The sequence below is a fragment of the Pogonomyrmex barbatus genome, unplaced genomic scaffold (genome assembly GCF_055798465.1).
Source record: "Pogonomyrmex barbatus isolate J1 unplaced genomic scaffold, ASM5579846v1 scaffold1, whole genome shotgun sequence".
Taxonomy (NCBI): Eukaryota; Metazoa; Arthropoda; class Insecta; order Hymenoptera; family Formicidae; genus Pogonomyrmex; species Pogonomyrmex barbatus.
Window position 1 is genome coordinate 6,509,702 of NW_028297098.1, and position 144,179 is coordinate 6,653,880.

The 144,179-nt window shown below is 39.5% G+C and overlaps 1 protein-coding gene across 3 annotated transcripts; it reads left to right on the forward strand.

The window, feature by feature from the left end:
• The first annotated feature begins 24,213 nt into the window (after positions 1-24,213).
• LOC105432352 (uncharacterized) lies at positions 24,214-100,495 on the forward strand. 3 transcript variants are annotated; one of them, XM_089085421.1, is made up of 7 exons: positions 24,214-29,262; positions 30,188-30,718; positions 75,168-75,227; positions 92,526-92,839; positions 93,425-96,517; positions 97,545-97,888; positions 98,388-100,495. In XM_089085421.1, exons 2-7 carry the CDS (start codon positions 30,711-30,713, stop codon positions 98,928-98,930), a joined length of 4,362 nt encoding a protein of 1,453 aa, XP_088941547.1. In that variant the 5' UTR covers positions 24,214-29,262; positions 30,188-30,710; the 3' UTR covers positions 98,931-100,495. The 3 variants fall into 3 exon arrangements, with proteins under 3 accessions (XP_088941547.1, XP_088941548.1, XP_088941549.1); XM_089085422.1 differs by having other exon boundaries at positions 24,214-24,536; XM_089085423.1 differs by lacking the exon at positions 75,168-75,227.
• The last annotated feature ends 43,684 nt before the right edge of the window (positions 100,496-144,179 follow it).

A 144,179-nucleotide genomic window follows, 5' to 3' on the forward strand; every position in this document is an offset into this window, starting at 1 on the left:
GATCTGGATTGTTCGCAAGATCACGACCAGGGACCGAAGGGGCATTTTAGCGAGGGGCAATTATGCGGCGCCCCAGAGGCGTTTCTATTTGGTGCAGCTGGAAATCTCAATATTACCCGCTTCACGATTATTAATTTCACGTACAATGCCGAAACGATCTCACGGACGCTCGTGACCCGAAGTAGAAGCTCTCGAACCATAGAAACCGGAACTCCGGATTGTTGTCTTGGTCTTAATAGCGCCGCGGGGTAGTTTGCAGGCAGCGGAGCGTCAGTAATACTCGATCCTTCGTACTAAGATCTGCGTATCGGTTGGATACGACGAAACGTCATGATGATTCGCTGCTCCCCGTTGTACCGTGACGTTCGAGATAAGATAAGGCGTCCTTTGGCAGTCGACGGAATTAATGGGGAAGTCCCGATTCTCCTTCACCTATCGGAACTAGGATCGATTTTCACATCGATTAGAGAAACTTAAACTCGCCGTACTCTCTTTAAGAAACTAATACCAAAAAGTAGTGTCAGAAAGTAGCGCGAGAAAAAGAGCGGTCAAACTTGTAAGATTAAAGACTGCCGTTTAAATCGAACCGTGGGCTTCTCCCGAGGCTAGATTGTATTTTCAAAGCGGTAAAGTTTGTCGCGTCTATACTTTTGCAACGATATGTAACACCCGCGAAAACTGATAATTCAATCGAGATACGCAGAATTAAATTCACGATCGGTCGATGTCGTCTTTAATCCATCCGAGGACGAATTTTTTTACACGTTTTCCGCGGATGCTGTATTTCTGATCGTCCGCAAGATATTTATTCGTAGCGCCTCTCACGCCGAGGGCTATATCTTTGAGAAAATTACTTGTCTCCCGCAGACCAAACGCCGCCGTTCAAGCGGCAAACTTTAACCGCATTATGAAATTCACTTAAAACTTTCAATAAGTTCCCCAATTGATACCTGAATATCCGCGGAAATCGATATGACGTTCGTCTCTTCCTTTTCCTGTCCTCCCCTCTTCACTCTCCCTCCCCCCCCCCGGGGGATAAATACCGTCGATGGCCGTTATTGATCAGTAACATAAAGTCCACTGTAGATTATTATCTCTCCGGCGCATCCATTTCTCCATCGTAGATTATAGATTCCCGGGTCCGTGTTCAATTTTCTCGAACGGCCATCATAAATCTCGCTTGAAAATTGAAGGCTCCCTCCTTTCTCCTCCGGCACGGCCGAAAGGGGTATTCGCAGATTCTCCCAGTCGGTTTTTTGCCGCTCGTCAGCGGTTCTTCGAGTTCTTTTTTGCTCGGTTCACCGCCGCCACGGCTGCCGCGCTGCGCATAGTTTCCTGAATAATTACTTTGCATGCCAAATCTCCATCGCGACTACCCCTCGTCGGCCCGCGTGACGGATAGCATCGCGTAAATTAAAGCATCAACCACGTCGCAGCCGCTCCACACGTTTACGCTGCAACGCGATCCCGAATGAACGAAATGCCGATAGCGGTAGCCTCGCTCGCCCGCGAAACGAACGGTTCACGTCGGGCATTTCTCGGTTTCCTTAACCGTGGAAAGTTGTTTCACGGAATCTACACGCTGCCACCGACAGAGCATTCAGGCACACCCTTCTTTTCTGTAGGTCTCTCGAAGAACCGAATAGCTTCGAAACTGTCGATTCAGAACGGCTTATCGAGGCAATTAAACTTTCCCCGCTGCAATGCAATGGGAAATACCTCGCGTAAAACACATGTATATATATATATATATATATATATGTGTGTACACATATATGCGTGCCGTTTATTTTTGATATCATCGTTAACTTTTCGAGGGAAAAAAAATTATAAAAATATAAATAATATATAAATAATAAAAGCGTATTGTAGAAGTATTAATTTTGTAATTAATTAATATAAATTTTATGGTGTCAGGACATTTTTTGTACAATCGTTTCCACTGGCATGAAGCACGGCGGTAGTGCATGTTTCTTATCGCGTGGGATAGCAGTAATAAATGGTTCGGCAGTAGATAATGCTAGATCAGGCAAAACCAGCGCCCCGAACTCGCACGATTGGCCCGGTGTTGATTGCGAATCGATGATCGAGCGCGCGTGTTGAATCAATTATAAGCCCGCGGCCAGTGATTATTGGCCGATCGGCCGCGGATTCATACGGCCGGCAGCGATCGCGGACGGGCGAAGCTGCATATGTCACACGTGCATCACGCACATGTCCCAGGCTCGAGTCATCCCGGGCGGTTACATCCTCTCGACCGTCATCCTCCACTCGACGGAGGTCAAGTCGTGTTTGACAGCGACACGTTTCGAGGGTCATTACACGCCGGACGTGCGTGTTGAGCGTGGGCTCACTATCAAAATTCTGACATATGGACGGAATATTTGGACTCGTTAACCGCACACATAGCGGCCGCTGCGGTCGAGACGTTGTTTTTCGTGGGACATTAGACGCACATCCTAAAATTCAAATTCCTAACATTCAACGCTTACAAAATCGTAATCTTTTTCAAATAAAATTATCATTCATGATGAACTTCATACATAAAAATATATGGCACGCTGACAATTTTTTATGAATAAATCGCTACTTTATTTTAGTATGCAAAACTAAATCTGTGAATTATGCGACAAGTTTTAACTTTGATACATGTCCAAGAGTGATGTGTCTTCTCATATTCTATCTTCTAATATTTATATTACATAATTATCTAAAAGAAAAATAATTTTTCTGAAAAAAATAATCAACGAGAAGCGATTTTTTCCAAATTACATGACGGATGTGTTTCACATTTTCCTCAATTGATTTCACCGTCCGCGTTTGTTCCAGATGGAGATGATTGTAGTTTAATCACGAGGCGCGAGCGACGCGCACGAAACTCGATTTAGTTCAGCAGACACAAAAGCGCGATACGAGCTACGATTTATAGCCGCGAGAAAGCTCCGGCGCGAATTCGCGGCCTGCACAAATTAACATTATAATAAGCTAAAACGTAAATTCGACAAACGCAAGAGGATAATCGAAAGCGCGTTTAATCGGCGCGTTTCGTAGTGCGACAATAGTGGGTCATAGCACGCCAGAGTACATTTGTTTATTCAACGAATGAGCTGTCGCGCTTTGTGATATGGCGACGCTCCACGCTTCTCGTTTGGAAAATTGCCTACGCAGTCAATAAACTTGATATGCGGCAATTACGGCAATGCTATGGACGATTTATGGAAAAATTATGCGCGATTAACGCGTCGAATAATTAAACTACAGCAAAGCGTACGTATTATACATATATAATGGAGCTCATGGGGGTTGGTTTTATATAAAAATATTTTTCACGAGTGATACATTCTATATAATGAAATATTTTTTTACTGTATATTTGCAGTATTATTCTATTTCGAATCCTTTTTAATGCGCACGGAACGAAACTAAAATCGAAAGCGATGTGTATCGTACAGATGTTACGAATGATATGGAAATGGAGCCGCTGATACTACAATCGGCCGTAACGATACGCTCGAAAACGTGTACGCGATACATAATCTTCGTGCAATATATATATATATATATATATATATATATATATATATATATATCTCCTAGGATCGTAGAACGCATCCGCCGCACAAAAAGGAAAGTTATATCTTATTGTTAGTCGCAGGCGGGAAGAGCGCCGCCTAAATTATTTTTTAACTTAATTTGCATATAGCTCGTAAAAATTTATAAAGTTTACTTTTAATAAAAATAATTTCATATGATCTTTGATTTTAATAAAATAATCGATAAGATTAATAAATAAGTATAACAGACTTAATTTAATTTTATTATTATTGTTTGTTATAACAAATTTACTGCGTATTCGCAATTAATATATTAATCAGTTTCGCTAGGATCAATATTAAACCGAAGCACGCAGAATATTTTTATCATAAAAATTTATTCATCATTTTTTCCCCTTTTATCTTGAAAAAACTGACGTTTTCTGTAACTCAGATTTGTTAGTGAAAGCAATTAATATGTCTTTACAGGAAACATGACATATCGATCAAATAATTATTCAGCTCTGGCTTCATTTCCTCTACGAGTAAGGTCGGAGGAATATAGCATGGTGATGACAATAGATTCGACTCATTGTCAGCAGGATATCTTCCGCGCGGCTGCCTTCAAAAAATGTGGTAAGTCAGGAGAGGATTATGCGAATACGAAAGAGCAAGTCACCGGGTGTACGAAGACACGAAGGAAACGATGAAAACAGGATGAACGTTATTCAAATGAAATGTCAATCCGTCGTTGAAACTGCAACCGTCCGGGAACCAACAAAAGATATTCCTTTTGACCATGCCAGAATATATGACTCTCACTCCTTTTTACCTCATCGTTATGTATATCGCATTGCCATTGGTACCATCGTCTCCTATTTGCCTATTTCCTCTTCATCTCCTGCATTTCTTTTATCAGATTCGCCAGTGCCTTCCTCTCTCGATCTTCTCCCGAATGACGTCAATTTTGCAGGGGAATCGAAGTAACAAATAAAGTAATTTTTGACAAATTTTTCATGTCGATGATTTAATGATAAAAAATTCAGACAGAATTCTACATAATGTCGTCATCAAACCGGTTTGCATGATCATTTTTTCCCTAAAATGATATTACGGAGATGAACAATTTATATGAGTTCATTAATCGCATATTGTTCTTGAAACTGCAATTTATTTCTCTTGAACCGTATTTCTTATTTTCACGCAGCTCTATATAGTTTAATCATATATTCTGTCATATATAATGTAACATTTCTATCGATTGTGCTTTCACTTTATAACAGTGCGAAACTTTCCGCCGTTCTTCCTCACGCATTTGTTTCTCGACATAAATCTATTTCAATTTGTCCAAGCTAGATTCAAACATTCAAAATTCATGAATATTGAAGTCACTCGTTATTTCATACATTCAGCGTAAATCCAGAAGGTCTTTAAATATGCAGCAGAAAGATTCTTTTCCTCCATCACGACAGCGCACCGTAATATTCATGTGGACGGGAAATCGCGAACGCAATATTATCTGCCGTGATATCTGACAAAATCTTTCTGATGACTTTTATTTTTTCGACGGGTGATTACTCTCCGATTCATATTTTAAAAATTGCATAGGACATTTACACAAATGTACATGTTGGTGAATGGCGGTTCATATATAAAACCTTGCCAAATTCCCATTTAACAAACCGAAAACGTTGCATTAAACGTTGCCGCGTTGCATTCGCGCTACGAGAGGCGCATAAGCCAACCATCTGCTCCTTTCCACAAATGTTTCCTGCCCAGATTTTCCAGCGAATTATCACCACCCATGTCACCACCCTTCCTATCTAGCGCGATCGATTGCGCGGAAAGTTCACGCGCGGACACACACATCTCACACTGACCGATAAAGTGAGCCTTCTCGATTATTTTCTCGCTTCATTTGTAATAGGGAATAAAAAAATATAGTTTTTCATTTTCCGCCGACGGCGGAGATATCGAAGGAAATTAGAAGCGTTCGCGGTAACTGAGAAATTTTACCGAGTGTCGTAAAACACGGATATTTCGCCCTATAAAGCCGTTTATGTTTGTGACCGGTCTGGGAGATGAATAATAATTCGTGATTCGTAACGTTCGTGGACCAGAGAAACTGCAAGTGGCAGTGACGAGTATGAAATCCTGGTGCCTTCTGGCACGGATGAGAACTTTTAATATGACCTGAGATTGAAGAGTAATACAACTTTTAAGTAATGCAGATGTTACTTGGCAAACGAGTTGTATCTCTGACGTGTACACATTAAAATTATTTATAACTCAATTAAATATTTTACCAAAGACATGTACAATTTACGGAAAGTAATTTAAAGTATAAAATTAACATTTACTTCAAAAAAAAACTCAAAAAACGTTTATTTTTCCACAATTTGCATTATCATTAAGCGACATTAAAATTTCAATTCTCACATCGATAAATATATAATTTTTCATCTCTCTCTTTAAACTCATTAATTTATTTAGAGCACAAATTTTATCTAATCAATTCGGGAAGATGAAAAAAAAAATTTTAATCTAGAAAATAAGAATTGTATGCAAAATATATATCATTATTCTCACGTAATTGCTTTAGAACATGATTTAATTTCTAATCAATGAAAAAAATTGCACTGCTACAAGTATACATCATGAATATTAAGTATTTAAAGCTAAACGCTTAAAAGGAAAGGAACTTGCCGTTATTGAAACCCCCTCTCATATCCTTCCTCCACTCTCTCTAACTAGATAATCTATTAAATACCGATTTGCGGACTAACGCATTAATCGATAAAAACAGCCATCGTTATCGGCGCGCAAACGACCGTTCTATTTTTCCTAAACCATCTTAATCGCGCGCCGGCCGACATCCCCTTAATCCCAATACACCCGTCGTCTCCCTCCGGGAACGAAATCGCGGACGCGTTGGAGCATACTTCGTTTATCGCCCGTGGAAACGAGATCTTCGCTTCCTCCGTCCTCCCGGTTTTCTCGCTCGTAACGGCGAGTATAGCGAACGTTAATCTCCCCGCTAATGTCCGCAGCTCGTACGGCGGTGCCCACGGAAGGATCTTAATCGTGATTGTTAACTGGAGCGATGCCGAATTCTAGCCGCCCGACGACGAAGACGGGGCAATGACGACGACGACGGCGACGACGACGTCGTCAGCGGCGACGGTGGCGAACGAGGACGGTGGATATTCCGAAGCTATATAGCCCGCTTTTCTCCCGGTCTTACAAAAAACGCCGACCGAGACTACTTCTCGTCGAAAGTTTCCGGGTAGAGAAGCGCCATGTCCGTTCCTTACTCGCATTATCCCCTTCCACCTCTCGCATGCCTTCCTCTTCATCGTTCTGGCCCGACTACCGTGCACATCAGCGAGATGGACGACGGAGGCGAAGCTCTCGGGGTAGTAGACGGCGAGAGCGCAGAAGAAGAGGCCAGAGTGATGCGGAGGAGAGGGGTCGTTCACTACGAAAACTGCGCGCGGGCTAAAACCTAGAGGCTCGGAAGTAATAGTAACGACTCCGCCAGTCCGGTAGAGCCATCTCGTTTAACCTTTATATCCGTGACTTATACCGGTCCTATTTTCTATCCGGAATCTCGCGTAAATTCCATCCCCGGGCCAGCTTTATCTCCGTCCCTTCCTCGCCTCGTAGCTCTTATTGTCCTGCGGAACTCGCGGACACGCGCATAACTCGGTCAGAACGGTATCTTGGTCGCTCTCGCTCGAGATATTTGTGACTAAACGCGACGGGGACATTTGCATGGAAAAATTGAATGGTCCACCGACTCGCGATTTGTGGCTAGAAATTGACGGTTTTAAAAGGATAGCAACGAGCAACGATGGCGCTGAGTTTAATGCATTTTTGTCATAAAAGTTATAAAACCTTGGTCGAACACAATATATTACGTTGCACGTGTTGCCAAAATGCGACACAAAACGCATTTCGCTCGAACGAAGAGCGAGTTAGAGTGTAAAATCTATGAAAATCTATGAAAATAAAAAGAATTTATTTATTTTTGAGATTTTTTTTGGAAATAAAAAAAATTTTTTGTTTTGAATTTGTTTTTCTTTGTAATTTTTTATTAATTAATTTTTTTATTTGTGTAAGAATATTCATTTGATTTTGTACATATATATATTTTTTTTATGTTATTAATAAAATTTCTTTATTTTATGTAAATTTTTATTTAATCAGGAATTTCCAAGTCCCAAGATAAATTCATTCGTATCACTGGCACATCTGCGAATCAATCTACGAAGTGAGACAATCCAGTTGGAATCGACGACAATTCGTCGTCATATTGTTGGATTGGCATCGAATCCTCGTCGATCCGTCACGATTAGACATGGACGACGACGTATCGTTCTCTTCGTTCGCATCGTACGAATATTCATTCATTTCCTCATACGCGGATGGTTATAAAAAAGAAATTCAGTAATATTCACGTATTGACATTGATACGAGGCCATTGTATCATTGGATTGAGAGTTCTTCGAGCGTGAATCGTCGACATTGTTTTCCTATCTCTGGAACGTAGACCCGAGATATTGAAGCATCGAAACAGAGATAAAGAGAAAAGACATTCCTCCGATGCGCTTCTCGTTGTCTGAATGGAAAATTGAATTCAAATCTGATAACTATCGCTGAAAAGCCGCGGCTTTTTACCTGGGTTCGCCTCTCCCGAAGTTATCCTCCCGCTCTCATCGGGATGGGCTAGACACAGGGACACAGAGGACAAGAGAGAAAGAGGTTCTCTCTATCGCAGAAAAATAGATTTTCCACCAAGAGGGAAAGCATAGGAGAAATGAAAGGGACTCATTTCGAGAAGTCGCCGACACGCCCGGTAGAGAAAGCTCTCGTCGACTAAGTGCACTTTACAAAATTCAAGTGTACCATCCAACCTTCTCTCCGGCGAAATGTCGTCGCCCGCGACCGGCTAACACGGCTACGCAGTTGATAAATATTTTTACACCGGCTGACCCTGCCGAAGCGCGCGTCACGTTAGCGAAGCCAAAGTGGAGCACCTTAGGATGACAAGACGGCAACGGGACAGGCGGGTAGGCGAGGACAGAGTGTGGAGGTTGGTTTTCTCGCGCGCGCCTCACGTTTTCCAATGGAGATCCCAGCTGTGTGATAAAGTTCATTTCGTTCGCCCGACCGGCTGGTGACGACAGTACCTTTCTTCTTTTTACCTCGCGGGAGATAGCGCAGACATCCAATCTCGTAACAGCGCGGTACGAAGAAGGGAACGATTATCGCGAAGTCGTGATTATCACAGCCGTGTGAAAATTGTAGCCGTTGATGATTCGGTATGAACGTTGTTGCAACCGGATGTTCCAAAGATTGCAACATCGTGATTGTGCGTAGCACGGTTCACTTTTGACATCGACGGGATATAAGAGACTGCGTTAAGTACCAGAAAAATCAATACCAATTCAAATACGTTTTTCTTTTTTTATCTCTGAATTTATCAAAATTTGAGCATACAGAAATATCAAATTAAACCAACTTACCATCTCGGCAAATAATAATACGGTAATACATTTAATTGACAGATCTATGCTTGCTTTATTTCCCAAATTGAAGATTACAGGTAAAAGCGCGTCTCCTAAATATTTCCCGCAAGCGCTATTCGTCATCTCCGATTTCACGTGCGAATAATCCCCGCGTAATTGGCGATACGAACGCGGGGGATTATTTTCGACCCAATTCCCGGAGAGAGCACGACGGTTAAGCAATATTTCTCCGATATTATTTCGACGGATCGCCGTGTACCGTGCCATGTGCACGCGCGCGCGCACACCGTAATATTCGCGACGTGCATCCGCAAAAACGGCGTTGCGTTTTCAAGTTTTCACCGGCGCGTTCGATCGACCGCGTGGCCGAGCGAACGTACCAATATTCTTTCTGCGATCGCACGGCGCTGCCACGTCGCTGCTTTCCGAATGTCAGACGCGCGAGAGATAAGGGCGCGCGAAAATCCGACGAGGCGTGAAAATACCGCGCGGCGAAATCATAAATTCCGTAAAGGTATCCCGGGACGCGGGACGTATACCTGATCCGCCCTGTACGCTTTTCGTACGAACGACGACACCTTTCGCACGGGCGAAACTTAAACTGGCATTCCCGACGCCGGTGTCCTCTTTATCACGACTTCCTCGTAAAATAGCGCGAAGCTTTCGTAAATACTCACGGCGGCTCCTCTCACCCTCTGCAACGAGACACGTCTTGTCAAATTAAATCTCACAGACGCGAAAGCGATCGCTGCGTCGAGACAGCGAGCAATAATCTCGTTTAAAGATCCCGCGATCTTTCCTTCATCGCCCGAACGTAATGAGATTCATTCGATCGATAAACATTAAGGATTTACGCCAGTCATTCATTTTGAATAGAGATGGAATGTAAGAGACAACATTTCTGACTCATCGATTCCTATATGGTACCTGTCATTTTACTATTTAAGACTTTTTTCCCAAAATATGCAACTCGTTGTTTAATGTTAAACATTTGCTTTCCATATGAACATCACAAAAGAATATGCGCATCTTAAGTTAAATGTAGCTATTTTGGAACATTCTAAAATTCTTCTTTCTTCAAAATGACGCCGCGCGCATGGAAATCATACTCGCTGCAAAACCAGCTGATCATGCCAACTTCGACAATGCTTCTCGACTTCTTCGTTTACGACTTCGTGTCGTGCGCATTTAAAAAAAAAAAAAAAAGATCGAAACCTAGCATCCGAGAGGTTTAAGAGAGTTCGTCGCGCCGTGACAGTTCGCAATCCTTATTCGCACAATCAACCATTCCTAAAAGAGAAACGTGAGATACTTGGGACTATGACGATTGACTCCCGGATTCTATTCTCATTATTTTTCCCGACCATAGCGGGCGACAAACTTCTTTGGACAGAAATTGCGAGAAATCATGACAACGAGAGAGAATCCATGATACATTTTACGATAACGCATAATAAACGCTGGTTTTCGAACAATAAAGAGTATTGCAAGCAAAGAGGCTGCAATTGTCAGTTAATTAATTAAGTTAAAAGAATTTTTAATTTAATAATTTAATACTTCTGAATCAACAAAAAGATATAGGAAAGAAATGAAGCAGGAATTTAAATATATGTTATGCCGAGATGAAGAAATACATTTTCTTTATGTAGAACGATATTTCTTAGAAATTTATTTAATAATATAATTTAATTTACAAATAAAATAAATAATATTTGACCATCAGTTGCCACAATTGTTATCTTTTATAAGTCAAAAGCTATTTGTTGACCCAAGGGTGAGCAGCTACCGTTCGTCTTACTTCGTATCATAGTATCTGCAGTTGAGAGGAGTGGCAATATTTTTGTGAGAGTCTGTATAAGTTAGATGATATAAGATAGAGGATAAATAAACGTATCAAGGATACGTATAACGGACATTTCAGAAGAATCCCAACAAACACAGGATTTTTGGGAGCACGTGTATGACATAAATTAGAGTTAGCACAAAAGAAAATGAGATTAAAATAAGAAACGAGAGGGTGTTACAAAAAGTTAGGAGGATGAGAAAGGTAACTGCCGGCGCAGAACCTGGGAGAAGGGTGCAAAAATGACTTCCCTCCCCCCGTCCCCTTCTCACTTATTTACGGTAGTAAAAGCGAGCGCCTCCCATAATTTTCACGGTAATTATTATTAAGTGCCCTACCCTCTTACCTTTCTAAGTGATTGTAATTCATATGCGACCTCGCATTTAGTATGAAATAAAGCTAAATTAGAATGAAATGCATATTAATCGCTTCGTGTACAGTGAAGAGGCGCGCTAAATCTCGCTCATGATTTACAAGACCCACTTTCTCAGTGGGTCAGTTAAAAATCATTTATCAAACCATCGAGCCATATCGCCACAGCGACGGATTTAGAGATATCCGAAAATAATAAAAAAAAGATTTGAATTTCGTGCGCTGCAATTGTACTTTTTATCAAATCTCTCACCTTTTACTCCGTCTCTCTCTCTCTCTCTCTCTCTCTCTCTCTCTCTCTCTCTCTCTCTCTCTCTCTCTCTCTCTCTCTTTCTCGACATTCCCAATCGGATTCAACGTTGTGAATCGACCGTCGTAAATCCGCTTGTGTCATGTCGAGCTGAGAAACGTGTCGGGCGCGTAGACGGCGGCGCAGCTGCGTCTCTCCTCGTGAGCAATACCATAAAATCTTGACACGTACTCTCATAATTATTTCCTCGTTACTCCCTTCATGTCAGGGGATAGAGGAAACTCTCACCCCCGCGGGCGACGTAAGTCAGTTAACGTTTACGTTGGCGCCAGCAACGTATCGCCGTATGTAGCCACGTACCTGCCTGCAACACTGCCAACGCCCCCCTCGGTGGACCATCCACCCTCTCATCCCGCTTCTCTTTTCCCGGCCTGTATCATCTCATCGTCTTACTTTCGCTCGTTTAACCACCTCTCGGCTTAACCCGCGAGAGGACGACGGAATGGAGCACGATTCAGACTCGAAACCTCGGCCCCTCCACTTGAAGTGCAACGCTTTATGAAACATTTGCGGACGTGCTCGGCGTGCAAGCAACCGGGACTAACCACTAATTGTAGACGCCAAAAGAGTTATTACGAAGAAACCGGCGAGAGTCAACTCCTCGATTCTACGGTATTCAGAACGAGTAGCTGCACGCCATCCTTTATCCCTTTCGTTGCGATTTTCCTGTCTGATAGAGTGGTTCGTGGCGGCGAGACTTACTATATGCGAGAATATATATATATTAGTTGAAAATGAGAAAATTTCTACATTTTATATTGAATAAATTAAAATGATAAGGAAAAGTAATTGCTGATCTTTTAAAGTGAATATTATTTTATGGTGCCAAGTATAATAAAGATAATTAACGAACAAAGTGAAATATCAAAAAGATATCAGATAACAAGTGCTAAAAAGCAATTGTAAATAGATTGTTTGAAAAATTGTTGATACTCTATATTTCGCTTGTAACTTAATAGCATTTAATATATACGTGTTTTATATGCACGTATTTATTTTATATATGCGTATATTTATATAATAAAACGTATAATTTTATATTAAGGATTATTTCTTATATATTACAATATAAAAAAATAGTTCTACCTAAAAGATAGTTCTTGTTTCTTCTATACAAACTGAGCCAATAGTGTAGACCACTAATTTCATTTCTCTATAAATGGAACAAAAAGTTCTGTGTGAAATGTACGTGTATACTACCACAAAACTTTTTATCATAAATCTCTTCACCAGAGAGAAAAAAAAACTACAAATAATTGTCGGTGCACTATTTCAGTGAATCAACCGTTTTTTTAATTTCTTTCACAAACGAATATATTGACTATGAAACAAGAGTAATGTGTAACGCTTTATGAAAGATTTACAGAAATGGCTTTAATAAAAATGCATTAGGAATTTAATCGTAGACTATACGGCAAAATATCACAAGTAAATTCTCTCTTATTTATTTTATAAAATTTTTCATAATTTTCTATATTTTAAAGAACATAGAAATATTTCAATCGTAAACTGCATAGTTTTATCTATCTCTATATCAAATTCAATAATAAATTCTTAATAAAATTTTAAATTTTTATCAAAATCGCATATCATAACTTTTTTATTATAAATTTGATATAGTTTTCAGAAATTTTCAGAAATTAAGACCTTAAATCGGTAAGGATTACTTAAATAAAAGGCAAAATTACGAATTTATGTTCCATTTAAACTATTAATTGATAAATAAATGTTTTTCAATAACATGACGATTTTAAAATGTAAGCCTATCCCTTCTAAATAAAAAGCTATGTACGCAGGAGAATGAGAAGCCAGTCCTAGTTATTAAAATCTTCATAGAAATGAACTTTCCCATTATACCTTCGCAATCAGGCCATCAGGCCATCAGTGTAATCAGGGTGGCGTAAAAACCCTACTAAAACGCGAAATGCGTTGTGAATGCTTCAATTAACTTATCAAAGTAGCTCGGTAACAGCGTGCTCATAAAATCTCCGTGGTCGTGATCACGCGGCTCGAATCGCTCCTTTCTCCATTTTACAGCCCTCCACCGTCATTCAACCCCGACCCTTCGCTGAGCATCGCACATCCTGCTCGCCCTGTCAGGATACCTATATAAACGCGACGCGTTGATTCTCACAGCGAGGCACGAACGATCGCGCCGCGCGGAACGGAAGCGTGTAATCGTGACAGAACAGAAGCCACCGGAACCGCGTCGACCGTCGGCTACACGCGACGAGCGAAATTCACGTTTACAAAGCGGCCCGTTTGTCCCGGCTTCGCATACGAGCACGCATGAGCGACCGAACCCCGAAACGGATAGACGAATGTCCCTGCGCGGCTCCATCCACCAGCTTGGCTCTCGCGCCGCTGTCCGAGCACGGCTATCGAACCACGGCCGATCCGAAACGACGCGCATCCGCGGCTCTTCGTAACAAGCAAACGGAATCGTAAAACGGCAGAGAAACGTGCGCGCGATATACGCCGCTCGCGGCGATACGCGACGCGGAGAATGAGAGGGCTTAATGGATACGCTGCACGTACCCGCTCCGCATCTTTATCGGTGTTATGTGAGACGGTTTTTAATCCCGCGGATTTCTGACGGAAACACTCGCTCGGCGAAATATGTTGCGATACTTGTTTCGTATTTCTTACTAATTAATATTAATATTAATATTAATGTAGTATTGAGTATCGCGCGTGATAATAATAATACAGCTCGCAGATGTACGAGATATTTTCTCCATTCCGATTTGGAGAACGTCAAGATATTCGTATTAATATATAAAGAGAGAATATTTTACATTCATTTGTCCACATTATCCGAAAAGAAATATAATTTAATTTAATAAAAAATGTAATAAAATAATATGTTATTTAAAAAAATAACATTTACTTTTATCAAGAGAAATTGATTTTTCTAAAAGTAGTCATTGATCAAAAAATGGATAAATGGACAATTTGAATCCTTTACGATAAAAGGATTTTTCAAACTTTAATGATTCAAGCAAGGCTGTACAACTACGCCGCAGTCTCTCGAAATGCGATCCGCGTAATCTCTCTGTAACACAAATGCTATCCCACCGAGATATCCCACAATAGCTATTTAAAGTCATGGAAGTGACTTGCGTCAGCGACGCAGACGATAATCGCGTATCGATGAATTGACATTCACAATGGCACAATTACGCGATCCGGTTTAATCTATGACGAGCTGCGGCCGCCGAACACATTATTTGCGGACGCATCGCAAAATTGCCGCGGATGCGAAAGAAAGAAGAAGAGAGATCCGATCGCGCGCGACCGCTCGACAGGAGCGAAAAGGGAAAGCTTTGTATTATGCATCATTGCTTCCAGGCATTGTGCTTGATTCACTGCAGGTAATCATGTGATCCCATCTTCCGATGAGTTTGCCTATAATGTGAGCTTAAACGATAAATCACGCGACACATTCGTGCAGCGTAGAAGTTGTGCCACTGCACAACTATGTATATTATTCATAGAGCGCGAGCGTTAAAAGTATTTTGCATAAATGTGCACGGTGCATTTGCATCGTTTTAATTTATTAAGTTAAGTAACACGTATATACGTATACACTATTTTTATATCTGCAAAAATGCTTGATATTCGATTTCGAAGAGGTAAAATGAATTAATTATGTTTCAAACCTTTCTCGAGACGATCTCGATACTTTCGACTGGTCAAAGTTATTTTGGAGCGTAACTATGGTATTTGCCTGTGAGTCATCCTATCTTTCTTGCAAATACATCTCCAACAGATTCCGTCCGTCCCCGAAAGCACAACCGCATCCGTGGCGCGTACGTCCCGCTCGCAATTCGCGTGAAACTCGCTGGATGTGCGCTTGTACGGCCGGAAACTTGGCTTCGCGAACGACGAGAGCAACGGTAGAGAGTCGTAGGCGCTCCGGGAAATTTCAAACAGCGGTTGCAGTCCGCCACGATAAGCCGCCCTTCGGGCGAGACGACCCGTTTAAGCAAAGGAACTTAGTAGACGAGGAGCCGGCGCACTATCTACCACACGATCCGACGTAATATTACGCCGGGTGCTTTTGGCTGTTTATTATTCGACATAATGCTATATACGTGGAGTGAAGAAGCAAGATAGAGAGGGGGTGGAATAAGGAGGGCAGAGTCGTGTGGTTTCGCCCTTACTTCGAGTAAGACCAAGCCCGAAAACCCACCTCGGGGAAGTGAGAGGATTAAATCCGAGCTTCTTCAAAAAAGTATGAGCTACCGAAAAAGCGTGTCGTCTTAAGACGTAAGATTCTTATTACTTCTTATTCTGCCTCTGAGAGCGTTCGGATGCGAGAATCCAGACAGAAGTGGGTTGACATTTTTTTTATATCGCAAGAATTTGCGATATAAAAATTGGAGCCGAGCGAGGAAGCAGGTGAGAGGAACCTTCGAGTCGGACAGTTCTTGAAATTTTCTTCTTGGTTTTGTTATCAGACTCCGTACTGAGCTCGGGCTTTGTTGCACGAGCGAGGGATGTGTGGCTCAAACTACCACAGGACTCTTAAGATCTACTCGGTAATCTAGTCGGGCGACGAAAAGTATCTTATATGAGTATCTTATACGCGCGGGACGAGCAGGGCAACGTGATAAAAGACACATGAGACGACGAAGCGTGAAGTCGACGATAGGAAGAACGCGACGTGTCATTAAACTCAGGGAGCAAAGTTGTTATTGTCGTTCTTTTTGGGGACGCGTCCGTAGCAGCGATAACGTCATCGAAAATGCTTGTTTAACTTTACGATGGCGAAGGAGACTAATGTTTTAATATCTTACGTGTCATCCCGCATGCTTTTACAATGGCATGAAATTTATGTACGTGTAAAACGACGCCTGAGAGCACGATCTACCTGGAATGACAGTTCTGCACGTCATCCTCGTGTGTTACGACGCAGTATTTGATAGATGACCGGTACATTAGCAACAAATTTTTCACGGAGCTCTTGACCTGATACGCACCTATCATAAACGCTACGGAAATGTCCAGAGCAAGGTGGGTCCGGATGTTTGCGCCATTACAGAGTGCTATAATCAGCCTTGTTTATTATCTCATCCAGTAAGTTTCCTTTATTTCACCTCGCGACCAACGCTGCAAATTCTATGCTAAATAAAAAAAAAATAAAGTAATAAAAACAAGCCTTTACACGAATACGTAGCATTAAGATGTAACGACGCCGTTATTTTCAGTAACATCATAATCTCCGTCCGCACTTTCAAACTTTATATGTAATTGCAAACTTTTATATGTAATTGCATGTTTCACCGTTAAAAAGAAACGGTGATGACACTGTCGCGGCATAAGTAAATTACGTAAAATTGTATAATTTTTATACATCCGCTAATTAAACTAACTGTAACACTGACAATAAATTAGATATATCAGCTTACTTTTTTTAATTACAATTAATCTACATTGGGCTACATTGAGCCATATTGAGAAATAATAACAAAGATACTTAATTTAAATTAGAAAACCTATTATTTTTTTTTCTCTCTTATTGGAATCAATCCCCTTAATCTATATGTCGAACAGATATATCGGCACGTTCTTTCGTCGTGACGTTCCATTCGACGACACACGATGTTACATCAATATTCAACGGGATGGCTTGCCTATCGCGCGACGAGACACGATCGAGCGAGGGGGCGGGTGAGATCGGTGAAATTTCATCGGTCTGATTTTCAGCGAACTCGTGAAATACGTTCATGAAGTACCTTGCGAAAATATTGTGCGAGTTAATATTCACTTTGTAGCGGCGGACGCACTGCGATTTTGAATACTGACCGCCGCAAACGGGGCTAAACAATTGCTGCTCTTTCCTCGCACGTTCGCAACGTTTACAATGGCTCGCAATTATCGACAACAGGTCTGCCGATATATCTGTTCGATGATTACGTAGGATGACCAGCAGAGTAATCTTCATATGTCAACTCTGTGTTGTCGGAATCATTTTGAGATGAAAAATTCAAATGAACGTGGATCCAATTCACAACAATGTCCAACGCTGAATACTAATAAATGATCTGCAAAATTGCAGCGTCTAGTTGGGTTACACAAGGAAGATAGTTTAAATTATTATATATTTAAATGCCTTAAATCCTTATCTCTTTAATTTCTTTAATACAATTTTAAAATTTTTCAGATAACTTTGCATGTCATATGTAATTCTAAAAAAGTAAACAATCTCGAAAATGTATAAATGGGTTAACTGTATAAAGATTCACTTAAAATAATTAGTTTAACAAAGACAGTCATAGTAACAGTACAATATGGTTTATTTTCAATTCTATGCTAATTTTAACATTAATATTCGTCTTGCGAATATTTGCAGTCGATTGTGGTGCAATTTTTCCGCTTTTCTCCTTCTCGAGGTACCCCTACGGGTTAATGGCGAGCATTCAGACGGCTGTCTTCTAGTTCAATCCCTATTTTTCCCACGCGCTTTCTTCTATTACTCCAGTTTTCCCAGGAATCGACATCATATAGAGGTGAGGAAAAATGAGAGGTGGGAGTCGGGGTAAGGGGGGAAAAAAGGAGCGAAACCCTGCGCGAGCGCCTGTCTGCCCCGCGAACAATGCTAGCACGCGTCGCTCGTTCGTGTGAAAACGCCCGTGAACACGCGACGAAGGACACGAGCTGGCGAACGAATGAACGAACGTGGAAAACGACCGATCGGATGGCCGGGCACTACAGCGCGTCCGTTTCTCGACGTCGTTCCATCGACGATCGTTTTTAATGCACTCTCTCGCCATATGCACTCTCGCCGCCATCGTTGCGGCCGCCGTCGTTGTCGTTGTCGCCGTCGCCGACATCGACGCGCCCATCGTTCCCCGTTTCGCTTCTAGCGAAAATTGTCACGCTCGAATTTATAGATACGTTTAATATACGTTCCCGTTCATTGTTATTCATCGCCCGACGTAAATAACAACCGCGGGCCCGAGCAGCGGCGATATCCGGTTAAACAAAGCGAAAAGAGGAAAACAGCGCAAGTGCCGTTGCGTGCATGGGAGATGACCCCCCCCTTCCCGCGCATCCTCCTCTCTTTTCCTCCGACTCTCCTTCTCTCTCCTCTCCAGATATATCTCTTTCAGTTTCTCTCTTTCAACCTTACAACTTCGACCCACCCGATATTCCGCGATTCCGCGTCCCCATTCTTCCCGTCCGCCGTACGTTTGCCGGTGTGCGAATCGTATTTCACCCGATGTCCGGTACTTCCGGCCGAATGAGCCCGTAGCCGCTCCCGGCAGACCGGCGGCGTAAGTTTTTGCGTGTACGTGACACGTACGTGACTAGGACGGCGGACACGAAGACGGAAAAAAGTCAGGGTCGCTTTAATACCGCGAGATAAGCGCGAAATGCCACCCGCGCAGGCTCCGGAATGTTTGCTTTTGTAACTTCTGAACGTTTCTGCTTCGTGCGGAACCGGTAATTCCCTTGATTGAGTTAACGACATAATATTTTTACTGTATGATTTAGACCTTTATATAGTTATTACACGTTAACCAGATACCCTATAAAAAAGTATTTTATGAAAAAAAATAACATTCTTGATTGATGTAGAAGCTATAAATGAATGAGCATATAAACAATATAAATGTTATTTGGAAAGGATTTGTGAAAACCTCTTTGATTGAAAAAGAATTTTGTCTGAAACATTTTATATTGCGATAAAATCTTTCATCATCCTTAAAACTCTTTTTGCCATTGTTCTATTTATTATGTTAATATAGATATATGATAAAAACATATATAATAAACAGTTAAGTGCTGTCGTCATAAAATCATTAATCATATAAAATAATAATTATTAAAATATGTTACTACTTTATATTTAACATCATTTAAGATCATAATATTTAACATTGTTAATATTTTTTTTGTTAAGAACATGACACATACAACATTGATATAGTTGTACAAAGACGTTAAAATTTTCAAAACTAAACGCTCGCAATACGAATTTCCTTTTTGATGCTAAATATGTTGTGAGTCGAAAGAGAGTACGGAAATTGGCCACCGACCTAATCTCAGCCAAGCTTTTCAGTCAACCCGCATTTCATGGAAAATTCGTGCCGTGAACTCACTGGCGTTCTTGTCTTTGATAGCTCACAGCGTGCATTTCCATGTCGATAAGCCACAACAGACAGTCCATACATAGAGTGAATCGCATAATCTGTTGCAAACTAATCTATCTCGATAGATTTTCAAGATATTGGAAGAAGAAAGAAACGAATAAAAACATACGATGAAACTTTGAAATCATAAAAATATCGTCTTTTAAAATAATTGTGCAAATGAACACGTAATTTTAATCTTTTAAAAAGGACTAAGAATTTTTTCGATATCTTAGATAGTTATTGAAATATTAATTTGCGACAGGCAGCTCATCCTGCATATGTTCCGTATACCAGAAGATATCTACCATGTAGGGCTTTCTAAAAGCTTCTACCTCATTCGTTCCAATGTGAGGAAACCTTTGCGCATCGCGAGAAGGGCGAGCTGGCAACCAAAAGTCTAGTGGAAACGGGAGGGTCGGTCATGTCGGATTTTTCTATCAGCTGCGGTTGAAGCGAAGGGTACACTTCGATATGCTCGGAACATTTTTGGAATAATAACGCTGCGACGCATGTAGAATACAGAATGTCTCAAACAAAGTGTGTCCGTGTAATAAAGAGTAAGATACGAGAGTCAGACCGGGAAGATATGTAATTCAAGGGAAATCCCAACAGTGGTGTACAAAAAAGTTATTGTTACATATCCTGTAGCGAGGGATACGTATCATATATTATATTTATTTATTAAATAAAATTATTTGATATATCATTTGTACAACATATGAATATATTTACAAATATATTATATTATGTTTTACATATTTATTATTTTATTCAACAAAACTAAATGCAGTTATCAGATTATCCACGTTAGCCGATCGCAATCTAACTTCAATTCTGCCCTTCTACTTTTCTAAGCAAACTCATTTTGTTATTCGACTAAAACATTTTACTTTTTTTCCAATTAACGTTTTTAATTCCGTTTGTCTATTAAAGTTAACAGGGATAGATAAAGCAAATAATAGTAATAATAGTAAAGAAATTAAAAGTCTTGGAATTCAGAATTTGCTAATAGCAACGTTATAGTATAATGTGGAAAGTTTTGACCAGGTTTACCAGGATTAGAAATCTGATCTAAACCAGCGATCTATGAAATTCCAACTATTATTTTCGAAGATTGATCTCATCAGGATGGAAATTTATAAAGCTATATTTGATAGAAACATTTACAAATAGAGCTGGTATAAACTGGTATAAAAGTTTCAAAATGCAATAATATTAAATTATAACTGTATTTGCATTACTACCATATAAATAGCATGAATAGTTACACTAGAAAAGCTAACATTAACATTTGTAACATTAACAGTTTACCAGTACAACAATTAATAAAGCTAAATTTAATCAGCATTGTTTATGTAAATACATTGAATTTAACAATAATAATTGATAAATTATAATATTTTCTGTATCAATAACTGAAAAAAATGCGCAAAAGTAATCTCTCATAGTTAATTATTACAAAACTGTAATAATATAAGTAAATTATTTTTTCAAAATTTAGACAAGTTTTCATCGAGAAATCTTACTTTAAACTTAAAACCAATTTGTTTTATTTTCTCTTTAGAGATCTCTTTAGGATCTTAGTAATTAGTTTAGAAATATTAATTAGCATTTAAAGCAGATAATTCTGACATTATCATCGATATAATTTTATATCTTAATTTCTTTGCAATATGCGCAACATGTAGTATGCCATTGCTTTGCCTTAAAACCGAACTTGTAAGTCTCTAAAAGCTTTTTCATAACATCGTCCATCCCTGTTGGCCCACTTTGAACTACCTCCATGAGCCGAGTCAAGCTGACGTTGAGTGGAAAATTCAATCTGCAATATCGAATTTTATGAGATATTAGTTAGGTGTAAGTCATTTCATGATTGCACATTCATGATCATCTCTACGAATTACAAAAATAAATTATAGACAGACAAAAACTTACAAAGACCTCCAAATTTTCTCCGCATCTCTTTTATCCCAAATATTTTTAAATTATTTTTTCTCGTCTATATATTTTTATTACTTTATTATTATTAGTTATAAGTCTTTTACGTTTTATATTCTTTCTCATATTTTTAATTTAACGCGCAAAAGTTTTGGCAAAAAGCTATAGCGACGTTTTGTAAAAATTTCTTTATTATTTTATAAACTATAAATTAAAAACAAAAATATATATTTATTAATTAATACATATATATAATAATAATTGATTTCTTGTTAATTTATCAGAAGTCTTAGTTCTAGAGATATCCTATTCACAAACCTTAAAATCCTCCAGGCTATGGAGCAGTTTACAAACTATTGTTTATATGTACACGACTCAGGTAAGTAAATATAACTATACGATATATAGATAATATATAGCAATAATACAATGGAATATAGAAGCAAATCTCATACATGTCCCCCATTTTGACAAGAAAAGCTCTCGAATTTTCAAAAAGTTCAAACGTTTCAATTTTGTTCTATAAATGATTTTTATCTATATTTATCTTTAACTAAACATTAAAAATAAATATTTATTTTTTCTATCAACAGAATCCTCTTGTCAATGTTGAATAAAAAAGAGAATTTATTTCAAATATATTCAGTCCATATTACTTTTTCTGCGACAGATATGGCAGAAGTCAACAGTAAAAAGGCAATGTTAAATTAATAAAATTATCAGTGAATAATTAGTATTTTAATGTAATTTATGTAATAATAAAAAAATATATACATTAAAATATTTTTCACAAGTATTTATAATTATGCGTTACTTTCTATATGTAAAATGCAAAAATAATTGCGCACGCAAATATGTATGATGGTTATCTACCATCCAGTTATTTACTTGCACGTTTAGTCTACAAGAGGGGATAATACTCTTAATACCAATACAATCCAAGGCAGACAATTTGTCCACTCACGATTTGAAGCATCCGCAGTAGTTACGCAGTACGACTGCAGGAATGCAGCTCGGTACATTCGCATCATTTCGATGGAAATTCTGCTACAAAATATAGTAGTTAAATAAACACAAAACGACATTCAACAACAGATGAAGATACTCATAAAAACTTTATATTCGAAAATAATTTTGAAATATATAATCACTGTTCATTATCTGAAAACGCACTGAAAATTCAAATTTTACACACATCAAAGACAATATCGAGAAAAAAAATATAATGCTATCTTTAACATTAAATATGATTTTTCAAAATATAAAGAATTGTTTTTGATAAATCATTGACATGTTACAAGAAATTATCTATGTGTATATACTATCGTTTATAAATCTTCGAACACTCCTTAAAATAAAGCATACATTTTTGTGTAAATTTTCTTACTTTGAAAACATAACTATAATAATTTTTAACTATTAAGATAAGAAAAATATCTGTCAAAGATTAATATGCTGCTTAGAATTTTATTTTACTTCTGTTTTTAAGAATGTCCAGAATCTTATTAATGGTAGCGTATATATATTCGCACACATATTCGCAATTCTTATATGAAATTTATCGTTGCACACGCTTTATAATCAAAGGGACGAGCTTCTTTCAGAAGACGTCTTCCGACGATAATCGTGGCGTTTCGTGGTGTAAATAATCCTTTTGCGTTTACGCGCGGTCTATGCGCGCCCGAGCGTGTTGCTGTTGAAGAGGCGCGTAAAGTAAGAAGGATGGGCCAGGGCTCGCGAGGACGCCTGAGAAAAGATCGCGAAATGTGTCTAAAGAGCGAGCTGGTAGAGGAAAAAATGGCGCGTATAAGGTGCAGGAAGCGGAGGGTGCAAACTGTCAGATGCGAGCGAGAAGAATGAAACGCAAGAGAAATGGAGGTGAAGGGATGGAAGAAGCGTAGAGAAGGGTCGGATAGAGAAAGGGGGAGAAATAGGTAAGAGAGAAGTCGGAGAGAGAAAGGAGGGATATCGCGTTCGCCAACTTTGTCACTCCCGCGGTTATTCGAAACGACTATCCTTGTCCATTTTTCCGACTCTCTCTCGTCTCATCCCTCTTCCGCACCTAGTTCTATCCTTCTTTTTTCTCCTCGTCGCCCAGGTGCTTTGGGCATTCGCGTTTCTTCGTCGTCTTCGTCGATCGTTCTTTCTTCGTTCGTTGTTTCTCGCGTCCTCTCTGTCTATCTCTCGTTCCCGAATGCGATGCTTTCGCTCGCTCCTCGTCCGACCTACGTCTTCCCCGTAACTGCATCCCTATTCCCGCTCTCTTTCTCTCTCTCTCTCTCTCTCTCTCTCTCTCTCTCTCTCTCTCTCTCTCTCTCTCTCTCTCTCTCTCTCTCTCTCTCTCTCTCTCTCTCTCTCTCTCTCTCTCATCGTCGCACTTCCACCCCCTCTCTTTCCCTCCTTCTTCGCCGTGCATCTCGTTCTCGCTCCCTTCATCCTCTGTGCCCGCGATCGCGTATTCTCTCCCACTCGCCGAACGCAGTTCTATTACATCCCCCTCGGTCCCGCGTCTCCCACGCTTCCACCACTCCCATATCTCGACACGGTGCGAGCTCGCAGTCCGCCGGCGACTCTTGAATGGGAGCGACGAGTTCGCAGCTCCCAAACGGCGCACTGGGTGTCACGTTTCCGTCGACGGAAATAAACGTACGTCGCACGCGGCAGTGTCACGACGCGATTCCCGTGCGTGCGTGCGTACGTGTGTGCGTGCGTGCGTACGTGCGCGCATACGTGCCTAAAGATAATTGCGCGACGTGCAATTCGGTGGTCGGCCTGCATTCGCGACCACTGCATCTCGTTGCAGCTCCGGCTAGGATGCTGCGCGCCTCGTTGGAGCGCGCTGTTCCGGCGGGATAGATTTCTTGTGTGAGTTCCTGAATGAGAGAATTATCCGCGCAGTGCGGCGAGAGAGGGCGAGGGGATTTAGACGGCAGCGCGAATCTTTTACTCACCGTGGCGAACGCGCGAGCAATGTAGCGACGACGGAATTGTTCGCGGCTGAACAGCAACGCATTATTTCCACTTGCGCAAAATACAAACGGACGCGGAGAAGGGCGAAGGAGAGTGGGAGAGAGAAGATTCACGATTTTTTTTCTCTCTGCGAGGGAGAATCACGTATCCACCACCATAGTTTGTTTGCTGCCAGGATGCACCTTCCCTTCCGCAGGAATCTTTGAAAGCGCAATCGTGATATGATTGTGAATCTTTTATACATGTCGTTTGCACCACGCATCATTAAAGTTTATACGTGCAAGAGCTTAAAATTCTTTTAGCTGTAAGTTTTAATGGAATTGGATATTGCATCGAGAAGCGCATGGAGCGGTGAAGTTTCCCGTAAAGCGAGATAAAGTATAAGATGTGACTGGATTCTCCGAGTCTTCTCCGAGTAAAGATTAAGTAAGAAAAGAAAGAAAACTGCTTGGCCGGGTCTTAATGTCAAGTACGCGATGTGTCATGTACTCGTAAAGAAAGCGGATTGTAAAAAAAAGGTCTTATGAAGCATATTCATTGTTAAAATGATTTGTACCAAGTGGATTTTACCATACACACACATATATATATATATATATAGCCGGTATTTAACTTTATATCCAAATTACATATATGCTTCACAAAACATGCGTTTGATGGTACACGCGTAATGTTTCTGACAGCCGAAAGTTCAATCGGAATATCGGTGTTGTGTGCACAGCAGATTGTTGGCAAGCGCAGGATACACGCGAAACGCGCCGTAAGAATATTTCGCTGCCAAAATAGCCTAATCAAATCCTGGGTCTGGCATGAAAAATTCAAGATTCCATGAATGAACGCGACGGTTTACAATTCATTGTATGGTGCGACACGTCGTGTCACAGCCTATAATTCCGTATAATAACGAGCTGGATTCCATCCGGATTTCGAGGGTATTACGCGTTCCAATGCAATCGTTAATACGCAACTATATATACGTATGTACGTATATACATATATATTTGTGTATGTATCGTCATCGATATATCATGCATTAATCGCGCCGATAACGGTGAAAAATTTAAGTGCGGGCGATAAAGCTGTCAGGCGATAAAGACATCGACTTTTGACTCCGATTACAGTGAGACTCGCATGGGGAATGCCGCGATAAACTTAGGACAGATCCTGCGGGATCTGTCGGGAGAAAGTTCTGAAATTAGAACGGCATAGAAGTTTAATTAGTCCCGACGTTCATATGATTCGTCGATTTAAATAGCATTCAAATATTCCGCCAGGCCGCCATTTTCATCATAACGGCGATTTTATCGGCGCGATACGCGGCTGTAGCATATAAATATGTATACGCATTGTTTGCATAGTACATCGCCATACACGGCTGACGATCTTGCGTGTATTGTTATAAAAAGAGAGACAGAGAGAGAGAGAGAAGGAGAAAAAATGCGGAGGCAAAAAGAAGACTTATATAACGAAATGCGAAATATCATCGAGCTCACGTTTGAAATGAAGCGTCGAAATGCATATCTGGTCCAACTAGAAATATCGCTTTTATCAGCATTAAATTTTGGCGTATTCCAACCGATATCCGCTGAGGTTTTGCTTTTTCAGTACACATGCAGTGAAAAAAAATTTTTTTTTTTATACCTTTGTGCGCGAAATATTCGCGATGGTCTTATTATTCCAGGTGAGAAATTTTATTTAACAACCGTCACTCACTACTATGTTTCGTAATTATGTTTTCACTGTCTGTTTTCCACAACTATCAAGATTTTCAACGGCTTCTAATTATCGTGAAATAATTTACGTAATTTTAATTTTAAACATACGACGCTTTTATACCTATGATTATGTCATATCAATCGATTCGTTCAGAAATAGTGAGATCGAATATCCTGAAAGTGGATGCTTGAAAATGGAGCAGACAGTTTCTGATTTCTCTGGTTCAGTTGTCATTGCGGAAGTATCAATATTTTGATATGTTTCACCCTCATTACCGCCAAGTCCTCTGTCGTTATCAAATTCACGTACCTATATCATAAACATTTATGCATATTGTTTACATTGTAAACGTACTGACGTTTACCTTTCTCCGGGAAAGCATCACGCATCGCAGCGACATAGTTAAACTTGAACCTATGTTCTACGTGATTAAGGACACTGCTATTACAGTAAACCTTAATCCTCTTAAACAAGGTATTGATGAGACCAAATTTAACGTAAATTGAATTACATTGTTTTTATCCAACGAATGTCGCATGAAATGATACGATAAATGAACAATTATTGATCTGCAAATTTCAATTTATCGATTCCTTTTTTGTACGATGGCAAAATAATAAATTTAACAACACAATAACCACGTGGCAATTAAGATTTCGCAATTATATTAATTTTTGAGCGTGAAAAAAAAACGATCACTATGTCTTATTAATTAGATTAATACGGAATAATGTTTTGCGTATGATAGAAAAGATCAAGTGCTGATATCAATATGATATGAATATTGAAAAAAATATGTATGTTTTTGCCAAAAAATTATTTGTAACAAACAAATTCTCCGCGCTTCTCGAAGTTATAAACTTAAACTTTGTACTACTTCTGATATTACATCTGTGCTAGATAGTTGGGTCTCAACAAATTAAAATCTCACGTCGATGCTATCTACAAAACCGTTATCCCTGATTCGATCCTAAAGTCCGCCATATCTGCTTTATGAAACGGCAGTGGCGCATCTCGAAGAGAAAAATTATTAGTAACGGCCGTTAAACCGCGTGCGATGTTCATAAATCGACGCGGTTTATCGTAAGGGCGCTATATAAGCATACACTTTGTTCGCTCGGCAGTATCTAGCTCGTAACGGCGCCTTAATGAAGTCGTAAAAGAGCGGCGAAGTATGCAGACAGCCCCTCTCGAGCTCGGTTTTATAGTTTCGATCGGATCGCCGATCGCCGGAAGTGCATTATTTTGCCTTGCATTAATAATACTGAGAATAACTGAGCACCTATACATTTTATTGAGTATCGGTCGCGTCATACAAATATAACCCGCCGAGCACGAAATATACACATATGTAATGCATGTAATATGTAGAATGCTTAATAGAGACAGTACACTTTCGTGTCTGCATTCGATTTTTTTCTGAAAATTTATCTCTCTTTACTGAAAGTAAAACGCGCACTATAGAGCGAGAGAGATGGAAAGTACATAAAATAACATCGTTATAAGACGAAATTAAACGAAGTAAGAAATTTTTATAGGAATGTGTAAACATCCAGAATTGGGACTTTGAAAAAGTTTATAAATAATCACATATCTTAGAAAATCAAAAATCAGTCACATTTTACAGAATTTAAATTTTATCAATTAGGTGCTTTCTTTTCTAAACGATAAAGTACATCGCACCATGGTGTTTTTGTTGAATCTAATTAATATCAACCAGTCTCGTTTTCACATACAAAATTAAAGTAAGTAGAATTCATGGCGTGCCAATCATACGATTCTATAGATTCATGAATAGACCCAATATACTTGCGCTGAGCAATCACATACCATAGCTTAGCTTGTACAACCATACCATTCAAACCAAAGAGAAACGTTGATGAATTTCCTTCTCTCTACCAATATATACATATGAATTTGGTATAATCTGCCACAATGCAAATGCGATATTCCCTGCGATCGCGAATATCCAACCGGCGGGGCCTCTTCCAGAGTTATCGTTGTGATGATTTTAGCAACGATCATAATTGTATTCACTTTAATCTAAACTTTATTACATAAGAAATAGATCACGTATTTCGCTCGATCATCCAGCAATATTATCAATATTAACAAAAGGCGAAATCGACCAATCAATCTTCAAACTCGATCATTTATTATATAATTAGTTAAACTCATTTCAGCGGCTAAAGAGATTTGTCCGGTTTTTCTCTACCAGGGATTTTTTTAAAGCTTTTATTCCTCATTATACATATTTGTTAAATGAACGGCCTCGATATACAAAGTTTATCCGCGTAAGAAAAACAAATTATGCCTCTCTGTATAAATGCGGGTGTGTGCTCTCTTAATAACATCGGCCAGTACGTGTTCAGTGGGAGTTGAAGAATTAAGGGCGCGCGCGCGCGCGCGCATTTCAATCACCGCTAACTCAGACATGTTGTACGGCAATATACGCGAACGCGAAGGGGGAGACGTTGATGAGAATAACTTCTCAAAGCTCTCGGGCGCGCGGACCGTGCGATTTGCACGATCGAAGCCGAGGGGATTTCTCCCGGCCAGTCTCCCGCAGCTTTGTCGGACGTATCCGTATGCGCCGCGTGTAATTCGCGCCGATGTAAATACGCGCAGTTTGCCGCAGACAATCGCGTAACGAAGTATGTAGCTGGCGCCCGGTGTGTGCTGCCGGCCGGTTGCCGCGTATGATAACGCCTGTTTCCGATGCGGTTTCCGCGTAGACGCGAGAATTCGCAACCGAAAAGTCCGGTCCGGGGGATGTACCGCGGCGCACCGCCCCCCGCTCTCGAGCATCGTACGAACTTCAATTAGCGACCAGTGACAATTAATAGAGCACACCGAGGCTCTCGCTCGCAGCGCCGAAAATTCTCCCAGCGCCGGAGATTCGGCTGTAAGGCAACCTATGCAAATTAACAATTTGTTCCGTTTTACTTTTTTTCAGTTTTCTCTATTTTTCCCTTTTTTGCTTCCCTCTATCTTTCCCCCTCGAGGACCGTTCGTTTTCGCTCATCGGATCGTGAATCGCCATTCTGATGATTACATTCTTTGAAGAAAGTAGAGAGAGAGAGAGAGAGAGAGAGAGAAAGAGAGACAAAAGTGGTTCTTTTATATGGCAAGAGGAAAGCAAACGCGTGTCGTCGCTGCGAGAGAACTTAATTCTTTTTAACGACAGTTTCTTGGAAAGTTTAATCGGCGCGAGATAGGTGGATAATGTAGTATACGGTACGCAAAGTCTGATAAAAACACGTTGACATTATTATATTATAAAAGACTCAATCATAAAGTTATCTGTCGTATAAAACGCTTTTTTTTTTCTATTTTTATTTGTACAACTGATCGAGAATTATATTTTAGACAATCGTAAAACTTGATGAGCTTGACGAGAAAAACCATACTTTTTGCGCAATCGCCGTGTGTCATCGTGGAAATAATCGTTCCCGGAACGAATTTCAATTAGCACCCGATAGCAATTAACAACACATTCGCGGTGCCTGGTTTCGCAACCGGTCATTTGCGAAGAGCATTTCAAATTAATAAGTCATCATTCCCTCTCGTTACTCTTCGCCGTACGCGCACCGCTCGTTTGATCATCCGTACTTCTGCTCGCTAACGATAAATAACAGCAAATGTGCCACGGCGCGCGTTCATGTTCGATATTTGTAACATGGCCAAATGTCGTGGAAATCGGAATGATCGATCGGTTCGATGCTCTGATTTCCATGAATAAGATCGTCGACGGGGCGGGGAGGAGGGGGGGGGGGATACCGGAAGGGTAACGCCAAGGCGCTTATCACACGGACTCTCTTGAACAACAGATGTATCCGGAGTAAATACCTGTCACGATGGGCGTCACGACGACTGACGCGTGACAATGACAATCCCATGCGACAACACACCGATGTGTCCCTTAATCCTCGCTGACGGAAATGCACACACACGGGCCGGTGCCGTAAACCGGAAGCGTAAAGCCCCCGCGGCCCGACAGCCCCCTCGTCCGATGAGTGTTCCCGTCCTCGAGTGTCGTCGAAGCAGATTCTCGTCTTCGGCTCGTTAAAAATCGCTTCTGTGTCTGTCTCGGGGGATCGGGGAGGATCGACATGAGGGTCGCAATGCGCGGTAATTCGACGTGATCGTGCCGACCAAATGGGATAATCGTCGACACAGAGGAAACCGAGTGATGGCACGTCGAGGTACGAGCCGTCTCGGCGTGCATGTGCGCGTGTGACTTACGAAGTGCCGAAGTGCGAGGGAGGAATCGAGTCTTGTATCAGCGTGGATCATCGTGACCCAGCTCGACTTGGCTTCGCCCTGGTAAACGAACTTCACATTGCGGCTTGTATGCTCAAGTAAGTCGACATTATCAATTTTCGATACAGCCATCTTGGTATATATCACGATTCTCGTCGTTTTCTTATTTTTGAGAAAAATAGAAGATTCACTTTCTCGTTAAGAGATTTGATTTTTTTTTTTTTTTTTTGCCAAATTTGTTCAATATTTCAAGATCTTAGGTTTCACTGAGATGTTTGAAACATAGAAATACAAGAAATACAAATGTTTGAAACATAGAATACAAAAGAAAAGATTATTAAATGATATACAATTTGATAAAGCAAAAGCGAAAATTTAATTTCATTCGGAATGTATATCACATTTCGTGAAGTTTACGTTAGAGGATTGTGCGTATAGCTCATGCTTGCGCTTGCAGCGTAATCTACTTACAAAGAAGCTACGCAGCTGCATCACGCGCAACTTGGAGCTTTAGCCAGCCTTCAAGTTGCCGCGCGTAGAGTTGACGACATTTTTGCCATACGACTGCGAAACTTTATAATATGTATATATTAAGCGCGTTAAATTTGGTTAAACCAATTAAAAATGTAACGAAGAAAGAGAGGATCGAGGAAGATTTTCTTATACGCTGTGTTATTATTGATTTTATTCCTCGTAATTTATTTCACATATTTCATTTTACAACATGAAGAATGCAAGAGTGTATAAGAAATTTTTAATTAAAATATTTGTGTCTAAAGGAAAGTTTACGCTGTAGTTTCTATCCAACTTTTTATCAATCTCCACGTGGTCTTATAAGCACCGCGTAGCGTAAAAATCGGTTGAGTGGTAGGATGCGTCGTAACTTTGATAATCTGTCCTACAGCGGTTTTTGACGAGAACCACTTAAAACTTCGAGATCTTATGGATAAGAACTCTAAGAATTTTTATAGTTTCTAAAGACAACCATTTCTTCTCTATTTTACACAAAATATTTGAAGAGTACTAATCACTAGCTACAGAAATTTTTCTATTAAAATTGTAGATGTATTAATTCTAATAATGTAATAAACTGTAATGCATCTCTCTTTCATGTTTCATGATCATTTGCATTTCTTATCTCATTTAACCGTAATAGCAGCAAAAGAGCTTGCACTTAAATCGTGTGATCACTTGATATCTTTATCAAGATACCAACTCTCATTCATATGAGAGTAATCCGAGGCTCTTTTCATCCAAAATAAAAATCACCAACCACGGCTTCAACCTTTTTGCATTTTTAACGGGTATCACGACGTGATAGACGAACCAATAAAACATTTATATCCTTCAATCTGACAATTGACTTTATATTTGCAATATGTTCACGAGAGATATGTGCACGAGTACTACACAAGTATCCAATCGATTTTTGGATTTCAAAGAGATAGCAATACCATTCTATCGTTGAGTTGGTTCGCGTTTAATCTCTATTTTCTAGAAAATGGCGTTTTCACAGACTTACAGTCCTTCATCTGTCGCTGCTAAAAGCTGTTACATGTCATATACGTTGGAAGTACTGCATCTCTCTTGCATTAAAACTATACTTCGCCAAATAAATTTTTCGCGAACTCGCAAAAAATAACGGAGCACCGCATCGGCGACGAAAAAAAAAATCTAATGCAAAATCGAGAGGTTGGTGTGTTTTTTTTCATAAAAAAGAATTCTCCACACTTTAATTATGCGGCCCCGACATCGAAAATAATAATTGCCCTGTAAATGTCAGACATAAGATAAATCACGATATTATAAAGCGACGACAGCCATTTATATTGTTGTTATTTAATTCTCGTTCAGCAGTGAAACTGCGGTGCGCAGCGCGATGCAATTTTAGTGCAATTAAAATCTTGCAAAGGATTTTTACGATACACACGTAAACATGATATTATCCCACGTATAATCCGTGACTTTAATTAATGCAACAACTCAGAGCGTAATTACTTTGAAATGATATTTTTAGTATATTCATATACAAGCACAATCTCAGCATGTCACATGCATAATGCTTTAATATCAAAAATTTGCGCACCAGTTGCTTCTCTACCAAACGCATTTATTGTAAAAATGATTACATATTATTTCGGAAAAAATGAATATCTAATTTCGGATAAAATAAATATTCATAAAGATTCACAATGCACAATCCTTATATTATAATTTTAAATCAATTCAATTCTGTTCTCTTTTTTTTTACGCTAAATTGTCGAAAGGGCTTGTTTAACATTTCAAATTGTTTACAAATATAGATAAAATTACTTTGGAATCGAGCATTTCGCAATTTATGGCAATATCATCAATATTTAAATTACATATTAGCGATTTTAAATTTTTTAGACGCTTTTTTCCGCATTCGGAGATACGTTTCCTTTTTCCGCTATATAATTAATCCTGAAGGGCCCTTCAGACAACAAGTGCAATATTACAGTTACGGAATGTACAGAATGTCTGCTTTGCGGTATTCGCACGGCCTACCCGACGCGAGAGCTGCGATCTGACAAGCAAATCCCAGCCACAAATTCGGCTTGCACTTTCACGAGGGCGGATCCGCCCTTTGGACCGTAATATTTGTGGTCACCGTAGAATGCCTCAACAACCCTTTAAAGTGCCGCCACTCTCCAGACGATCGTCGACGCACGCTCATTCATTACTTTTCGAGATCGCTCTCGTCCGATCTATGTCTCTCTTCAACAATTCTCGCGAGTAGTTCTCCACGCCAAAGAATGTCATTAAAGCAATACTGGGAGTTCGCTGCTGAATACCGCAGCTCGGATTGTTACGAAATTGCGTGGAAGTGATTTTCTCGAAACTGCACGACTAAAGATAATGAGAACGACTCTGTTCATTTGTTAAGCGGAACAACCGACGAGATTATTAGAATTCTGTGCGATATAATAGCAACGGAGCGACAATACCTCTGTGACTGTGCTCCCTCTCGAATTCCCTGTGGAGCAATGCAATTTACGAAATATGTAATAACGCGTATGATATTTAACGTTAATTAAAAATTTCGATGTCTTATATTCTGATCATTATACATATTACAGACGTACACTCTATATATTTTAGTATATTTCATAATATTTTAGTTAATCCGTAATCACTTAATTCGTTAAATTATCTTAATCTTCCGCGAAAGAAGGTAGACTTGTGATAGAAGAGTCTGGAAATTTATTAATAATTTAGGTAATAAATCCAATAAATCGAGCCAAAACGACGATAACTATCGGTCTGTTCTTGACAGTTGCAAAGCAAATTAATTCGCGACAGCTGACTCGGTTGTCAGTTCGATTAAGTGTTGGGTGGAGCTGAGTGGTTATGTAACAAATTAGATCTGACTATGCCGACTGGTTTATAGGCTGCGTATTTACTTGAGGCTGTACAATATTGCATATGAGATCTAAGCCATAAGCTATTATCGCAATATCAACATTCAATATCGTACACCTCATTTTGCTACTGTAAATGTATATATAGCTGTATATATGGGACGTAATTGGTAACAGTTGGGAAATAGTTACAATAGCGGTTTTATTTCTTCCTCTTTGTTTATTTGCAAACAATTTGAAAACCTTTGCTCAATTTGGAAAATAAAAAAAAGACTGTTGATAATTTAAAGAGAAAAATTAAATAAAATCTTTTAATTCTGACAATCAAAACGTTTGTTTTGTGGAAAATACAGCAATTATAATATGTGTGTGTGTGTGTGTGTGTGTGTGTGTGTGTGTGTGTGTGTGTGTGTGTGTGTGTGTGTGTGTGTGTGTGTAGTAATATACAAACGTTAAAAAAAAATAAATACGTGAATTATTCATTTGTAAAAGATGAGAGAGCTTCTGCATTAATTAAATTTATATGACATTCTATATTTCACATTTATTGTACATATTACATTATATCTCTCATTTTACCGATAATTTACTTATTTAAATAATCGCTAAAGCCATTTTCCACACAATTATCATACTATTTAAATCAATTCTATTCTTCTTTGATGCTGTTGAACCTTGATGATGAAATATTTCATCATATCGTGGCTTATTATAAAGGAATCTGTGGATTCAGTTAATGATAGTTAGTGAATATCCATATCTGCATGAAACGCAATTATTGAGTATTAAATATTTTTATTCAGTAATACAAAAATAAAATATTCTTCATTTTAAGAAAATTAAAAAGAATCCACTTTTCATAATTTATTGATATAAAAAATGGCAATATATATATTTAAAAATATTTCTCTAATCATCGTAATTACTTTTCCCTATTTTAAATCTATAATTATCAAATTACACGCAAATTATATCAAACTCAATGAATAATGATCCGAGATAAAAAATAAAAATGCATGACTTGATCTTCGATGGTGGATCGAAAGAGCTTTTTCATATTTCGTAGTCAATTCAAGATTTAAGAATCTAACGCTTTAACGATTTCGCGTCCATCATCGTCAGACGAAGTATTTACTTCACACCAGCGAGCTTGCGAGGGATAAAGGAAGGAAGGAAGTGCCGAAGGAAGGAAGAAAGCTGGGGAGAACGTCATGAGAAAAGAGCGATCCATCAAAATCAAAAGAGCGCCGCCGCAAGCATCAAGGGTCGTTTACTTTCTCCACTTCTCGCGGATACTTCGTTATTTTTCGAGTCGTCTCTTATCTTTTTTTCCCTTTGTCCTCTCCGTTTGTGTCATTATCCTCATACCTATGTGACATTGGCGAAGTGGCCAGATAAATGATATAACAAGTATACTATATACTAAGAATAGTCTTGAATAAACTGAATAAGGCATTCTGGATTTGAATATATTCTTTTAAAATCGTGGAATTTCATAAATTGCACGGGAAAGTCATTTATCAGCAAATTAAGAAGTATCATTTAGACAACGATTGAAATGCTAATTAATATTGAATCCCGAGATAAAACATCAAGATAATCAGACTTTAGTGGTTCTTCTCACAAAATGTTTTGATTAAAGCGATTCTATACAGCGAGCATAGAATAGTTTTTCTTACAAACTAGACGGCATAACTAAGTAAGACGTCGACATGTAGAGAGCTTAATGTAAGACGCGACTGTTTTGTGTGTGTGTGTGTGTGTGTGTGTGTGTGTGTGTGTGTGTGTGTGTGTGCGCGCCAGTGTATATGACAGAAACTCACGTGCGCAACTACCGTGATAACGTCAGCATCGCTCGATGCACATATCGCGAGTTTTCACCACTCGAATGCCTGGATAATTAGAAATTCAATAACTCGACACCGGGTACAACTTGAGACTGCAAGCAGCATGCTAAGTAACACTATCGCCTCTCCGCCAACTTGATGATGATTTAGTAGCACGGAAGGAAATACGTACGAGAGCGGAGGCTCGACGAGAGCAGGGCGGAGCCGAGGGCGCGGGCGCGTGAATCTATTTAAGCGCGACACTGAGAGAATCACGAAGTGAAGGGTGAAGAGAGGAGAGAATAATGGATGGTATACCCGTAATGTCACGTGCAGCATGCCGAAACCACGCCGTCCACACTCTCGGCTGTGTTAATCAAACGGCGTACGAGGTAACCCGCAGAAAAGGCGACCACGGAGGTGGCCGGGAATCGCCAGACGCGTAAGGACAGGTAAGAGATGGACACGGTATGCTGTTGCTATAACGATTACCTGTATGGAAACACACGAGAAATCGCACAATCGTGTACAATTATCGTCATACCGATCGTCTGGATCCACGGACTCCACGTTCTGTAATTTGGCGGCTAGACCGCTCCGCTAATCCATGACCGATTTACTCGACTGGAGATCGATTTTCGGCGTGAATTATCGCCTGGCGTGAGCCACGCCCGAACGGGAAATCGTGTTGATGAATCCGCATTAAAATTTAGCTCCAATTAGATTTGCAATAATTATGAGGGTAACTGTGCGCGGTGAATGAAGTGTTCTACGTGCACGTATGCAAACATCATTCGCGTGTGTAATGGAAAAACGAATGCACAGCAAATTACACATTTTAATTCTGTATGCATAATAATTTGCAAAATGTAATATCGTAGAATGATAGAATATGTTTATCTTTTCTTTCGTTTATACTAGTTGTGTTCTTCGTTTCATTTCGTACATTTTAATAATTTGTTACAACCAAACATACTTTAACGAGATAAGCAGAAGGAAAAAAATTAAATGAAATGCTTCTGCATAAGAACCGAAAATGCATGAAATAAAAAAAGTACATGTAAAATGTATGTCGTTGCATTTTATATATAGCGATAAACATTTTTTTATATTCGACAAAGTTTTGATAAATATTTGCACATCAAAGAATCATTATCGATGCATTTGCATAAATTCAAATTGCGCTTTAATATCTAATACACATTTGATATGTTCTGTGAATTTATAAATGCGTGTGTTTTGTCGCTTCAAAAAAGGGAGATACAAATTTCGAAAATGTCCTTCGTCGCATCGGTGACCTAGTACCTATTCTAATTACACATTCTCCCATTGATTCTGATTAATCGCGCAGAGCGCAATGTTTCAAGTGGTCACAATTCCAGTGAATATATCGAAGGACTGCCGTGTGTTTTGCAGGCCATCAGACTGGTCGATTGGCCGCCGAAGAAGCTTTGGAAAACTGCCAGCGAGTTCCCGAAGTTGTAAGCTTTGGCTGACCTCGGCTCGTCTATCCTACCGAGATAGATTTTTTTTCTCTCAGAACCTTTGTGTCCCTGGGAAGTAACTTCATGGTTGTATCCATGTGCATCACGCGCCAATGTGACAGATGCTCGTTCGTGTGTGTGTGTGTGTGTGTGTGTGTGTGTGTGTGTGTGTGTGTGTGTGTGTGTGCGCGCGCGCGCGCACCTGTATTTTACGAGCCGGCATCCCCCCGGATGCGTATGGCATCGTCAGCGTTTTCCACCTTGACCGATGAGACCGCCACTAAAACGAATGCGTACTTACAACAGTTTCCGGTATATCGAATTCAAAACTTTTCGCTGTACCCTCACGTTTTGCGACCTCGGTAAATGCGAGGGGCAACGATGAAAAGACATATAAAGTCTCGAGCCTCACGTTTCTAACTTTAACGGTCTACACTTCCTTGACATTTGTCTCGCGCGTAAACTGACGTAAGCGCGATCCGATAAGCGACCGTATGCGCCATGTATACGCATGGCGTTAACTGTATCTTATTAACTTCATTTCTCTCCTGAATTTTGGAAACAACTCGCTCGCTAAGCGACTCTCGATTAAATCGATCAAAGCGACTTTGACAATTCGACAATTACGAAATCGTCGAAGAGGTGGCCAAAATGGAAACGTAACAGTCGCGCTCGGGAAAGATCGCTGCTTTTCAGGAAATTACATTCCATTCATAACAGCTTCCACAACGCTTATCGTGAACGGCATTTAAATAAATTTACACTGTCTGTGTTTCCACGAGCTGAGAAACGACAGTATGCCTCAGTGGTTCTGAAGTATCTGCGAGGATGCTTTAGATAACTTTTAATTGGGATGAACATAAATTTTCCTGTGCCAGAAACGCTCGCGAGCTTTATTGTTAAGGGCTGAAGCGCTTGATATTCATCATTTAAAGTAATACAAAACGCTTTTGAATGGACCACGATTCGTTACTATAAAATTTAACTCTTGCCCGCGAGTGTACCGTAACTTTATTTTTAACAATTAACAAGAGCACCGATGTTTATGATTGATAATAAAAATGGTAAATTGACACATCCTCCGTGATATCTCCTCATATAAATGTTACATCACGCACAAAATGCGCATCGCTACGGGTCAGCGATTTCAATCTCGAATTTCTACGGCCGCTCTGCTCGCTTGAGTGCGATTATTTGCATAACACAATGAACATTTCGGTATTGACACTGCGCAGTTTCTATTAGCGCGAGCAATATTTGAAATTGCGAAACGCAAGCGCCTGAGTTTTGTCCGGATGTCGGATTGATCCGATTTGCGTATTCCACCGATATGGACAGGCTGCTTTTTAAAAATACGGACATTTCCTGGATGTCAGGAAAGACTCGTGGTTTTTTGCCAAACACGGTTGTTGCAGTTATGTAAAATGTATATATCGAATGAAAAAGAAGATCAACGAGAGTTAACATGTCGAGCAACCTAAACGGAACGCCATTGTTTTGGTGCAAAACGACAAATTAATTACAAATTCGTAACGAAGCGGTCGATAACTACGAATTAATATCCAACAAGCAACAGGGAATAACAAAAATATACAGATGCAAATTTCAACGACGCGTTAGAGATTGTAATTGTGCGTTGTGCCGCGATTTCTTCACAAATTTTGATTGAAATTTTATGAATTGTTGCATTATTAATCAATATTGTTTGCATTCGCGAGTTTTTTTATTCCCTCAACTACGGTCGTTTTGTATAGAACACGTTTTGTATGATACCTATAAGAGAGTCCAATATTACAAGAAAATTTATTAAAAATTAATATACTTCTTTAAAACTAGTCTAATAAAAAATTACAATATTAATCACATTATATTATATAGTTTAAACATTTTTCAAGCATCCTCCTTGATTTATGGAACTTTTTATGGAACTTTTATTCATAGTTATTGCGACCCAATTAACATCAATATCAAGTTTTATTTTAATCGATTCAACATTGTACGCACGATGTGCGCCATATCCTTCAATTATAACTACAACTTTTCCCTTCTATCTGATCTCTTCATTTTAATCGTTTCTATATACGATAGATATTTTATTCCTTTCAACTATACTACATATCAACATAACTATACACTACATGTTGATATTAATTAGCGGTGTTTTTAGAATCGTCAATCTCACGAGATGAATGTGTCGGAGTGACGTTGTCTAGAGAACTCATCGTTCTCTAAGGAAGACGAGGGAACAGAATCTATTGATAATTTATCTTTAATGGAGACTCATTATAAACTATTCCGAGCATGCCTCATCGATGGAAGTTAGTGTATAATTGCGGACATATACCGCGCTGTGCCGCATAATGTACTGCATATTACTCTCAACATGCCTAAACTAATTTCAAACTGTAATAAAAGTACGTATGACTTATATACGCGGAACGTATGCTATAAATCATTAGCGATAATAATATCGTTCTTGTAACGCGGCGCGCAATATAACGAACTGGCGCGTAACTATGTCGTATTCATTTTCTTACCTTGTTAAAGCAAATAATAAGAACGGAGGAATTATTCAACACGTATTGTAATGAGCAAAATGTAAAATGTTGCAAAACGTTGCACAATTACGTTTAAGTAAAGTGTTAACCGTTGTATAATTACGCGTCTTCTGTAAAAATGTAAGATTGATGAACGAAGAATAATGTATACAGCGGCAACTAAATGCTCCCATTGATGTTTCTTGACTTGAGTAGGTTGGCGGAAAGAGACGACAACGGTTTAGTAATCTCAGACTTAATTCCATTACGAGACCGCGTCGCGGAGTTAATGAACTAATGGACGCGGAGGTTAATGAATGCGTAATGTACGTAATATTGCGACTGAGATTAGAGTCTGCGTAATAATCGTCGACGAGGACAATGCTTTTTCTTTGATGTCTCTGCTACAAAGATCTAATTACTTCTGTTTAAACGTTACGTCTTATTTACTCAGTAGTGCATAAAGTACAGGGAGAAATCAAAGGAATCAAAGAAGTCGTTGAAAGATGTTCGGTACAATGAAGCACGTCATTAAAATAAAATCGAAGAAAAGAAAAATAAGATTATTCCCACAAGATACTAGGAATTGTGCGTGTTGTAAAGCCGCGGCGCGCGCTTAAATTGGTTGGCTTTAAATTTGCCCTTCGCGTAATACCTGCACCTGAAGGGTATGCGTTATAGGCAACAACGAGATAATATACGGCAGCTGGAAAATCTCAAAATTGTAGGAGACTGCAAACACCACCGTGCGCAACCGTCGTGCGGGTGGTTATACGCGGAAAGACGTGGGCGTGCTGCCGCGCTACGCGGAATGAAATAGGGGGCAAAGGTTTCGCGTTCTTTGTGCCAGGCGATATTATACATGCCAGACACCGGGCTGTGTGTTTGAAGACACGAGAAAACACACGGGCGAGGTAAAGAGGGAGGACACGGAGAAATCCAATTCACCGTTGCGCCGTGCCGCTGACTGTATTAAAACGAGAATCAAATAGCTCCGGGCTAGAATGAAAGACTAATAGAATGGCAACGTGATGGCCGCGGCGGCACATCTCTGCGGGGCCTCGGTCGTTTCAAATGCGAACTCGTTTCGCGGCAATTATGTTACTCCTGTAATTGAGACGCGATTGTGTGGGCGCGCATTTACTCAAGCGCGTGCACACGGCGAAGTGCATCACTCGGCGTCCACAAGCGCGGACGCTGATAATTGGGAACCTAATGCAACAAATTGCCTCCCAAAGAGAACGAGAGAAGCGCAGCGCCAGTCGTTCCTGGCGCGCGGTTTGCATAAAACGCGGCTCGCCTTTAATTTCTCAAATATTTGTACGTATATATTCGTGCTACGTATATAAACTTACTGAAATATATAATGCACGTTTCCCGTAATTATTGACATCATCAGCATTCCAGATTGAAACGGCCGCAAATGCACACCCGGCTTCCGCCACGGCGCGGCATCGTGTTTACATGGAATTTACATTAATGTGTGCATACGCAACGTTATATGTATATTGGACGGTACGAATGCGTCTCTATTAAATTATACTTTATTACATTGCGTCTGGCGAGGGCGTCCTTTACGTACGTAAAACTGCATTACCTAAGTAACCCGCCGCGCGAAATACAGAAGAATAAATTACATAATTAACTTCGTTCCCCACTCGCGTTTCACGTACATTTGAATGTCGCGCGCCGCCGGGTGGAAGGAATCCGGAATACGTTCTACCCTCGCGATCTTCCATCGCGAAGGTCCGGTCTGTCGAACCGCGCCCGAGCGGGGGTGCGATCGGACGGTACATGATCGTTTCGCGAACCGACGGCCTGGCAAAGTAGGCTAAAGGAAGCAATGGCCCGAAACGAAATCTAACCGCTCCTAGGCGCGCCTCTCTCGTGTGGATGCCGTAATTTACATGCTCACGAGTAATTACCATGATTGCCCCGACAGCGCCGGGCTGATTCCGCCCTCCTTTGCCATTCCCCCCTCCCCTCCTCCCTGTCCCGCCGTTTCTAACACTCTCCGTCACCCCGGCGACTCTCTCTCTCTCGCGCGCGCATCCCTCGCGCTCCTACAATTATCGCTCTAATTATGGCGTTTTGTTCGCCGGCGCTACTACTTTCGCCGACTGACGCGGTTAACTGCAGTTAACTGAAATGCAACGGCGGAGACGCACGCGATCTCGCCCGGCATCTCGCCGAGCCGCGACCGCCCGCCGAGACCGAGCTTCCAATTTGCGCGCAACAAACTACGATAAACACACGAAACTACGTCTCTAACGTCACACGAAACGTCTTGGCATCCGCGTTACACGAACTTCGAACGACACATTCATTCGTATAATTGTGCAAAGAATTAAAGACCAATTAGCCGCTTGTGGCTAGCGTTTCCTGATTATTATGGAACTGCATCTCCAGTTCTCCGCGCGAAGGGAAATATTGCAAGCACGGCCAATTAGACGATAGAAAAAGTTTTGAAACATTTGTAAAGCTTTGATAAATATATTAGGTGTTACGTAATCTAGGAACTAATTTAAATATTTTATACGAACTTTATGCGAGATCTAATTGTTTCATAATTATGTTTTAGAAGATGGAAAGCAACTAAAGGCTAAAGATATATAAAAATTTCAAACAAAATATTTAAAGCACGCTACATAATTATCAAGTGCACATATAATTTTGCGAACATGCATATATATATATATATATATACATACACATGTGTTCGTCCGTATGTATCTCGCAAGAAACGATGTTAGTTTTTAATTACACGTTAAGCGTTCGCATAACCGACGCTATTTCCCTCGTATTGGAAAGCGACCGTTTCCAGAGTACCAGCAATTTCTTCTCTTATTTACATCGCCCCGTTGTGGTCACCGCGTATTTTTTCTTCTTTTTTCAGTTCCCTTTTTTTCGTCTCTTCCGATTTTTTCTTAGAGTTTTTCCGCGCTTCCGAGCTGCGCGCGATTTAATCCCACGAGAATGGAATGGCAACAGTGTCTTACCTGCGACTCGACGTCTACATTCTCGGAGCACAACTTACTACACAAGCGGGAAAATGGCCAGAAGGATGTCACATCTGTCTTCTTAGACGTCCAACAATGTTACGTACAATTTTCTATTATTAACGATCGCCTTAACGATCGCCGCCCATTCTCAATTTTACTCGCGCTTATAATTGAAACGAACGAAATCATCGAAACACGTATTATGCATCGATTCAGATCGACCTTTTTATTCGCGCTACAAAAAACTAGCAACATGCACGGCAGAACGTCATAATGACTGGACTCGTTCGAAAACACAAAAAGCCACTCTGAGTTTCGACCGGAAAAAAGAAGTTATTCGTCATTACTTCTTTACTTCTATTTTCGTTGTACCACTACTCTTGTTGCAATAATAGCAGAGAGATTTCTGTAGTACATTTGATACATACATAACGTATTGACACATTGATATGTATTGACATACGGCAGCAATAGCGATCGTTATTTCCTATACAATGTTTCATCGCATTGTATAAAATCATGATAAAGAGTGTACCAACTGAAACCGAGTACATTTACAATTGAAGGAAAATGCAAAGATGCATTGTAACTTTTATTGAAAAACTTTACATATCATGTGTCATATTAAATTATGCAATCAATAATCTTGGCTCAACAGAAAGATACATTCATTTGTAAGAAAACGCGAAATAACATATCAGACTATCTTATCGCACATTTTGTTTTGCCTTCAGAGTTTCTTACAGAATTCACACATTTTTATTTCAAGATATCAATTTTTCATTATTATAATTATATTATAATATACGCACTAGGACATGATACATAAATTAAATAGATTATTTATCAAATTTTATTAGTAAAAAATGAAAAATAAAATATTAATATTTTACAGCATAGCATGAAACATAAAAAAAGATTATAGGTAAATTTTTAAATCGCAATATTCGTTGTGATGCAATTCTGACCAAAATTTAATTTAACTATTAATTTTAACTATTAATTTATTAATACTACTATTAATTTTAATATTGTATCATGCTGAAAGATATTGTTTAGGCTCAGTATTTTCGAAAAAGCTTAAACATTAAGCTTACTTTGAATTTAAAGAGCAGGTTGTGGCTACTTTTGGATAAAACCTTTGCTTAAACTGATTAAGCTCTAACGGAAATGCCGAGCCTTAAGCGGATAGTATAGCGAAAAAAAGTAGTAAGCCAGCTTCGTTAAAAATGTACTGGTAAATGAAATGGCAACGAGAATGGCTTAGTAAGGGCAATTTGAAATTAACGAAGTTTAAATGTAACATACCGGTTTAACGAAACTTATATTTTTTTGTGATCTTCGCATGAGAATCTTGATCAAATGTATCACTATCTCATTTTTTACGTTAACAACTTTTAGAATAAAAATAATGTACTATTTAAAAATTTATACTAAAAAACACAAAAATTTTGGTATTTATATATTTTGTTATATTTTAGTGAATAAATACAATGATAATATATTATATATAATATATGGTATAACAGCGGTTCAATATAATATATAAAAACAATGGTTTGAAAAAGGACTAAAATTATTATTTTACCATGGAATATACTTGATAATATACATGAAATTATTAATTATAATTAATAAGTAATCAAATAATAATTGTTTTCAAACACAGTATATGCTGTAAAATAAAAATAAAGTTAAAATGTTTTATTTCTGTCAGTGCAGAGTTCTTGCTTATAATATGTAATATTTAAAATAATAATTATAAATTATTTGTACAATTATTAATAAGTAATAATATGAAAGATACGTTAATCTTTATATTTTGATTATATTTGAAATATTTATAACATTAGTGATGATACATTCAACATATTTGATGCCGAAATTAATTCTTGCCGTTCTAATTTCATTAATTGATTTGCGATACTACTTTTCGCAGTCGAGCAGCTAATCAAAATTACGTTGCGATGACTCGAAAAAAAAAAAAACAAATTCGATGAGCGTAACAAAAAAAAGTACGAAATGCAATTTCAAATCTCTTCGTATTAAATCTGATGCTATCTCGAATCAGATCTGCGCAATAATATCAATGCTCCGCAAGCCGATGGTGTTACTGTCAGCTTCCTACATAAATATCGAGATAAAATTCCAGCTTCGCTGTAACCGCACGCATTACAGAATGCGCATTTGGAGCTAAAGTATTTTCATGGGCGACGTTCGTGTCGCTCGTGCGTGGAAATCGCGATATTCCTCACGCGAGTGGATCGGCCGTTTGTGGATTAAATTTCGAACACGCGTTCGTTCAACGTCAGTGTATGATGATCGAGCCGTGCAACAAGTTTTCGCTGTGTCCGCGATCGCTCGAGCGTTTTCATCGATTTTGGCCGCAATCCCATCACAAGGATAGCGTAAGCCCGAACCACTAGGTTTCACGATCGACATCGTGACTATATTTTAAAGTTACTCACCTGCTATTGTTCTACTGTTTGAAGCATAATGTGCACTTTTTAAATTTTATTAAACTGATAATATATTGTAATAGCAGACTGAGGATTGTACTTGCATCTTTGCTGAAAAAACAACTTAATTTTAAATTGAATTTCTAAATTAAATTCTTTGCTCTTTAATCAATTTGCATGAGAATGTAACCAACCAAATTCGAGTTGTCAAATAGTTTCTCTTCATGGTCGTCAAGTTCCTTGGCGCTTCATCGGCCTCGGTATCGATATATTGAGGGGAAATCGCTGGGATACGTCGTGGCGCGATACATCCGGGCTTAGGTTCGGGTTAGGTTATAAATCCCAGCTTAAACGATGGCTTTACCGCCATTTATAAAGCGGTAGCTCGGTCGCCTCGGAGTGCCTGCGCCGTCGATTAATGGAATTCCTCGGCGACGTGCCGGGCGTTCGTGCGAATAAATTCACGGAGGGTCGTCAAGTAGGAGAACTCCGGGGAAAAGCACCCGCACGCAACCCATCGCTACTTCCCTCACTATTCTAACACACTTCACACACACACACACACAGACACACACACACACACATATCTTTGATCGTTAATGGGACTTCGTAATGGAAATTGATTCGGCGGGCAAGGACGGATCTGAATGGCCGCGAGTCTCATGCGACGAACCTTGGCGATTCGCGAATTTGGAACTCAGGAGAGACGAAGGAGGGATCCGGTGGATTTAAAATTGTTCGAACTCGCTGCGACGTCGTGGTAATCGGAAGCGACGGTCGCGTCAGCCAATTTAATACTCTAGCGAACAGCACCCGGCCGCGCGCACTCGGCGAAGCGCGCCTCGATGTCGTTACCTTCGCACACCGGCATCCTGCAAATAAGATTGTCGAATCTGCCGAATTGATTACCTTCGGCGATGTGGCTGGCGCAAATTGATTTTTACGACCCCGCCGCCGCGCCGGTCCTTAATGTCCCGGAGTGCGATTCGCCGGAGGATCTACAGACGCCGGGGTAATTTGGGTGAAAGAATACGTCGTCGGGGAAATTGCACGATTTACGGTTACTGCGCGAGAACCGCTGATCCGGAGTCGGAAGAAATCCGTATTTTCAAAATAAACAAATTATATTGTTATTTTTGTAAATTAGATGTCATACACTTGCTCGAGATGATTCAGAAAAATTGCAATTACTTTAATAAAGTAAATCGAAATGATCGCTTAATTGAGAAAGATAAGATAAGAATCGTTCTAATTTTCGTTGCCTCTGTACGATTGACAAGCATGTTGACAAGATATTATACATAAAAAGAAAACGGAATTTATTTAGTATTCTAAAGATAAGATAAAAAAATGCTAAATTTTAAAAGTGTATTTTAAAGAATATTATTTAATGCAACATAACATTCTTTTTTTAATTAATCTAATAATTTACTCCGATTAATACCTCTTTACATTAGTATTTTATTTTCCTTTTTGTTCAATTATGACGCATATAATGATTTTATCTGTTTTCTTTTTTTTTTTTTTATTGACTATACGATGTTTGATGTAAGCCATATGCACATATAAGTTGAGCAATATTCCCTTCTCCTTATATATACGATATCCCATGTCACTTTAGAGTGCACATACACGTGTCATATCGTGTTGCTTCTTGCGTTAAGTGTTCATAAGTGCTCCTAAAGTGTGCAGGCTGCATGGCGAGAGTGCGAGAAGAGAGGCAGAACACATAACGCCAAATTTCTTGTTTATTTTCTAAGAGGCTGCCATCGAGGCCGCCAAAGAAAGTGGAATTCCTTCGGTTATTAAGGCCGCCTGCTACGTCGATAAAGACAATTAACCAGAGCTAATGAAATGCCCCTTAATAATTATCCTTGTTTTCTTGCGCCCCGGCTAATGGACTCACGCGAAAAAACGTAATACGTGACTCGAATGACCTCCGTCTCTTGTGCATTAACCACATTTCGCCGTCGATGAACTCGGCTCTCCTCATCAATCGTGGAAGCAACGTTGCGAGATGCAACGATACGTATCCGGGATTATTGTATATTACAGAACTATTATTATATATATTACAGAATATTCTCATCCAGAGTATTTATTAATTATTCCCTCATTTGCATTACTACTTCTTCGCGGCTGTGCGTTTAGGTTGATTGCTATTTGCAAGATTGCGGATGGAAAGAGACACACTGATTTGATGGAGGCACGCAAACTCCGTTTCGATTCTCATGCAAAGTTTATGCGTTAACTAAAATGTAAATGAACCTTCTGAGGCTTCGTGGTATAGTCAAGAGGATATCTCGGAAATTCTGCAAGTTTCTATGCATGATAGACACGTAGAGAAATATATTCTCAAAGCGTGATCAAATAAATGAGGAAAAAGAGAGCGAGAAATGTTTAAAAAAAAATGTATAAATATAAATCTAAGTATGTGTATATTTTAAGTAAGATTTTATCAAAGTGGTTTTACGATCACGATACGTAAAATCAATCGAATGTACGAGTTAAAAGAAACTCAATCGATTTACATTTAATCCTAATTCCACGTCACGTTTCATAAACGTATGTGCCGCGAGACTTGAGAAAAGTTATCCGTGTGATCCTTTATAGCGAGAAAATGTGTCCTCCTTCCTTCTGGCGGCAATATCCGGCAATAATCGGAAACAGACGTCGCCGGCACGTTATGCAAATAATACGCTCAAATCGTCCTCGCATACGTTTTAGTCGGTGCATGAACGTCCCATGAATACCCATAAGAGCGCCAAGCCGTTACGGAGGGTGTAAGGTTACGTCTCTCGTAACAGTCCGCACCTTGCGCACCGACACGTAAGAGCATTACCGTTGCCATTGGTAGACAAAACGAAGAGAGTACGACGATGCCGTGCGCCGGCTGCTAACCGTTTCTATAAATATGCCGACTTTTTGCGAGCCACGAGTTAAAAATACTGCGACGCTTCCTCCATCGGCCCTCACCCCTCTCTCCTCCTCCCTCCCTTCCTCCTCGTCGACTCGTCTCCCGCGTATTTATGGGAAACCACGAATAGCTCGTAAGTTCCCTGAAGTTCCCTCTTCTATGAATATCTCCTCGGGCGAGACGGCGCGAGACGGCGACCGTCGACGACAGCGACGACGACAACGACGATGGTACGCCCGGAGGGCACTGCACTCCGTCACCGGTAACGGAGACCAACGCCAGGTTGTCCCAAACTGAGTGGCCCCGCGTTATCGTCTATATCGAGAGAGGCTGGCCCGCGCGCGTTTCTCATTACACCGACAGATAATGTCATACCGATCGCATCAAAGTCAAACGCGGGCGGAGAACAATCCGGCTTTTGACGTCACTCTCGTGCTGTCCGCACGAACCCTCCAAGCTCTTTGGGATAAACCGGCGTTCCCAATACGCAATGCCCTTTGAATTTCGCGGTGGCGATCAAATTGGAACTTTTTGCTCGGTATACACACGCCGAGAGGAGTAACGAAGAGATTTAGGTCAAAGATCCTCGTGCGGTCAACTGGTACGCGATTCACGAATGATTCGCCCATGAAATTTGTTATCAATGAAATTTACGCATTTATCGCGCTGCTGTTATTGCTAAAAACTAAGAAAAAAAAGTTTTAGCTAATTTGTAATTCGCTAAACGTCTTGAGGTCTTAAAATCGACATAATGCGAAAAGCACTTATGCTAAATTCTTTGATAAGTTTTAAAGTTTATGAGTTTAGTTTTTGTTAACAAAAGTGTCGCGGCACAGGTCCTCGACTTGTATATCTAATTTTCAACATTTGAACGTTTCTAATTAGTTCTTTAATTAAGATACTAGTGAAGTAAAACTTTGAAATTCCACTTCTCTTCCGTGAAGAAATGAAATTTGATCTATTTGCATCCTAAAACTCCTGGCGAGAAATATTTTATTTTCAACGATTGAGTTACAATTTAAAAACCTATTAATGTTTCGATAATTTTTTACTAAAATATTCTTTCTAGGTTAATGAAAAAATCCAACGTTGACGCGTGACTTGATAAAAATGAGACACTGCGTGTCACAGCTCTACGTACGGTATGCGTAAGGAATGAAAAAGGAGAACTGCATATATTGAAAAAAATTAATTTTTAAAATTGTTTACGCGTTCTTCGGCCGATCCATCATCCAGCGACGTTAGAAATATTCGATATCGCGTTAACGGGAAAAACTATTCCGCGCCGTAATTACGGCTTTAAACACTCTTTTTAAAACCGCCGCATTATTCTTCGTATCCCGTGCGGGCGGGATATATATCGACCATGAACCCCTGAACCAGTCGTTATGGCACGATTATGCTATATCACGAGTAAGTGCAAAACAGCCGATACAACGACGAGACGACGAGGTATACGTACAGACGAATATAACTCACCTCCAGCACCTGGTTCCGCGCGACAGGTCAAAGGCGGACGTTTGTATGTGCAGCGAGGTAATTTTATAACGAGGAGAAATTACCGTATCTTTGCACGTGTATATTCATTCTCGCATTCACCTTGGAGGCGGTCAGGAGCGCCAGGACTTCTTTCACTCTACCCGTATTAATAAACTCTCTCAACTAATGGGTTCTTGTTACAAAGGAAATTACGTGTATCTATTTCAGTTGGATCTTCCGGGGGCATTTAACGTCGGCTAATTCCGTTATATTTTATTCAGGAAACGCGCTACGTTAACACTCGCGTACCCAGAGTCGAGTCCCACTCGGAACATTCCAGTTTTAACACCGTTTCCGCACGTCCGCGACTTTACAAGACGCACCCTGTATCATTAATGATCGTTGGATCGATCTCTCACAAACAGTAGACTTTCAATATATTTTTAGCTCTCTTTCTCGCATTGCGGAAACCGCTAATACTCCAGTTTTTTAATAAAAATATTTTTTTTATAAAGTATTAAGCGCCTCGCAGATGTACAGAATATGATATTTTATGCATAAAATAACAAGACAAGTTAATTGATATGAAGAAGATATATAATTGCTTAAAAACAAATTATGCAATTAGCAATATATTATGAAAGAACATTTTTTTAAAATAACTTTTTTAAAAACAACACTGCGTGGCTTCTCTACACCGATCGATTGTTCCATTATTTTATATCGAAAGATATTACGGTTATCAAAAATTAAATAGTTTATGAGATATTTTTAAAATAGACCACAAAATAAAATATAAAATATCTCATAAACTACCGATTTTTTTATAATTGTATCTTAATACTTTTATATTTAGAATAATTAGAGGAATTATATTACGTAACATATATATGATCCATTTAAAAAAATGACAATTATAAAGAAAACATCGATGATTTTATTTGTGAATAAATCAATCATAATCATGTAGCGATCTCGAAAATTTATAACTTTTGTCTGAATCATTTTTTTTATCAATTGCTTCAATCATTTTATCAATTGCCTCAATCATTTTTAACTTTCATTAAGCTGGAACCCCCACCATTGCAAATCGATTTCGCGCTTATCAAAAAGTTGTATTATTTATATGCTAATTTGTTATAATCCGAATTTTGTTATTTTAGCAGGAAATCGCGTTCAAAGTTATGGGAGTCAGCTTACCATTAAGCTGGAACCTCTCATAATAAAAATATATAAGCGTATAATATAAAAAAAAAACTAAACACCAGAATTTGTTGCTAATTTGTTCCTTCATCATAGAGCAACTAATTAGCAAAAATATAGCATTAAATTTTTTGATGAGTGCATACTCGATTTACGATAATGGAAGTTCCAGTTTAATAGAGATTCAATTTTAAGGTATTCCACCGTTTAAATTAAAATGAGATATGTTGTATATATGCTTAAACTCTTTATATATTAAATATGCTGAATGCGTTTCTGAAATATGAAACAAATATAGAGCTCTGTGTGATATAATATGAAACATGTGAAGAGCGTCCTGTAAAGATTTTCACATTTAAAAATCCTTCTTTTGCGATGCACTCGGGCGAAATAAGCGTCCAGAGTGATGCACTAGCAGTGTCAGGATTATATAATGTTGACAACGTAAACATGCGCACCGCCATCGAATTTCTCACGGGTTGCGACGACCTTAAGTTGTGTACTTTCAGGAGCGTGAAATCATTTATCACAAGCGACGGAGATTAAGCTCTGTCGTTTATTGGCGCGTTAGACTGCAAAATTGTCAGGGGCGCGTTTCAAGCGGCGTAAAGTCCGACTATCCGATTTCTAATTCAATATATCGAGCCAGGGGCCTCCGAGGCCGCGACAAAGAATTATACAATCAGATATGATACGCCCTCCCGTCTGCGCGACGTCTCTTTTAAATCCTGGTCTTTCAGGCGAAAGTGGCAAGCGCACAGAGTTGGGAAACGACATTGAAAAGTTTGCTGGAACTCGGGACGCATAACGAGCGAGACGTCGGGGCTCTCGCGAGACTGGAGAAAAATCCCGGTAAAAAGGAGGAAATGCCTCGCGAGGCATAAGCGGATTTAAAATCCGCATACATTTTGCCTTACGTACGTTTCCGCGGGAGTTTTTAAACAAGACGCGTTCAACCCTCCTCCCTCTCTCCCGGCGCCTCGTTTATTTCGCGAAGCACTTTGACATCCGCATCGCAGCGCCGGGGGAAAATCTTGAAAGAACCCGCGGAACCGCAAAGGTTCCCGCGAGTCGCACGCGGATTTTTGACGAGGTAGCGAAGCACGCGAGCCAACGAGCGGGAGGATAAGTGTGGAGGAAATAACGGCAAGAAAGTGGTTTCGAGGATCGGACGCTGGGCGAGGGCGTTCTTTTGACAGACGAGTTATCGCCGGTGCTTTGGGTGTTTTAAGGTCGGATTACGGCATGCCCCACTGTGAAAAAAATAATTCAAAGAGAACGCTGCACGAGAATCATCCACGCCACGTAGATCGACGCGTCCGACGCATCGTTACGACGAACACCATGAGAACGTATCGTGGACGAGATGAGTTTTAATTTGCGACGAAATAGGGAGAGAGGAGAAAGCCCCTCGGAATGTCAACGGATTATCTTCCCGATTCTTCTTCAACAAGGATTCCGTTTATCCCCATGTCAGTTAACGCGCCATTCCACTCGAAGTGCAAAACGTACTTGGCAAGATTGACAATTCCAACTATGTTTAAAGGAAAAAGATGAGATAGTCTCCAATGATAAAATAATAATCTCGATTTTCTTGCAATTTAATTCAAGCTTGATGCTTATTCAAATACAAATTGACCAATCCAAGATTTAAACCGACGACTTATTATCTTATTTTAATTCTTACAACTAAGGAAAAAAGAAAAATTTAAACCGAGATTGAGATTAATTAACATCGATAGACGTGGACGATGTTGGAGAAATGCTTTTCTCTTTCTCTCTCTTCCGGTCGCAAGTTACGAAGAACTTTGTCGGCGATAATGCCGACATGCGCGTTGTTTTTAAAAATACTACGCCGAACGCGGTATTCCGTCTCGGTCCTATTAACGCTTACGCCTCCGAGAGGTGTTGTCGCGTAAATTTTTTAACGCGAGAAATTATCCCGGCGAGTCTAAAAAGCGAAAGCCGACATCGGCGAACTTAACAATGGACTCATTATCGGGCTTAATGCGACTCCCGAATGGAAGCTTTCTATTATAGACGTCGCGATCGCGAGAGTTCGCGCGACGTTGACGTGGAAGCTTATAATGTGCGTGGTGATGGTGGATGGCGGGCAAAACAAAAGGGGATGGCGAATGCGAAAGGGGATTTAATGCACAATCGCTTCGTTTGAGTATCGCAGGTGTATCTACAGCACAGAGAGGACTACTATGACGATCCTGGATCATCTTCTGCCTCTGTTTTTTTTTTCTCTCTTTATCGCGACATCGCTCGTCCCAATTGACTCTACGTCTCTCCATAATAATACCATACGTACTGACATTGGCGGCAATGCTATATCATGCTCATGCTCCCTTTGTCTCAGTAGTTCAGACGGATCAGCTCTTTGTTCGTACACGCGCGTTGGGACCGCGATCGCTGCTTCTATACGCGTCTCTCGAATATGCGAAATCCTCTGTACGAGCTCTTACGATGACTAACTGCATAACTCTTGACCAAATCAATATCAGTCAGGGTGTTTTTTTTTAATTTAATTCGGTGTGAAATCCATCCGCAATATCAAATTTAGCTTTATGGTAGATTAATGATTGAAAAACTGCGGCGCAGCAGTAATCAAATTAATATATAGTATGTTATATATTTTTAGTTTAACTAGAACAGCACAAACGCGCCGTTTTATTTCCTAATATATTTTATATATATATATATATATATATATATATATATATATATATAAGATCTGTATAAAAAAGTTTTTCCTTTAATTCTCGTTTATTTGGCATCAACGAGAGCGGAGACAAAGAGTGTCCCTTACATAAAAGTAGTTACGTTGAAAGTTTCGAGCAAGGCAAAGGCGATGCTGCTAAATCATCGACGGTTTATTGGAATTAAATTACTGAACTCTTTTGAGGAGACGATGTAGAAAAAATAAGAACAATAGACAAAATAGTTAGCGATTCCTGCAGAATTCATTTAAATTAATATAATAGCTAATCGTGGAAAATAGCTCTCTATAAATGATAAGAAAAAGATATTTTAATGAGAAAAAAATCAATAAAAAAATATATATATATATGCTTTCGTTAAAATATTCATTTAAAATCGATCATCTCACTGTCCCATCGACTGTAAACACGACTAAAAAATATTTCGCGAAATAAAGATTAAAGTTCATAAAATAATAATGATATTTCGAGATTCATGAAGTAAAGATGCGATGATTGCGCCTGGATATCGGCAATGTTTGCCGATCTACCGATACGGCGGCTTCGTGCGATCAAATACGATAATGAAGTGGCGCGTTTATACGTTCCCAGTTGTTTGCTTTGTATCTTCTGAGAGCATAAGCAGTGGACGTGCCCGGATGAGAAACGCAGATCAAACATGACGCTGTACGCACATATCGTTCGCTTGTACCGCTGCTTGCATTTCAGCAATCCGCAATTGCAGTCGTTTGTCAGCATCAGACCGCAATCATGAACGCAGGCTCCTTTAGTTACCCTCTTGTTCGATCCATGATCAAAGGAAAATAGCCAAATGTATTTCTGCCGTCAAGTACTGCCTTCGTATTTGGCTCAACTAAATTTACAACAGAAGTATTTCAATAACAAGAAATTTTTTTATTTTTTTAAATGGAGGAATAATATCTCTCTCTCGGATTTATAAACCAGTAGTATCCATCAACGTCATTTTCGCGCTTCTATCTTTATTACGCGTCTACCATTTTTACATGCTGTTACATATTTTTATAATATAATACTAACACTATAATACTTTTATATCTACAATTCGTGTTCGATTCGACGAGCACTTTTCTATTTTACCTTTTTCTGTATATTTCACGTATAATACTGGAAGTATAAAAATTACAAATATTTTAGCAAATACTACGTTGGAATATAATCGTATCTTTTTTAAGAGATATAATACATTAATTTCTGGCTTTTCTCCTCTTAAAATTAGAGGAAATGAAATCTCGAGAGAAGCGGGTTGACATAACACCGTACTAGGCAGAGAGCGGGAACTAGGAGCCATATGTACGATATATGGCATATGCCTTAAAGGGTTAACATAGCTGACATTAACTTTTGCCATACTGCTGCGCGCGCTCGTGCTGCATCTGTTGTTCTCTCTAGTGCTTGTGCCTTGTTATTTAAAAATAAGTGATCGTAAAATTTGTTAAACGTTGCTTCAACGATATTTGCTGCTCAGACAAAAAGTTCGCTAATAAAATAAATCCTCGATCAAACAGTAAAAAGTTTCAAAAAAAAATTCAGAATATTGCAAAGAAAATTAAATAAAATTTAATAAACAATTAATACTTAATAAATTAATAATGAAATTTAAAGTAACAAAATTTTCAAATAAAAGGAATAACATATCGATATAATAGAGTTTAATAGAAAATCGTACATACATATTTTGCGCCACAATCTGCCGGTGTTTATACGCCGATTGAACAGAAAACGGTCAATTAAATGTACAAATGTCAGGTCGAGGCACAAGCGGCTTTCTCCCCTCACGTTTATTACTTTGTTAGGTGTTGTGTTAAAACTCGTATTAAGGCACTAAATGGACCTTCCTCCCTGGTAACGCTGGAGCGCTTAGAGACCCCTCGTCGTTCAAGAAACGGACGGGCACTAATTATTTCTCGTCTCGGCCGGTTTTATCGGGTATTTCCGCGGCGGCACGACTACACAAGCGTAGTTAACGCAAACTCCCTTCCATCAGATATCGCGCCTCCTATTAACGGCATATCGTTACACGCCGGCGGCCGTACAACCCTTCATTGACGATAAGACACCGCGCGCTCGTCAGTACGTAGCAGAAACGAGAGAAACGACCTTTCTTCGTATTTCGCCCCGATGACGCAAAAACTTAATGCCCGCAAACTTCCTGCTCGTCAGCCTCCTCCGTTGCACTTTTTCCGACAAGTCGACCAATCGTCATTCTCGTTATTCCGCTCATTCCCTCATCTCTACATGCCTGCTATGTATGTGTGCACGCGCGCGCGCGTGTGTGTGTGTGTGTGTGTGTGTGTGTGTGTGTGTGTGTGTAACACACATGTGTGTACGTACCCGCGTTCGCGCGTCCACGACCTCATCAATTTCGAGTCACAATGAGCTTCAAGTAATTTGCGGACGATCGCTTTGAAAGGTACCTCATCGATTTTCCCAGGAATTCGCGCGCTATCTATTGTGCATTCTCTTCGTTCTTCCTTTCTGGATAGCGGCGGCTGCATTCAATGCATAATATTTCCAATATTGATAGATGTGCACGATCAAGAATGCACGCTTATCCTAAGGAAGTGCCGTGTAAGCCGTTGTGTATAGATCTATAGCGAATTGAAAATCGCGCAATCTAAATGATGCACAACGTAGCGATAATAAAATAATCTACAATTCATAGGAGGGAAATGAACAGCGAGAAGAGAAGATGTTTTCTTCTCTTTCTACGGAGAAGAAAACATCTTTTGCATTTGCGAAGGAGGAGCGAATAATAACTCTAAGAACTTTTATGTATAAATCCGAAGTTACATTTTCATCGGTATCTTTTATACGCATGTGTACGTGATTGATATGATTGGTTGATGCAATATCTTGTGGATTACATCACATATTATATTTTTCGATAAAAGGGAGATGGAAATTCGCGATGAGAAGAAATCCTCGGAAAGCTAGTTTAGAGAGATACGCTCGTACGTTATTACGGATCCGCATAAAAGCGAACGTTATTCCGGAATGTTAAAGCCGCGCATGACCGGAACATAACTGCACGGAAAATAATATGCAGGCGCATCATTAATTAAAACAAGCAGATAAACATCCGTATTACGGCGCACTAATTAGACTCGTCCTCTTGCGCGTTATTTGCGTCTCCTGTGCACCATAGTTCGCGCGGCGGTAGTCCGCGCTATCGCGCACCCCAATTTTGTAAAAATCGGATATCTAGTTTTTACATCGCTATAAATTCTACCGTAGATATATCCGCTACCAAAATTTATCGCGACTGCTTTTAGCAACGCGCGGCCAAATATACAATGCGACATCCACTGCAAACAAACAATGCAGCATGAAACTGCATTCGGGATATATATGTTCGTGCTATGAGCTTCTTTCAGCCAAATCGCAATCTCACTTGAGTCTCTATTAAAAAATTTTCATAAGCGTGCCGCATTTGTTATCCAAACAAGCGTGTGTGTAATGCGCCGCGGACTTGATCGACGATAATCGAATATAAAAATATATCGCGTTCGGGCGTTCATTAGAATGACGAAAATTGCGTAGGCAAATCCAATTAGTACCTATACTTAATACGCGATATTAAAGCAATTTATTTGGGGTACGAGGCAAATTCTCATACCAATTGCATACTAGCGCATTTTAGAGGAATTTCAAAGCGGAGCAAGTTGTATTTGAAGCGCCGGTTATGACCGACACATCGTTATAATGAATTCAGTTTCGGTTTCGAATTTACAAAGAGCGCTTTGAATTGCGAAAGTTTTCCGAGATCGATCTTAAAAATGTGCCGTTCATCGTTCACCTCGTGACACCTCTGTAATCCCCCGAATAATGTCATACAAAAGATGAGACTTTCAACATCGAATGAAATATTGAAAATCAAAAGATACCGCATACGAAGCGCGAACATTCGATGAAAACATTATTGGAAGTTAGAAATCGATCAGATGAAATCGCGGGTGAAAATTTACTCGTGTTACACGTTACATATAGAGGCTCGTTACGGCAAATTTGGGCTTTCAAATAAAACAGAATTTCTACGGGATCAAAGGGAGGAGAGAATTTCGTAATCTCTCGCGGGCCTTCGGGGGCCGAATCGGAACGAGCGTCCAAAATGTCCGCTCGGAAACAGCCGCGGCGCATCCGCCGCATTAGAAACGTCCGAATGCGGCGTATGCACCGTGCAATCTGCGCGTGCTGGAGAGACGGACGTCCACGTCCGTTCGTATAGATCACTCTATGCAGATCCATTTGTAGCATTCGGCTGTTCTCTAACGCGGCGTTCCGAGTGCCACGCTTCGGACACGTCTATGTATAAGTGGGCTTAAGGCCACGGGTAAATTGCAACCGATTTGATCCACTCGAATTATCCGCGCGATCCGCGCGGCTAAGCCGATAGAAAATCCATTGGATCCAGCACGTTGTTCCTTATGCATTGTGTGATCGGATTCCAGACTGTCGTGAAACCACCCGTCTACGTGCGTATAAAAATATAGACATCTATGAAAACATTCCACTTTATTTTTCGACGCGATATTTTAGGAGGAAGGAATTTCCTTATTTAACATAGCTCGCACTTCGAGTCATTTGAAATTTAAGCGCTTTTAATTGCAGCGACGGACTTTTCATAGTCGGATATTTCTTAAGCAAAAAAAAAAAAAAAAAAAAAACACGAGAAATTATTATAGTTCTCTGTCTTTGTGAAATTTGACTGATTATAATTTTAATTTATTTCGTGATTTCAAAATAACTAAAGCATACGATATTGCATTGTGCAAAGTCGTTCGATCTCTTTAAATTTGCAAGTATATTGAAAACGATAACGTAATTTTGTATGATATTTTAGAATGTATCACGTAATAATTTCTATTATGAGCTATAATTGCGGATTTTAATAATATTTTCGTAATTTGTAGCTTGAAATGATTTTCTATAGAGTTCCTATTTCCTATATCAATATATTATACATACATGCATCATAAACGCATTATGTTACGAGAGAATATATAATTTCCCCCGAGGCTAGTCATGCATGTAGATAATACCACACAAACTGCCTAAGTTATTTTCGCAATTTTCCAATGCCATGCATAGTCTCCGCGATATCGAATTTCATCAACATTTCATCGCAACCATACAGCTTTTGAAAAAGAAAAAAAAAAAGAACTAAAAACTCTCTTGCTTTAGAAACAAAACTATAATCGTGAAAAATACCAATAATAATGCAAGTAATGATATACAATATAAATATGCAGCAATTAAAATGTCGAGTTGCATGGAGCAACAATCGGCCGAAAAACTGCATCGACAATCCGCCATTCGGTATTCTCATTCATCGTGAGAATCGCGATCCATCCCCGCACAAATGAATGCTTTATGGTTTTACGCTTTGCATTCGTCTGTCGTCGTGGGACCATCGATGGGATTTTTTGCATTGTGCGAAAAAGCTCTTTATAGAGCCGAAAGCACTAGGAATGTGTGACGTTAGTGCGAATGTTATCCGCCCTCTTTATTTTCATGATCCAGGCTCGGCTACGTATCCAGACTCACAGAGCTACCAGCGCCATTGTTTAACGCCACCAGAAATTGCCATTGAAATCAAAGGAAATAAACAGTGACTAAATGATTACGTTTGCGATTAAAAGCTATTAAGCGGCTCAATCACACATAATGACAAATTGTTAACGGACCAAAAATTCGTAAAAGAGAATTGTTGGAGATTCGATTTTCCGCTGATAATCCGCGCGCTCGCGATCGGCTGTGCTTTAGATCTCAATTTCGTCGAATAAATTCTATTTTCGCTACAAATTGTTATTCGTGAGTGAACGGGTTATCATTTTACGGGTTATATTCGACTAATGCGCCACACGGCATTATATAGGAATTATTTTAATACGGTAAATACACGGGGGACTCGAGCTCGGAGCGTGAGCGTAAAGCATAATTCATTTTCGACATACGTGTTGCGCTAAAATAACGTGGACTAGCCATTACTACTATTGAATTAATGTCAAAGTTTATCAGAGATTTATCCGCGATCGCTAGTATTATTACGATCTCAATTTCATCCTGCATTTTGCATCATCGTACTCCCTCTTCCATTGCATATTCCATTATGCATTATGGACGAATAGATGAAAATATCGTAATATATATATAATACATTAAAAGAGAAAGAGAGATATGCGGAATAATATGTAGTAATAATGGTTAAATCATATTGCAGAATATGTACGCGATATTACGACTTGGTCAATTAAATGGACAAATTGTTCATTTAATTCAAAAAACGTATATTTGAAATTTTCATTATTTCGTAACATACGTTATTCCTTCGATATGATTGTTTTCGTAAAATAAGTAAAAGCGACGATATATTTACAAAGCGATATTCCAATTACCACAATTAAGAAATTTGTTCGGTTTTATTCCAGGAAACCCTCGCGTTACATAATTAGGTCAAATGTACAATGAACGCATATTGTACAGATTAGTTTTTTACGATAAACTCTTCCACCTCGCGTTACAAGCTGGCTCAAGCCGAGATGAAATAATGGAAAAGATAGGGCGAGAACACGCTACGCTTATTAATTATAAATTATCGTGCGCAACGAAGAAAAAGGAGCTCCTGTAACCCAAACTCCCGCTGCTGTTTTGAAGGAAGGTGGGAGGTAAAAACGGCATTGCGCTTTCTGCGCTAATTAACTCTCTACGACTTCTCCCTTTCTCTCGTTCTCGTTCGCATGCACGCGCGCGGAAATTTTCCAAGCCCTAATTTTCCATCTGCGTTCGTGCGCAAAAGTAGCTGCCGGAAGGGAAAGACGATTAAGATACGGTCGAGAAATTAAATGCTGCGTCCACGCTGATGTAAAACGCCAGGAAATTCAAAAGTCTCGCTGTGAGCGATTATACATTACGTAATATATTTCATACATTACGAAAATTAATGAGACATTGTCCATTGAAAAATAAATGCTCACACATTTGCCGTACCGTGTAGAATGCAATGAAAACTAATGCCAAATGAATTTAATAGATAAAAGAAAAAATATAGCTGTGTACTTTTTTTTTGTCTTTAATTTGTCAGTTTCTCACTCGTAAATTTTTCATTCGCTTTTAATTCTTTCAAAGTCTCAAATTTAAAACGATATAAATAGATGAAATATTATCAAAATTAATAATATCAAAATTATATTTTAAATCTATAAAGTGTAGAAATTTAAAATATGTAATTTTTTCATAGATATAACTTCATAAATGTAATTTTTTCATAAATATAATAAACATATATATTATACACGTACAATACATTAATATGTAGAATTTTTTATCTGAACAATATTGTTTAAAAAAGGAAAACAAACAAATTTCACACATACCTCGGTTTACACAAACACGTTAAATATCTTTAATTCCAGTGCCAATAGTTGAAATTCCACAAATGTGCAGAAATATCGGCGCAGTGTAAACGTTGCGTCTTAACGTTGGAGAATAACATTCCGGGTCGCATTCTGAAGCATTTGCTACTTTAGAAACAGGCCCTTGGAAGATATAAAGCACAGAAAGAATGGTGCTCCATTGAAAGCTATGTTAAGAAAAATATATGAACGAGCGATTCAGAAAGGCTGAGAAAACAGAATGAAGGATGAAGAAAACTGTTGAATTATCGTTATAATTTTTATTTTGTTGCACTCACAGAGCACTACATAAATGATAAATTATTTCTTCCCCCTTCTTTAAATGCGATCGCACGCTTATCCGGAAAGATTGAAAACGATCCGATTGTTTCGTCTCTGGACTAATTACGTATAATAGAGACATTCTAACGATTCAACGATCACTTTAAACACTGTGTCTTAGATATGTATGGACACCGTTGTTTTAGTGACATTTATAAATCGATGGCACGAAGCATCATTCAAATATTTGAAAGAATACCAGCGATTACTCCGCTGGAACCCTGTTATCCGTTAAATATTGATTTTTGAACGCGCTATATGTTCTGCCCCGAGGTTTTCAATTTAACGTTTCTACGGAGTAGAGCTGCGATCAGGAGCGATCGATATCGATGATCACGCGCGACGAAGTATTTTGTTAATATTTTCGTTGCAGCTCATCCGCGAAGATAGGGACCAGAACGGCGGCTTTGGACCGTATTGAATCGTCTGTCATAACCGTTCACCACTTCAACACGTTCCGATGCGCGACAGGTATAGTCGTATATACGCGATGGAAAAGAGCTTTGAGTGAGGAAGAGAAAGGGAGAAAGAAAGAAAGAGCCCCGTACGTGCAGGGTTTACCGCCGCGGGGAGGCTGCGAGCGCGAAACGGTCGAGAAATTCGCACTAAATATACGTGACAAACAACGCATATCCGACGAAAGATGTTTTCGACGGTGTCCCCGCCAGAGGTGTTGGTAACACTTTTAGAAAGGACAAGAGAGAGGAGCATGTGCCCCGGGTCTCTCGTCTCCGGAGGCAGATTATTCTCGGTTTGTACGCGACAAGACGGCAGAGCCTACTCTCCGCTTAGAACACGAATGGTGCTAAAGCGTGGTTTCGTTAACGAGAAATGTTCGCGAAAGTCGCATTACAGCAAATTCGCAAGACGCGGTGACAAAATTGTGAGAGAAATTTGAGAAGATCCGCTGAAGCGGCGCAAATTTTCGCGCGAGTGTTACACGCTTCGAACTATCCCTATTAAGTAAATGTATTCTTTGTTCCTGATTACGAGCCAATTTTAAACAAAATTTCAATCTGAGCGATGCAAAAATATTTTTTGTTCGAACGTTGAAATTTTTATGTTTCAATTTGTCTAAGAATATTAAATTTTTTAAATAAATATCTTGAAAAAGGAGCGCGAAAACAAGAAAACTTTAGCCTGCCGTGCCAGGCTAAAGTTTTTATCGAGAAAAGTCGGCTAAGGTATTTCTGTAAATTTTATAAGAGGCGAAGAAATCATATGAAGATATCATATGAATTATTAAACGACATGAATATCTTGTAAAAAAAAATGCATTGCCTCCTATTCGTAAAAAAAAAAAATCAATATTGCGACACCTGTGATATCTGCGAGCCAAACTTCCACCCATCGTTTCACATTCCCAAATCGACAATTCTTCGAAGTTGCGGATTCGCTGTTGGCATGTTACGATACTAGCGTTATCCGATTCGGAGCATTGCGCGTTCAACAGTTTTCAGCGGGCGCCAAATAATAAAATATAGGAACGTTCGATACGCCGTTGCGTCAATGCTATGCATCAATCTGTCTCGTATATTTTCGAAATAATCGACCAAAAGCTAGTGTTACAAGAACTGTCAATGCCGAAAGGATGCGTCTCAATTTTGAAACATAGACTATGCAATAAGTCAGACTTCAAGGGCGAAACGTTATCGAGGATATAACGAATATACTCAAAAACTAAATGATGAATAATGGCATTCGATAGAACGATAAACGATAATTCCCCTGAATCACGCTTTGCTATATACCCACATTTTTCTTTGTTTTTTTTTTTTCTTGTTTTTTTCCCAAAACGGACTCTCTCGATCGCTATTACGCGCAATAAATTCCTGCAGGAGGTATCTACGATTTATAAAAGCCATGCGGACTATCTATGCAATTTCGTGCGGCACAGGTGTCGCATTTTCCAACCGCGTATAATCCTGAAAATGTGACGAACACGTCATACGGTTCCGCCACTCGAATTAATCCCCTTCCGTCGCGTTCTACGGAATTATCGGGGATCCCGAAAAATGTGCCCGGTTGGTCTGGTAATCTAGAGTAATACTCGCAGAATTGGAAATTCTGATCGGATGCGAAAGGGAGGAAACAGATCGCGCCGCATGTCCAAGATTCTTTTAACTCCCTTTTCGAATTTACTCGACGCGACGACGGAAAAAAACGTTAATTGATATTGGCGGATTAAAGGCGAGATCAAAGGCACTTTTTTCCTTCCGAAGTGATACTGACTCGCGTAATTGTTGCGCGAACGAACCTGCACACACTCATACGTACACACATACACACACACGCAGGCTACTACCAGTGTAAAATACACGTAAGTTTCCTATGTTTCTTTTTCTACGAAGAAACATTTATTTTTTTCTTTTAGATCTTGATGCTCACCTTTTTGTCAATTTAGAAAATGGGAGTAAAAATCAATGGGCACTTAAATGATTTATAATCTTTAAGAAAATATCTGATTTTTATAGTCCTGTTTTGTATCTTAAGATGCCATATTATAAAAATATTGATTTTTCTTACTTTGCACTTCGGCAATAATTACAGATAAAACAAAAAAGTAGAGAAGTGAATTATTCATATCAATCATATTGTACGACATGCAAGAAATAAAAAGAACGTGTTTCGTAACTTTATATCTTTATAGAGATACCATCGATCCTTTTTAAGGAGAAACTTTTTTGCGTTGTCAATCGCGGAAGCTTCCGTAAACATTCAGCAAGCGTCGCTTTTGCTCCACTTCTAATTTTTAACCCTTCCCCAGTTCACAAAACTTCACGTTCAGAATAACTCGGTAATTTACCATGAACGGTTGAATTGCTCGCGCTATTATCGCGAATAGTTTCCCGGCATCATCGGTAACTTCAGCGTCAAGGGGGCGTAATCCCGTCGTACTTCAGCATCGAGCTCACGGTTTCTCTTTCTCTCCTCCTTTCTCTCTCTCTCTCTCTCTCTCTTTCTCTCTTTCTCTTTCTCTCGGCGGAGAGTCTGCGCGAGGAGCACGTTGCACTGCGAGGAAACGGCGGTCGCCGGCGGTGCCCGGTGATTCCCACGGGCGCGATAATTTATTTCCCTTACAATTCCGTCAGTACAATGCGAGAACTAAAATATGACCCGACCTTTATAACCGTGCATCCTCTCGCCTCTCCTCGCGTCTCTCGCGAAACACGAATCGCGTACACGGGGGTGCACGCGAGTACGCGCGCGCACTTAATTCATCTCCGCTCTTGCAATCCCACCGCCCAGTGGGCAGAGATACAGTATGGACGGAAGTTTTGAGAATACTGCCGCGACTATCCTCTCCCTCCCCCTCCCTCACTCTCCTTTCTCTCTATTTCTCTTTCTCTCAAAGTGTCCTCCAGAGAGTTATTTGCGTCCGTCGTCCTCTAGCCGATCCTTGAGAAAGGCGAATGAGAGACAGAGACAGGGAGAATACCGGATGAGACAACGACGACGACGACGACGACGACGACGACGACGACGACGACGATGAGGCATATTGCCGCGCCAACTTGGTCAAACTTTACATAAGTCACTCGTGGCCTATTAATGCCGGCGACGCTGGCACTTTGTCCTTCCCAAAGCACTCGGAGGGGGGAGGGGAAGCAGGCCCGCTGTGAAGCAGCCCTCCGCGACGACCGCCCGCGGAAGACCGGTGTAATAACTCAGTGCTCCCCCGATGGCTGACTCTGAGGAACAAACGAGCGGCGGAAGGCCGAGCTATCCTCGATCAACGTGCTTGGGATTCCCGCGAAAAAATTGCAGGGCGATACGAAAATAAGAACGAGGGCGAGGAACGACTCTCTCGACTCTCTCCATGGTAAACTCCGACTTTCGTTCGAAGGGCGAAAGGGCGAACGGAGAGAAGAGAATGCGGCAAGTAGCAGGGACGAAAGACGTAGGCCATCCGTGACGCGATCAAGACCCGTGACGCGATGCATAGAATACTAATCAAGTCGCCCTCACCTATACGTATGCCACAAAATTAAATTGCGTTTTCGTGGAAGATACGGCGAGGACGAACGACGAATAAAAAAATAGTGGCTCGCCGTTTTCTCCTGCTTCGAGGTGGAAAGCGTCAATGGCTTCATTTGTGGATGGTGCGTTCGGGAACGTTAGTCGGTTTATCGACACGTTTTATTTGAACCGACAATTAAGCTTGATTCGGGACGCTTCATTTGCGCAGCGTCTGCAATTAAAGTAAAACATCGGAAACTGTTCGTATTTCCGTCGCGTGGATAAAGTTTACCGATGCACACAAGAACGGAAATGGAAAACTATTGCGGCGTTATTTAATGCACATTGTTTATCAGCTGTTTTTACTTATTTTTAATCTAGAATGAAATATATAAATATAAAATATATAAATATAGATAAATATATATGTATATGTGTACAGTAGTATAAATATTATAAATCTCAAACTAAAATTTTCAATCGATTTTACAAATAAACTTAATAGTTCGCAATTAAAAAAAAAGAGATAAACAAAATTTCAAATGCGTTGCAAAAAAGTTATGAAAAAATAATAAAAGGAAACACCATTTCTACTTGGCAAAATACGATCAAAGAAATAATTAAAATATTTATATCGAATTACAATATGATGTCAATAATCCTCACGTGAATAATAATAAATAAATAATCCTCACGTGAGATATAAAATAACGTCATATCCCGATATGTAATATGAACAACAAAACTATAATTACGAAAGCGTCGAATGCAAATGGCACAAACAAAATGCATAAACCAGTGTTTATAAAAACATGTACATATTTTGTTTCATCTCATTACACTTTTTACAGAATAATATCCCAATCTTATAATTACACAATATTAACAACTTTAATAATATATCGATTTTTTCTGATAAAAGAGATAATTGATTCTGTTAATTAGATATTTTATCACACTGAAGGATTTATTGTTAATTTGTTAAATGAAATAGTTTCTCTCATTTTCGTCTGGTTTCGATTAACTTTGCCTCAACATGTCGATGTGTGAAAGTCCCTTCGTCAAGCGGAACCGAATGCGGATTATTCAAGTAATAATCTAGATAATAATCCGCAATGTCGCAAAATATAGACGGAAGCGATAAAATCTAACACGTCCGAAATATTCATGTAGAATTAATTATCTATTGACTTACGAGTTTGAAATTGACGCGTTGTGGACAACTTATGAACAACATCATTAACACATTGTCAAGCACAGAAACTTGGTTGACATTTCGGAGATAAATTTTCGTTTAACGGAGACCACAAAATAATTATTTCGATATAACAGCAGTACGTTGCTAGTTTACGCCTTCTGGATTGTCTCAACTGCGACGCAAATTAATATGTTTTTATGTTCAAATACTAACTCATTGAAGAATATTTCGTATTAAAAATATCTATTGTTGTTGCGTGCTTTGATACTTCAATTGCTATACAATCGCTTTTGTGATCAATCGTGTCCGCTTGATATGTTTCGCTTGAATTAGAGGAGAATACCTCCGATAACAGGTGTTTTTTCGGAGCACTTTTAGATAAAGAACGATCGTTTTTTTGAAAAAAAAATTGTTCTAGTTACAGATACCTATATTGTTGAACTATGGTATAGCTATTGTCCCAACAAAATAGTAATTTGAAACTCACACAAAAGATATTGTCATAGCCTCGAGCGTTTAATATTATTTTCTTCTCTCTGATAATACAAAAATGAATTTGTATTACTGATAATCAATTTGATAACAATTTTTTAAATAATTATTTTTAACTATTCAGTAGTTGTTTTGGTTACAAAAAGAATAAAATCTGATTTTTCTCTGATTAATTATTCCAATTATTGCTTAGTAATATTTAAATCAATAAATAAAATAAGCAATAATCATCGTTCAATTAATCTCGATCGATATAAATGTTTATTACCAAATTCTCTGGACATAGTTTAATTTGGATCATAAGGGGAGGACCGTTTCGAATCACCCATCGTGTTATATAATTATACTCATGTTATCATCACATTTATGACTTTAACACTTTGCTCTTTACAATAAATTGTAATAATACGTAATTATTTATAATTTGCATTTATTAATTAATGTATAAATTTACAACAAACAATACACATTTTATTTCACATTAAAATATTATAAGCATATATATTAAATTTATACATACATGTATATTATTTACATAAGTTATTTTCATGATATAACAGTTTTGGCATGTTAACATAATTTTTAATATATTCTTTTTAGTATGAAAGTTTTTATTCGAGATTCAAGCGCGTACATCATTATGTTGTATGTGCATCATGAAATATCGTTAAGCTATTGTTAATAAAATATTGTTGACCACAAAGCTGCCTAAAATTTGTAATTCCGCTGCTACTAATCCAGCGAGTTTGCATGCGTAAATGGTAAGAGAAATCGTATTGAATATTACCGTGTACATATACGTATACTTGCAGGATGAAGCAAGGAATTAACGGACAGCATTACTAGAGACTACCGTAGCTCGTTAATTAATTACTCACCGCTTGAATCAATTATGTATTACGAGATGGTATTGCGTACTACGTGTAATCGATGCAATCACAAGCGAAACGAGAAGTTAGACGAGAATATGAGGATGAGAGAAACAGCAATTAATAAATGGTACCATTTCGACCTTGTTTTACTCGTCGGTCAAACTGATCTTTTCAACATCGATGATTAGGAAAAAATAAAAAAGAGTGTAGAAGTCTCTAAGTAAATCGTAAGCTTTGTGAAGTGAGTAAATTTTAAATTTTCTATAACATCCTCGTTTTTCTTTTTGACCTTTAAGTTGCAATGAGAAGAAGCCGAGCGACTTGCAAGCACAATGATTGATGCGGCTACTCCGAATAATATATTACTCGACAAATGGGCTTCCTGATCAGCCGGAGCCGGGCAATCGGGCGCGGCAATTCGTTCAATGACTCTGATTCGGTGGAGGGCGAATCTAAAGGCACGCCGTAGTACGAACGTAGTTTCTAAACGGCGGTAATTTTCTCTGCATAACGATGTAAGAAAATTATTTTTTATTAACAGTCATACTTCGTCGCTCCTACCCACACACAAATAACGCGTTATCTCTCGTGTCTGCAGGAATTTTTGAAAGGAGGAAGGCTCGATTTTTTTTCTTCTGTCGTGCTAATTTTTCCAATTTTTAGCAAGCACTATGCTAAGGCAAGAACAAGGTACCGGTGATACGTTGTCGGAAACTCGCTGAAAAAAATGATAATACGCTACATGATGTATAAACGTTACTCCGCGCTTTTTGCCAGTTCTTTCCAATTTTCCGCGTCGCCTGCTCCGAAGAGAAACTTAAAGCAACATCTGCGACCTCAAAGGCATCATTACGAATCGCAGGAACAATGCAGTTTCTCGAGGGCATTTTCATTGCTCACCGCCTGTACATCGCGCGTATGAAAACGAAAAGTCGGAAACAAATTATGCGCTCATTCCGAGTCGTATGAAAAGGGATTTCACAGAATGGAATGTGAAGAACTGGCACATGTGTGGAGTGCACTGACACGAAATATGTGAAAAACATGTCCTAATGGACGTGCAAGTTAATGGAATGTTTCAAATCTTATAAAAAATACATATAAAAATTCACGCACCAGCGTATGAATATTGAAAAGCTGACCTATAAAAATGTTTCGAGTAAGCTTCTTCGCTCGTTCTAATCTTTTATTTCTATTATAATGTTCTTACAAAATGTAATAGCGGTTTATTCTCATTTCAGTAAAATGTTTCCCTTAAATGAGTACAAATCTCATTTAATAAATCTCCTCTTTTGAGGTACACGCTTATCACGAATTCGCATATTCTCGTATATTGCCCTTGTAAAGTTATCGTGCAATTTTGAATAACTTTTATGAATTACTACGGTCTATAAAATTCAATTGAAGCAAATTTGTCCCAAGTTTGCTTTGAAAATACACGAGACCAGTTTCGTACGCGGAACTGTCTGTAACGTCTGTAGAATTCGGGCCACAATTCGACTAGCCGTACCGAGCGAGGATTGTAGACACTGTAAAAGGCGGTAAGCAATTTCGTGAAATTCCGTTCTGCGGTGATACATCGAGCAGCGGTATCCCGGCGCAGAGCTAGAAATTCTCAACAATCGATGTGACCTGTTTCGGAAAGCTTTCTAAAGCCGTAAATTCCTTTAAAATAATACGCCGAATAATATATAACCATTTATTTACGATGCTGCAACAGGAAAATATTTGTTGCGTATTTTCAAACGCAACAAAGTCGACAAAAGTTAGGATTTCTCTTTGTCTCTATCCAAAACATTCCTTCGAAAATGTAAAATATTTTTCGAAATGCAAAAAATTCTTCTATCGAGCCTACGTTTATCCTATTTCCTCAAAAATGCATTTATAGAAATCATGAAATATATATTTATAAATAAATTATATATGTATAAATAAAATATAGAAATACATCTCTTTCTATATAAAATCTAATTAAAAATAATGATTTCTTCATTTCAAAAATAAAATATTTTATTTCAAGTATTTATAATATTGCTACTTGCGCTTCATTATTTCATATTTCATTATCCTATCGTTGAAGTTCTCTTTAAGATTCGTACAGCCAGTCTATGGTGAATCGGTAATCAATCGCAGCTTCCTTACAGTTTCCGCGCTGCTTTCCTCCAGAAAACCAATCGGGAACGAAGACGCAGCTCATTGCAAGTTATTTGCAGAATTTCTGACGGTGATGTTTCAGAAAATTGAATTTTTAGGATTCCTTGCCAAGATTCAAGCAGGAGTGTAAATCACGACGCGTCAAATGCAGAAACTCTCTTTCAGCGTGATAAGCTTCATAAAATACACACGTCCAAATGTAAGTTAAATATTCTGACAAAAAATTTTTTTTGCTTTTTAGAAAACTGAAATAGTCCTTTTCTCGCGCAGCTACCGTAAGTAAATTAGGAACTCTCCTTGATTTATGTGTCTATTAATTTAAGGCTCGGATGTCCGCCCGTTAAAATGACGATTCGGTGTAAAAAATCGGCACTAACGACTCGTTTAGTCGATGGGAAGAAGAAATGGGAGAAGGGGATAGAACCGAAAGAGAGCGAGGCCATTTGTCTCCGACGCAGCCGGCGGTGAGCCGGTTTAGCACGAATATCCGAGCCCTATCTATCATATTAACGAATAGAAAGTAAAAATGGCGACACATACAAATACCCCCCTTATAGTCGCGAATTTCTCGAACGTCTGCTTCGCACGAGCGGAATCGTTTGACAACCAGAAGAGTCCGTCCTTATGGAATTTAATAGAATGTTATCAGCATGAAAGAGAAAGAGAGATGAATCTTCTGAGCGTGATGTTCTGAATTATTCCTCTATTCCATTTCTACTTCTTTCACTTTATTATTTCCATATTTTCACATATCTTCGATTGTATAAATTAAAATAGCGCGGACATCTTGATTTTATTTTTTTAAATCTCTTTTTAAAAATAACAAAAATGTTTCAATTTTTCCACTATTTCGTTCGAGCTACACGATGAATATCACCATGCAGTAAGAACAAGAAAAATTATTCGATCGCCAACTTCGATTCAGAAGATTGTAAATATGGATTGAAAGAATAAAGTACGGAAGTATTACATTCGTTGACGATCATAAATTGTGGTAGCATTAGCGACATGACGAAACCATTGCGAAAATTTGGAAATAGTGGTAGCGCCAGTAACGGCCAGTGGCCAAACAGCAATAAAGTAGCACGATGTATGCTCGGCCGGCTGCAACTTACTGCAATTGCTGACGCTAACGGAATCGTAATGAGAAACTCCGACGATCGGCGTGACCGGCGTAGCAAAGTCGTCGGCGGCGTCGCTCCGCTGCAGTTTTGGAGTTAGGAATCAGCAGCGAAGGCGGCAGCGGCGGCGCAAACAGAGCCTCGAGTAAATTGCGCACCCAGCCGAAAACATACCGGCAAATTTATGCCGTTGTTAGAGGACATTTCAGATAACACGATGACTGAGAACGCGGAAACTGTACGCGAGGAATATTTACGATTACGTGGCTGAAAGCCCGCAATCATTTCATCCGTAAACTTTTGTTTGGTCTTTTGAATCAAAACTCTAAGAGGCGACGAGAGTTTTTTTTTTTTTTTTTTTTTTTTTTTTAATAAAAGCTGACAATAGAAATTTTATTACCGTTAAATATTCAATTAAATTTCTCTTTGATTATAAATTAATAATAAAAGTTTGCATAATGAAAGGTGCAAAAAAGTTGTAGAAATAAACGAGGTTTCCTTGTTCAAGTTTGTGGAAAATTCGAGGGGAAAATTTCATAAATTAAATGTAGATTTAAATATCATCGTAGAATATTAAATTATCAATGATCCACCATTGTTCCAAAATTCTATAAAAATGCTATTTTTAGCAATGTTCTTATTTAATGTTTCTCACCTTGCATTGTTTTCTTTCTCATAAATCATAATGTTTTAGAGGCACTTCTGTAGCTAAATTACAAGCTTCGCACGTAGAATATAACTTCAATATCCAAACTTGGCGAGATATAACGCAAAGCTTGTAATTAACGATGATATATACATATCACGATTAAGAGTTTTTACAAACAAGCTTGCCTAAATTCTCGACATGATCACAACTAGACGATCAATTCTCAAGAGAGCTACGTTGATTGCAGCGCTATTTTAACGCGATGTGTCTCTTCAGCGATTACACAACAACTACACAACTGAGTGTAGGCGATTGCCGTTAGCTTCACAACGCCGTGTGTGTCGTCACTTTGAAATTTATTAAAAATATTTATTAAACATCAAGACACGGCGAATGCCGGAGCGTTTTATTTCGAATCGGTCATCCGTTGTCCGCATCCCTTCCGGTGGTAAAAATTGCGAGACGCAAGCTTACAGCTTTCTATCCGTAATCCTACCTAACTTCATTCACAATAATCGGATTAAGACTCTTATGCAAACATTGGTATAGTCGCGCAACTATACGCAAATGTGAATCTACTTGCCAGATTTCGAAAAGCTCTTTAGAGAAGTACTCTTGACACATATCTGAAAGCAGCTTACTTAACATAAATTAATAACGAAGTTATTTTTGGAACGTTAACTTGACACACTTCGTAAGCTGGACGTATCTCTAAGCATCGTAGATACATCCAATTAAATTATTAGTAAAAGATCTTAATTTCACAGATAAACTCCACACTCCACTTTATTTTGCCGTTTCACCAAATTTGTTGCGAATCATGTGTACGATCTAATCTACGAAACTACTTAATATGCGATGCTGATTTTACGTGATTCTTTTCGAATGATGATGATCGTATTAAATTAAGAGACTCGTCGCGTGAACGAGATCTTAATCTTATATTGCGTTTCGTAGTGGAGATTCGGAACGTTCATTTTCTGCGTTGTTATTATAAACGGTAAACGCCGCGGTGCTTCGGAACCGTCATTATCAATGCGCGTAATGCGCGATTTCATTACTCGCCCTCGTCCGCGTCGGCGAACATTGTATTTGCCACGTTATGCAGATGCATCCCTGCATTACAATGTCAACGAAAGACTGGGAATCTGTATTAACCATGAAAATTCCAGAAATGTGATTACGTAACGCACCTTTCCCGTTATCGACGATATTCCCTTAGAATAGCACACAGCCAACAAAAAAGTCAAGAAATTCAGGAAACTACTTTTTTTTATATTTACTATATATTTTCCAAAGAGAAAACAAGAAAAATCATATGAGAAATTACACGTTGCTACTTTTTGGACAGAAATTTTAATCGGATAAACAAATATTATTTAGTAAAAGATACAATAATAATGTACGAAAATATTTATTATTTTTAATATTTCTGCTATCACCAGTCTTATTATAAAGCGCAATTTTGTTAACTCATTTATCCCTCGGATTTTAATTATGTTTTATTAAGAATTTTATGATGACGAAGAGAATGAGATCGTTAATTAGAGAAATCGTCGAACACAGCATTTTACGCGATATAATTAAATTTACTAGCGTTTAATGAAAACGAAAAAGAAATTCCAATTTTTTATTCTATTTTTCTGCATTATTGCGAAATATTAGTTGGAAAGTTACGATCAAGCGGTGTAGCAGATGATATATAAATAAAAATTTAATAAATAGCCGCGAGCGATATTTTCTCGATGCAAACAATATATTATAAATTTAATTAGTCTGCATTAATCCGGCAAATTAAAAAATTCTAAGTTATAAGTAGAGATAAAAAAAAAGAGAGGCACAGAGAGAGAGAGAGAGAGAGAGAGAGAGAGAGAGAGAGAGAGAGAGAGAGAGAGAGAGCGTGCACATGCAGAGAGAAATGCTGTCAGAATTGTTTCGGAAAATATCCGTCATTTCAATATCTACGCGAACAATTCGGCACACATTTTCGCACGCTCTGACGGCTTGTTCGCGCCGGGAACAAAGTGCATTCTATGCGTATTGCGAGCTAGCGACTTGTCACACGCGCGACGCAGCATTCTGCGTGGGAATTCCAGCGGGAGCGGCGACGACAACGGCGACGGCGACTGCCGAATCGAGTCATGAATTTAACATAAGAAAGTAGATAAAGAATCCCGGGGAGAGGGAGCATACCTATTCCGGGGGGTTGTGCCGAAAGGCACAAACGAGTGCGAATTCGAAATACGGGGCGGTCGTGACAGGACGAGACGAAATGGCACGCGAATACTCGAGATATTCCCGTGTGCGTGTGTCGAAAAGATTTATTTTTTCGACGGCACACAGACGAAAAAAAAAAGTTTCCGGCGACGAACAATCGGCAATCGGTGATTTGGAAGATCGATGAAATTTGGAAGAAACTCCCGGACAAAGCTCATCGCATTTTTCAAAGCTCATTAAACTACCATTAAGTGGCGAGTCGTATTTACAATCGCAAGAAAACGCGGCTCCTTTGATGTCTCTCCTGCTTAGACGTGACACGAGCAAACGTATATGCAATATTGCTTATATTTTATTAGACGTTTGAGAAGCACGGCAAGTCGTCGCTCCCTTTGTGCTCGATAGTAAGAGTCAAGATATCCTACAAGAGAGGTCTCGATAATACCGCGAGTAGATGGATTCTATGTTCCGATGTATTCATGAAAATATAGGAAGATGCAGAAACGGAAAACGTACGAGACTACTTTGTGTATGTGTTTTGAGCGATGGCTGCTCGGAAATAGACAAACAAACTCAAAAAATATGTATACGCCATGATATAAAAGTTCTTGATAAAAGCAATTCTTATAAGACATAATAATAAAATAGTACGTGCCGGTACGATTGCACTGTAATGCAGCTTTTGCCTTGATCATTCTTTCAATTACAGAAAACTTTATCATATTTCTTTTCCTGAAATAAATCTGGATTCAGACATTAAGCGGCCAAGCAAGCGCGAATGAACACAAACGATCAACTTTCAACAACTGCAAGCGTTGCCACAAATATTTATTGAAACAAGTTGTTCGTGCGAATTTATTTACTCTTAGTTTGAATCCGACATATTATCATGAATAGTAAATAAAAAAAAAAAAAAAAAACAAAACAAAACGAAAGACTGTGGAAAAATTAGTTCCACACGTATGTTTACACACGTAGTTGTTATTTATAACTTTTTGAAAAAGGAATAGAGACCTTTACAAATTTAATATATAAATATTCGCACATTTACGATGACCATTCCATAAAACACTCTAGCCTTTGTACGTTATTAGAATTTATTTTTCATTTTCAGTAAACGAGTTATAAGAAGACGTTCCATTAGACCTGGGCCACTTGGAAAGCCGACGATACGGTAATTTCAATTTAGCGTTACGCATGAGATGTCGAACATAACGACAGCATAAAGATCCCTCGAGTGAGCTTAACTCATGAAGGTTCCATCGACGACGTACCACCAGATGACAAGCACGACGACGTCTATTCTTCGTACGTCGACGGGCTATAGATTCGCGAAATCATACCCATCCCAGATGACAGCCGAATAGGCGGATTATTAAGATATCGAAAAGCCTGTCTCCGATCAAGTCAAGAGAGCGTTGAAGGGCGAGAGAGAAAACGACGGAGGGGAGGGGTGGCGACGTGGATGGCGGCGGGAGTTCAATAAATTTTCAATGCCTGGCAACTGGCGGATAGAAGTCCTGGGAGGGGAGGGGGAGGGATTGGGGTGACTGGATCGGATCTTCTCTCAACGGCGAATGGAACTGGTAACCCCGAAGCAGACTCACCCCTGATTACCATCGTATTAGGTTTTCGATGAGACCTTTTCTCCCCACCCCGCCTCGCGGAAAATTCCCTCCGCCACCTGAGTCGTAATGAAACCAGCCACCTTTGCGCGCGGACGTACAAGGGGCTTATGTCCTACGACAGATCTCGTTCGCCAACAAAATATTCCATCTTCGACTTCGGCCATTTCTCACCTCGGCAGCTTCGATCGACGTTTTCGCGTCGGACGAAGGATCTCTTGCGGGGTGTATCAAAGGAGAAAGTGGAAGAGGAGGAAGGAATTCTCAACCTTGAAATGTGAAAATGCGAGAGAAATGTTTCAGATAATCGTGAGATAACAACGGATATAAAATAAAGTAACGTAATATAGCGAGCGAGCGGAAGATGCGCGGAATAGCATCCCGCTATTCTTCGTGTATATTTGTTCTTTCTATACGCCTCGAAGATATCCCATGTGAATAGAGCGATAGAAATATAACACGAACGATGACACTCCCAAAAGTATCGGAGGTAGAGATAAAGTGGATACGAATATGAAGAAAGCTTATCGCGTAGCGGCGCACGCTATTTTTCGGATTAGATCTCTCGCACGGCCTCGCTCGTCGGATTGGATCTCGCGCGGCAGTAAAATTTAGAGTGGAGAAAACGGAAGTAGACGCGCTGCGAAACGTGACACGGTACGTTTACCTGCATCTAAGGAACTCGATAGAAAGCATCTCAGACGTCTCACGTGAGCAAAAGGCCCCGAGAGTCTGTAAAGAAAAAGTAGGTAAATGTAGGATAGGATTGCTTCTCTGCGAGGGATCAAACGGATTAGATCAGATGTCCCGTGAGCCATACTGACGTATTTCTGACATGCATTTGGGTATGCTGAGCGAATTTCGGTGATGTGTGCGTTATATCACGTAAAATCGATCACGAGAACGATGAAATATTTTAGTTGATTTTATTTTATATGATGAAAGAGAGAAAGGGAGAAAGGGAAAGAAAGAAAGAGAGAGGAGAGGAAATAATTCATAAGTTAGATCAATGAAGTTAAATAGCTGATATGATGAGAACAATAAGACAAGAGCTATAAATTGAAAGGATCTAAATATAAAAAAAGAAACATTTGAAAAATTTAAGAAGACTCCAATAAAATTCTGAAACTATTTGTTTCCTGAAAGCTGGATTTAATATTTTTGTCTAAGATATGGGGGCTGGATGTAAGAAGTTTCTCGTATTTTCCAGATTTGGCACGCAGATGCTTTTTAATTTATAGCAGTCAAACGTCGCCGAGGATTTATACCGACTCGCAATACCGTTGCCAAGCAGGAATATAAACGACGAGCAAAGCGCCTCGGGGACCATCAGAACATCACATGCGAATTTGTAAAGATAACTTCCGCCTAACGACATTCGCATTACGCTCTCGAGTAAAATGCACATTCCTCGTATAAAGAGACCGTCCGTCCTGCACGATATTGTAAAATCTCACTTTTATCGATTTAAACAGCCAGTTTCCATCTACATACGGCGCGGTAGCCCGGATCAGCTTCTCTTCCAAGCGAATCGCAATTGACAGAACCAATTGAAGGTCTGCGACGAACCATAACGACGAACCACACAACAATAATTCAACGCGATTAATCGCGCCCATTGCGTCCTTCCTGTGGCTAAGTGTCACGCCGAGCAGGGAAATTAATTCTTTCTTCCTCTGGAACCGATTAGAATAATGTGCGTTACTCGCAGAATGCTAATTCACCCATTTATCCGTATATACTGCTGACAGTTTTATGTGCACATGCAAATTAGTACTTTAAAGGACGAATGGATGAATTATATATTCCATATTTCAAAATTTCCATTAATGAAAATCAATGAGAATAGAAAGATAGACAACTATAAATGTCTATAATCCGCTAAATGAAACACAAATAAAGCTGTCATACATCATATGGGAAATAGAAGCTATAGAGAGATCAGATACATGAGAATCGCTTACTCGTAGCCTTGTGTGCGATCTCACCACACATTATTTTATCACAACCACTAGTTCATATGTAGTACAAATGGCAATAGCGGTGCCTGGCAGTCTCACGACTTCGGTACATGTCGTGAAGAAACCATGGTACGCGCAAGCCAAGTCTGTAGGTGTATAATACAGAAGTGTGCGAATACATCGGAGGGTTAATGACGCTCGTTCATGTTTGCGGCCCGATTCGAAGTTTGCACGATCGATGGAAGTAACGATTTCGCAAACCCGTTACCCGAGGGACGCGACATAGAGAGCCGACATAAATGATACCACGCGTAAATCGTGCGGTGAATTTAGGAACAGCCTTGACTCACCCGATTCGAAGGACTATCACTACAGCATAACTGTGATGTAACAAAATTGTGTAACGTTACTTCATTTTGATGTTCATCGAATTTCAATGGCGTCCGCCCGAGACGACTGAAAATTTTCCGCGAACCCACCCACGCAAGTCGTACCGCCGAACGTTTACTTAAATGTAACGTTTCGCATGGTTAATGGTACTTACGTCCTCCCTTATCTCCTTTGATGGCGCATGTCGCCGTATAAACGACAGATAGATCGGCTCATAACCGTGCGCTGTAAAGAGCAAGCCGTGTTATTATAGTATTCTTGACAGAGACCGAGAACGTCTCTCGTTTCTCGCGAGTCTGAGGGCAACGACACGCCATGGGGAACCTCCGGGCGTGGATTCTGATTGTAAAAGGTCAACTGATCTTAATAAGCGCGAAACATAACAATCGGACACAAGAGGCGGGACGCCGCACGCCGACTTCCCTTGTCTACCGCCAGATTCCAGACCAGTTCGGATACGACGGTGGAGCGCGCGTACGGTCCTTATTAATGCGCCCGTGATTGATTTACCGATCACTCGAGATGTCAATCCGGTATGGTTCGGGACCATCGGGACTCCCATCACAAACGGGACGGTCGCGCCGGCTTCCGGGCGGCGAGTCGTCGTGGTCGTCGTGCCTGATGTATCTATTGTTACACGCTGACACGACCTACGCGCATGTTGCAAATTGCAATACATCAGTGTGGATGTACGCGACACGTAGCATGTCGAACCGGAGGGCGTTAGAAACGCGCGACCCGTCACTTACGAGATGTAATTTCGGTATGAGCTACTGCCTTGCGGACATTTTGTAACGAGAAGTCGCCTGACAAATGACGCACAACGATGTTCCCCGTTAAGCGAGTCGAAAATAAAGTTTTCAGTTTAGGACGATACAGTGCGTCTCGTCACTTTTTCTATTTTTCATCAGAAATCACTTTTAATAATTAAAACAAAATTAATAATGATAAATTATTAATATTATTTATCAAAATTAGCTTCCATTCGCGTTACAAATTAAATTTATCTATTCTTTGATGTTAAATTTATCTATTCCTTGATTTTATTTATCAACACTGACAGTTGTTAGAATATTTTTATTGTTAAGAACAAATGTGACGAATTGGTAATTTAAAATTAGCGAGTTGAAAAACGTGAAATTAATCATCGTTGTTCTTTGTGCGCAATTATCCTCTTTGAACAACTTTAGTATGATAGGCATAAAAAAAAACTCAAAAGAATATTTTTTTTATGAATAAATTCGCTGATGTAATGTCCATCTTGATCTTTCATTTTCTATTCGTTCACATGAACTAACGCTTGATTATTGTCGAATGATGCGAACGGACAAACGGACGGAGATGGATAAAGCAAAAGGGCGACTGTATTTCATGCAAGTTTAATTACGAAACGTAGTAATATTATTTTTATTGAAATTTAAATTGCCAAAAGAATGAATAATACGTTGCACGCGCGCAACAGCTCGTAAAATAATCGCAAGCAATGTTTGTGGTAATTGCATCACTTATTCATGAAATGTTCTGCTCTTGACCGTTACAAAGGCAGTCCAGCTTTTGATAATCTCTCCGTTAACGAGAAACCTAACGAGAATAATGCCAACCAACTGTGTTAGTCTAGGTCCGGCTTTTATGCCAATCAAGAGTGCGCTGAGAAATTTAGGTGTATAAATGATTAATTATTTTTGTAGGTACAATGTGCTGTGTTGAATAGTGATCAGGCATGACATATAAACGAATTTTTATCAATCTCCGGATTTTTTATATTAGACAATTGCGATTAATTGTATTTGCAATTAATCGTAATTTTTATTTTTTTTTTTTTTTTGCGAATTCGTTGACGACTAACGATGTGTGGCAATTGATTCAATCTATTTGGACGTTACAACTAGTTCTCTTGTTGTCTCCCTTTCCTCCCCCACTCTTTCTCCCCCCCTCTCTCTCTCTCTCTCTCTCTCCGCCGAATATATTTAAATAATATTAAAAAAGTATTTACTAACTTTTTGAGCAACATACATAAGATAATCGACAAAGACCCGCAACATGATATGTTGTTAGCTCCCTTGAGAATATATTACTTTAATAATATTTTATATCTCGGACTTTTTCTCATTACGCGATAAGAGTTATGATTTACGAGAGTTTTGCTTAACTTTCACTATGAATTTACGATTTATCTCAACGCCATCCTACAATTGGTTTTATTTGTACGCACGCGGTTACGCGAGAGGAAAAAAAATTACGGCAATCCGTGCGGCGCGAGAGCAAATTTGCACTTTCACTGCATTCGAGGGGGAGATGTAAATGAATGCCCGGTAAGCCGTACCGTTAGAAAGGACCAAATTTATTCGCGTCATGAAAATTATTTCACTCTCGGCGTTACTACTCCACTCGATCCATCGTCAGCACCTGTGCTGCTTCAATGGAATCACTCGATCGCAGTAAATCGAAAGATTGCAGCGGGTTCTCTATTTTACCCCGTTTATCGACGGGTCGATAACCTCCTTTCTTTTCTTTCACACGTGCAGACACATATAGACCTCTTGCTTTTGTTCTCCTCTCTTGCCTCTTCCACTTCTCGGTGCCGCCGTTTTCAAAAACCAGCTCTGTCTTGCTTTTCACTTTGCGCGAAATAATCGATTTATATGCGTGCTCCTTGCACCTACATACGTGTCCCCTTCTCTTTCTCGAGAGCTCTCGCACAATTTCTCGTGATAATCATTGAGAATCTTCACCAGCAGTATCAAGCGAAGTGCTAATTCGCATAGATAAAACTGCGGAAAAACTGATGGGAAACGCTCGCGAACTTGAAGATAAAAGAAATTAAAGAGTCCCGAGGTTCGCCGAGACTCATAAAGTCGAACATCGGATGGAAATGCGAAGAAGCGCAAGCGAGAAGACAGAATGTAGCAAAGTGTGAAGCGTGAAGAAAAAAAACGAATAAATGAATGAAGTAGAAGAGAATTGAGAAGAAGAGCGCTGAAAGAGGCAGAGAGAAAGAAAGAAAGAAATGGCGATGAACAGGCTAAAGTTAATTTCTCCGCGTTTTAATTATAACGACACCGATAATAATATTATACAGGTTTGATACCCGACGATACATGAAATCCCATTGCCACCAGTCTCGCTCGAATTTCGACCAATGGATCGTAATCGTGAAACTACAAAGTGGGACAATCAGCACAAGAGGGGAGAGAACGTGATTAATTAATTCGGCTCTATCTCTCGAATCGCCATATTTTCGCTAAGAAGAAAAAAGTCAATTCCGATTTAATATGTTCTCTAAAAGAAAAAACGCGTGATTTCCAATTTGCGTGAAAGCATCGACACAAAGGGATACATGACACCAAATGCATCCCGAGACCAGACAGACCTAAATCGATATTCACTAAGTCTAAGTCACACTCGTGTCCTTATATACATACATTCACTGTCTTCTTCCGCGAGCTTTTTCTGCAAGTCTTTTATCCTCATTTGCTTTTGGCAGAACGACGGTTTCTCGACAACGACGAGACTCCCTTCGAGTCTTCAAAACGATATTTTCTTGAATGCGCTGAGCGGTTTCTCAGCTTCTTTGTATTTTAACTCATCCGCGAGGATTCTTTGTTCTCTCATAAGAATAAGAAGGAGACGAACTTTTTATTGGGATGAACCCCGACTCGCTAGGCAGCCGCGGATGAATGCTCTCGATAGAGCTCTTGGTTTTCGGCCGTGATAATTGCGATTGTAATATGAGCGCTATTTTAATGAGACGATCGATTGATTCTTACCTGCAATCGTGGATTATTCCTCGCGTAATGAGAGGATGAAATTAAACACGAGTAACGTCATTTTTACTAAAGCCTTAATTGCTGGCAAATCTAATGTTCGAAATTCGCGCTTTCAAGAAGAATATAATCACAATATAATATAATCGCAATGAATCTTAATTCTTAAATCTTCATCTTTCATAATTTTAAACAAAAGATATATTTTAGTAATCGAGCAAAATCAAACTACCGCTATTAATATATCTCCCTCTTATATAAAAAATATATAGGTTTTTTTATAAAATAATTATTACGCGAATATTCGTTTCGCACGTATCTTTTGTGTCTTCAAAATTGCAACGTAAAAATCGCAACGTTTCCAAAAATATATGTCATGTTATATTTTACGCTTTCGTTTTACAGTTTATAATTATTAAAATTTAATAATTGCACCTCGGCAAACGTTTCTTGCGCACTATATAATTATATTTTTTGCCAACCCCGTCGCTATGGTAACGGAAAGAACTGTGATACGTTCCATTTAACACCATCGCTACGCAGTTCCTTTGCGCGGTCTCCAAGAAAGCTCTTTTCAGCTTCACGGTGAACGAGGCTTTGAGAAGTTCGAGCGCGAGCATAGTGAACGTGGTAATCGAACGGCGGGTGTGCTCGAGCGGATTTCACTTCGGGATGTCGCAAAAATTTCCCATTCGCTCCGCCACGCCACGTTCCGAAATATCCGGAATCGAGAATCGCCTGATGGTACACCATGGCGATTCGTTCCGTCGACGACTCGTTCGCTGCCTCCGCTTCTCCTCTCCGTCAGAAAACCGACCGAGCAACTACCGTCCGGGAAGAGATATATAACCCGAATCCATTACGGCATCCTTTAAACTTGCGAGAATTTATCACAAGCCGATAGTCATTCGACCGTAATCTTGCTCGAGTAACCCCCGCGCTTTAGCCGAAAGGCTAGACACCGTACGATTGGCTTTTAGGGAAGCACCCACTATTTCCTCTTGTCGATCTGGAAATCACTCTCACCTCGGTGGCGATTTTTCGAGCGCGAAAGTACATACGGGCACGCACATATCGCGCGATATAGCCCCTGATAGATTCGTTCTATAACTGTCCGCAGGTGCAAGTTATCGATGTAATACCGGATGACGGAAAGCTTTCGGAAGCTTTACACGGTAAATCCATACGTCGGCCCACTTTTTACGAAAAAGCTCTAAGAAATTTACTGCCACATCTAACAATTCTGAAACGTTTATATTTTTACAAGTCATCGGTAAATTTTGCGATCTCCATAAATTAAAGTAATGAAATTAAATCACTGCAAAAATATTTGACGGTTTTACTCTCGCTCTTCTTCCTGATCTATTGAAATCATACACTTTCATCTCTCTCGAGATGTAAAAAATTAGGAAAAAATAATAATGATAAATTAATTTTCATAAATATTTTTCCGATCAAAATAGAGATAAACTTCGTGCTTCAAATGAATATTTAATAATTTTTTTCACATGAAGTAATTTATTAACTATTTAAATTTTCATTAAAAGATACTTTATTAATTCTGCTATTGGTGATTGATTTACCGATATCATTCTATACTGCATAATATCTACATATAAGAGAAATCAACTGGTAAAATTAAATGAAAAGTGATAATCAATGATAATCAATGTCACTTGAACTGTGAATACTGATAATAAATGATAGGCCGATATTAGTTACAAATCTGAGTGATACGATTTTATATCGGTCATTAATAATCCTACTGAGATTAGAATTTCTGTAATCTCTCTAATTACTATAATAATTACAATTTCCGTTTTTAATCAACTTTCAGAATACATTAATATCATAATTAAGAGATATATGCATAATATATAATAATTATCAAAAGCTTTTAAAAAATTATTGATTTCTCCCAGCGCTGCGTATCGCTAACATGTCTCGCCAGTATGTAATATTTATATACTATATTACACGTACATATGCAACAAAAACTACAACGTACACATTTAATATCTATGGTCGAGCGCGGTAAAGAAAAACGACATCACCGGAAAATCCTGAGAAGAGTCATCGCTCCGGAATCGACGAGACTCTTCAACTTTAAATCGACGCGACGGGAAGCGTGTTTCCTGCTTCCACCTTCACGAGTGTCTCTTCCCGGACCATCCTCTAAGTTACCGCACGTACCGACGAGAGCAGTAAATTTTCGGGAGCTATCCCGTCGAAGCGCCGCGAAACTATTTCACGTGAGGATCTTAGTCGCCGGGTTTCGGGCGAGCGGGTCGTACGAAGGAATGCTCCGTGGAAGATCAGCGATTTCCGGAAACGAGGCCGAAAGGAGATTACATATGTGCCAATACTCGCAGAATCCGGTCTTCACAGGGGCCGGTCCTCGCCATCCTCGCCCATCCGTTCCCCATCCTCCTGTTCGGGAGGGCAACGACTGTCCCGAGACGTAGTAGCTTCGTTGATCGAGGCACCCGCTTTTCGCCGGAATATCATACATTTGTTTCCAGGAACCCGATCGTGTCTGCCCGGGAGTTTACGGGCGCGTCGCCCAGCTCGTGTGACATAACGAACGTATTTGGTATTCGTCGCGGTGGCAGCATCGATTCCGCCGTACGGCAATGCATCCCTTACGTTTCACTGTGTCAAACTACAAAGCGGATATCGAATGGCTTTCCACGTACGCGAGACCTATGTATTTCCCCCGTCAGTATTCCACGAACTAGTTCTATTACCGGAAGAATAATCATAACCGGAAAGATGATGACGTAAAGCAGATTCTGTTGCGAAGATCATAGGAGGTAAGTTTCGCGAAATTTAGAGACTTGCGAAAATAAATAATCGTGACGTATCGCGAGAGAATCTGACAAATATTCCGCATATGAAATATTTATCATATGCTTCTTGCTGTATTCTACGATACCAAAAAAAAAAAAATTAATTCATAGGACGTCAGATACGTTGGGAGCTTCGTGGCTTCTCTTATTGGCGCTTGAAATATTCAAATCACGTTTATACTCGTCTGAGGTGCTCCAAATCATGGTATTCCAGACGAATGCCACGCTCTCGGGCAGAAGAAACATGCGAAACGTATTCTCGTCTCGGTTAATTCGACCAGCAAGAATCCCCCCTAAGCCAGTTTCCCGTAATTTAACTTCTGTTCTCTTTCCGCATAAAAAAAATAACTAAACTATCATTCTGCCTTGTGAGAGGTCTTCTTGACATGTACGATTCATGTCTGCAATGCGTTTATAGGAAGTTATCTTTCAGAGATATTTTTAGAAGGTAAAGATAGATACAAACGCTAAAGTTCAACGTCATATATAAGTAACATAAGGATATATTGATTCATATATATATATATATATATATATATATATATATATTTAGCGTATATATATATATATATATATATATATATATACGCTAAATCGCACGAGGTATCGTTACACATTTTCCCCTAATTTTGGAGCGAACAGAACTTGTTTGAAACTACTATGTGAATATGTAACGCAAGACATCGTATCGGTTCAGGTTTAGACGTAGCTCGAAAGCTACATCTAAAGTTTGTTATATGTAGCTATATTACATGACAGTAATCTCTATTATAACTACTCACTAATAATTTATTATAATTTTGTGTATTTGTTTCACATAATTCGTAATAATGAATACATATCAAATTATAATTATAATAATTAATTAGTTCTCGTATAATAATACGATAGTAATAATAAAGCGTTTAATTTAAACTTTACTACATAACGTTATAAATTACGAAGTAACATTAATGTTAGGGCCTTTTGCTCAAGTTTTGCTGATTTTCATTATCTTAAGCCACCAATTATTCATGAAGGAACGAGTGTTATTGATCCTAAAACGAATATACTGGCAGGAAAGAGGCTCCTCTTGAATTCCAGGGCGCGATCTCCTTTTCAAGATCAAACCGTGTAAGCCCGGCTGATAATGCAAAGTTAGATAAACTCTCCTTTCGAATCACGCAAATCTCAGAGCGATCGCGGACCCAGATCTAAAGCGAATTCGCGCTCCCGTTAGCCACCGAAGACAGCAAAATTGGGAGGTGGTAATCCGAACCAGGACACCCCGAATTCACTTAATCCACCAGTTTCAGAGATTCTTCGCAAGCCACTTTTAGCAGAGATCCTCGAAGTGAAAACGTTTCGAAAGAGGATAGGCGCTGCGGAAATTGGTAGCTTCTTCGATGCTAGCAAGCCCGGCTTTGCTTTTCCCCTCGCGGAGGTAAACCGGTTAAAAGGCGATGCACAGAGAAGCAATATCCGCAAGCAGTCGGATCTCCGTGAGCAAAAGAAATCCTACAGGGCGATCAACCATTTTAAAGAAAGTCCATCCGACGAAATAAACGTGATATGCGTTTTAACTAAATAGTTCTTGACTTAAAACTGTATTTTACTCGACAATTGATTCTGACGAATGCATTATTATTATTATGCTTCAAGAGTGTACCCGATTGATAGTTCATGTTAAAAATTTATAAATTGTGCATTAATAATGCATTATAAATGACGATTTAAATTGACTGTTTTTTTTTTTTATTTTTCTAAAAACAGAAATCCATTAACTTATTAAAATTTAAATCTGTAAAAAGGAGCAACGGTATTGTACAAACGGATAGCGGAAATGACGTAGCAGATTAAGTCCGATTATTTTTGCTCTTTTATTTGTAGTCAAAATTATTTCAAGATAGTATTTCGTAAAGATAAGACATAATATACAAAGTACGTAAGACTAGAAGAATATATATATGTACTGGAATACGCGAGCGAGTTTTCCGCTGCAAAACGACTGAAAAGATATTCCATGTAACATCCCTAAGGCAACGCGTTATCATTCACCATATACAAAGAAAATATGTCTGAGAACTCGTATACTATCGACATAAATCGCAAGTATGTGAACAAGAAAAATAATACTTCTAAAGATCTTTCTAAGAAAATCGATTATCCGTTTAACAGTGAATTTTGCACATGTCGATGCGCTCCATTTACTATGCTAGCATTTGTAATATCTTTTCGATTCCTAACTTTCTTTGCAATACCTGTTTTTTTGCTGCAATATCTGTTTTTTTTTTGCGTTCAAATTCGATGATAAACTGTCTATACTTTTTCCTCATAATCATTTATATTTATTATATTATTTATATCATGTTTGTTACTTATTTATATCGTTTTTATCATTTATTTGTTGTACTATTTATATCTAATTTTGTTTTTGATAATAATTATCTTTTAATATAAGTTCGGAAACCAAGTTGCATCACGTCATATGCAAATCTATTGATCAAAGGCAATTATTGTAGACAAATATGATATTATACGCAAAACGTAATTTACCAGAATGGAAATTAATTAAATAAAATGACGTTAAAAGCTTGTATCGCAGAAAATTAAATCGTAATTGCGCTACAATGAGAATATTTGTAATTAAGTGCGGTCTGATGACAATTATATATCCGTAACGAATCTAACTGCCGAAATGATTGTGCTAGTGCCAATCAAACTTAACGAGGGTTGTTATCGCATCGCCCCAGCAAATGTGCCTGCCTGACCTTAATACCCCGTGCAAAGCGCTATTCGTGCCTACGATAGTTCACGCACTATTACACAGATTTCTATCAATTACGATCGGATAGCTAGTTGTCGCCTGTATACAGTCGGAATACCTTCCGATGAATTTATCCGCTAGACGATTTATCTTCGATGTCGCTCATTAACTTTATCACTTCTCACTGTGATCATTTTTCCCGCGCGTGTATTTCCAAGCGTAACACTTTGTTCGTCGAAACGTGCCACGTTCAATCTCCAATTCGCGTCCTTCAATCAAGAAAATGCGAAACGTTCGTATATGTGAATGCGCGCATATCCGCACGATGAAAGAGTCCGCTCCGAAAGTTCCGCGGATGATTTTGCAATCAGATCGCTTGAACGCTCCGATAAACGAACTGGATTCACGGTACGTTTAACCGCCAAACGCGTAACACGCGGCAAACAAGTTTTGCGAGCGAATGCACGGAACACCGTGCATTGCGGCGCAAGTCATGCCCACGCGATGGGGAAGCATGGGGAAGCATGGGGAAGCATGGGGAAGCATGGGGAAGCTGCGCCGCTTCTCCGCCGATGGAGGGTGCGGGTAATCTCTCAAGGCGCACTCCGGCGGACTCGGCGAGGGAAGAAATGTACATGTGAAGAAACATATCGCGGTTACTGGCACCGCGGGTTTTATGGTACCGTCTATCTCTACATATCGCGCGCCGGTTTTATATACGGCAGCGGTAGCGGTATATTCTTGAAATTATACGCAGTTTACGAGGAGACGGGTGATACAATGGCCGGTATACGCCGTAAAAACGGAGCCGAGTACAGTTTCGACTGACGCCAACATGGTGCGCGGAGAATTAATCACTCCCCTGTCTTAAATGACAGTAGAGACGGAGGATTCGTAAGCGTTCGAGTTAATCCCGCGAAGCAACTATTTTACTGCCTCGCTTGCCGAGCACATAAAACTTATGAGAAACAATGAGAAGCGGAATAACGATTTAATCAACGTAGCGACGTCCCCTCCCCCCGCTATATTTACATTACAGCCGCATTACATCGATACATTATTGATGAGGAAGCTTCGGTAACTGGTCGCAATAGCTACCAGATTCCGAAACTCTTCATCAAGTAATTAATATGCATGCGCATACATGTTGTTGACATAGCAACGTGTCGAAAAGAGCGACTGCTAATTGAAGTTAAACCATGAAGTTGACAAGTCGTGTCGTATAAATACCTAGATAATTAGAAAACAAAGCAAGTGTAGTTTGAACATTACAATGCGTTATTGTTTCTAAATTTACTTAACATAAATCATAAAATTCTTACTATTACAACGACCGACTTCTTATAACGTTTAGCGATCCCACAATATAGAAATTATTAAATGAATTATTAAAACACTGTAAATTAATAACAGTTTTTATAGGCTGCAGATTATCACAACATTTTATAATCATTGTAATATTGTTAAGAAGAATCTTTTTAATGAATTAAAATATATAAAATTAAATCGTTTTATCGATGAAATATTTCCAGATAATATTTTGTAGATAATATTTAGCCATATACATGCGCACACACACACACACACACACACACACACACACACACACACACGGTCACATAAATTGATACAAAACGTAGCAAAGCAGAGTGGCAAATAAGAATTCAACAAAGAATCGAGAAAACGAGAAGAATGTTTTTCGCTTCGCGTAAACTTTTTAATTCCATTGCTGAAACTTCTTTAGGGCAGCGCGAGAGATTCTGACGAGGAAATGGACGTGCTGAAAGAGACACGTTCGTTTTTCCCCCGTGTGGAAGTGCGCTGACTGTTTTCATCGCGTTAAAACAGCGGAGAAACGTTTTCGCGCTTTATTACCGCCGGTGTTGCATGAAGCGCTGAGTACGCTCTCAAGGAGTACGTACACATATAGCCATACACTTGGATCGAAACGACGTATGTCTCGTAAAGCGCATTTTCTACTGAATTCTCAACTGCCTTCTTCTCTTCGCGAGTTATAATCCTCTGTCGCGTCGGCTTGAAAAGAACGTGCTTTGAACCTCTCGTGCGACTAAACGAATTCCTCCTTCGCAAATCTAAAGTATCTTTCAGTAACTTCAAACTTATTAATCGACACAAACAGGTGTCGCAGATTAAACGTAAATACCGAATTTTCTCTCTCTCTCTCTTTTCATTGCGTTTATTTTATTAAAATAAAAAAATATCTCTTCTTATATACATGGAAAGAACACTTTTGCTGAAATAAAAATCTAAAAATTTAGCCAGATATAAACAGATATAAAAATAATAATTGTCGGAGCGCCAAAATATTTATGTAGGATATTTAAATTGATTGTGAGAATATAAAAAAATTTTTTGCAGTGTTATATTTAAACGTCCTACATGATGATCCAATTTTCGATGACCCAGTAAAGTTATTTTCAGATCTGTATCTGTATCCAAATTTTTAAACATTTCAGTAAAATCATTCTTTCCATCTAGAATAAGAAATATACAAAATAGAGAATACATATAAAAAACAAAAATCACACAGGAAATGCATTCATCATAAACGTTTGCACGTTGGCACGTTAGACCGGATCGTACGGCGAACTATTTGTCACGGCGTAACTTAATTCTATCAATATGCTAGATGCCAATAATTTAAATCGAGAAACTTCTCGCGATATCTTAGTTTACTAATGGCGCGTCGTACACCGGATTCCTAGAGCACGAAGCGTTTATGGCGATCGTGCCAGGAATGCAGCGTATGCCCTACGAACAACATATTCCCCGGGATCGGTAGGGCGAATAGAAATCGGAAAGGTATACCGAGGCCACTGCGAGTTTGCCCAGCCACTCGATCGAAATACTTAAGGAACGATAGCTTCAGCCGGGATTCCGATATAACGCCGACGTTTCTCCGTACGAAGATTAATGTTCAAATTGAAAACGTTTCTTGAATTCCAAGTGAATCCGTCCTTAATCACTCGCTGCGAAATAATCGGAGTACGCTGATTCCTTCGCCCCGATAGTAAAGGGAGTGAGAGAGAAGATCCGATACGATTATCCCCGAAGTCGGCGACTCATTTACCCTCCTGTCACCATCCCTTCACACGATGTGATGGGATGGTAGATGTCTCGTGTACGTACCGTGTTTATCATGTACGATTGTATGTGTACATTAGTGGAATTGCTATTTGTTTGCCCGTCACTTAACAGATATTTCATCCGCTAAGATATTCTCGAGATTGAAAATATTCCCGACTAATAGACGCTCCTTAAACTCATAAAGGAATTTCCCAAAATATTTTCCAGCACGATCTAATTCAACTCTTCTGAGACTCGGCTAATTGTATTTCGCGAAAGATCACTTCGGTGATCTCTTTCGAGTGATCTCTTCTTTTCGACGAGACGACGCACGCACGCACGCACGCACGCCTTGCTGAAGTCTCGAATTTTAAAGCCTTTAGTACGTCCCGTGAAACGTTTTCTCCATGTGTTTTATCACTCGATCGTAAAGGTGGTGCTCGTTGGCGCTCCACGTAAATGTGAATGTGTAGATGAGAATGGTGTACCCCTATTGAGGCTTTTCGTGCCGCGATCCTGCAGCCGGGTCAGAAAGAAGAGGCATTCGTAGATTCAGTTGGGCGTGAATAGCGCGATATCGCGGCTTGGCGCTCCCGAAAAATCGATTCGGTCTAGACGCCGTCTTTGTGATACAGATTTCTGAATCGGCTATTGCCGCCGCTCGATTACGCGTAAAGAGCTTTATGGGCGTTCGTCCTTCCTGCACGACATATGTATCATCTTTTAAGCCCCGCGTTCTATGTTAGGATAGAAAGCACATTTATCATAATATTTCCGTAAAAAGTTAAACAGCAATCTAATTTTGATGTATTTCCAATTATAAGGTCCAAAAAAAACCATGTAATATCTTTTAAACGTGTATTTATCATGTTAATGTGTGTGTTTATCATGTTTATAAAATATTTTTCCCGTTGAATGCTACGTGAGAAATGCAGCTTTACAGATGAGAATTTACGAACAGTTTCTGTTATGTATTTTCGATATGTCCAAACCGAACGTCATTTAGACAGACACTCATTAGTGTCGCTGACAACCATTGACGTTATGCCCATTTGAGTAATAATCTCTTGGTAGATACTATCAAATTAAGAACATTGTCTTTGAATATGCAACTGATGCAACTTCGCATAATCATATTCAGCGGATAATTCTGCGTACTAAATTATTGTGTAAAATTTTGTATATAGTCGAAAAAGTTGATGTTATCTATAATAGGACTTACGCGATGTAAAATTTAAATAAAATATAAAATATCTCATAAATTATTAATTTTTCGATAATCATTTCAATACCATTAAACATATAATGACGAAAGAGATTAATTTATGCAAAAAGGCATATATATATACACACACACACACACACACACACACACACACACACACACACACACACACACACACACACACACATATTGATGTTTTAGATCCTGCGTATGCAGAAATATATTGTTTAAAAATTATCTTTGCAAAAGAAATTTTTTTTGAAAAAGTGACTGTACTGTCTCAAGAGACCGTAATAATAATAATTTTTTTTATACGAGTCGAATAATTTTTATGTCTTCTTGTATTCGTATGCACCTCCGTCTTAGTAAGACGTGCACTCTTTGTTATTCAAGGAAGGCTATTCGCACTATTCTGAGAGCTTGGCCGTACTTTTTCGTAAACATGCTCCAGCACGCGCTGCATAGTACCCTCCCCTTGTCTGGTGGGCGAAGTTTAACTTTATCCGTGAATTTATTCAGACAAGAATCTCTCACGGCAAAGGTAGCCGTAAATATTTGTCAGTGAAATACGAAAATTTTTAATAAGAATAATAACGCCGTAGCGTTATCATGATTACATGCAAATTAAAGAGTTACAATTAAAAATATAATTCTATTTAATTCAAAGGGAATATTAACTTTGTAATATTTAAAATAATAAAAAAAATTGACATTTCGCTACGCGATTTTTTTTCTACGCTGCGAATTCAAGTCGCAAATATAACTAGTCGTTCGACGTAATGTCACATTCGATTTCACAGTTTTTCCTGTGACTGCTTGTTTCAGGAAGCTTCTTGTGATCTGTCAGGCGAGGAAACGGGATTACGGATGTGACGATACGATGACGCGAGATCCGCAAGAACGGGAAGATCATCCGTGCGCTGTAGATCGGCGGCGGATCCCGAGGATGGTCCTCCAGATCCTGTTCATTCAAAATTTCTTTACATTTAAAGCTGTTGCTCAGATAGCTGAATGTCCGTTGTTGGCAATAACTCCGAACTGTCCTTGCTATAACTTTGAAGACGGTCTCTTCTTGGAATGCGCTGGCGCTACGGAAGAGACTCTAAGAACCACACTGCAAGGCATGCTAAGTGCTACCGGTAAGTTAAATGAGAAGAGAGAGAAGTCAAGAATTCCAGACGATGTAATCGAGAACCGAAATTTGCGAAATTTAATTACATACATATAAAATGTATTTATAATATTATAATATTGTGTAGAAGTAATATTTAAAAGTTTTTTAAAAGTTATCTTTAAAGATGTGTTAAAGATCTATAATACTTTTATACGAATAAATATCTTTGTGAAGTGATTAGACTTATAACATACTTCATTTTAAATTAGATACGTATATTAATACCGTAGCGGTAGTTTTAGAACTTTTTAGATCTAATATATTTATCGATATCTAAAAGTCAGATTTATCGATTGACCTATTAAATTTACTCACACGTCACACTTCATTTAATGTTTTAATGTTGCACTACGTATATAGTGTGTGCGCGCTTTCTTATGTTTTCATAGTAGTTTCAACACGAAGTGAATGATGTGGAGAAAGCCATTTTCTTTAATGCGCCGTATAAAACTAATGAAACGTGCAATCAGCCAAAGTTGCCAAACTCAAAGTTTATGTTATCGCGCGATTCGATGAAATTAATAGCTGTGCCCTTTACGATCGTTTTCAGGCGCGGGCACGATGGTACAGTCGTTGAGCGTTTACGAGCTCGACAAAAGCATCGAGGAACTGAAAGAAGACGCGTTCCCCCCTGGCTCGCAGATCAGACATCTTCAAATCTCGCATTCGTCTCTGCGGGAAGTAAGCGAGCGCGCCTTTATCAATCTGAAAGATAGCCTGGAATCCTTGGCACTGGTCTCCGGTCGTTTGCCCCACGTGCCGCAAAAATCACTGGCCGAACTACGGAAACTGGCCGCTCTGGATCTCGAAACGAATCTAATACAGGATCTTTCGTCTTACTGTTTCTACGGCTTAAAGCTAATGAAGCTGACTCTAAAAGGGAATCAAATATCAAAAATTTCCGAATACGCGTTCGCGGGTCTCGAGGATAGCCTCAGCGATCTGGATCTGGCTGAAAACAAGTTGAAGCTGTTTCCCATGGCTCCCCTGAGAAGACTCGAGAGCCTGGCCTCGCTCAGGCTAGCGTGGAACGAGATATCGGAGCTACCCGACGACGGTTACAGCCTCCTCAGCTCTCTGCTCATTCTCGATCTGAGCAGCAACAATTTCGAGAAGCTGGCCGAGGACTGCTTTAGACCCTGCCCCATCCTTCACACTCTATCCCTTTACTACAATTCCATCGAGAGCATTCACAAGGACGCCTTCGCGTCGTTGAAAGATCTAGAGTCGATCGATCTAAGCCACAACAAAATAGTCTTCCTCGACGTGGCGACATTCAAGGGGAACGAACGCCTGCGCACGATCGAGCTCAGTCATAACCACATTCACTACATTGGCGGCGTGTTCGCGCGATTGCCCGAACTGCGGGAACTTTATCTGGCGGAAAACAATATCCTGGAGATCCCGGGAGATGCGTTCGCCGGCAGCGTCAGCCTCGCGGTGGTGTATCTCCAGCAGAATGCCATCCGTAGAATCGACGCCAAGGGTCTCACGAGTCTCACGCAGCTGGCGCAATTGCATCTGAGTAACAACTACATCGAGAAAGTGCCGCGGGAATTCCTCGAGCACTGCGAGAATCTCTCGTCGCTCTCCCTGGACGGTAACAAGATCCGCGAGTTGCAACCGGGCACATTTCTCAAGCTGCATCAATTGCGCGAACTGCGGCTGCAGGATAATCATATTACGGAGGTGAAGCGCGGCGTTTTCACGCCACTGCCGGCGCTCCTCGAGCTACATCTGCAAAACAACGCCATTACCTCCATGGAGACCGGCGCGCTGAGAACGCTGAATAGCCTCCAGCACGTTAATCTTCAGGGCAATCAGTTGACCATGCTCGGCGACGTCTTTCAACTGTCCGCCTCGGAGTCGTCTTCCGGCGGAAGCTCTTTGGTGTCTATTCAGTTGGACAGCAACGGCTTGGCCGTACTACACAATGACTCCCTGCGCGGTCAGGCATCCGTCAGAATCATGTGGCTGGGTCACAACAAGCTGACACACCTGCAAGCTCCTCTCTTCAGAGATCTTCTCTTGGTCGAACGCCTTTATCTGACGAACAATTCCATATCCAAGATCGAGGATGCCGCTTTTCAGCCGATGCAGGCTTTAAAATTTCTCGAGCTCAGCATGAATAAACTGAGTCACGTAACGGCGAGAACATTCTCGGAGCTGCACGAGCTCGAGGAACTGTATTTGCAGGATAACGGCTTGAGACGACTCGATCCTTACGCATTGACGGCCCTTAAGAAGCTCCGAGTGCTGGACCTGGCGAATAATTATCTCACCGTTTTGCAAGACGCGATTTTTCAGGAAGATCTGCCAATTAGAACGTTGAATCTGAAGAACTGTTCGATAACCACGGTAGAGAACGGTGCCTTTCGCGGGCTTAACAATTTGTTCGATCTCAACTTGGACGATAATCTCCTCACGGCGACGGCGCTGATGCGTCTGCACGTTCCCGGTCTTCGAACACTCGCGGCGTCCGGCAATAATTTCAGTCAGATCACGGAGCACTGTTTCAACGGATTGCCTTCCCTGCAGGAGCTGTTCCTGGACGGCTCGCAGATAAGTCAACTGCCGGAAGCCATCTTTGTGCTAAACCGAAATCTGGCGCGTCTACACTTGAATCACAATCACCTGCGTGCTCTGCCACCAGGCATCTTCGACAGATTGCTGTCGCTGCGAGAGATACATCTGGATCACAATCGATTCCAGGATATTCCGTACTCGGCACTCGCGAGTGCTCTTAATCTTGAAATTCTCACGCTGTCGACCAACGAGATCCTCAACGTCGACGTGGCCAGTTTCGCCAGCCTGAAGCATCTGAGAGAATTGGATCTGAGCCACAATAAAATCGAGACGATGTCCGGATTCGCGATGGCCAATCTGTCACGCTTGATATCCGTGGATCTCAGCCACAATAACTTGAACGCCCTACCGGCGAACTTTTTCGCCCACTCGTCTTTGTTGCGAAGGGTGGATTTGTCGGAGAATAAATTCCGACAGATACCGGCGGTGGCTCTCTCGGGTCAAAATCTTCCCGGTCTGGCCTGGCTTAATCTCACGCGGAATCCTTTAAACAGAATCCACGATCTGCCGTCGGAAGCGATGTACCCTATTCTTCAGGAAGTACATATATCTGGCACAAATCTGAGCATAGTAACTTCGCAAGACTTCGAAGCTTTCCCGGCGCTGTTGCATCTTTATCTAGGTCAAAATTGTATTCTACGAGTATCGCCGGGCGCCTTTCGCAGTCTTCCGAATTTGCTTACTCTTCATCTCGGCATGAACAGCTTGGAGATACTGCCGAAAGAGAGACTCCAGGGAATGGAGCATTTACGGATACTCAATTTAACGCACAATCGCCTGAAAGAACTGGAGGAGTTCCCGGAGGATCTCAAGTCTCTTCAAATACTGGACTTGTCTTACAATCAGATCGGCATCGTCGGCAAAGTAACGTTCAAAAATTTAATTAGCCTGGTGGAACTGCATCTTTATGGTAACTGGATAAACGCCATCTCCAGCGAGGCATTCAGACCTCTGAAGAAGTTACGTCTACTTGACTTGAGTAGGAATTACCTGGAGAATCTGCCGCTGAACGCTTTTCGGCCACTCGAGACGCAAATAAGAAGCCTGCGAGCTGAAGGTAAGCTTAAACTTAAAAATGCCTAGTATTTATAATTAATTAATTTCGCACTCGCACACTTTTGTTCGCCCTTTCTCGAGAGCAGTGACACGGCTGCGGAATTTGATATATAAATGGATGAGAATACGATATAGAAAATTTTCTCTCGGCTATCCCAGCGGCTATCGATCCGAATAAAGTTGCTATACTACTTGGAAATCAATCGTATCGCTAGTCACGTATCACCATATCTCAAATCAATATTCAATACTGAAACAATCTAACAAGTTCGGATAACTTCATCTCATTTCAAATTCACGAACTTGAATCTCTCATGGTATCTTAATATTTCTCAGAAACTTACTTAAAATATAATATTTAGGACTATATACCTTTTTATAAAGTGTACAAAAAAATTCAACGTAGTACATATTATCATAAGGCACGAAATATTATCCCATTAATCCGTTTATTCATGAATCCCATAGATATATTTTATGCTAATTAGAAAGTACTGAAGCAGAATTATAAAATTTAATTATCGTTAATGCATGAGGTTTATAATTAATTTTAGTCAATTACAACACGAGAGGGAATAAATGAGACTTATATTTATGATTATTCTTATATCATACATGAACTTTTAATTACATTTGAATTAAATTTTCATTGTGAATAACTGGAATGAATAGTTTCTCACAGTATCGAGCAACTGTAACTCATAAAATATATTTAAAAATTTATTTTTGTATTAAATTCATACAACCTATAAATACTGTCTTGCTCAATAAATAACTTAATTTATTATCGAGTTACATAACTTCAGAATTATTCAAGCATTGTTTTTAATATATAATAAAAATATGCTGATATCTCATATTTAAATATGTACTCGGCATTATTATCATATTTTTACTATAAATAATTAAATAAGCTGTTTCAATATCGACTCATTATCAATATTTTTAGAGTTGTTGAATTTCTAAGTCGACTTTTATAAATAGAACATCGCGAACAATAGCGAATTTTGTCCTATTCTCATTGGCAGAGAACCCTTTACATTGTGGCTGCGAATCCCAAGAATTGTGGGAATGGTTGAGAGACCATCAGAAATTGGTGAGTGGAGTCGGTGGTGGTCGTAGCCGCGGAAGAAATGGTGTCGGAGTCGGTGACGTCGAGGGCGGTTTGTTAAGATGCGAGCAACCACCCGAGCTCCGGGGTCTCGTCTTCCTCGATCTTGACCCCCACGCTTTCTGTTCCGCTCCGCTGGTCCTGAAACTCGCAATTCAGGACATTCAGCCCTTCTCCGTTCTCGTATCGTGGCAGAGCAGGAATCATTCCGGTCTTCACGGATACCAAGTGGCGTATCATGCCTTGGACAACGTCGACGAGGTAAGAGTTTTTATTATTGTGTGAGAAAAGTCGTAACCTTACGCTACGTTGAATAAAGTGAACAGAAAGGAAATGTCAAATTAAAAAAAAAAAAAAAAAAAGAACTTTGCACTATCTAGCAATTTATGAGACTAATGTTTTTTTTACTAAATTACATATTTTCAAGACCTTTCTTTTATTATCATTATTTCAAACAATATTAATAAAATTGTTGTAATAAGTTACATCAGTACTTATTCTATAAATTTACTTTTTATACTTTTTATTTAATCATCAGTATTTATTCCGTTAATAATAATTTCATATATATATCATATTTTCTCACAGAATGTAGCACATATTGAAAATAATATGTTAAACAGACACATGCACGTGAAAATTATTTCTAAAAAAAAAATCGTGCTGCATCATTTCTCCGAACAATCATTTCTTATTTATTCGGCGCAGAGACAAGAAGCCCGCGCATGTTGATGGCGAAACGTTTCCGTCGGCGTTTCAGGTACGGGGTAAGCTGCTGGATCCAAAGGCACGTTCGGTGAGATTGACAAAGTTGGCATCTGACACGCGCTACCTGATCTGCGTACTTGGTTTGGGCAGTTGGGGTACACCGATCCCGGAAGACATCGGCTCCTGGCAATGGAACGCCTCGCATGATGACGTGATCGAGGGATCCTCGTTGCCCGTGATGGTGAACTCGCCTACGAGCCGGTGCACCGAGGTCAGAACTTTGGACGCGCCTGATTCGATAGTGGGTGACGGCACGGTGAGCGACAGGGGCAGTTTGGCGAATATTCTCACGAGACGGCTGGGCTTGATCGTGGGCAGTTGCATGGGCTTCGTCGTCTTCGTGGTGCTGATCTCCGTTCTGGGCTATATGAAAATGAAGAAGCAGAGAGCGACGGTCAAGCGGGATCAGCCGTTGTCCTCGAATCCCCCGGAGTATATGTCCTACAGGCACTTCTCGTTGCAAAGTGGCGACAGAGCGGAGAACACCTGTCCGAGTTTCATCAGCAACATCGGGCCTTCGCCCGTCAGCTCGTAGCAGAAGGCGAAGGAGTCTCGTAAAGAGGCCATTCAACATGACATCGAGATGAAAACAGTGTCGACTTGCACCAATATCTACAGCTAATAATCACGCGGCGCGAGAAGACGACATGTCGTGTTGACGACGCTTCCGGTGTCATCGGAAAGAGTGACGAGAAACGGGATAGTCGCGTGTGATCTTTGGATCTTCGAATCTCTAACACGCGTTTCAAATAATCGAATGTCCATCGATTATGTCGAACACGTCATGGAACGATAGTTCGTGACGATCGTTCGTGACTCTATTTCGATCGTCACGTCTCGACATAATTTTTTTTACTTCGCGAACGTGATCCACGAAAGAAACGCCATTGAATAGCGAAATAATCAAAACAGCACTATCAGAAAATTTTTTAATCCACAACAGCACTTCGACGCGGAAGATCTTTTTGTACTATATACACCGCCGAACATGACCGCGATGTCAATATTTTCGCGATTAAGCTTGTGTACGAAAGAAGGAATTCATCGAAAGAAACGTAACAAGCAAAGTGCCAAAAATACATGTTTTTGCAAATAATTTAAGCCTCTCCATTCGCGATTGTTTGGGTGTGAAAGCACGACTTCCACTATGAAAACGAGTAATTTAATCTCGTCGTAGGCAAGAATTATTAGCAAATTTCAATGTGCGCGACTTAGGCACGTCACAGCATTTAAATTTTCGTGCCAAAAGACTGGAAAATATTCTCGCAAGAAATTCAAGGATTCCCCGCGAGAAAATCAAACGTACACGATAAATTTAACATTTTGACAGGGGATTTTACCGGAGTGAATTATTCTTTATAGTTTTCCTTCCTTTTTTACGACGTATACCGCGGGAAAAACTGCCGGACGTTTAACGGCGAATACATTTCCCATTGCTTTACGAAACAAGCAACTGAGCAACGACTATCGAAACTCTCACTCACGAAACTTCGAATCTCTCGTACGAAGACTGATTTTTTACGCCATTTAAAATTTCCTCCATAATTCCGAGACTCCTCTGCGTATCGTACTCTTGGCGCGACACTCTTTTGTAAATACGATGTAACGTGAAAGATCGCCGGCATAACGATGTCCATGCAGATCCGTGTATCCGTGAAATTCGTCTTTATAGTGCTGCGCAAGCAATATTACACTTATCCGTATCGATAGTCTCTAATGATCAGCACTAATGTAATTATTATAAGAATAAATGCGATCCAGCGTGAAGGACGTCGCATCCTTATGACATCGCGATAGAAAAGATTTTACGAACGATCGTGATCTAGCCTCTTTTGATAATATCACGTTACGAGGCGGATACATCTTGTGACATTCGAGCGAGCACATTCGACCTCTTGAATTGTGAAAGACTAAGTGTAATTCCTGCCAAAAGAAAAGAAGAAGAAATAATCGATTCCAAGTTGCCAAATGTTAACTGTGTATCGAATATCGTGAAAAAAAATCGGCTTATTGTATATAGATAGAAGATATGTATACACATAGCATTCTTTATTATAGCCTAGGTTTTCGGTTAATAAAAGTATCCCACAAAGCTGTAAATTGATTATTTCAATTATAATTCATGTAACTTCTTCCTCGATCCTTTATTAAGAAAAATAAATTAACAATTATTAATTTTTATTTTAATTTTTTACTGAAATAATCAACGCGAAGGGATCAGGAAGCGCAGAGAGATCATAATAACAATAAAAAAATGACTATTTGTTACAATCATCTGTAATCTGATTCAACTTTATCGCGGCGCGATTATTTATTCGTTTTGTGCTAAGATTACGTGTGAAACGTTTCATTTATGATTCAACTGCCATTCCAGCCAAATGGAATTTCCTAGCATATCTCCGTTAAGGCGATCCGTTAAGTCATCTCACACGACTAATTAATTAATTATAATGGCAGCTTAGACCGGACAGCTTAGAACGCGTCTGTGGTTCGCATAGATTTCGTAATTAACTCGAGTCTATCCCTGAGCGTCAATCAGTTCCGATCTGATACGTCGAAGGAGGATATAGCTGCAAGGAGATATATCTTCTAATAATACATGCTTCAATCCAAGTCTGTTTTGGAGCTGCATAATATCACAGATGACTTAGTACTACGTCCCGCGTGGCAGGTAAGTGAATATAAAAACATCTTAAAGATTAGTCGAGTTTCATCATTTTTATGGACATATACAAATACACGTAGATAAAATATTTTCAATCAATTGTTAATTTGTCCGCAATCTCTCGAACGTATGTGATAGCTTTTAAATTGATATATAAATATATCAACATCTCTTCATTTTCGTGATTGTTATACACTCCATGCTTTTTCCATCGCGCATATAAAATAAATCAAAATGGAACGCACACACGCATACACGTATTGCATTAATTTTTTTTTAATATAAAATTTCTTTATGTAATGTTAATTAATGTTAATTAAAATAATGTAAAAAAAAAGTATACTTTTGGTCCAATAAAATATGAAATAAATATAATTTTGGATAAAATTACAAAGTTTACGTAAAAAATATCGAAAGCTGTGAGAGATTAATTAAGCATAACTGTATCGGAACTGCTGTAACGACGTCAACGACCGTTCCTCGAGAGGGAATTAAAGCAGCAATTTAAAATAAGATCGCTACTGAGTAAATTTAATGAGAGTACAACAAGAAGAAATGCAACAAGAAAGGTCAGTGTGATACGTCGAGAGATGCGGAGGCATGCTGAGCAGCGCAATTATGAGCACTAATTAATTCCACGGGTTTCGTCTAACCGTCGCGTGTCGTTAATTTACCTCGGTGTACCTCGGCCATAAATATATGTTGCGATCGTCCAGAATTTCCGCTTATTTTATAATCATATTTCCGCGATCTCATGAAGGAAGGCCAGTGCATTTTTGCGGCAGTATGAAATTTACTCGCACTATTCTGTGAAGGTAATATTCAAATTAGAGCCACATCTTTGCAGTGACAAAACTTTCTTTCTCTTTTTCTTTTCTTCCCTCTTTAGCGGAAAGTATATAAGATAGTGGCATAATTAACAAAAATATGCATGACAAAGTTCTTCTTTGAAAGAAAGAAGAGAGGACAATGCCGAACGTAATTAAGGGAAACTAAGCAAAAACACACACCTTAATATTGAGAAGTGGATGGATCATTTTCATATTTATATTATGTTTTACACATTTAAAATATATTAATCTTTTGTGTTAATTCCATTGGTTTTATGCTATTCATTTATGCTGATTATGCTCGTACATTATCAATTTTATAAAATATTCCATTGCATGATTTTATAAGAAATCAAAATAAATTCACGTTCTATCAATTAAATAATCATGCTTCTAATTATGCGTTTGTAAGAAAAGAAGAAGATAAATAGCGTACATTTCGATTTACAATGTCAAAGTGGAATATGAAGAAAGAATAGTAGTGAAGATACAATAAAGCGACAGCGCGATTTGTTCGAGAATAACTGACATTATTCTTTGGAATAATGTCAGTTTTTCTCCAAAGTAGATTCTAGATACGCACCGACAGTTATATTTCTCAAGTGTTAAAAAAAACGACGCTATAAATTAAACGAGCTATTATGAAACATCAACTGTGTGTAATAAGCTATGTTTCACGGAAACTACTTTTCCCGCTTTTCATTCGCCCGACCTTTGCACGAGCTCGCTCGCGAGTACTTTTATTTGCAACGCGTAATATCCTTCAGTCTTCCCGCACGAGCTCTCGATGAAAATCTTCTAGTGGATGGACATTACGCATTACGCTAAGTTTAACCGCTGTAATTTAATTATTCAGAGCAACTGTCTTAAGCACTTCATGCAAAGTATAGGCAGAGACGAAGGGCCTGACGACTTTAAATCTTTCGGAATAGAGTCGGGAAAGTTACGCATCGGAACGGTATGGATAATAACCGAAACTCGGGAACAAATATCCCCAAACCGAGCGTGAAAATATCCGACCCGTTAATGAACCAAGACGTCAGTTTACAAACGGAAATGGCGGCGGTGTTTTGCTCCCGAAGCGTACCTTCCGCATGACAAACAGCCGTGGTCGAGGGTTCTTCTGCCCGAGCGGCAACTCCTAAGCGCACATATTGTTAATCTTTCGCTGTGCACACGGGACCAACGGGCGTTGCAGTTTCCAAGTGCAACTATTAATAAGGCGCGCCCGTTAGACCGTAAATTACACTGGTAGCTAGGACGGCACGGATCCGGTACGAACATCATGACGCGGAACTAGCATAGCGGTCCCGTACCACCACGGGAAAACTTGGTGCGGGAGCAATTGTATTAGAGCCACGGTGTCTATACATCCGCCCGCGAGTCCGCGTTGCACGTTCCATTGTACGCGTACACGCGGATTATACGGCCGAGCAAGGCGGCTCCCTTGTAACGGGAAGACGCAATTGCGGACCGAGAAATTATGCATGCGATGAAAATCCCGTGTTTTCACCCCCTCCCCTCCCCCTCCCTCCCTCTTCACCCCGTCCAGCATCCGCGCGGCTTCTCTCGCCCTGGCGATCGTGTTCCCGCTGCTACCGCTGGCTCTTCGCCCGACACACAATACACCCCCCCCCCGGGGGTGGAGATGCACCCCGCGCGCGCGCGCGCGCGCGCGATGACTCTTGTCGCGGCGATTGACGGCTGAATGGGAGCGGACATGCGATAGCACGTAAAGCAAAAGACGCTCGAGCGTCGCGTTTCATCCGAGACACGAGTACGTTCTTACGGATAATCTCTCGTGAGAGTTGAATTGTAAGCTCCGAGAGAGAGAGAGAGAGAGAGAGAGAGAGAGAGAGAGAGAGAGAGAGGACGTCCCGACGATTTGGAAATTAAACATACGCAACTACGCGAACGTGTCCATGGTGATTTTCTTTCGGCGGTGAAGAATGATAGATCGCAGAGAGACAGCGTTTATAACGGTACAACAGTCGATACAGCACGGCTCGGTATAAAACTGCCATTTCAAGTCGTGACGTAAAACATTTATCAAGCAACCAATTCAGTATGACGTGTAAGTGTACGCCATTTCGCGACGCGATATCTAGAGGAGAGAAATAACTATCTATGGGCGCACAGTCTGCTCGGGACAGCCTACACCATGGGGGGAGGAGGGGGAGGGGGGGATTATATTTATTGAGATAAACGCGACGGATTGTACAGGTTCATAGCGCCGCATTATCGTCGGATTAGTGTACGTCTGACGGCGTCAAAAAGCGATATCGATTGAACGTCCGATCAATACTATCGTTTGGAATTCACACTTGCGTCACATACGGCAACGACATTAATTACGCCGAGAATAAATCTTGCATTGTCGAGTGCAAAAAACTGTCGCGCGATATCTCCACTAAAAATTTTATATTCGACCCTTGCCGATATTCGAATCTTTTTTAATTTTTAAATATCAAATTTTGTTCGTAATAATTATCATCATGTATTGTATAATTGCAACTGATGTAAAGGTACCGCAACTGTTTAATTTCGCGTTGATTACTTTGCGAAATAATATCAAATCGATATCAAAAGTGTGGCTTCTTAAGAGATAAAGAAAGGGCGTTTGTGCAGCAACAGCATACAAAATGTACGTGCACAATGAACAAATTTTTAGCGTACGTAATGTAATTAAAGAAAAAGTTTTCGCATGTGGATAACGTATATTTGTCGAGTAACTGCAACGCATGCATTCCGAGAAAAGCAGCGACCGCAGCTGCATACATTAATTAATAAGGTATTCCATTCTTTTTTCTTCGTGCCATACGCATCCCGTCCATTGCGCGGAAAGAAGATATCCTAGATATAGTTTAATTATCGCAATATACTTGTATACTTCGCTTAATTTTCTGCGCTTACGGCTAAACTCTCCACGCAATTCAAATAGCTACAAATTACATTCTTGGAATATTTTCTACCGAGCGTAAATTGAAATATTCGAAATTTCTGTATCTTGTTAATAGAAAAACTTGTTACTCTTAAATTTATATTATCATCAAAACGATAAAATTTCAGCAATTAGAAACATCAATTTCTATTTTTTATAATTTCCATTTTTATATATAATTACAAGTATGATACAAGAGTAATTTATTTTAAATCAAACGAAACTATTAAATTCCATAAATTTCCTCTCTCCGTCTCACTCTCTCGCTCACTCTCTCGCTTTATGCTTAGAACACTGAGAAATATTAATATAAACATTTTTTTGAAAATTCCTGGGATATTCTTTATATTTTAGAGAAATAATATGGTGTAAAATTTTGATATTGTATAAAAAAATTTGTTGGAATTAATTAAACATAATTACGATTAGAAAAAATTAGTGTTTGTGTTAATATTGTTACATATTACACTTAAGTGTAAAAATTTTATATTTTAAATGTGTCATTGAGTGTATCGTAACTTTATTAAAGTAATCCATAATTTTATTACTGTGATTCATAAGAAGATAAAAGAAACCAAGAAAAATACATATTTCAAACACCAGCTTCTATATTTGTACAATGTGTAAAACGTCCATAACTTGACAAGTTTTGCATTTACTCTTCAGCACGAGATTTCGCTTCGTGTAGTGTATACAGATTTCAGATACTACTCTCCGTCGGAAAACTCCAGCTTCGATATCGATCGGCAATACACTCTCCTGTCAGATTGCGTTTTCTCGCCAGTTCCTCTCTCACGTCGAGAAATCACTGCGTGGCGACTCCGGAAGAGGAGAATGATCGAGAACGCTTTAAATGCCCGGCGCATGTCGTAATCTGATTTGGAATGATTCCATTCTCTTGACCCGATACCCGAGGGGCGTGCAAAGTGGCCCAGAAGCGAAAACAGGGACCAGAAGGAAGACGCTCGTGAAGAGCGCTCGTTTGGCGAGAGATAACAATCTGCTCTACATAAATCTAAATGATCAGGGAATTGGCGCGAATATGCGACCGAATGCAAAACGAATAATGCCGCAAAATTATTCGACTGGAATAATAGTGTGAAAATGGGATGTTTGAACCAACTCTACTCTTGGAAAATGGGCACATCGACTGTAATCTCGAACGTGTAATATAACTGTGTAATCGGTTTTTTACTTTTGTCTTTTCATTTATACCATTAGCTCTTTACGTTATTATTTACGTACTTATTTACGTTACTTACATGATGCATGTTACATTCAATAAAATTCTATCTGTAAATATGTCTAATACTAATTATATTATTATATTTGATATTTTAATATACGTACTGCAAGATATAAATATAATTAATTATATTCAAACTTCAATCATGCACGCGTACACATGAAAGAAAATTACGTACTACGTATACATTATATATAATGCAAAAATATTTATTTAACAAACAGATTTCTCTCTCTCTCTCTCTCTCTCTCTCTCTCTCTCTCTCTCTCTCTCTCTCTCTCTCTCTCTCTCTCTCTCTCTCTCTCTCTCTCTCTCTTTCTCTCAAGCGCGGTAAAAATATGATTGCAATTAATGAAATGTCCGAAGCACGTCTCCTCATGTACAATGGAAAAATAATATGAAGAATACAGAGAATATCGAAACGTTACATTGAAATTATAATAATGACTGAAAGTGACTGAAAAGCAATTAGCCCTTCATTTTTAAATTTATTAGAAACTGCACGCGTGTTCTACAGCGCAGCGCACGTGGTTATGCATTGCCAATGCAAATTAATCCAGCATACATTATTTTCATAAAATCGAATGAGCCAGCGCACCATGTATGGCTTGTCCGATAACAGATAATTAATATTTATTCGCTATATGTTGGAAAACGAGTACGCTCTTCGCAGCGCAGCGGGCGTGCAACGTACGCAAGATCAAATATTTTCCGAAGTGAAATTTATGCTGACAGAAAAACCGCTTTGAACTAGCCCATTGCGATTACACAACGTGAATTAAACAGTTGCTAATATTTTGCGGCGACAAGCTTTACGGTCAAATTCAAATTAATATATTTTATAATCATCTATGTTAATTTGCGAAATTACATAAGGAACTCGGAATTTTATTATTTTTATTTTAAATAACACATAAATTTTATTTAATAATAAAATTCGAACTATACATCTTCCAGTTAATATATGCAATTTTTATAAATATTAATGTAGATTCTCGCACTAACAGAGATAACTTGTGACAATTTGCCGACCATAATTCAATGTGCAGCGTGCGGCGAACCCCGCTTACTGCAATTTACATAGGTGATTGACATTTTCGTATGTCGCAGTGACTGCGTCCACCGCGAAAACTAACAAAAATGGCGCGTACTACGTGGTCATTCATTACAGTAACTCTATTATGCGGTACTAATATATCACCGGGCCGGCTTATTTCGGCAACGGGAGCAAAAAGGGACACCGCATTACCAGCAGCACATATTCAAAGCGAATAATAACATTTCGGGCTGTCGTAATTTCGTCGGCGATGCTTTCAAAATCGCCATTATCACGCTAGTGTGAAACGCAATTCATATGCGAGTTTATCGGCTTCCTCTCCGCCGATTCGTATGCGAGCCACACATATTTACCAGCGGATGCCGACATGTCCGGTAATTACAATAATAACTTACATTTCAATGTATATCTCACGTTTATAGCGCGGAAGAGCTCTGACGTGCGCAATAATTCCGAAAATAGCATTATCGTACGTTTTAGGCGTTTTTGGTCACTTGGCTGGGTAAAAACCTAAAATTCACTTCGTTAAAGATAGACACGTAGAATAAATTTAATTTTCATCAATTTATATTAATTATGTTGTCAAGATTTTAATTCTACTGTCAAGATAAATAAAATTTCAATTCAAAAAACACTTCGACGCTCGATAAAAAATATTAAACATGTAATAAATCAAGTATTAGTTCAATTCATCATTATCATTATACTAATGAAATGTTCTTCAGAATAAATCCTCATCGTGCACTCGCATTTATGATATTTTGCTATATAACAACAAAACTGTCGATATGAAGGGCGAATAATTTCACGTACGCGTAGAGTACGTTTAATCCATTTTCATAAACGACATCCCGAAAATATGCGTCTCTCCCGCACCATAACAATACTGATAATTTTCATTGAAATGCTGATCTGAATGAGCGTGATTTTGCGAAAATGCGACCGGTAACCGGGGTAAGCGTGGAAAATCGAGTGGAAAATGAAGGGAACGTCGCGAGGTCAACGTCAAAAAAGTGAAAAGCGATTTATATTTCTCAACACGACGAAAGTCCAACATTACATTTTATATATATATATATATATATACTATATATATCTTGCTCGTTTTACGAATATATGAATTTCATCGGGAACTTTTGTTCGACGGGCATCAGACGCAAACGACGCGAAGGGGTCGTATTCAAGAATACTGAAACGCTTATGACGCACCCCCGACGAGATATCTGAAACTCGGATCTTGTCCTAGTTTTCTAGAGAAATGGTCCAGCTTCGCACAATGAACCACGATCGATTGACGGACTTCTCTGCCGAAACTTTTGCTATGGCAGCAGCTGCGATCGCGCTTTGACAACTTCCAAGCGATACTCACAATCTTTCGCCATTTCATCCATTTACAAAAGACACATCGGCACATCCCGCTCCCTATCGTTATCACTGTAACATTTTATGGCATATTTTTATATACATCCGTACGTCGTGTGTTTCTAAAACCGCAATGTATGTCTCTACCTTCAGTGAAACGAGAAAAACAGAAATGGCGACAAAATGAAAAAGATCATAGGTAAAAAATTTCATGAAAAAAAAAAGACGTATTTCCGCGGCGAGGAACATCTTCGGCACGATCCTCGCAAATGTCAAACATACTCTCCTGGAATCCTTGCGACATGCAAAGCAATTCCGAAGTATGATTTTATGAGGCTCAGCATTTCCGTTGAATTTCAACTAACTCTCGGATTTTAGCTCTTAGACTCGAGGAAGGTGAGGATCGATCAGTAAAATGTGAAATGGGTATAGGATTATCCGCGGTGATATTATAATGAGCGCCGCGGCTTCATCTCTTCCTTCCAATCTTTTCTTCCTTAATCTCTTAGAATCTGCGCACGTGGAATGAAATTATAAGTTCAAAGGTAACTTTATTGACTCTATTAACTCTTGTTTTATCATCATGTGCTGCATCTAAATCTGGCTGAACGGCGCCCTAGAAGATCCGTATAGCGTATTTCGTAAAATTTATACAATAATAACAAGAGCAATGTCAAATTGTGATCGTAAAACTTTCAAATATTCAATATAAATATTTTGATAATAAAATATTAAAAAATTCTGTTCAACAAAAAATCAAAAATTGAAAACAAAAATAAAAACTAAAATCTTGTTAACGTATAACTAGAACAATTTTTAATTTTTTGGTATCTCTCTATTATTTCCTTTAATTTAAACGAATAATACAATCCGTTGGTTTTTTTTAACATAAAATTGCACTCGAATGTAATAGTATACATCTGTAATAATGACGCATATATGGTCCGCGAATATGGTTATCGAAATCTAAACACATTTAAGCGTGCGTGTTCTCGAAACATTCGTCGATACTACTTCCAGCCTGGCATATACAAAACTTTGCGATGCAGGAAATTCAATGAGCCTCGAGCAAACATTTCCGACTCCGTAACGACATATTCGGGGAATAGACATGCATACAAAGTCGAGCATTCGGCGAAATGGCGCCGGTGGGCTTTGTGCCTCGCACAAAGCGAATCTCACTGTCGTGAGATTACGTAAAACGACACGCGCCTGTTTCGTCCCTTGATCGTAACTGCCTGCCGGTACGGTTCTTCGGGTCTTAGAAAATATCTTTCGTCTTTATTGTTCGCGCGTTTACGTCGCTGAGGAAGACGGTGCAGCGCGGATAAAATCAGGCGACATACCCATTCTCGTGGGAAACGTCAATTTTTCCTTTTACGTCGATTATCGCGCGCAAATCATCACAACGAACGTCACAATACCCAAATCGCTCTGAAATGGACCTGATACGATTAGATTTAGATGGACACAGACCCGATGCCCTCGATCTCAATCCCCGCATGATGTTTACGCCAGGAGCCGCTCTCATATTACATGATCTACTTGCTGCTCTAATCTAATCAAGCATGCACTGGTATTGTGTGCAATACTCGAATCAGAATCAAATGCATTGCGGGGAAGATATGCATTTCGAGAATTCACGATCGCTTGTACTTGTACTTGTACTTAACACACACACACACACACACACACACACACACACACACACACACACACACACACACACACACACACACACACACACACACACACACACACACATCGTGCATGCTTATATTACATCAAACAAACAATAATCAAGCAAACAAAATATCGTTTCAAAATTTCTATATGATTACGACAAACACGAATAATCATTGTATGTAAATACTTTTTGAGAATTTATATGACTTAATTCGGATTCCATATATCCGATTGGGAGCACGTGGTTTCTCCATGGAGAACGACGCGATTTTCCGCGGAAGGAGGATTTTTATCGTCCACTTTTGCAGATCGAATCATTACCACAAAATGGAAACTTGCACTCTAACTTGGTATCGCGTTATCGAATACGGTGGAGAGAGCGGGGAGAATACGGGAATTCTCATTATCTTAATACCTCGTGCCACCGTTACCTCAGCGGAATGGCCAGCGGAATACGCCCCGACGAAATTACAACAAGGCTAACGTCACTCAGGAACTACGCGGCAAAACGTGATGAAACAAAGGTAAATCTCGTCTTCGCGTAAGACTAGGTCGGACAGAACTATGACGGAGGTCGGATGATTACGACCGACTGCACGTTTGTACTTACCGCGAAGACCTTACGTTCTTTGAACGTGGAATTAGACGATCGAGCTTCGTCTCAAATGGCGAGGCGATTAATTAGACTCTTGTATGTAAGAGATGCTATCGCATAATTAAGCAACAAAACTAATTGCCGTGCATTGTTAGAGTAAAACAATAACGTTTATAATAATTTACCGGAAGAGAAATCTATAAATGTTCTTTAAAAAACTACGAATATTAACTAGGGATGTTTGTGGCTGTAATGTTTAACTATATTTAGCAAATTACGCGATGTTACGTAAATAAACAAACAATAAAATTAAATGTAACGTAAAACGCATAATAATGCAAAGAATAGGAAGAAAGAAAAAGAATAACGTGAATGAAAAAAGGAATTTTGTAATTATTTGGAGAGGCAAGACTGGATTGCTAATTTTGTACCAATTAAATTAAGCAATAAATACGTTTCGAAGTCTCTTTTCTCGCATAATTAGTAATTCAATCAGCTTAATGCGAACTAATGAGAGGATAATATTATGACTGGATTAATGCTGCGACACAATTCCGTCGTATTAAAGCTATTGCATGCTTTTGTTGAATATTAATAATTATTTCATGTTTGATTGCTACTCAGCAAACACATTTTGTTCGCTCGATATACATGCACGCATGTAATCGCATGTTATTTAATCCTATAATCTTATTAGAAGCTAAAGATACTTTTGACAATATTTGATACGCTTAAAAATATCAGATAACAAAGATATATTTCTTCTCGAATGCGTGTCGCGTAAAAGTAACGACAAATGGAATGGAATTAGGGAAATTAATTGAAAAGAAGTACGTGAACAATGTAGATGCGAGAGTTCGTTATCTAAGAGAGTTATTGAGAGTTTTCTTCATAAATTTTCTGCAGCAGGTCGACAAATTACTGGGCAGACGGCGATAAGTAACCCGAGAAGTTTCAAAATTAGGTGTCTCAGATCCTCGAGTACCGGCCAACTTTGCGAAGACTTCAAAACGAATACCCAAATGAAAATCTGACATCCGTGGCTTTTCCATGGCGCGAAGAGTCTGGGTTTTTCTTTCAAGACAAACTGCAGACTTCGAAACTAGCCTACGGATAAAATGTTGACATTCATATATTTTGCGAACGAAATATCTTATACGAATCCTTTATAAGACGTAATATATATTTGGCACGTTTTCAAAAAATATAATATCCATATTTTAACTATTATTAACTTTCTATTTTAAAAATCACTTCGTATTTATACCGAAAAACAGTTCAGCTAGGAACTAAATGTTTAATTATAAATGTATCTGAAAACGTACGATCGATAGCAAGCGAAGGATCGAACATAAGGTAGCAAAAACAATGCGATCGAAGGAAAGAAAAGCGTAAGAAAGTGCATAAGTTTATCGCCGAACTCGGGTTTCCTCGGGTCTTTCGCAGCAGTGAAAACTCCGAAGAGAGAAGACTCGAAAACGCCGACGACTAAATTTATATAAACGCGAGGAACAAGCCCGTTATTCCGAGGAAAATTTCTGGAATAAATATTTCCATCGATTTGAGCCTGTCTCCTTTTTTCCATCCAGCTCCGTCGTAAACTTGTTTCCCCCTTCGGCTGTGCGCCAGACCGTCAAAAATCAACGAATAACGATTGGCCGTGTATTAAATTAGAAATACAATGTATATTGTCGCAAAATCCAAAAAGAAACAGCCGTAGGACAAAACATTTCTCTTTTTAACAATACTTTTCTGCTGTCATTGCTTTAGATATAAATTTTTTATATTAAAGTATATTTAAATTACACAATAATTGTTATAAAATGTTTTAAATTATTATGAATATGTATACTGAATAACTATTAATGTATTTATAACATTATGCAAATTTCAGTTAAAATAATTGCGCAGTATTAATAATAATTTTGATTTCAATGATGGAAGTAAAATTTCTTATTAATTCTTATTATATTTCAATAATTATTATTTATTTATTTTATTAAAGAATTGTATTAACGAAAATATGTTATATAGTAGCTCAAAGTGCTTAATATAAGTGAATATTTCGCGTCAAAATTTGATCTAATTTTTCCTTAGCATACACGTCGAGATTTAAATAGTTTCGATCTATGAACTATGAAGATGAGAAGGAATTCTGACTAATTTCACTTAAGGGCGGCAAGTAGTAGTAGTGTAATACAACTTTGTTCTCCAGATAATTGCGTGCGAATTTAACTTTAACAGAAGTGATTAACTTAGAAGGCTATAATTACTCCAAAATATTTAATATTAAAATCTTTAAAAAAAGAAAGAAGAATTAGTTAATTTTTAACTTGCTCATCGTTATCAGACATTCCATAAATACACAATGTAAATACGTCGGAAAATAATTAATTAAAAAATGAAGAGCCAAAATAATAATATTTTTTGAAACATTACTGTGACAAAGCTAGCCGTACAGTGTAGGGTAACGTATTTTATTCGCAATATTCTTCAATTCCGGAAAATTGATATACACGAGACGAGACATTCTCGTTCATTTTAAGCAAGTCGCATATTAAACATTATTGACACAGTGTACCTAACTAGAACTGGCGTTCGCGAATGATAATATATTCCAATGGCCACAACGCGCTTCGCTAAACAAGCCCGTAATAAATAAAGCCGCGTGGTTATCACGACGCGATGTTTTCCCCGTGTTTTCCCTTCTCGTCGGCGTCGCGCCGTTCAATAAATCGGAGGCGATTTCCCGATCCCCTACCAGATGTGTATGTACAAATAAGCCGAATCTCTCGATGTCTCTTCGGTTTTATCGGCGGCGGCGGCAAAGTGACTTAACCGGAGGACATTAATTGGCTGAACTTTATCAGGTGGAAAAAGCCGATCGACCGACAGCACCAATGGCGCTCTTGCCACATCCGCACCAACTGTCGTGTAATTCTCACGTTTTCTCCTTCCAATTCACCCACACCATTTCGATTCCGATTCTACAGACGGACTCTCTCCTCGCTCTGCTTCTTCCTACGCACAGCCGCAGCAACAATTTCGTCGTGTATACCATCATCGCCCTTTGCCAATACCCGCTTTGCAGCACTTACCGTTTTATTTTTATCCACCATCGCCGCGATATTCTTTCACCACCGACGAAACAGACGGGGATACGTTGGGCAAATATCGGATGCTTTACATTACTACTTCGGCAAATAAGAGCTGACGTCGACACTCTGCGGACGAGTGAAAATTGAATAGGGGAAGATACGCTCTTCTTCTTCTTTTTTTTTTTCCCCCCTTTAACGCGCCACCACGGGCTACACACGGTTGCGAATTGGTGCTTTTTACGCGGTTTAGCAATATTCCCCTGCATCGCCGCTTTACGCGACTTCTTAATAATAATAGTATAACGCGCGGACGATGTTAACATAATGAAATCATCGAAGCTTGCCGTCGCGTAATTATTATTTATGGATCGATTTCTGATAACTTCTTTTTAAATTTTCGCATCGTTTTTTTTATTATTATGCCTTGATTTTTATTACGTTAAGATAAAGCCGGAAAATTTAATCGTAACGAGCTATCGCCAAAGAATCGCAGCGCTGTAATTATTTTTCGCAGCACGCAATTGTATTATATATTGCAATAGATATATCGAGTATTGCGAAAGCATTTTGAATGGGACATATCCTAGTAGAGAACTTGTTACGAATGATCGATTGCACGCGCACCTATCGCAGGTCCCCCTGGTGCAATATTTAGAATTTCAAATTCGTGATTGCACTTACCCGTCAGACGACTTGTCAAACAAATTCGAAATCTGCTACATATCATGCACGTATGCGCGCTTCTGTATACTTAGCATATTTATTAGATATCATCGTTCCAACTGCTGATTTTTGAAGCCCGATGAATTACTTGGGGATTGAATATAAAAGAGTCATATGCGAATTAAAAGAATGACGTCATGTTTTTAAATAATATTTATTTATTTAGAAAAAATATTTTTAAAATATTTGAAAAAAGAAAGTACGATGCAAGGGATCCTTTCCAAATCAAGTTATTAATTCTGAACATGGCGCAACGCGTTTGATTCATCAATTTGATTCTCTTAGCGGTGTTATTTACCGCTGTGCTATAAGTTGCCGCGCGTAAATTATATCGGAGGATAGTTTAGTAGAAACAAATTCCGGGATACAGAGCGATAAATCACATTGATCCACGGCGATATTTATCGCTATGCGCGGCATTAATCGGATTCTTCGAATCTAGACGTGCACTCTCATTAAACCGAACACGCCCGGCAGCTGCGTCGACCAAGCTGTCTCGGGGAAGCTATTTCTAAGACCAGACGATTAGTCAGGATAACCTTCGAGAGGAATTAATTAATTGGCGAGCGGAATATAAACGCACGCCCGCGGAAGAGCGGCGGGGAACAAATAACAATTCGTCACTCGCTAATCTCGCCATGATCAATCCCATCAATCGGCGCGTCTCGAAGCGACGTCTCTGCGACTTCTTCTTCGGCGGCAGACGATATCGAGAGGAGACGGTATCGATTCCATCGCACCCGATCGACCTATCCGCAAGAAGAACTGACAGGCAACGAATGGTTAATTACTACCGGCGTACACCACCGTCGCGGCGAGCCAGATTTATGACGGGTCGCCATTGTATGCGTGCACACGTAGGAACGTACGCGATTCGCGGTGAAATCGCTCCGCAACGAGATGAACGGCGCGAGCCGAACTGCGAAGCTTTCATCACCTGCGTTTGATAGGGTTTATCGACGAGAGTGGAGCGAAACCGGCGCAATGCCGGGGGATATCGAAACAGGCGAGGCCGTGCGCGACGCAAGAGAGAGAATCAATTTTCGCGCCCAGTTTTCCGTTTCCGATCGGACTCGCGGAGCTGGATTATTTATCCGTAACCGAATGTAAGCATTTAGCGAAACGAATATGTAACTCTAAGCTCGCGGCTTCGCGAAATTAATCGATCGATCCGATTCTTAAGCGGAAGTAAATAAGCGCGTCGGTCGATCGTCGCCGCCCGAGGAATTTTTCCGTCGATTTACGTTATGTAAATTATCGAGAGGGGGAAAAAAATGGCACGCAGCGAACGTCAAAAGCGGGAGGATTAAAATTCTATGCTTATTGTGAAAATATTAAAAAGGCATGTCGCAAAAATTAACTTAGCTCTGACGGTTTTACAATAGGTCAGACGATAGATGAAAGACAAAAGAATTAGGGAGACAAAGGATTTTTTGCATAAACCCAGAAAGTACATGTGAAGAGATGGCTCCGATTGAATTCGTTCCAGAGAAAAATGGACGCCAAATTCGTCAAAGAATCTATAGATGAAAGCAAACGTGGTGTACCAAGGACACCCTTCGTGGCACAATTCAATTTGCATATATATATCATATATATTATACAAATTTACATATACATCTAATATATTTTTTTATTTCTAGTTAACTATTTATTTTGGATCAGCATTTTATTGTTTCTACGACATAAGAAAAAATGTTAAATATAAATTTACAGCGAATTACTCATAGTACGAAATGTTATACAATTGTGTGTTTTTGCAATTTAACTTGCATCGTTGTTAGCTATAATCTTTTACTTTATGTTTAGCGTACTTGTTTTCTCATTGTTTTAACCGTAGCGTCCGTGTATTCGAGACTTGTTTTAAATCCGGATCTTAATGCAGAAACATGCTCCGCGGAAAAAGTTTCGCCTTTACCACGTAGCTGTCTTATTGTTAATCCGCAGAAACCATTTCCCACTCGCCCGATCTTACTTTCTCCTTCATTTTCTAGAGACTTGGATTCAAACTCCGCGAGTTTCCACAATTTTCATGGTCAATTCAATCACGGGACTGTCAACCGAACGGATAAAAGTACATGAAACTTTATCATGGGCGTAAGGGTAGCGAAAATCAACCAAGTTACCAGATTTCCAGAGCCCTATGTAGATTATATCTCTGCAAATACGTCACGATTTTGATTTAATTGTATAACACTGTAGAAGAGAAACAGTTCGCTGGTGCCTTTCGCACACAGTTGTTTAGAACACACATTCTAAACGGGATTAGCTAACATCTCAACCTCTCGCACCTAATATCTCGGCTAGAACAGTAGCATCCGTTAACCTGACGCAAAGTTGTTTCTGTCGTTCGTCTATGTACCTTAGTTTCCTTCTCTCCTAACAAATAGTGCTCAAAGTAGTTGAGAACAAACAATAATCAAGAATCACGCGAGACAGCGGGAACGTAACAAAAAATTTTAATCGTACATTAAATTATTCCTGATAATAAGTTCTCCACTCTCGTCTGCCGACTATTAATCCCACTCCTCTGGCGTGATATAATGCGCGAATAAAAAATCGAGCGCGGATGCTGGAAATTGTACGTATCCCAATAAACAGATCAGAGCTAATACGCGGTCGTAGAACAGGCAGAAAATTCGCTTAGATCTCGACTTCGTTATTAGTATTCTTGAAGAGGTCGTGCAATCTCCCGATAACCGTTAAGGCCGCCGACTTATAGGCGGATAGCGGGTGATAGCCGGTAAAACGATGGGATGGTTTCGCTTGCTCCGCGTTTCGAAGCATTATGGGTACTTATTGCGGTGAGCGCCTAAGAAATCGCCGTACGGAGCCGTGTAAGCTCGATTCTACGTCGTCGTTGCGCTTCTCCTCCTGTTCTCTCTCTCCTCCCTCTCCTCCCTCCTTCCCCCCCCCCTCTCTCTCTCTCTCTCTCTCTCTCTCTCTCTCTCTCTCTTCCTTTCCTTTAGCATATCTTCGACGCTACCAGAGTAAACCGTAATTCAGCTTGAGCATCGGCCGATATTTAAGGAACATTTTAACGTGGATCGGCGACCGCCGCGAAAAAGGATATTGGAAAGGACACATCTGCGCAAAGCGGTTAATGTCTCATTTACTGCTATATTGCCGCACTCTCTCTCTCCTGGTTCAGATATCGTATCATATGAAAGCGACAAATGGATCTCTCTCCGGGAAAAAGTGTTAACGATACGGTTTCCATCGCAAAACTACAGACTTGATCAATATTTCATCAGTACTTTTAGTAAAAGGTGAAAGAATAGTTTCTCTTCTAATTCAAGACTCGCATATCAAGACTTTATTTTTCTTTAACTTTTCTGCACATTGTATTCCTTTTTGTGATCGTCGATGTGATCGTCGCTTTTTATTTTACAAAAAAGCGTTACATTTGACTGCGCTGTCTCTCTCTCTCTCTCTCTCTCTCTCTCTCTCTCTCTCTCTCTCTCTCTCTCTCTCTCTCTCTCTCTCTCTCTCTCTCTCACTTTATCTAAATCCTTCTCAAATTTTATTTTGCTCTTATCAAACAGGATTTTTTACATTTTTAATATTTACATTGATTTATATCGTACGTTATTTTTTTCGAATTGGTAGGTAAATATAATGAGGATTCAAATTGATGCATGACGGACAGGGGAGGGTGAAGATCGATTCCATGCCCGAATCTGATGCGCGCGGCACTTTCTACAAAGTAGACGATCACATCGCGTAGCATGCAAAATACTGTATCAGTTGACTTGGCTTTCCCATCTAAATTCCGCAGCTTCTTGAACGACGTGCGGAGAAGAAAGACAGATTACGGTATGAGAACGACAGTGTTCTTCAGACGTCCCGGCACGCGCTTTCACAAAGCCATTTCTCTCCGGGAGCGCCTTTGTATTTAGAGAGCACGCATCAGATTGTTGGGTGCAATGTGACCAATCTGATCAACTAGGATCAATTAGTATCAAAGCGAACAGATCGGAGCAGATCTGAGAATGCACTTACTGTCCATCAATTAAAGATCCCTTTCATCAATATGACTATGAAATCAAATTTAAAGGAATAAATCATGAAAATTATCATTATCTTAAATGAAGAAAATAATTGTGAAATATTCGGCAAGTGAAATGTGTTGCCTAAATTGTCGCGGAATATATTTTCGCGACCATAAAAGTTATTAAAAAAGCGACAACATCGTGACAAACGGGTCATGTATTCTGATGTACACACATTGCCGATTCGCCGAGCAAGCAATCAGAACACGCATTGAGACACACACGACATACACACATTCAACGAGCCAAATCGGCGAACGTCGACACGTGAATACATTCCGCTTGAATCCGTAGGATTGATACGCGGGCATACGGACAGGAAATATCGATTATCGACGAAAGCAACATAAAACGTGCCTGTTAATTGGAGAAGTAATTTCGAAGAGTCGCGATTTATTGAGCGGATCGCGGATGGATTAAAGTGCAATTTATCGCATAAGCTGCACTGCCGGCTGTCAGCGGCGACTGGTCAACGATGTGCATCGACATATATCAGGATATATAGGTACATTTCTCTCTTTTTTTTTTTTTTTTTTTTGGCGATATAATTGTAAACGTATAATTACATTACGGGACCCTTCGTTAATATAATTTGTATGCGAGAAGGAAATAAATTAACGCTGTCTTCTGCGCCGGGCCAATCGTCGCGTCCGCAATTTCTCATGCGCCATAAAATAGACGTGTCTCATCGTTAAAGCGGCAGTTATTAACTCACTTTGAGTCCCGCACAGCCGGGGCTCAATTATGCTGAATCGCTGGTTCAATTACGCCGGAAGCTTGCGCGGAAATTATCCGTGCACCTACGAGATCGGTTATTGCTCAAAAGACCGAACTCCGAAGTTACTCCCGCGTCCGAATCGGAGACGATATTAATGGTCAAAGTTCGCGCCTCGGCCAGAACGCGACACAGTTGCGACTCGACTCAAGTGCGATAACATCGCAGGGAGATCTGTGAATCGAAGAATAACAAAGTCGTCGACGGATCGCGAAGCGATTATCTTCGTAACTTCGTAACTCCGGACAGGCACCGTCCGGAAATGCGGTGCCAGAAATGTCCTGTCTAGCGCTGTTTGCACAAAATTTATTCCACTCCTGATATTTCACTTTGCAAGCGCGATTTCTGTCTCGAGTATCGCGCTCGACAGCGATATTCATTGTGAATAATATGTGTCTGCGAGCATTCTTTGTTTTCAAAGCGCCGGCCGGCTCAACTTGCAGAATAGCCGCAGGTTACCTACGAGATAGGAATTATATTTCAATGGAACATAACACCACGCTCGCGGCGACACTCTTTTCTTCTTTTACAGAATCTTCTTTTAATAGAAAAAAAATAAAACAAAATATCACACGTATTCACGCATATACATTTCACATACGTTAGATGCGAAAAGTATGCATTTGGAAAAAGTGCAATTCCCGATTTTCACTTCGCTCGCGAATCACTTTGGAAAACATGATTTTCACTGCTGAAAACAGGCATACCCTCTTAAAACGCCTGTTAAACTTTAATCCGTAACTCGTACAATAGCAGTAACGCGAAACGCCAGAAGATCCAAAGCGCTTACGTTCGGATCAGTAGTTACCAAAGAGACACGAACGTTTCCACCATTGAACCATCCAAAATGTTTTTTAACTGCTCCCGTTCGATTTTCTGGCAAGTGCACGTATGTGTGTGTATGTGTGTGTATGTGATGTGCGCGCATACGTATGCGTGTATATAAGCGCTGTGTGTTGCCATATATATTGCGCTTGATTATCGAACGGATCGACAACCGCCGTGTCGGCTCGTTTGGAGTAGCATGCGTTAATGCCGACCCCAAAACCGAGCGAGCCTAACCCGCAAGCCAGTCGAGAAATTGCGTCGATGCAATTAAGCTAACCACCATAATCGGCTCCGAATATTCGCGCCAATGTCGAAAGCGTACAGACACGCACTTTGATTAGACGTGCGCTCGCAGAAATCGTTCGATGGATCGACAAAATGTGCCGTGGCACGAACAAACAACGCTCGCCATTGAAAATGCCGACTACGAGAGGACAAAGATTGCAATATTGCGAGACAAGCTGTTGGGCTACACTCGACGAATTGTCTTGGACTGATTAACAAATCGCTGCGAGATTACGTTTAACAATCACAGAGCAATTTGTATTTCCGGCATGCAGACCCCAACGAGTTCCATTAGCGTTAACAGAGGAATGATATGGGTCGCGTATAAAATAGATAAAAAAAAGTACTTGAAATTTAATTTTGAAATCAATGAAATCTGATCCATATACACATAGTAGTAATAACTGGATTAATAACTGGACACGAAGACTTTAATGATGGCTCAATATTAATTGACCGGAAAGATATTATCGCTCTTTATAGGGCGCGCGGATTGAGATAATCCCTTCGGATGATCCCTTTAAATTCCCTTTAAATACATTTCAATAAAATACGTACAAAGTATATACATATACATAATATTACGTCATTTAAAATCAAAGAATCTTTATCCTAAAAAAGCATGAACATACGTGAAAGAGAAGATGAAATTAAAATTTTTGAAATATTTTTTTTTCGCTGGATACGTTACAAAATTGAAGAAACAGCTAATGTAACGTTATCATAACACATCAGACATTTTATATGGTAACGTGTTGTGATTTGGGAATAGTTTACGCCATGCGTATATCTCGACTTCGCCCGACCAATCGATCGCGAATGCCGCCCGTCTCTCGTGTAATAGAGGCATTATTTTTGCAGAACTGAAAAGTGTCATTGCTGCGTCGCACACAGAGCACGCAGTCCCTTTGCTCCACAGCGTGAATAAAAAAGCGCGGGCATGCGATACCGTACGCCATTCTACGAGCCAACAAAGCTTCAATAAATTTAAACGCGCGCCTGTATGTAGTCGCACATCTCACGCGAGCATACGTATCAATGATATTCGAGTGTTACTACACGAGATATGATGGCCACTACACACTTTGTATTTCTATTCAGCTAAACAACCAACGTTCAACCAAAGAAACAAAAAAAAAAAGAACTGAATTTTTCTTATTTGTAATTTCCCTTTATAAGTGCTTCACTACTCTTTTTTTTTTTTACTCCTCCTCGCGTTAAATCTCCATTCATTCCGCAATATATTCGCGCGTTTGCATAAAAGTTTAACTCTGTCTGCAAAGTGATTTGAAATGTAAGTAATTTAATACATAAAGTGTTATGCAATCTGATTTACTTTTACTCCGCGTTTCAAATGCAAAAACTCCCGGTTTACGTTAAAGTAATACGATCCATGAAATGCTACATTATATAAGCTTACAAACATTTACATTTACGCGTTAACCCGATAATATATTTTCTTGGCGTTTGCGATATCTTTACGGGGGTAGTTTAGTTCCTTTTCGGTCTTCACGTACATCGTAAAATGGCTCTCGTATTTTTTAAATAAAGCGTCCGCGATCGTTAAACTGTCGACTTATTTTTCCGTCTTAAGAGTTGCCTTATTCAGTCTGCGATTGCATAGTCATTGAAGAAATTGGGTCCACCGGCCGTTTGGGAAAATAAGTATTTTCACAGAAGCGAGAGGACTAGTTTTAAAATTAATGCACGTTCCATTCTTCCGTAAGTATATTGGAAATTTTTCGTAGTGCGCCAAATTGACCCGATTCATACAGCCAAATTAAATTTCATTATCACGGTATGAATTGTGTTTTCGAAGAAAACAAGAATTTTGTTCCTTGAGAGCTAACATCAATGCTCTTGAATCGATAAAACGAACACAATTCAATTGACGTATTTTACTTCTAACAATTCGCGATGTAAACGTCGCAGAAAAAACATTCTAGCCTCTATTTTTTTGAAAATTTTTCTCCCCCGGTAGGCGAACAGGTCGTGATATTTCCGGCGCTTTAATCATCACGCTCTTTACGATAAACTTTTCACCGGCACGTACGCGCGCGTATCTACGCGAGAGCACACGCCAAATGTCTGAATTACGCGAGCGCTAGAACGCACGGACGTGTGGACGAGGCGCGAGGAAAAAAAAAGGTGAAAATGAAATAACGCGATTAAAATGCTCCGGCGGGCGGTCGAGCGAGAGTTTTATCGCGCGCGACACACAAGCGCGGCGTTCCTCCTCTGCCCTTCTCCCCCCCTCCCCCCCCCCCCCGGTGGAGAATTCGCGAAAGAGATCTACGACGGCCACGGGTCGGGGCTCGGGAATTAAGGGGGGGCACCGCTTTGTGCACAGTGGTGGAGATGCGAGAACCATTGAGAGTAATGTTCGTAAGTTACTGTAGGGGGAGGAATGCGGGAGTGGCGTGAAACGAATCCGTACACGCGTGTCACGTTTCTCCCGGAAGAAAAAGCGCACGCCATCGTGATGACGGCGAATTAAGAATTAAACGCGCGATTCCCGCGGGAATGCCGCGCATTTGATTCGATGGGTGAGCGGGAACAACGGGCTGGGATAACGCGACAAAAAGTGACGGCCGCGCCACCGAGAATTAATCTTTTGCATTGGAAAATATTTTTTGGCGCGACGTCAGATCAAAACCGGATTTAATGTCGGGAAAGTTTCGGGCGTAATTCATCCCGACGGTAGTTGGAATTTCCTCGGCCGGAAACCGTACGCGCGTCAAGCGGAGGTGTGCGATACGTTCGATAGGTGTTTCGGACAATGCTCTTCTCCCCGCCCTCGTATTGGCTTTCGCGTACCTTGTTCGGCGAGTATCACGAATAATCCACGACTTTTTTCGTCTGCCTTGATTTACAAAACATCGTAATCAAATTTGCCAGGCGAATTCGACGTTACGCAATCCACGTACGCGGCATACATGGGAAAACTCGTTCAACTCTCGTTCGTCAATTAACAAACCGTATGACGCCGGATTTTTTGGAACAAAGGGAGAATTTTCTGTCGGGCCGTGATTTGTTCTTCGAGAACGAAACCATTGCGAATTAGATTATCGGTATTCAATCATTCCATTCGGTAACGCAGCGCGCCGGCCGGCTTCCTACATTTAGCGATAGCATCGAGATACACGGACGGATATAAATTTAAAAAAAAAAAGAAAAAAGCCTCCCCCATTACGAATTCCACGTTACGCGGAATAATACGGGAGGTAATGCTGACGAGCTTATTAAAAAGCTTAAGGACAGTATATAGAACAGCGTCTGTAGTCAACCTTAAGCCGCGAACATTAAAATGCAGTGCGTTGCATTGAAACTTCACAATTCAGTTAATCTCATTGTTACCTTCACGACCAAGCGCTTTCGCGTGTCGCCTAAATCATTCCGCGGATTTACGGGCGACCGCGATCAAGACAGAGAGAGAAATATTTTCTGAAGAATTAACTCTCTTCTCCAGGCCGGAGTTTCTCATGCGCGAAACAAACGAATCTGCGGAAACGGAAGCGGCGAACGAATTCCGCGTACAAACAAAAAAATACCATTACTCTCCTCTTCTAAAGAGAAAAAAAAAAGAAGAAGACACATTGGTGGTGCTAAATGGCCGCGCTTACGTCTCTCTCCTTTTTTTGGACCATCGCGGCTCCTCGGTTTTTCATTTCGCGCCGCACCGAGACGCACGAAAGAAGAAAACGCGCTAATGACATTTTCGACTTTCCTCCAAAGTATATCCCTTCCTGGTCGCTCGTCGCGATCGTTAGTCGGGCAATCGTTGCGGGAGAGAACGTCTGCCTTCCGCGGGCGGCACGCAGCTCGTAAATTAAGGACCCGGAATGCCATTGCCGGCCAGCTCGGGCGGGCTAAATCTGCGAGGAACGATCGTAAACCACGCCGCAATACCACACTACGTAGCAGGCAGGCCCGTGGCGATGCGTGATTGGAGTGAATCGGGGATAAATCTGCGGCAAAGTAATTCGAGGGAGCGGCCCATACCAGGCAACGGATCGCGTTACAACCGCGATGTAGATCAACCTCCGGTAAGAGCAACGACAAATCTTAATCTTCGCTTAGGTTGAAAGTTTGCAGATAGGTGGACGTACTCGGAGATTTTTCATCGCTGAATTTTTTTCTTATTTTTCATTTTAAACCTTTGTACATCACAAATCGTCTTGGCAGATCAACATATTGAGAGAGGGAGAGGGAGAGAGAGAGAGAGTTGCGTAATGATATACAAATTAATTTCATTGAATTTTCAGAAATAAATTTAAAAAACAAGCGTTTAACCTTTTAAAAGGTGTATTTGTAGTATGTAATTTTAATTTTGCAAGATAAAACGAATTGTATTTTTTGCAAAATCGATAAAATCCCAAGTTAAAAAAATCAGAATAAATGAAATAGAACATATCAAAATCAATTACAAAATCAATTACAAAAAGTAATTTTTATCGTTTATTCAGATAAAACGGTTTCTGCATACTGAAGAAAGATACAAAGGGTTAAGAGGCAAACAGATTTCTCTCTCATGTACGTGCATTGAGGATTGTAGAGAGTAGTCGATCGGAATTCTAGGATTAACTCATACTGTCGGGACGATGGACCTGGTAAAGGCGTCACCAGCAAATCTCTAAACGTCACGACTAAATCTGAGACAAATGGTTTACAGAAAGCACCGACTGACATTAATGTTAAAATACAACCGGCTCGGCCTTCCATTGCTTTCCGTTGCAAATTCAGCGAAAGATCCGCTCTATCTGGCATCGTAAGAAAAACAGTCGGTTCGTAAAAGCGAGGTAATATCCCGAATCGTCAGAGCTCATTTGACATTAAAGATCTTCTTCCGGACATTAAAGATCTTCTTTCTATTATTTCATACGAATGCAGGATATACGACGGGTTACATTCGTCTCGCGGATCGTATTTTTCTACGGTCGAAGAAACGTACGTTTCCGAGATAGATTTGATTTCGCGAGATTGCAATTGTAGAGAAAAAAAAGAAAAGGTAGGACACCGCGAACGTAAATACGTTGTCTCTTTTGCATCGCGCTCCAATAGAAGCCCCGTCCCCCTTTACGGTTTCTTACTGAGAAAAGATGAAATAACTTACATCCACGAGATGAAGGACGACAAGAGACTTTTTCTTCGCACGCTCGAAGACATTTTACCATTAAATGCATATTTTAAATTAAACCAGAAGATACGCAGATGCGCTTGCCGTCATATCTACTGGAAATGTCCCTTTTAATGGAATATGAGAATCGTGATTACATTTCGCAGTGCAGCGTAAAGATCTTCGGTTACATTGTCACATAAATTAAATTTTGTAGAAACAGCCCTTTTTTCGAAAAAATGGCATCATCGAGATAAAATATGTGAATTATCAAAGGTAGTCCATAAAAGCCAGATCGGAGTCAAAAATAGCGTACGTTTAACAAATTGTTAAAAACACATATACTTGTACATATCTCGCGCGATATGTTGCGAAAAATAATCTCCTTTCACAATATCATATCTTAAAGAGATAACCGATGATTCAATAATTTGAAAGCAGGAAGAGGAAATCATATATATATATAGATATGAGTTACTTTATCTTATCTGCGGGCATCGAAGGATCAAGGTACTATATATATTAATATACATGCTTCAATGAAACATAAACAATTTTCTCCGATATGAAACAATTGTTTCGCTTCTCCGCGATATCGATTTCGCGATACGCGGCACGACTGAGACCGGTATCAAAAAGGGAGCGGGGAAACACGAATGAATGGTATCAATTTTGTCCGCGGAGATGGAGTGTTATTCCTATTTGCTACAATGTGGAACAGAACGGAATCACCTCTTCTTGGCGCTGTTGCGCCAACTTACCTCGACACTTTCGTCCACGTTACATGTATACCGGTAAGGAATATCAATATCTTTTACGACGTGGCACTAAAGCGTTGAATCGGCGAGCGTTGCAGGTACAGGGCATTGTTTCGCATTTTATGTTTGTAACCTATGCGACCAATTTCTCAACGTTGCATATATGCCCACCAAGTTGTGAATCCTATTTCACGCGCAGGACGACTCACGGTAAGTACACCCCTGATAATTCTCGGCGACACATTTTCTCGATAACTTTTGCCGTCCCTGGAGGCAGAATTCTGAATTCTTTACACCTGATAATAATTGAAAAACATGTTTGTCAGCCCGCTGAGAATTCATTTAATTAAGAGGAAAAACGCCTCCGCTTTAATCGCTATCGCGCGAGGCGATATTTATCAATCAAAACTCGTCGACGTAATATCGCGATATTAAAGTGATATATTGACAAACTTCACAAGACGTATCAAAATTTCCATAAACTCGCCGCGCGGCGAGAAAAGGAGATAGTCGATGCACAATACCACGATAAATATGTAACTAGCAACTTGGACGGGATCCAGGGATAGGTGAACTACCATTTTTCAGGGCTCATTGATCATCTGGAGCACGTATCGAAAAGCAGCGGGGCTGAATTTGGGAAGAGGGTGAACCCGCCAAGATGAAAACTAGAGTTCTTCAAGAGTGTGAGACTCCTCTTCGGGATGACGATGGAGAAGACGTGGCAGTCCGGATAAATAAGAACCCAACGATCCTTGGGTGGTAAGTGTGCCACGTGTTCTAGGGCGAAACCACTTCGCCCGAGATCTCAGGGGGTGCTATTCGCCACAAGATCCGGTGTCACTTCGCTCCCGATACAACAACGTTTGAAGAGTTCCAACCCGATTTTCGAGGCGACCACCCGCGTCACGAGCGATCCCATTTACTTAACTATCGTTCGCAGTTCCATTTCCAGCTTCAGGAAATCGTTTTCCACGGTTGTACCGCCGGAACTCTCTCATCGATCGCAAGAATCAAACGTGTGGCAACGAAGAAATAGCGCTTCCGCTCGTATATCGGGAAATACGAGAAATCGTGGTTTGAAAAAAGGAAATGTATTTCGACGAACGGACAGGCTACGAAAGAAAAAAAAAAGAAAAACGAAATGGAACGTGACGTTTTCATTGATAAGACTAACTCGAGTAACTAAGTGACAAATTGACGATAATATATCCAAAATGGTTACCATGAGTCTCAAATATTGTCAAAAAATACACGGAACACTTTTGCTGAAAAATCTAAAAATTTGATCAGATCAGATCTGAAAATATCAAGAATTTTTTTATAGTACTGTCATCACACTTAAGCGTTCTACATAATAATTTTGATGTCTCAACAAAATTACTTTCAGCTATATATCCGACCGAATTTTTAGACACTTTAATCAAAACCGTTCTTTCCATATTGAGAAATACACGACAATCTGTAATTGTTTCTACAAGAAAATTAATTATATCACAATCGAAAATCTTAATTACACGGTAATTCATTTGTTCTAAACTCTGTGTAATATAGAGATTTCCTATATCACGCTTAAAGTGACAAACCGTTTAAAGTGGCAAACACGAAGCTACGGATAACGTTTGCCTACGCTCTGTGCCAAGCCCAAACAAGATTTCTGCCGTAGATAAGCCACATGAAACCTCATAAGGATGGTCTACAGGAGAGACAGGTGGCTCGCTTCTGGCGGTATCTCATAGTTAATGCCTCAACAGGACACAATGCGGCATATCGTTAGATGCATCTTGATACTGTCTATTAAAGTGATGCACGAGCAGCGTCTCGCACACCATGAGCGTGATGCACCGTAATTTCTTGCATTGTCCGCGACTATTTTCTAATTAGGAAGAAACATGAGAGACATAACAACGAATGCGAAAAACTCTATTTTACGTGTACTTTATCGTATCGCGATACATCCTTTACCGTTTCGATCTCGCATATAACGTTTTGTTTTTTTAATTTTTCATCCGTGTGACAATATGTATAAAATCACGTGCTAAAAAGTTGCGATGGGACAGATGTAACGTGCCTCGAAATTATCGCGTTTGTTCGAGCGGTGAATTAGTCGCTGATGAATACAGAACATTTTTCATTAATATGCAAAATACGTGAATTTTTAATTTCGATATATATTATTATACATCAAATGTATGTATATTTCATTCTGTCTCGCGTGTTAATTACTTCCTGTGTGAAGAGACACCTCGGCGTAGGTGGTCTCGCTACGCGGAGCATTCCAATTTCACCGCGTTAAAATTTGTAACAATATACTCTTTCATGAATATTATTTCGTGCCTCCGAAATGCGATAGCAGCTCTCCCGTGCGTCAATCTCATCTATCGGCGTCTATCGGCGTTTCGCTTGAAAATAAATTATCCGCAGAGATCGCAGTAAAGACAATTTGCGTTTACAAGAGAAGGCGTTGCCTCGTGTATGTTTACGCTCCGCGCGACACGTTTTATACACCGCAAATACGTTACGTACGCTCGCAAATACGCAAAGCGAGAAAGTCGAAATTAACTAAATCAGATTAGCCAGCATACCAAACGTGCCCTGATTCTAGGCATCTATCCGAGATCACGAGACCTAAAACGTTTCGTATCTTACGACCGGAGGCGACGCCGAATTATGAAGACGCCGTGTTTCCGTGCCACATGTCTCGTGAGTGCACGTCTCCGTGGTTTCGCCGTTGGTTGCAATTAACCTCGCCGCATCCTGCCACCCGTTTCCCTAAACAGAAACTAGCTTAATGCGGCGATGCTTGATCTAGCGGATGCGCTGTGTAACATAAACGGATAACCCGTAGTTTCTCCCCGCGTAAAATGTTTACCCGCCGTCTGACATTTCGCATGACGCATGTTCAATGTATACGCACTCGAGAGGCTGCATCTTGTTCCTAAAAAATAACATATTTTATTTCCCGATATGAAATACGTATATAATTATCACAGTTTCCCTCAGATTTATTTTTATACCGAGTACGAGCGTGTATCTTAGAAATGAACACAGCATCGTTATATCTTTTCTAAAAGAGAAATAGAAACGCTTTCTTTTTCCACAAGAGTAAATACAAATCAAAGAACTTCGCCAATGTCTCAACTCATTCCCTTGTATAATTAATACTAATAAAAATATATTAAGAAAGATATTCATTTGATAATAACAAAGGAAAAAAATATTTAATTAATATTTTTAATTAATATTTAATCGAGAAGAATAAAATTTATGATTTGGAAATTTCAACTCTGAATAACAATATGTAATGTATGTCGAGAGAAAACTTTTTTGTAAATTTTTGGCACACATTACAATTATAATCATAACAAATTCGTCGCTGTGCTTGAAGTCGCGGTAATAAAGAATTAAATATTCGTTCCCGACAGTGCAGTGTATGTAAGGAACTGCAATGGAGTTGGTCCCATGCTCGCTGATGGTTGCGCGTGTTTTGCGGAGATTGCACGACACCACGAGGGAGCTATTCGTCTTAGTAATGCGTGAGGGTGTCCGCGACATGACAGAGCAGAGAATAAGGGGATGAGAAAGAGAGAGAGAGAGAGAGAGAGAGAGAGAGAGAAAGCAGGGGCTATCTCACATCCCACACTGGCAGATGAGAACCGCAAGAGTTGTCGACGAATTCCCAGGTAACCACGAGGGAGGAGGTTTCCGCGACCAGGGTGGAAAAGTGAAACTAGCGGCGATGGGTCGGGTAAGTGACCTCTTATTAACGACCGACGGAAAGTGCAGACATTAGGCATTTATAACCGGTACGCGGTACAGATAATTCGCAAAGCCTCTCCTTCTCGATGCTCCTCGTCGATATTCACTGGCCGATATCCTTATTCGTTACGATAGGTATGCATAATACACTTGCATAATACACAAGCACGCTCGTACGTAGACGCATATGTAAAGAGGAATATGTACAGATCCTCAGGAGCTCTGCCCAGCGGCATGTGCGAGGATGAGAGTCGCCATTAATCTACCGTAGACGCGAATCTCGGTTAGGAATCTCACGTCGTGTGAATATCAGAATAGAGATCTCCTCGGCAAATTCCAGCAAAGCACTGTGGATTTTTGCATCTTTAATACGAGCCGCGTCTGGAATTTTGTTGGCGCAATCACTAGAGCTGCTCGTTAAGTTAATAGGGAACTATTTTTGCAGAATGAGCAATCGTGGGAAAAAAGTAAAACAAGCTTTCTCTGTTTCTGTGACTGTGATTTCAGACAAAGTAAACATCAAAACTCATTCTTTATAATAATCTTAATTATAATTTTTATAAATTCATATATAACAATTTATTTAAATGAAGAGAAATATCTTTAAAAATGTTTGATCAATTTTTCACGGGATTGATTTAATTTTTGTACATTTTGGTAGATAAAATAAATGATTCTTAATCTTGTAAACTTACAATCAGATCCATTATTCTGTATTCTATAAGTTACAGTGTAATATTATTTTCCAAACATTGATGAAGTTCACGCTGCGGAACATCTTTTGAACAATTATACCTTCGATAAGGAGAGTTTCCACTTTCTACTTCCGTTTTTGACTTAGTAAATTACGGTTTGTCGAAAACTTTCACGCCAAACTTCCTCCATAGTCCGAGCGAATTGCTATTGAAACTTCGAGTTAGGCCAAAAGCTTCTTATCGACTATTTCTCTTATTGCAATGCGCACTAGGAGCAGCTTTCGCAATATTTCAGTGTCCTCTTAACTCCACGAATCTGAAAAAGCTGTAGGGAAAAGTTGTACGTTTTTGCGCACAGGACGCAGGTCACTATGCGCGGAAGTATAAATCCGAATTACTCTTTGGGGATTACGGAAGCTGTTTTCAGCATGGATTGGAATTTGGAATACGAAAAGCAGCGAAACTTTGACAGGAAATATTATAAATGTTTTTTTTCCGCTGCGGATTTATGCGGTGGAATATTTATGCATTGCATATATTGGAGTCCTACATTTGCGTGTGTATTGCGAAACATATATTTTCCTTCTACACGAGAAACAAATATTGTAACAATATTATAACAATATAATATAATATTATAACAATAATATCTTATAATAAAATTATTAAGATTATAATCTTTCCTCTCCTCTTTCTCCCTTTCTCTCATTTAAAATCTAAAAATTAAATAACACGTTTGCAAAATTCTACAATTTTAACTACAATGTAAAAAAAGAATTTTAAAATTTAATATCGATATATATATATATATATATATATATATATATATATATATTGATAGTGATGTAAATAACAAAAATCACAAGAGAAGAGATAGCACGATGGAACAAAGTTCCGGCTTATAATTTTGCGAATGGAGGGAATTTCGATGCATCTGGAACATCCTGCACATTGAATTATAAGTGATTAGATTATACACGAACATCGGAACATACAATGTAATGAAGTGTATCCGTTTGCTATGTTACATTACATAGAGTTCTCCGCATAAACTCATTGCTAGTAATCAAATCAGGGAAACTCTGATTTTCCATGTTTACCGAATCGAAAAGTTAACCACTTCGCGACAATTTTGTACCTCGCGATTCTGGGTCATGCCTTAAAGGCACGTCCGCGGTGCCAACGAAGAATAAAAGAAGTACGTCGGCGTTGTCGGCGACAATAGCGAAATTCGCGAGTTCACACGTGAGAACAATGTAGCACGTGAATTTATGCGGGACATACCGGATGGAATCAGGTCTTCAAGACGAAATGCAAATATGGCATTATTCTATTGAATGCACGGGGCTTTATATTTGAGAGAACTATGTGCCCTGAAATCGAAGGTACCGATAGCGCTGCGAGGATGGCGCGCGACGTGACTAACTTTTCCGGAAATTTGCATGTTTTAACATAAATTTCGCGACATCTTAAACATCTATATGCTTGCGGTAAATTGTAAGAGACCAGCTTCTCCTCTCTTTTTTTTTTTCATTTCAGATAAGGGTATTCCCTCTGTACACGCATATATCAGTCTCTCTATGTCACTCAGAATTTTTATTTTATTTTATTTTACTCAGACTTTCAAAGCGGCCGGATTTTAACGTTCAATATCTGACAATGAAACGTACTATTGTAAAATTCAGAAGGCACGAAACCAGTCGTCGTTTTTTATCTTTGTTCGTGCAGTCATAAAAATAACGATGTAGTTTCCGACGATTTCTTCTTTGTCATTTTTTATCAAAAATGTATAGCCGTGACACTGCGACGTAAATCTTGTTATAATCAAAATAAATCTATTATAGAATATTTTTGTTATATTTTTAATAAATAATCCCGTGTTATATTAAATTTAAAAACAAATTAAATATAAAAAGATGGAATACATGTCCATAATCCCATCTTAAATTTATGAAGATATACTGTATCATATTACACGATGCATAATCCGATTTCAAATCTGATACACATCTCTTAAGTAGATAATTCCATTTCAATTAAAATATTTAACGTGCTCGCTTTGGAAGTTTAAAATATTTAAGGTGCCATGTACGGCACCATTAACAATCGCGCCGATTACGGCAATTTAAATAATTTCTTCGCGGTTAATTGGATTAATTACCCCTCGACGCGTACACTCGTGGCTTCCTTATTTCTTCCGGACGTCCGCCTTTCGAAACGGAAATGAAAAAAGAAGAAGTGGCGAAACAAGCTACGTAGAAGTGTTGGCGGCGGTCGCCCCTATCGTAGCCGGATCGGGGAACTTTCGACGGCTAATAGAAATAAAAGAAAGTTCTTTCCCCGCAAGCATTGCAAACCGGGTTCGGGTTCGTTGCGTCTAAGAGGGTGCAATAAACGGCCAGATTTTCACCGGAACGACCAGCAACTAACGAACCGAGCGGCAGTTAGACCACACTCAACCATTAGTGCCACTTTTTTTGGTACACTATGATATCTTACGATACGATCGAGGAAAATAAAAAGTAAAAGAAGCTTGTATTAGCTTACAGTTCTGGTGAAAGTGACTAGGTGAATGATAGTAGATATCTTAAAATGTTAAAAAACAAACACTCTTCTATTAGCTAATTTTTCTTTCTTTATTTGTCTCTACATCCATTTCGCTTGCAACAATTATTTTCTTATTTGAACTGAAATAAATTGAGTTAAAATACAATCCATAATAACATCATTCGAACTTGAAGTGCGATTGTTAAGATTCTTCAATAATTTTACAGACAATATGCAGTTGTTCTAAAGAAAGTGCTTGCCATTCTCATTAATTTTAATGAATTAATACGTGGATAATTGATTTTCCAAGAAATTTCTCGTTATTACGTTAAAACCCTATGTGCAATCCGCATACTTAATTGCATTGCAATTTTATTTCACATTTTTAGTTATACGAATGAGAAAGTTTAATGTTTGATTTTAAATCTATTTAAACTAATTTAGATTAATAAAATATGTACATTTTCTGATTTATATAATTACTTCCATACGATAACTATTCCGCGGAATATAAAATATGAGTTCTTTAAAATCTAAATAATATTCGCAAGTGTTTAAAATAATAAAACACTAGAATTATTTTTAATACAGATGATATTTTATAAGAATTAAATATGCAAAAGAATCTTTTCAATAGTTCAAAAAATTAAATTTATAAAAATAACAATTTCTTATCCGGAACATATATCGAGAGCAAATATTTCAATTATTAAAGTTACCTCTTGTAAATACACGGCAGTACTATTAATTATGAAAGCTCGTACATATTTGTAAGCAAAATATCGAATGCATTTATATTACATACAATATTAATCATTTTATATTATTATAGAGAAGAGACATTTATTTATCCAACAATATGACTTCGACTCACAATTGGAATCACGTTCAACAATCTTATCACATCATATTGATAAATCTCTGTACATATTACGAACACTGAAATAAGAAATATATAAAGGAATATAATATAGAATATAATAATATAGAATAATATATAAAAAATACTAAGGGTGCAAAACACCTAAATCGATTGTCAGTTGAACACACAATAGAACACTCAACCCTGTCTGACCCCGGTTGCGCCACATTTACTTCGTCGGACGATGAAGTCGGATGAGTTATAACCTTCCTCGATCTCTTCATTCATCCCTCACCGCTCCATGCCGTCCCTTATCTTCCCCGCCTTTCTCGCTCTCCATTATCATTTCTAACAAGACGTACTCAGCGAATTCATTAATGACTGAAAATCTCCGTTATTAAAATTAGCGCGGACTTGTGTTTCGGGGTGCGCCATCGCTCCCTCCTCTCCGTCTCATCCGCTCCTTCGGATTACTTCGTGTCCCGAGATCTCTCCTCGTCTTAAGCGTTGCTCGCTCCGAGTATTCCGGCAGAATTTCGGGATACACCAACAGCGCCGGTACGCGCGTTCTCGTTTATTAAACCCAAAAGCGGGGCGTCTACTCCCGCGTCTACCACAGGAAGAAACATCTCCGCTGTGAAAGCGCGACACATCCAGAGATTGCGACAGGTATACACAAACGGGAGAAAACGGTAATAACGGGCGCATACAAAGGGCATCCCACACGAGCGTATTATAGTCTAGAGAGTTGCTTCATCCGCGCACGTACGCACAAGTATGCCACGTGGACCCGTTTTCAGGATAATCGCCGCCGCAACTCTTTCGCCCGGGAAGTTATCCGTCGCACGATAGACTTTTGAGAGTAAATTTATCGGCGGGATTTGTAAGAGCGCGAGCCGGAGGGTGCGACTTCTGTGATACGGAGCGAACTGCTTCTCCCCCGAAAATCCCTTAGAATTCATCCTGGCTTAAAGATGTAGGAACTTAATCTACGAAGTTGCTAGATCTTTCAATCATTACTACGTGATCCGAATAATTCATTGTAATATATGTTATTAAAGAACGTTGTCGAATCTCGCATGGCAATTTGCCAAAATCGAATTGTGGAACGTTTTCAGCTTATCATTTAATAAATCCGCTCGGAATGATCAATATTTAACCGATGCTACACGAAGCGGAAGCAATGTGCAGCTTTCACGACGTAGAATTCACCATGAATATGATTTATAGAAACGATTCGATTGCGAAATATAAATCTTTTATTTATATTACTATAATGCGAATTTTCGTACATTAAATGTTCCGTTTAAACGATTTTAAAACCAAATATTTAAAAAAATAATTATCAACAATTTTTATAATGAATACCTAAAATATGCAATCGATTATGTATATTATAAATATATTATATAAGATATGTAAAATAGTATATATCAAAAAAATCAATAATAATATAATAATATTGCGAATTTTATCCAAATGTTGATATTTTTTCAAGGAGTAAACTCTGACATAGAGTATTCATCTTTTATCTCAATTTCGTGCGGCTAGAATTATAAAACAACACAGCGAGACTGGTTTACATCGACACAACAGCGAATTTTTATGACAAACAAATTTCAATTTCAACGATCGTGTCTCCTTCCGTTGATACATAAACGAGCTCGCTTATCCCCAATGCGGGCATTGTCATCAAAGATGGCCGAAAAAATATCTCTCTTTCCAACGAGAGCTTTTTCGAGTAAATCAGAGTTTAATTACCTCGCACATTTTTCCGTACATGAGAACGACGCACCGTTCATTTCGTATTATAATTCCCGCCTAATACCGCGATATAATCACTTTATTACAATGTTGGAATATTCTATGATATTCGGATCTATGATATAAAAATTCCGTTTCTACTTGCTTTAAATACTATTCCTGTTTAATATACCATTACAAAAAATTACAATCGAGTCATTCATCTTTGATAAACTGACTTATGAAAATATCGCAAAAGAAACTATAAGAAATTCACATTTTTATATTTTAAGGTATCCATTTTCACATATTAATGTGACATTCAACTAATTTTTCTGCAGTTATAAAAAATATTTAGCGATGAAAATTTTAGATCAATTCATGTTAATGTTAACATTAAGTATCTAAATAAAAAAACGTTACCAAAATTCGTGAGACATAAATTAAGCGCATTTCATTCGCACGATTTCTCGAATACAAAAGCTGTCTAATTAGCACGCAAAATATAATGGTTATGACTCCAACCGGCATTATAATGCCGGAAAGGGTTACGAGGGAAGGATATCTCCATTTCTTAGCGATAATTAATTCGCAGGTAATGCACATAGCACACCGAGCGCGTCAAGCAGCCCCGCGGCGTAACGCGAGAGCCGCGAGCAAAACAAGCTTTATTGTTGATAATTCCTATCTCGCTCGCGCGAGAAACATTTCCTCAGGCGTCCACGGCAACACGGAGAGACGAGGAAAAAGGATGTTGCCCCTCGATTCATTATCCGCTTTATCGGCAGCGGGAGCGCGCTCCTTTCCGTCGTATATAATCACCCCCGGCCGTCGCCCCGACCGATGCCGTCTCGCGCGCGAGTAAATCGCGGATGACAAGCGTATATACTACGCGAGACGTACGAGACTACACCCTCCTCCTCCCGTAACCGATAGTGGGGGGTTGGAGTTTGGAGGGTATACGAATCGGCGGTAACGGACGGGGCGAACATCCGCACAATGGACCGTTTCGACGGACTGCGCGAGGGGATGCGGTATGCGCCGGCGGCAGGGATGGTTCTGAGAGAAGGGTAGAATATTTTGTGTGTGTGTGTGTGTGTGTGTGTGTGTGTGTGTGTGTGTGTATTTATGTACATATATATGTATATGTATATATATTAGGCCCGCTGCTATCGACGCTCTATAACTGATCGCCCGACCGATTTTCGTGCCCGCCGTTTTGTGCGCTCGCCAAATTAAGCCACCATTAAAATAATAATCTCGCCCGCTCTCCCCTATTCCGCATGAGCTGTGATCACTCTTGCACGCGCGTTCGTGGCACCATCCCACCAGCCGCGTCGGCGAAAATCGACATGGACGCGATCGACAATAGTCGTATACGGGGCTGTCCTCTTGATTACCCATCGACGCCCGGGATTATCCCCGACGGACGCAATTATGAGCGTCGTCGCTGGAGCATCGCATCCCTGGACCAGTTTAAGCCAGTTTCACACGGACCACTAATTCCACCAGTGGTTTTCAATCCTTTTAACGATCGCATACTACTTCGTTTATAAACAGCCATTTTGTGTGTGTGTGTGTGTGTGTGTGTGTGTGTGTGTGTGTGTGTGTGTGTCTATCTGCATGCTTCTCTAATCTAAATGTAAATTTTAATGACTTAAGAGACATACGTGTAGGACAAAGTTGAAAAATTAAAGAGAAATTGAATATTTTTAGATAGTCAAAAGTTAGGTCCAAAAATTGTCACAAAGTTTATCATTTAGATTATTTATTTCGGATATCATTTCATATTTATTAAAAGCTTCTTGTAAAAGGAAAGCTACCAAAAAATTTAAAAAATATGATTCTAAATATAATGTGTTCACATTCTTCGACAACTCTTGCTAACAAGAAAGCTTGATTGAAAGCTTGACATAATTAATCGAGTCTGTTTTTCAGACAAAAAACTTTGACATATTATAAAAAGTTGCTGTTAGATTATCCTAACATAATTGAATGTCACTTAGATGTTCCCCTTTCACAGGCGATTCGATTGCATTCGTGTGAAAACTTCTCATTTAGATAGGATGTTCCCTCGACCGCGACGGCATTTCAGCTAAAACACCTTGCATTCCCGGTGTGAAATCGGCCTTACGAGACACGTCAACGATTCTCCTAGAGACTAATGCCCCTTCGCATACGATCGACTTGTATAATTACTAAGATCGTGTCGTAAGCATGATTCAATTTCCAGTCAGCTGATGAGAACGACGTCAACTCGCAAAAAAAATGATTTCGCCCGGCACGAGAAAGAAAACAAAAAGAGAAAGAGAAATATCGCAGGAGCGCGCGATTATGGTATTGTACCGTAGAATTTATGGTGGCTGTATTGAATAGTGAGTCAATAATAAGATCGTTTCCGATAACTATTTCGGTCGTCGTTCTTGCCGCGGCGCGGCGCGCCGAATGAAATTTATGGCGTACATGAGTAAGCATGGGGAGGGAAACCGGATTAACTCACCCTTGCGCACGATGAACTTGTGCAGCTGTAATAACGATTCTTACGTCGCGTTTCAATTTGAGCGTGAATGAACAATACGTCGCGGAGCGTGTAAAATTAATCGGATCGCCGAGGAAAGTGAGTGGAGTGCGGGTGGAAAAATATTCAAGAAAACTCGGAATATTCAAAAGAACGAAATTGTGTAACAGTTAAAATCACCGCGGGGAAAAGGAGGGAAAGGAGGGGGTGTAAAATCTCACGCGACTACCTCCGGATTAAGCGTGCAGAAAATAAAAGTGCCGTCGTATCGTGCATGATACGGCAGGTCTCAGGTCAGAGGTTAATGATATAAGTTGTTTTGACGTTGGTATACGGACAAATCCCGCGACGCGTATCGCGAAAAAGAACGCATTAGCCTGCTTAACACACGGCGAACCATTACTCATTCCCGTCCGTTTGGGAATATATTCCACCGTCACTAATAAATCTTGATGAGGATTTGTAGCAGATAAAAGACAAACGATGCAACGGCATTATGTAGGTCAGGATTATCAGACAGTGCGAAAATCGATACGCGTGCGTTTGTCATTTTTCCGCAACGTAATCTGCAAGTGAAATATGATAAAATATTAGTTATGTGTCGGACCCGTGTCCCCCTCTTCCTCGTTCCTTTTCTCCTCCTCCCTCCTTTCTGTTTTCGCAAGAATAGATTACCAGATTACACCACGTAGCGTACGATAACGAAGCTGCACGACGGGATAGCGAAAATAAAAAGTGTAATAACGAGTAGTCAACAAATTTTTCAATCTAAATTCATACCTAAATCAAGGCCTGTAACACAAGGCTTATACATTCGCAGTTCAGCTTAAAAAGACAGTATACACGAATATATTAAATGCAGACGTTGCACGAAAAAAACATACATCGCGGTAGTTAAAAGAAAACAAAAACACGCGTTTGGCATATGTAAATACTACTTCAGGTACCGTAAAAGAAAAAGTTTATTATGTATGTTAATGTTAAATTGTTATAAAACCAACTCCTGAAACAAACAAACTAATTCTCAACGTATATATATATATATATATAGGAATAAGAAATTATAAAAGTTCTTATACAAATATCGCGTAAAAAGCAACTTATTACTTAAACAAAAGGCGCAGAAAATTGTGAAATTGCGAACACAGCGGTATTCAGAATTGATGAATGTATTACGTTTCTTTTTCAATATGAAGATTTCCTTCTCTTCTCTCTGGAAACTAAAGTTCTGTTTCGAGATGTTTGTTTTTCCACGGTAATTCGTCAGAGATTTCGATTACAATTCAATGTCGTATTTCAGAAGAAAGAAGAACAATCTTGCAATTTCTCCGACTTGGGCAAGTATCGAAGTTCATATCGCGGGAGGACAGTAAGGCGAACATACGTAAACTCATGGGAGCGTACAAAGTTGGTAATTTCGGTGATCGATTTCGCGAAAGTGGATAACGTTGCTCACAAGAATGAGCATAACTCTTCCGCTATAAGCGATGGCGGATGCCAGACGAGAACTCAGATCCAAGTCCGGCATCTCATTAGCATAAGAATCCCTCTGAGAATCTTTGGAATTTTGAGAAAAAAATGTAAAGAAACGTAAAAACTCATCCATTAAAAAAATACTCAAGCTTTTGTAGTTTAAGTCATAACTTACTATCTGCGATCGACTCAAAAGTAAACTTCAAGAACAAAGTTGTCAGTTTAGAATTAACATAGCACGGTTTTAAATAAAAATCTGACACGATCCACTTACTATTCATTTATAGATTCATTTAATTTGCTACGATGTTATTAACCGTGACCACAAATAAAATCTATGATGCTTTTGTATCTGTAATTCTTTCGTAAAATTTTTCAAACTTCATTTATTTATTCTGTTTATATTTTGATCACACAGTTTTTCTCTTATCGCAGCATACATATTTGCGCAGCCACTATGTTCAATTGACAATATTACCGGATTCCGTTGAACGTAGATAGAATAATATTAGTTTCCATCGCTGCTGTTTTGAAAAATAAAGCTGAAATGAAACTGTTCTAACCTTATATAAAATTATAGTAAATATAATAATGGTATCGATACACAATATGAACAATAGTAGTAATAACAATGCTTATAAACGTTTTTATAAGCAATATATAAAGAACTATTTTTATAAGTACAAATGTTTCACTACAAATATTATTTACATGCTTTTGAAAAATTTAATATATATCTATCACTTGCTCATTTTTTTATTTAACATCTGCCGTTCAAATATTAACATTTAATTTAAATAAAATTTATAATAAATTCAAACTTAATCTATCAATCCTAAAAATGATTTCATTCATATAATACGAGCTTTAATTAATCACATACTTTAATATTATTTTTGACAGAATAATAATGCTAATATTGATTCATATTACTAACATTATTTAAATATAATTAATATCGAGCGGGATATTAATTAATAATAATTGCTATATATGTATATTAGAGTGACTAATGCAAGTTATATGATACGTCGATCGCATTATATCAATTTCATAATTTCGTCATTTTACATTAAATAATTTAACTGCTATTTTAGAATATAAGTAAAGTAACGTGTTGCGATTTATCGCAATATGCAATTTATAATAACGTTAACGGTTGTTCAAAAGATATTTTCGCAAAGTAAACAGTTTTACTCTGGAAAAATTGCAGTAAACAAACCGATGTATGTATCGGTGTATGTATTTTTTCGACTACTCTGCAGCAACGTCGACATAGTGGACACTCCACTACAAAGTTATAAAAACTTCAGTTAAAAACATAATTACCTGACACGGACATATGTTACATTACTGGAGAACAGGCTGGACAGACAGCCGGAATAACAACTCGAAAAATTTCTATGAATAATCTCAACATTTTCCAAATACAAACCAGTGATTATTACAAATACTTTTGCATTTACAAACGCAACTTAATAAACTTATTTACGCACGAAAGAATAATTAAGTCAAACGTGCAATGTATCACAAACATAATATTTATAATTATTAAAATTTTATTCTATACATTATTAAATAAGAATAATTAATTTAAGTGCTCGCGTTCTTATTGGACATTTATTCTACATTTATTCCATTTAATTGCGCACGTATTCTTTTCCCTTTATAACGCTGAATGATAACGCTTTCAGACGAGCATTAAATTATTATTAACGTTTGCAATATAGCCGAATATTGTTCGCGAATTTTTTTTTTAACGTACCTCGCACATACGATATGCTGTTTTACCCAGGCCATCTGCATTAAAGCTCACGTCAAACCGAGGAGAATCGAGCAAGAACAGGAGCTTTTCAAGCTCCCTCATTTTCCGCCTGCCTTCTCCTCTTTCGAAAGATAATAGACGCATCGGAGAATAAAACACATTGTTCCAGATACACTGCATTGTTTTGTGACCGACATCTTCGACACGCCGGCGAAGTGTATCTTCACTTTCGACCGTACCATCCGGTCTTGTACGACCCACGTTCTACGACCGAGGTTAGAGGCTTCTTCATCCCATTTCTGCTTTGTTACACTTTGATACAGCGCCCTAGTTTTCCAGCGATACGCGTATACATCGGCGAGTCGTGACAAATGAATTCGTTCCGGGAATATCCTCGTTTTCAGGCTCTCCTATCACGTCCCTCGCCGTGGCACTAGTATCAAAGTCGGATACAATGGCGAATTGTAAGCCGAAAAGAAAGAAAAATCCGAGCTGTCGCTAAAATCGTACACAAAGAAAACTGAACCGAATTGTTATCAGCTACGGAAATGTTGTATCGGGATACCCAGGGCGCAATTTTCGGCTGCAAACGATCATCGAGTCCGAGACTACTTACAGACTTTTTATCCGCAAGTTTTTGGTGGCATTTCGCTGTAATCCCAAGCAAATGCGTCAGAAAAGAACGCTCATTCGGCTAATACTTCGGATTTAGACACGGTATCGTTTGTTTATTCGCGGCGATGTTACGCGAATTAAGCTCAATGTATTTAAATTTAATCTGTACTTTTCACAAAATCGGATTGCAGGAAGCGGCGCGCTACGGGCTATTATTAAGAAAGCGTTAAAGTTACGGACAGTCTTGAAAACTTTCGAAATCGCTGAGACAATAACGGTAAGATAATATCGCGCGCCGGTTCACGAGCCGGCCGCGAAGTAACCCAAGCTATAATTATGATAAGCGCCAACGAGCATCGATTTTCCGATAAAGCAAAATGATCATCAAAAATCCGCCGCGTGTAACGCGTGAGAGATCCTCTCGCGTATTTTATTCTAAAACATAACTATAACGTCAGATTGATTGGCTCAACTTTACTTGCGCCGCGTTATCAGCACGGAGCAGTTTGTACTTTAGATAGATTTACAGGGAGTTTACGCTTTTCGATTGATGTCGAGTAATATTTTCGTGCCATTACATCCTTTTGCACCTTTAGAAAACCGATTACAATTATATTTGTTAAAATATACCTTGATCTCATATTTACATCGAGTGCGCACGATGCAATTGTCCTTTAAGAATTGATTGCATTTATTCCGTATATTTTCTACGACTCGACATTGAATTTACATTTTAGACAATTCCCGAATTAAATATTAATTCGTCCGCGACGTTCCTGAGAATAGATTCTTCCAATTGGAGGCTAACGCAAACTGATCTCACTTGGTACAGGACGGTTACCTCCGTGGTTTCAGTTTCCTTTCTGCCAATCCTCTTGAATCCGATATGAATTGAACCGTTGAACCACTACCTTTTCCTTTCATCTCGGCATAAGCCGCCATTCCATTTCTTTCGCGTAAAACATGTTTGAAAGCAACGTTTACTTTTTAATAATCTTGTCGTACATTACAGCGTATTAGATTAAGCATCTACTAAATGTACTAAACTACGAGCTAGCTAGAAGAGCCCTCTTTCAAAAGGAAGAGGATTCTGTAGATTTCTTTTCGTTATATGGTTTAATATAATTGATTTAAAAAAGATCGCAATTGCAAGATTGCACGATGTTCTACTTAGGTATCGATTGCACGTATACCTTTATATCCGCAAGAGCAGCACCAATTACGTCTGCAATAATTCACTTCGCTTAATCTTGAAGCGATAGCAAACGAAGGAAGTGGATACATGCGCGAACAATACCGCGGCGAAAGGAATACTCCAGCGTTCGCGAAATGCTCGGATAGCTTTTACTTATGATTTAAGAGCACGCCGGAATAATTTATTAAGATCCCGCGAAGAGGGATCGTCCTCCCCCAAGCTCATCAGAACGGACTCTCCGTGTCCGGCGGAAAAATTTTAAGAGATTAAGATTTTTCATAAACACCGTAATTCAATCGCGAGCGAGTCGGGGACGATCTCGAATTTGATTTGCACGCATAAGTACGCGTAAGTCGGCGCCGGTCTTCCTCTTGTTTTCCGGCGATAATTATACGCGCTGACCGGTATACATTGACCGAATTCCATTTCTTCCTCGACGTCCCGGAGTTGAATCGTGTGAGTCGAAAGATATCCGGCCGCGCGCTTAGTAGTCGCGTCAGTAGCCGACGGAGGCAGATGTCTTCACCGATTAGGTTTACCGCATCCTATTTACCGAAACCCCGAAAGCGAAACCCGAAAGCGCTCCTCGCCCCGA

Coding starts and splice junctions, on each gene's coding strand:
- LOC105432352 (XM_089085421.1), top strand. Junction 75,228..92,525: donor CTTGGAAAGCCGACGATACG/GTAATTTCAATT, acceptor TGCTTGTTTCAG/GAAGCTTCTTGTGATCTGTC. Junction 96,518..97,544: donor AAGAAGCCTGCGAGCTGAAG/GTAAGCTTAAAC, acceptor TCTCATTGGCAG/AGAACCCTTTACATTGTGGC.